Source organism: Sinocyclocheilus grahami, unplaced genomic scaffold (genome assembly GCF_001515645.1).
Source record: "Sinocyclocheilus grahami isolate Dianchi unplaced genomic scaffold, SAMN03320097.WGS_v1.1 scaffold413.1, whole genome shotgun sequence".
Taxonomy (NCBI): domain Eukaryota; kingdom Metazoa; phylum Chordata; class Actinopteri; order Cypriniformes; family Cyprinidae; genus Sinocyclocheilus; species Sinocyclocheilus grahami.
The window spans coordinates 1433402-1577580 of record NW_015505592.1 but is presented as its reverse complement, the minus strand read 5'-3'; the positions used below and the strand labels follow the sequence as shown (position 1 = coordinate 1577580).

Below are 144179 nucleotides of genomic sequence, written 5' to 3'. Positions count from 1 at the left end.
AGTTTGCTCAGCTGTGCTTGTCAGAATGCTCCCCAGAGGATCAAAGGAGCTTTTTGTAATATTGTTCATCACCCGTCTATTCAAATTCATACCTTGCACTAACAATAAGCTATTCCTATGAGTGTAGGAGGTGCTAACCTCATTTTTCTTTTTGTCTTCCTCCTTTTTCAGCCTGAAGATAGTATCGACATCAGGGGTTTCTCAGATTACAAAGAACACTGTAGCCGCATGATGCTCCAGGTATAAATAAATGTTCGGTGTCAGACTTTGACACATTTAGAGCTTCGTTCCGAACCCTGAGCATCGGCTGGAAGACAAAATACAATATGGTAACACATACCAACTTTTTTTCTATTACACATTATTTCAATATTCATATATTTGGTCTGTATGATTAAATAAATTAATATGAAAGTAAATAATTCTCAATCTGCAGCGTGAGTGCATTTCCGTCCATGTTGGCCAAGCTGGAGCACAGATTGGTAATGCATGCTGGGAGCTTTACTGTCTGGAGCACGGTATCCAGCCGGATGGACAGATGCCCAGTGATAAGACAAAAGGAGGAGGAGATGATTCCTTCAACACCTTCTTCAGTGAGACGGCTTCAGGAAAACATGTTCCACGTGCCATCTTTGTTGATCTGGAACCCACTGTGATTGGTATGGGACAAATTTAAAATGGTTTAAAATAGCATGTACATGAGAATACTAAAATTATGTCCTTTTAGTGAATTGAAAGCAAAAAGTCTGATTGAAACTTCCTTCTTTGAATGTAGATGAAGTACGGACCGGCACCTACCGCCAACTCTTTCACCCAGAACAACTCATCACTGGAAAAGAGGACGCTGCCAATAACTATGCCAGGGGACATTACACCATTGGCAAGGAGATCATTGATTCAGTTCTGGATCGTATTCGCAAACTGGTAATACTTTTCAGTCTAATTTATAAGTTTGTAATAATGTAATGAGGTAAAAATGAGTCTTTTTGGTGAGCTCTTTTTCTCTTTTCTTTCAAAAGAGTGATCAGTGCACTGGCCTCCAAGGTTTCCTGGTGTTCCACAGCTTTGGTGGAGGTACTGGCTCTGGCTTCACCTCTCTGCTGATGGAGCGCCTCTCTGTCGACTACGGCAAGAAGTCCAAGCTCGAATTTGCCATCTATCCTGCTCCTCAAGTGTCCACAGCGGTGGTGGAGCCCTACAACTCCATCCTGACCACCCACACCACCCTGGAGCACTCTGACTGTGCCTTCATGGTGGACAATGAAGCCATCTATGACATCTGCCGTAAAAACCTGGACATCGAGCAACACCAACCTCAACAGGCACATCGGGCAGATTGTGTCCTCCATCACGGCCTCGCTGAGATTTGACGGAGCTCTGAATGTGGATCTCACCGAGTTCCAAACCAACTTGGTGCCCTACCCACGTATTCATTTCCCTCTGGCTACATACGCTCCTGTGATCTCTGCTGAAAAGGCGTATCATGAGCAGCTATCTGTGGCTGACATAACCAACGCCTGCTTTGAGCCGTCTAATCAGATGGTGAAGTGTGATCCTCGTCATGGTAAATACATGGCCTGCTGCCTTCTGTATCGTGGAGATGTGGTGCCCAAAGACGTCAATTCTGCCATCGCTGCCATTAAGACCAAACGCACCATCCAGTTTGTTGACTGGTGTCCCACTGGATTCAAAGTAGGTATCAACTATCAGCCTCCAACTGTGGTTCCTGGTGGCGATCTGACCAAAGTTCAGAGAGCCGTCTGCATGCTGAGCAACACTACAGCCATTGCTGAGGCCTGGGCTCGTCTAGACCACAAGTTTGACCTGATGTACGCCAAGAGAGCATTCGTGCACTGGTATGTGGGTGAAGGAATGGAGGAAGGAGAGTTCTCAGAGGCCAGAGAAGATATGGCAGCTCTGGAGAAAGATTATGAAGAAGTCGGCACCGACAGCGTCGGAGATGATGAGGACGGTGTGGAATTTTAAATGCAGATTGTTTGTAATCTCAGGGTAATCTAATATTAATTTTATCTTCTAAAATGCAGCATTTTAGTGTTTTGGGGGCTTTACATTCTTTGGTATCACTTCATAATGAGATTCTATGAGTTAACATAAAATATTAATGAAAAATGCTTTTACAGCATTTATTCATCTTTGGTAATTTCTACATTTAAACATTTTAAGTTGTATAAATTAACATATGTTAATGAATTAACACACATATGATCAATAATAAATGTTTTTTAATTAACCTCGATTAGTCAATAGTGTAAAAGCTTACATTGTTAGTTCATGAAATGTTTATGGTTTGTTCATGTTAATGCATTAACTAAATGTTCCTAATTCTTTTTCTGTTTTTTTTTCTGTTTAATGCTAAACTTAAATCTATTAAAAAAGTTCAAATTAACTGTAAAAGCAGTAGTAGAAGCAGTAAAAAGTCTGGTGACAAGTTCTTTCTAAAAATGTGTTATCTGCACTCCTTTCATGATATAGTATACAGTTGGACATGTTATTTGTTTAAAAATCGGAATATATTTGCACATGCAAAAGTGATAAAGGCCTACATGCAAAACAGAATATTTTCCAGGAAGACGCCCTTCCCCCCACCGGTGTCTATGCAGCACAAAAATGACCAACTGCTATAGCTGTTATTCATGATTCAGCTGTTTGTACATGTCACTGGGCATCACTATGAAAGCCTGGATAATGTCTCTGCTTTCATTATCACTGTAGCAGAGAAATTAAAGTCTGATGACAACTGGGCCTGTGTGTCTCTTTCTGTATAGCAAAAACCATGTCTATAGAAAATCTTAGTCAATAGTGCTTTTTATGCTTTGTAAACAGAGAAAGAGATAAAGACATATCTGTTTTCAAATATAGGGCTGTGTTTACAGTACTTTGACACAAAAATGTTTTTTTACACACAAAAGACTTGTGAAGTAATTACTGATATGAAATGACACTTTCACCCTGAAGTCTTTAAACTTGCTTTTCTTCATGCAGGAATCACAAAGAATTCAGAATCCTGCTGTAAGCATTATATTACAAATAGTCAAGATATCAATTTTCCTATACAGTTGCTATGCAACTTTAACACATGACCATGGAGAATTTTGACATATAGTCCGTAAAATTCCTTCCTGGCTTTTAGCATTATCGAATGCCCAAAAAGCTGGTAAAGGGGCCAGATGTTTTTTTTCACAGACCCAAAAGTCCCAAGAGGGAGCTAGACTATGCTTGTGTAGGAAGGACGGCCCTTCTGAATGACTTTCCTCACTCCGACAGGCGATCCCACTTCCTGCTAACCCCCTCTCTTCCTCCTCCCTCTTCCTTCTCTATAAAAACCCCACCTCTCCTTTCTTCTCTACATCTGCCTTCTCTTTCCGAATCCTCAAGTCGGCCTGAAGGGAAATCTGACAAGATGGTAAGTTCATAGTGCTTGATCGATTCTTAATTCTAATCTTTTTATATATCGCTCCATTAAAATGCACATATGTGCATTATTTCACATTTAGTGCACTTAAGGCATGTTAAAAGATTTAAGTAAAGTCTATGATAGCTTAAAAATTCTCTTATGTGTATTATTTTTGTGTGGAAGACAAAGTTAGCAGCACTGTAGTTCAACTATTGAAACAGGTTTATAAAAATAATCAAATGTAAATCATTAAGCCATGCTGAGTTTCAGGCACAAAGCTGGCCTTTCATTATACAGAGGATGTGGCTACGGCCTTCAAAGCCTGATCCCAGACTATGACACATGTCAGCAGGAAACTCCAGTACTTTGCCTTTTCTGAATATAACATTTATTTATGTTTGGTGGGTCTGCAGAGCCAAAATAGCTCACTGAAACTCAGTCAACTAAAGAGGAGGAATAGGGGAACTACAGCATGAGACATGCAATTATTACTCAGAAACTAAATACATTCATGCCTTTATGACATACAGAGAGGCATTGGTAGTAGATGAGATCATGAGTGACAAAATCTGGAGCATAGCAGAATAATAGATATAACTGTTCTAGTGAAAAGCCCTGAGAGAGATATCTCTGTGTTACACAAAGGAGAGTGTACAGCTGGGACAGGGAGGGGGTGGACTGAGGTCTCAAAGGAACGCACTCAGTCTCTTCTTCTGTACACTAGAGATCCTATGACCCAGTCTAGAGGAGAGGGTAAAACATGCATGTAAATGTAATTAGAAGGAAAAAAACTGAGTTCTCCATTGAACAATAGGTCCAAAAGCTTAGGAAAATGCATGAAGTTGACAGTATTGAGCTTTGGGTGAGCTCAGTCAGCATGTTAACCTAACTATATAAATTCCTTATCCATCTTATTTTTCAACGTGGAATTAAGCCGTTTTTCTGTGAATGTGCGAGACTTCAGGTTCATTAGCCGCTGTAGGGAAATAACAAGAAGAATAACAACGTGCCGTAAATGGTAAAACTATTTGCACTACAAATCAGTGTGTTCATAACTAAGACAATACATTAAAATATTATGGTAAGACAACAATTTGGAATATCAGGCAGCAAAACGAGCTGTTTTGTACAGCTAAAAATAGCTGGAAGCTGATGACACTGGAAGCCTGACACATTAAATTTACAAGTGGCCGCGCCCACTCTTATGGGAAAAATAAGATGGATTCAAATCAATAAAAGAACATTTAGTTCAGTGGTTCTCAGCCTTTTTGACTTCAAGGCCCCTGGCCCTAGTTTTCTTTTCAAAACTTATTTTACTCTACGGGCTAGTTTCTTTATAAAACATGAACTAAAATAATTGTAATTAAAATAATTAAATATATGACAAACGAGTTTGTTTGGCATAACTAGGAAATATTTACATTCATTATAAAAATGCCCATAACATTTTAAGATTTTATTTCTTTAAACTACTTTTCTAGGTCTAAAAAAAAATATCTGGTTTTCCTAGACTTTGGGAACCCTGATTCTTCAAAGGAAATAAACCATTAATAATGGGAGTAAATTAAAATAAGGAATATCTTGATATGTATTTATTTATGTTTATTTTAATGCTTGTTTTGTCATATTTTAAATAACTTTAAGTCACCTTGAGGTTCCCTTTGGAAGTTTGCCGAGAACTGGCCCCCTCGGTTAAATATGACATAGTTAAATAAAAGTTAAATATTAGGAGCTAACATGTTACTATTCTTTTTAGCTTAGAGCATTTAGCAAAGATATGTACAGCTGCCTCTTACATTCATATTTTTAATATAACTCTCCTTCTTCCTTTAGCGTGAGTGTATCTCTATGCATGTTGGCCAAGCTGGGGCCCAAATGGGAAATGCATGCTGGGAGCTTTACTGTCTGGAGCACGGTATTCAGCCAGATGGACAGATGCCCAGTGATAAGACAATAGGAGGAGGAGACGATTCCTTCAACACCTTCTTCAGTGAGACTGGAGCAGGGAAACATGTTCCACGTGCCATCTTTGTTGATCTAGAACCCACTGTGATTGGTAAGTTGAACCTGAGAAACAGAATATAACCCATTTAAATGATCATGAAAACCATTTTACAAAATATTGGAAAAGCAACAGTTTTACAAAATAGATTTCCTGATAAGTAATCACTTTTATGGAAATTACCTTTATTTGTTTTTCTTGATTTATTGGACCATTTAGATTTCTTCTTCTTCTTATTTGCTACTGTGAATAAAAAAAGAAAAGGGACTTAGGCTTTTCCGTTTTTTTCCTCTTCAGATGAGGTGCGCACAGGCATATATCGCCAGCTGTTCCTTAAATCGTCCTCCTCCCATTTTCACCTCAAAATTATTGGGAAGCTATGCCTCCCCTGAGCCGCCACCTACTTCTGATAATAATTTTGTATGTAATAATTCAATATGCTGATATGCCTTTCAGAAATAACTGTTGTAAATTCTTCTCTTTTTAGTGACTGCTGTTGATTTTTGACTGGTCGAATTACGTGGAGTGCGTTGCTACGGCGTATTCACAATCTCTCAGCGCATTCTAACTAGTAACTTCACATGTACGGGTATTCGCTTCATTGTCTTTGCATGTGTAGGTTGTTCTATCACACTTACAGTATGCTGTCGTCAGTGTGAATATATTTATTTGGAAAGTAAAGCATTTAACTCACTTGATGAATCCGGAGCTGACAGCAAGCGTCTCCTGAACGAGCGCGAATGCGCATGCGCTAGTAATGTGGAGCGTAGTAGTAGCCTAGTAGCCCTACATAGATGTGCACTATATTTGTTTTAAAAGGTGCGGAATACCATTTTCTTCCATAAACATCTGGAGAAAGATTATGAAGAAGTCGGCACCGACAGCGTCGGAGATGAGGACGAAGAGGGAGAAGAATATTAAAGAGGCAGAATTAATGCCTGGCAAAATTAAATCAGATTTTTGCAAAACACAAAGTTACTTGAAATTCAATTTGCATTACAATTGGTTTTACATTAATAAAATTGGAATAATAAAAGGTAGAATTTATTCTTTTGTGTGTCGTCTCTCTGGTCTCAGACATAATACTTCTATGAAAAATATTTTACAATTAAACAAGTTCATATTTATTTATTTCATATTTTTAGCACCTTTTGTTGAATTATTTATTGTGCCTTCTTCTGTGTTTTCTTGTCCATATCTAGACAAAAAAAATTATAAGGCCGCCAAGATAAAGCAATCCATTTAAGATATCTTCTAAAGTTTTTAAAGCATTTAAAATGTCATTAGAAATATCTTTTGAGTTAGAGAGCGTAAATGTCTCACATTGCAGCAATAAAATATCAGTAGGCATTAAGGAAGTCTGTAATATCTGGAGAGATATCTCATGAATATGTGATTAATTACTCTACTGTATGTACACTTAAGTTATTTATTTGTAATTTGCTGCATTCAATAAAAAAATTCATTTCACACATTTTTTAAATATAAATTCATTTCACACGTTTTTAAAAACTACATACACAGATACTTTGGGATTGCAGTTGATAGAGATACCATGGGATCAAGGTAAGCGTAGTAGTAGCCTAGTAGCCCTACATAGATGTGCACTATATTTGTTTTAAAAGGTGCGGAATACCATTTTCTTCCATAAACATATAGAAAATAAAGTTGTCCTGTCACATGAGATGCCAGGTGATTTGCTTATATACAAAATGTTTGTGGATACATTCATTTATGCAGCTAGATCTTCTTAGTGCCTGGGCTGGGTATTACATTTACTTATATGATATTTTTTATTGTTTATTTATTGTGCTGATAATAGTAATAATATCTGTGAGCTGAAAGTGATTAATAGTCTAATTATAAACAGCAGTGCACAGGATTCTGATGTTGATGCTCATGCGAGGAATCAGCTGGAATTAGTGGTGGAGAACATGTAAGCTGCAGCTCGTAATGTCCTGGGACTTTCACCTGTTCTGCTATTCATTTTATGAGACTAGAGACTGTGTAGGCCCACGCCATGATCTTAGAACAGGTGGTTTCTGTTTTTAGCTGATGTGAACCAGCAGACAAAGGAGATTCACAGAATCTCCAGTAAGGGTGTAAGTGCATAACCCCCCGTCCCTCCCTCCTGTTTTTTTGTTTGTTACAGCAGGCCAAAAGGGGCTTTTGGTCAGTAACGGTGATTGGGCATACTAATATGACCGCTCAAGCACTTCCGGTGGCTTCACCACATTCTGGTTAATTCTAGTGAACAAATGTTTAATTTTATTACAAAAAAATTGCCATACACTATCAAACGAGTAAACTGAAATATACTATACTACACAGATATATTACTCTACTGTATGTACACAAGTTATTTATTTGTAATTTACCGCATTCAATAAAAAAAATTCATTTCACACATTTTTTAAATATAAATTCATTTCACACGTTTTTAAAAACTACATACACAGATACTTTGGGATTGCAGTTGATAGAGATACCATGGGATCAAGGTAAGGCTGGTTAGCATGGGCAATTAGCTGCTGGTAGATGTTGTAACTACATTCTACAGGCAAAACAAATATTTTTCTCTATAGACAGCCATAAAATGTATGACATGGTGATTAGCTCAAAGAAAGAAAATATGACACCTAGTGTTATACTGACACCTAGTGTCATGCACAAGCTTGCAAAAGTTTAACATTGCGGAATTTTTTTTTTTTGCCGTCAACCAGGGTGGATGAAGTACACAAATGAATAGGTTTGCAGCTTGACGTGCTGTGAGGGCTTGTGTGCATCAGTGATGCTGAGAGCTACACCACTGGTTCTTCACAGCTACTGTAAGGTCACCCAGAGTGGACAGGTCTCAGCTGAGATGCCAGACGAAGACAAACCATCTGATTCTGGACAGCAGCAGATTGACCTGATGTTCCTGGCAGAAGATCACAGTCTTGTGTTTACGGGTAAGTTGAATAGACAAACAGTATATAATAGCTGTCAACTGAAGTTAGTAAATTATTTTGTACATTTTTACATATTTTTCTGGGCCAAATGCTTAACATTTATTTATTATTAACATTATTATTACTATAACCATAGAGAAATTGTGCAAGCGATAAAAACCCGTCCTATGCGCTGTTGGCCCGTAAAAACAATTTTATTTATATATATTTAGAAAAAATCTGACCGGCCCATATTAAACAAAATGGTCCTGCCCCTCTGGCATTTGCCAGAATTGCCAGATGGCCAATCCGCCCCTGGTTTGAATGACAGGAGACCAGCTCTGAACAGATCATTGAATTAGTGAGTTGTTGACTCGAGAGAGAAAAAAAAAAGAGTAAAACCATTTAAAATAAGAAATGAATCGTTTAGTGTGATTTGTGAACCTATTCAGCAGATTATATTCAAAGATTCCGCCAACTCTATGTGTTTTGTAGTAAATGCGAATGACAGCTTGGTAATTCTGTTGCCAATCAAATATTCAATATAGCTACTCATCATAAGTACTTGGTACATTACTTATTTAGTTATTCTTTATTTCAGCATTTTTAGGTTGCTGAAATGTACCCACAACAGGATCAGCTGTCAGTTTACAGACTGGATATGAAATCTGCTCAACATAAATTTGTAGGCTTTTCTTTTATTATCTTTTAACTTATATGGGCTTTGGAAGACATAAGGGTGAGTAAATGATGACAATGTTTTAACTTTCTGAGTGGACAATCCCTAAACATTGCTGCCTTTAAGTGAATAGCACGCATTATCTTGCAGATTAAAAAGAGGCTTTATTCACTCATCGAATTTAAATATTTATTTCAAAGTCTGCGTCCATATTTTAGCGCAGTTCCTGTTTTTATGACACGCGTAGTAGTAGCCTAGTAGCCCTACATAGATGTTCACTATATTTGTTTTAAAAGGTGCGGAATACCATTTTCTTCCATAAACATATAGAAAATAAAGTTGTCCTGTCACATGAGATGCCAGGTGATTTGCTTATATACAAAATGTTTGTGGATACATTCATTTATGCAGCTAGATCTTCTTAGTGCCTGGGCTGGGTATTACATTTACTTATATTATATTTTTTATTGTTTATTTATTGTGCTGATAATAGTAATAATATCTGTGAGCTGAAAGTGATTAATAGTCTAATTATAAACAGCTGAACAGCAGTGCACAGGATTCTGATGTTGATGCTCATGTGAGGAATCAGCTGGAATTAGTGGTGGAGAACATGTAAGCTGCAGCTCGTAATGTCCTGGGACTTTCACCTGTTCTGCTATTCATTTTATGAGACTAGAGACTGTGTAGGCCCACGCCATGATCTTAGAACAGGTGGTTTCTGTTTTTAGCTGATGTGAACCAGCAGACAAAGGAGATTCACAGAATCTCCAGTAAGGGTGTAAGTGCATAACCCCCCGTCCCTCCCTCCTGTTTTTTTGTTTGTTACAGCAGGCCAAAAGGGGCTTTTGGTCAGTAACGGTGATTGGGCATACTAATATGACCGCTCAAGCACTTCCGGTGGCTTCACCACATTCTGGTTAATTCTAGTGAACAAATGTTTAATTTTATTACAAAAAAATTGCCATACACTATCAAACGAGTAAACTGAAATATACTATACTACACAGATATAGATTATCAAACATACAGTAGTATAAATATACTACTAACCCTAACCCTACAATATAAAAAAAATGTCACATGGGGGGTAATCTTAACATTTTAAGAAGAACTCAAAGCTACTTATCGTTTGAAACTGCTACAACGGCATACTTGGTTAGTTTTGAGTCAATAAGATATTAATAGGAGACCAGCTCTGAACAGATCATTGAATTAGTGAGTTGTTGACTCGAGAGAAAAAAAAAAGAGTAAAACCATTTAAAATAAGAAATGAATCGTTTAGTGTGATTTGTGAACCTATTCAGCAGATTATATTCAAAGATTCCGCCAACTCTATGTGTTTTGTAGTAAATGCTTATGAAATGGTGTCAAATGTAGGCAACCATAGGCCTACTATGCTTTGGAATTTGGGAAATCATTTTAAATGACTTGTCTGGCAGAGTAAAAAATTAAGAAAATGTTGGGTAAAGAGTTTACTAAACCTAAAGCTTTACATTTGTATTTATTATTACTATTGTTATCAGTTTTATTTAGTTATTCTTTATTTCAGCATTTTTAGGTTGCTGAAATGTACCCACAACAGGATCAGCTGTCAGTTTACAGACTGATATGAAATCTGCTCAACATAAATCTGTAGGCTTTTCTTTTATTATCTTTTAACTTATATGGGCTTTGGAAGACATAAGGGTGAGTAAATGATGACAATGTTTTAACTTTCTGAGTGGACAATCCCTAAACATTGCTGCCTTTAAGTGAATAGCACGCATTATCTTGCAGATTAAAAAGAGGCTTTATTCATTCATCGAATTTAAATATTTATTTCAAAGTCTGCGTCCATATTTTAGCGCAGTTCCTGTTTTTATGACATTTGTTAAACTAGTAGTACAATCCGTTCAGAATACTACTACTAGCCTGATACGATGCGTTATCTTTCTTTAAACACCATCAATGCATTCATTAGTTCATTCTGATTAGTACTTGACTGGCGTGCGCTTCTGTGCGGCACATGGCTCAGTAGTGGGCGGGGCTCGTGATGGAAACAAACACTGGCTTGTTCTCGACGGCGCTGTTTCTCGGACCGCAGCTCAGCTGATCCTGACGCACCGCATTCGCGGCACAGGGCGAAGGACAGACGCATATAGAAGCTGGGGGTGTCGGGTTCACGCTGAAGCAGTAATGAAGCCCGGTGTGCCGACGGCAAATGGCTGATTCTGACGGAATTCCGTACCCACGCGTACGTTAAAAGAGCGTCAGTTCCTGTGATCCGCGTCTGGGAGACGGGACGGACTAGAGCTGCAGCGAAATATCTCAGCCCTGTTTACAGAAGCACGACTCCTCCTGGCTGGATATACTTCTAAAAAAGGTAAAGGCTGGTATAATAGGGCGGCCACAGGCATAGCTGGGTCTCTGAAATGCTGTATTTATAGGGAGTTGTGTGTGTGTGTGTCCTCAGAAATCATTCGAATATGCCGATTCGGTGCCCAAGAAACTTTTAATATTATTAGCAATGTTCAAAACAGATGTGCATTTAAATATTTTGAAAATTAAGGTCATAAATGACAATGTCATACAATTGAATTCTGCTTCTTTGCTGTGGCATGTAACTCTGACTATTTGATCTATGCTGACATCTTTAGTAAAGCCACACTTTACTAAAGATAAGACTAATGGATTTTATAGTTTTGCCACTAGTTTTTATTTTCTGCTTTTCCTTCAAATGAAGTAGAATGATCAAGCTGAGATGCCTGAGTTGTAAAAAAGTGATCATTCACAAAGGACAATATTTAACTTGACTCAAAAATGTGCAATTCTTGAAGCAAGATGCTAAAAACAAATATGAATCACAGCAGTCTAATATGTCAGTCTAATGTTTATATAGAAGAAGATGGATGCAAGAATGTGTCATGTGTGAATGACCCTTGACCCTATATGTCACTTCATCACAATCTTGAGATGCCAGTCAAGCTAAGTTTACTCATGTTTGTTAATGTTTGTGTATACAGTTACAGGAAACAGGCTCTACGGTGGCACCCTGACAAAAACCCAGACAACAAGGAAGAGGCGGAGACCAAATTTAAGGAGATAGCAGAGGCCTATGAAGTTCTTTCAGACAGTAGGACACTGGAAATTTGAACTCTACAGCTATTTTATTACTTGAAAGGCATAAGTTACGTAGGGTGTTACATTGTTTTTTTCTCATTTTCAAGGAAGCAAACGAGATGCTTACGACAGATACGGTAGATCAGACATGCCAAGCTCAGGTGAGGAGAACTTCATACTGCTTGATACCGTCTTATTGTTAAATGTGCTTATGTGATATTTTAATTGTTTTCTACATCTGTTTTATAGGCTCTGGTGGTTCGTCATTTCCTGATGACTTCCCAGGATTCACCTTCACATTCCGCAGCCCAGATGAGGTGTTTCGAGAGTTCTTCGGAGGGCAGGACCCGTTCGCAGACTTCTTTGGTGGGTTCTCAGGGAGTTAGTGGGTAGATATGCTGATCTTGAATCTTGCTCATATACTAGTGAGAGTGTTTTCTTTGTGTCAGAATTTCCCTTATACCAGTGCAGGGCTTGCAAAATCGCTAGCCCAACGTCCCGGGACTATTGTGTTTTCCAGTTGGGCTACCAAAATGTATCACTGCCCTGCCCGACGGGCTATCTTGAATAGTGATATAAAATCCCTTCCTTAATTTGCATTGTTCACTCACTTGTAGGGGTGAAACGGATCATAGTTTATCATGTTTCTAAGTCTTACCAATTTAAACATTCAAGCGTTTTAAACCATCCATGCACATGAAGAATTCAGTTCGGTGCTCGCCTCGCGCGCACACACACATATAGAGCAGCGTTTCAGGCAGAGCACGAACGTATGAATGGACACATACACGCAAAATTATCTCAAAATATCACTCGCTTGTAGGGGTGAAACGGATCATAGTTTATCATGTTTCTATGTCTTACCAATTTAAACATTCAAGCGTTTTAAACCATCCATGCACATGAAGAATTCAGTTCGGTGCTCGCCTCGCGCGCACACACACACATATAGAGCAGCGTTTCAGGCAGAGCACGAACGTATGAATGGACACATACACGCAAAATTATCTCAAAATAACTATCTCGGCAAGTTTTCATGTCTTAAATGAACGTAAACCGTGGAGTAAGAAATCGCAGGTGCATCATTATATTGGATCCGTGCATTCGGTCTTAAAGGGGCAGCAGCCTATAAATATACCTGCTGTTTAAGCGCCACCTGCTGTCAGAGAGTGACATTTGCATCTCATTCAGCCTGTCTGCTGTTTTTGTTTCGTTCAGATGTTTTATGTTGTATCACAAAGCTAAAGTCAGACCATTTTATTTTTGTTTCAAATTTCACAATCTAAATAACATGTATGCAGCATCTTTGTTCGGATCGTGATTAAAATACACAGGCAAAACCTTAGTTTACTTGCATGGAGACATATATTTTATTTGTATTATTTATTTATTTGATTTGGGATTTGTTTTAAAATTTAAAGTTAGTATATTGTTTGACATTTTCAATTTCCCAAAGTAATGTGCAGCCTTTTGGTCTGAGAAATAACCAAAGGACACTTTTTAAAAAAATCTTAAATCTCATTTTGTTAAAAAAGAAATTGTGAGAAAATTGTATTGTGAAATCAGTATCGTGAATCATATCACATTGTGAGTTGAGTGAATCATTACATCCCTATATGCTACTAGTTTTTGCTGTGGTATCGAAGTAGTAAATTGTTCTTTAAATAATAAGTGTTACTTAAATAATAAATAACCATATTTTTTTTGCTCATCTGAAAAATGATCCGATCTGTGACTCAGAATGTGATATGATAATGTAATATAATCCGAGCCGTGAGATTTATGGTCCGTTGCACCCCTACTCTCTTGACTTGTTATTTGAAGAAAAAGTACAATATCTTTTATTCGGGCTAGTTAAATTCATTTTTGGGCCACCAAAATCTGAAGAATGCCTGCCCGAAGGGCTACCAGGGATTTTGAAATTTTGCGAGCCCTGCAGTGTTTCTCAAAACCAGGGGACCGGGGCCCACTAAGGGGTCTCTGCAAACATCCAGGGGGCCCCTAATACGTCATAAAATTACTAAAACAGACGTACCAGAGGTACATATCAGCTTAGATATTAAGGCCAAAAAAACAAACAAAAAAAAAAATTGTAGCCCACAAGAAGCTTGCAATACAAGTTGTCTGTACGCTGATTTGAAACAACAACAACAAAATTAATAAATAAAAAGAAGAATATTAAAGAGAATGGTTGCTTGCTGATGTTTTGTTGATTCCTCCTCCTGAACGTTCCCTTGCCCCGTATCTTGCTCTCTCATAGGCTATAAGTCATTGGCGATTTCATTTCCAGGGTATCGGGGACACATTGGCACTTCTCTTAGATTGCAAGAATCGGGAATAAAATCATGCAGTGTGTACTTAGCATTACCCTCTATAACCCTCTTGCTTTTTCTACACTCCCCCACTAGATGATTTCCCATTTGGTGGAATGCACAGTGGGTTTCACAGCTCCTCCTCCAGGCTTGGGCCCAGTCGCTTCTTCTCCTTCCCCTCAGCTAATGGTTGGTTTTTAAACTGGTTATTTTTTATATAATTATAGCATATGTGGTCAGTCTTCTCCCAGATTATTACTTAATTTAGGTGAACTTTGCTGAATATATCTTGATAAGATAAAAAAACTCCAAGGCATGTTGTTGATATGAAAGTATAGTTCCAATTAGGGATGCACGATATATCGGCCACCATATCGGTATCGGTTTAAATTTAGTTCATGATCTTAATTAAAATGCTAAAAACTAAAACAGACGTACCAGAGGTACATATCAGCTTAGATATTAAGGCCAAAAATAAATCAAAAAAAAAATTGTAGCCCACAAGAAGCTTGCAATACAAGTTGTCTGTACGCTGATTTGAAACAACAAAATTAATAAATAAAAAGAAGAATATTAAAGAGAATGGTTGCTTGCTGATGTTTTGTTGATTCCTCCTCCTGAACTTTCCCTTGCCCCGTATCTTGCTCTCTCATAGGCTATAAGTCATTGGCGATTTAATTTCCAGGGTATCGGGGACAAATTGGCGCTTCTCTTAGATTGCAAGAATCGGGAATAAAATCATGCAGTGTGTACTTAGCATTACCCTCTATAACCCTCTTGCTTTTTCTACACTCCCCCACTTTGCCACTAGATGATTTCCCATTTGGTGGAATGCACAGTGGGTTTCACAGCTCCTCCTCCAGGCTTGGGCCCAGTCGCTTCTTCTCCTTCCCCTCAGCTAATGGTTGGTTTTTAAACTGGTTTCATGCTTATTTTTTATATAATTATAGCATATGTGGTCAGTCTTCTCCCAGATTATTACTTAATTTAGGTGAACTTTGCTGAATATATCTTGATAAGATAAAAAACTCCAAGGCATGTTGTTGATATGAAAGTATAGTTCCAATTGCTTTATATTGTGTTTTCAATTTATTAAGAGCTGCTTTTTTTTTTTTTATCAACAGCTGATTTCACCTCCTTCTCTTCTTCAATGGGTGGTATGGGCAGCATGGGAGGAGCAAACTTCAAGTCTGTTTCTACTTCCACCCGCATTGTCAATGGAAAACGTATTACCACAAAAAAGTCAGTTTGCTTCTCATTATACCAATTTTTATTTCAATTTATTTGAAATGTGATTTTGAAATCACAGAAAAATGCATCCTGCACATTAAACATTTGTTTTTGATTAAATGAGTAATTTAATTGCAGTTGATGTAGAATAGTAAAATTATACCTTGCCATAATGTGAAGGCATGACTTACAGAAAGTCAAAGCAATTCAAGTTTATGCATTTCCTATTTATTGGTAAACATTGCATTTCTTCCCTCAGGGTCAGAGAAAATGGCCAGGAGAGAACAGAGGTTGAGGAGGATGGGGTTTTGAAAACTGTCCTCATCAATGGTAATACATTTTTTGCTATCATTTAATAATATTATAAGGCCAAAAGACAATCTCTATAGTTAATGCACACATTCTGGTGTGCAATAAAAATTCACCTTATCAGCTCAGGATGAATCTGCCTGGGAAAGATGCATTTGGAATACTAATACACATAACCTACCCTTCAAACGTTTGGGTTCAGTAAGATTTGTTTTTTTAAAGAAATGAATGCTTTTATTCAGAAAGAATGCATTAAATTAATCTTGTTTTAAATACAGTAAAGACAATCTATTGTTATAATGTAACAAAGGATTTCTATTTGAAATAAATGTTGTTCTTTTTAACTTTGTTCATCAATTGAATCCTGAAAAAATGTCAAATGTGTTTCCACTAAATATAAAGCCGCACAACTGTTTTCAACATTGCTAAATGATGATAAATGTTTCTTGAGCAGCAAATCAGTATGATTTCTGAAGGATCATGTGACATGATATAATTTCAAAATATATTCAAATAGAAAACAGTTTTTAAATTGTAAAAATATTTCGCAATATTTCTAATTTTTACTGTATTTTAACCAAATAAATGCAGCCTTGGTGAGCATAAGAGACTTATTTCAAAAACATAAAAAAATCTAACCGACCTCAAACCTTTGAATAGTAGAGTACACTTGTAGGAAATCACGAGATCATATAACTGGAAAATACAAATAATGGTATACCTGTAACGGGGCTGACGAGATGAGAGGCGTGCGGATCCATGTGCAAGCTTTATTTCACAAGAGAAGTGGTCAAACACAGGCAGGGTCGATCAATGGCAAACAGGTATATGGCGAGCAAAACACAAGAATAGTCCTAGGGCTAGCGTAGGTCACTGATCGGCAGACAGAATCACAGGGGCGAGACAAGAGGGAAAAATCCAGGAAAACAGGCAAAGATCAAAAACCGAGAGAACAGGCAAGGCAAAACAAGGAAACACAGAGACTCGGAACGGGGTACAGGCTAAACAATACTCAGTGGAGAATGGTTGTTTGAGTGGGTGTTATATAGTGAGTGAGTGATATGAAACAGCTGTGTGCAATCAGTGCAGTGTGTAATCAATGCAATGAATGATGGGATATGTAGTCCGGGGTGCTATGCAACAGTTGTGTTGTGCGAGAGTCAATGTAATGGAAAGGGTGACCTCTGGTGGTGAATGAACGGAAGTCCATGGACAGGATTTGTGACAATACCATTATTAGACCCCAAACATTTAAATGGTAATGTATGTGTAAATCATAACCATTTGGCTTGGTTATAAAAGTGAATTTTTTAAATATTTTAGAATCATGTGACATGATATAATTTCAAAATATATTCAAATAGAAAACAGTTTTTAAATTGTAAAAATATTTCGCAATATTTCTAATTTTTACTGTATTTTAACCAAATAAATGCAGCCTTGGTGAGCATAAGAGACTTATTTCAAAAACATAAAAAAATCTAACCGACCTCAAACCTTTGAATAGTAGAGTACACTTGTAGGAAATCACGAGATCATATAACTGGAAAATACAAATAATGGTATACCTGTAACGGGGCTGACGAGATGAGAGGCGTGCGGATCCATGTGCAAGCTTTATTTCACAAGAGAAGGGGTCAAACACAGGCAGGGGCTATTAGACCCCAAACATTTAAATGGTAATGTATGTGTAAATCATAACCATTTGGCTTGGTTATAAAAGTGAATTTTTTAAATATTTTAGAGTTTAACACAACACTCTTGCATCCTGGTGCAAAGACATGTCATTTTTTGGTACATCTTTATCCTTGTTTTCTTAATCTTTGCTTGTTGTCTAATGTCTACTAAATAACTTCATCTTGCCTTAAAGGTTTTAAGGACTTTTCCCTTTTATTACAGTGAAAACTAAGGAATTTTCTCTAATTCATTCACTTGTCACTGTAGATTACAAGTAGAACTATTTATGTTTAAACCCTTACTTCCTGTTTTAGTGCTAAGAACTTCTCAAATAACTCTAAACCACTAATTTAGTTATTCTCTTATGATTTGAGCCACACAGCCATACCAGAACATTTAATAAAATGAATAATAACACATTTTCCTCCAACTGTTTACATTTCTGAATATAGACTCAAAACAGCAGCTTAGGCTTGCAGGTAGATTTAGCCAACACATTACATTTCATGCCAGCTTCTTGGTTTTCCATATGCAGATTCCTCATTACCTAACGTGTTGCTGCAGAACTGATCTGACATTCAGCTGTGTTTGTGTGTCCAGGTGTGGAGGATGAGATGGCCTTAGCTCTGGAACTGAGTCGTAGAGAGCAGTCCAGTCAGCCTCCCAGACAATCCCAACATCCACTGCTCCACCCCTCCAACAACAGCTCTCCAAACCCCGCTTTACGCTCCTACAGCGCCGCCCCGTTCTGCCACTGCCCCGATGCCAAGGAAGATGAGGAGGATGAAGACCTGCAGATGGCGCTGGCCTACAGCTTGTCGGAGATGGAGGCCCAGCAGCGGGCAGAGGACGTGATCTCAGGTGCTGGGGGAGGGAGGGGGAAGCAACCAGGTGGTGGGAAGGGTGCCATTCAAAAAAACAAATATCAGAGAGAAGTGCTGGATAATTCAAATCAAAGCACCCCCTCGTCTCCAGAGGATAGACTGACAGAACAGAGTCAGGCTAGAGGTTCAGAAAGTGTTGTTGTACAGAATAAGGAGAATGACAAAGTGGCGGCCAATGGGACTAATGTGGAAAAAAAGAGGAGGAAGTGTCAGTGCATGGTGGGTTAGTAAGAATGTGGAGAAAAATCATGCCTGTGTGTGAAATTAACCTTATGTTTTCATCTTATGGTTGTTGTTTTTTTTTATCCTTCCTGAAGTTTTTGACTTACAGCTCTGTCTCTTATGGCATTGCACAAAGATGACTGTTGAAATTGTATTTTCTTGCGTTGAGGTATGAGTAACAGGTGCCAAAAAAACACAAAGTCAGGAAATTTTACAAGAGGACATTTTGAAGGAACTGTTTGCAATATTTTAGAATGCCATGCACAACATGTCCTGCTGTCTGACAGATATCACTGAAATAGGTGTCTTGGGATATCATTTGCCAGCCTTCACTCTGTAAACAGTAAAAATAGTAAAGTCACTTTTGTAGCCAATCAGAAACACTGTCTGCCTGTGAATCGCTCGGAGTTGCTGAAATCAGGTTGACTGACATGTTTTTACAGGGTGCGATCTTGCGATTTTGGAGAGCAGGTATATGGTTAGCAAAAAGGTGAAAGTTAACATAATGGCTGAAATCTGTTACAGCACCTTTACATCCGATATTCAACATGACTTTTTGCTGCCAAACCAAGATAAATTCTCTGCGCTTACATTTTCACTTAGATTAAATAAATTGCTACTGAGTAAGTTGCTGCACTCTAAACCAGTGGTTCCCACAGTCTTGGAAAACCTAGATATATGAGGTAGCCTAATTTTACAAGTGTGATTTCTAGGCTTGGAAAAGTAATGTAAATTAACTGTAAAAGTCATGGGACCTTTGAATATAGTTGTGTATGATTGGTGGTCCTGGAATCAGAAAGATTGAGTTTTAATGGCTTTTCTTAGTGTTACAATGCATCTGAATGGATATCTTGCTGATTAGTTGACGTCCCATTCCCAGTGAACCTTTCATTTATTCTTCCAGCAGTGAAGTGCTCGGTTTCATCCATATTCACATTTACTGCTATTGTTCCTTCAAGAAAGGAGATTCTCTGATTTATGACTGGATGCGTTCTGATTTTTACTGTGTATTTGTCATTCCTTCAGAGGTACCTGTTGAATGTGAAGGGGGAGGGGGGGGGGATTATATATATAGAGACATGATTATTCAACATGTCTCTTTAAGACATGTTTTAAAGACATTAAAAACATGTCTTTGCACCAGGATGCAAGAGTGTTGTGTTAAACTCTAAAATATTTAAAAAATTTATCTTTAAAAAATACACATGCACAAAAACCTAAATATAATCTGCCTCTGAGGGCTAATGTTGTCATTGGCAATGACTAATGGCTAGTCAGACATGTAAGAGAATGTAGATCCGGAATTATCTCAGTTAATGAAAATGTGCCAAATAACTGACTGACAGTAACTTGCATCATTAGCTTTATATGTGTCAGAATGACTCCGTATTGATATTTCGTTTGTGCCTTTTTTGTTAGAATAGAAATGCATGGCTATTGTTGCCAATGCTATATCTCGCTTACAAGTTTGTGTACAAGTTAGTCAAAGAAGCACATTTGACTTTTTTACCTGTTTGTGCATTTTGTTCCATTTATAACTATCAGCTTTGGGATATAAAATGAACAATCAAAACATCAATACATGAACATTTGTTTTGCTTAAAAACACTAAGCACAGAAAGATTGAATGTGATGCTATGTGAATATTAATAAAACGATTTTGTGTAACTATGTAAACTGCAAAGAGGAAACAAAGTCATTGATTTACACAAAACTGCTATTTACATTTGAAGACAACATCGTTCTCTCAGAAGTTATAATTCAGAGGGCATATTCAGTGCTCAGAAAGTGCTATTTAAATGGCTAAATTGTTAATAAATGCTGTTTCAGTCATGCTGTTGCTAATATGAGAAAGACCTGTGGCTAGCAAATACATTCTGCTCATAAGAATTCATTTGAAATTGTCAGCATAAAAAGTATTTTGATGGACCGCAAATTTTTATCCATTTACTTTTTTCTCCAGTTTACCTAATAAAAACAGCAGCTTTTTATGAACTGTATGCCTTTAAATTCAAATTGTGAGAATACAACTCCAGAAAAAAATATCAGTCATGCTGTTGCTAATATGAGAAACAATAAATGCTAGCAAATACATTCTGCTCATAAGAATTCATTTGAAATTGTCAGCATAAAAAGTATTTTGATGGACCGCAAATTTTTATCCATTTACTTTTTTCTCCAGTTTACCTAATAAAAACAGCAGCTTTTTATGAACTGTATGCCTTTAAATTCAAATTGTGAGAATACAACTCCAGAAAAAAATAAACATTTCAGCTGAGAGGCTTTGCATTATATGTTAAATCCCTTTTCGCTTGCTGCTGCAATCCACCTTTCATTTGAAGCATGTAATTTCATTTTTTTTTCAGTGTGATTGTTGTCATTTCCAGCACATTCATATCATCATTCCCACTCATATGTAAACCTCATGTGCATTTCTTATGTTTATGATTATGTTTTACCTGACTCATAACATTTCAGCTGAGAGGCTTTGCATTATATGTTAAATCCCTTTTCGCTTGCTGCTGCAATCCACCTTTCATTTGAAGCATGTAATTTCATTTTTTTTCCCAGTGTGATTGTTGTCATTTCCAGCACATTCATATCATCATTCCCACTCATATGTAAACCTCATGTGCATTTCTTATGTTTATGATTATGTTTTACCTGACTCATTCTCCCTGCCGTTACAGAGTCCGACTTCCAGGCCTTCACAGGCTGACCTGTGGCTGTGACCCCCTCTTACCCCCCCCGAGGTAAAACGTAGTGTAGACGTCTCTGCAGCTCTTAAGCGTAGTTTCAGCTCTTCTCCCCATTATTCAGTTCATGAACATTTGTGTATTTGTGTAATTACCTGAGAGTTTGCAGTGTAGTTTACCTTCTGTAGAGCATGCAGTATTCCAGGAAAATATGGAACTATACATGAGTCATTTGTGCATATAAATACTTAAGTAGAGTCAAAATAACAAACAGTCCTCAGTTTTATTACTCTGTGTGGTTTTAATTCATCAAACACAACACAAGAAACTGTGAAGCATCACTAATACTGGATTCATCCGTCTGCTCTTAACAGGTGAAGCGTTCCCCGGTGCTCTGCTCTCTCTTTCTGCTTCTTTGTCTCTCTCTGCCTGGCACACCTGCTGCTCAGAGCCTTTTCAAAGTTTTATTTGAAGAAAAAAAATAAAAAATCCTGGGCAACACTACACAAAGGTCAAAAATGTATGTGCTAAGTGTGTTCGTGTATGAATGTGTTCTGAGTCTTGGAAAGGCAATACTGGATTACTTTTTATATATTAATTAAATGTATGGCCTGCACTGATCAAATATATGAACTAATATAAAAATGCAAGTGTCTTAAGGACAAAGTTCATTAACATTTTAATAATGAATGATTCAAAGCTGCAATGAATGTATAGTTGCACTTGAATGCTATATTTGAGAATTTAAAATCTTCATAACTTGATAAAGGGTTATTATTTATTCAGAAGGGTTTCTTGTGTTTTCATTGAAACCTCTGCTTTTCATAACTCATTATTTTGCAGTCGTTTTTATACACTATACGGTTCAGAAGTTTTGGGTCTGCAAGTTTTTAAAATGTTTTTGAAATAATCTTATTCTCACCAAGACTGCATGCAAAATAAAGTTAAAGCAGTAATATTGTAAAATAAGTGTTTTCTATGTGAATATATTTTAAAATGTAATTTATTCCTGTGATGCACAGCTGGATTTTCAGCATCATTACTCCAGTCTTCAGTGTCACATGATCCTTCAGAGATCACTCTAATGTGCTGATTTGAGGCTCAAGAAACATTCTTTATCATTTATTATCAATGTTGAAAACAGTGTTGCTGCTTAGTGTTTTGTGGAAACCGAAAAAAAAAAAAAAAATTCCAGATTTTTTGATGAATAGAAAGGTCTTTTGTAACATCGTAAATGTTTACTGACCCCAAACGTTTGAATGTTAGTGTAGATTTGCCAAGACATAAAGGGGTAATAAGTATTTTTTTTGTGTGATTTGTAAAGGTTAAGTGTCATTTCTGTGGCTTACACATGGTACCAAAAATAATGACTATTTACAAACGTCATCAAGGTTTGACTAGTTAGCATGGCCTCATCGTCACCTGCCAGTGATGCCTTAACTACACAGTCAGTCTACAGGCGAAAAGCATTTTTCTACAGACAAACATATATCTTTTAATAAATGCATGGTCATAATGAAAGAGAGAAGCCACACACATCAAGCAGTGCTGCTACACAGATTCACATTTAATTCAGAACCATTTAAAAATTAGTCATATATTTCTCGTTTTTATATTTTTCTACACATTTGCTATAGGAATAAACAAACAGAGCTCTCTGTGAATTATTTACAGTGATCACACGACATAAAGACTGCACTAGACATTAAAGATGTGAAAGCACTGAATGTTCGTAAGAGATTTGACAGGAACCAGATGTTACAGGTGCCTTTCAGGTACCTTCCAATGAATTCAGTTCAGACATGACTGTGCATATATGTTCTCATGTTTGACTGCATGAGACATGCTGGGTTCTTTTGTCGTTTCTACATTTGATACATGAATTGCATTTTTGGCCATGGTAAAGAAAGCATTTTAAGAAAAAAACCTGCATTTTTCAACATCAAACATTATATGTCTATGTATATTTATAAAAAAAAAGACAACATTATACTGTCAGTTTTCATAAATTAGGACACTTTAAATCTGATGCTTGTGTGGAATGCAAATCTCTCTTAAAACCACCATTTCTCCCTGAAACTCTGAAGAATTTGGCCCCTGCAAAGCGTTTCCAGCATACAGAAAGCTTTCAGTCTTTTAAAGAGTGACAACATTCATTTCTGACTTGTGAAAAGGAGTGAGGTGCATGAAAAGGGGTAAGTGTAAGTGAAAAAGATGTAATAGTAACACAGTGGGATGTGGCTCACTGAGGAAGGGCTTTCAGAATGGCATTCACTTCTTCTGCCACAGCTGTCAGGGCGAACTCAAACTGGTCCTGAAGAAACAATCGAGCTTAGTGCATGAATTCACTCTCACAACCACGTGCTGAAATCATGGGAAAGCACTTTGTACATACCTTAGTGCGTACCATACTAGGTCTCTGGTCACGAATATGCTCCAGTGTGGCGGCAATGTCAATCTCCTTCACGCCTAATACAGACAAACTATGAGCATGCGGTGCGTACATGAAATGAAACGGCTAGATAGAGGAACATGGTGCTTACCTTTCGCCATGCGGTTAAGTACCATGTCAATAAGAATGTAGGTGCCGGTTCTGCCAGTACCATCGCTGTGCGAAACAGGAAACCCATTTAAATCATTCATTTTCAATAACAGTAATAAAAAACGCCCATATTGTGAGCCTGAGACACACTGGTAGCCGTTTACCTGCAGTGCACAATGATTGGGCATGAGCGTCCTCTGTAGCACTTGTTTACTTTTCTAAAAAAAAGAAAAAGGGAGGATAGAAGAGAGAAAGAAAATGAAAAACTGAGCATGTAATAATGAGCATAACTGTCGGTTTGTCCAACCCTACAATTTATTCTTCTGCAGAGCGCTCACTAAAAATTGTCTCGCTTACAGTTAATTTTGTGTTCAATATCAATTCGGATGTGACTGTGGAAATGTTTATTCTGTAATTATCCACCAGTTTTACCAATTTTAAGACCGTTTTGTGAACATTATGTCATATGAATCCGGCATTATGTTCTCCATGAGGGAAAAAAAGATGCTGCCTCCCTCTGAAACTCTATCCAGCCGTGCTGCTATTGGACAGGATTACTTCATTTGCACACTATTATCGTTTAGTACATATGTTTAGCTATTTCTGTATTGTCAAATTATTTCCTCATCTGAAATTTTTGAGGAGCTACTACCTGATGTGTGTGTGTGTAATCTGTCTGTAGTCCTATCAGAATGTACCTGCGAAAGTCCAGCAGGGGCCGTGTGGAGGAGGGAATGCCTTGTGCAGGCCAGCTCAGCAAGTGAAACTGGGTCAGAGTGCGGGTCTCCTGAGTCTGAACGTTCTTCAGGTAGAAACTACGAACCAAGAAGTCTTTACACCAGATGTGTTCAGATACCAGGTTCACCTGAGACATACAAGAAAAAATAGGTAGTAAAGACAAAAACTAAACACAAGGGACTTTTAGGGCAATGAAACTGAATGTTTCTCACCTCATAGATGTTGTATAAAGATGATCCTTCATCAGGCCAGTAACGTTCACATTGTTTCTCTCCATCCTCCACTAGAGCGGTCATCATCACTATTACAGTACAGCCGTTCTCCCATACCATCTAACATATGCACCAAAACACAGTGTCAGTATACAAATAATTTATATATAGGCCATGCATATTCATTTAATCTAAATCATTTTACTGTTATTCCATTTATAGCCATTTAGTAATATATTAGTAATTTATATTTTTGTGATTTTTTTTTTCTAATATTCATATTTTATAAATATTTAAAAATGTTTTATTTGTTAAATCTAAATCTTAAAATGTCATCATTACTCTCAACTCTTACCTGCCAGAAATCAGCAATAGTGTGCGGTAAAGGTCCTTGAGTTGCAATATAAGCAGGTAAACGTGGATCATGATCAATCTATGGGTAAAGAAAGGAAGTCCTTTTATAGACAAACAAACAAACAAACAAGTATTTAATTATCTAGCATACAGCAATGACTTTGTTTTGTTGTGGAATGAAGATTAAGGTTTCTTACTATAGTGCTGGCATTTATGTAGTCCTCTTTTGAGGGGTTGACCTCTGCCTTTATTTTCACTCTCGAATGGTCATCTAAAACATCAAATGTTTTAATTAAACATACTGAAAATGAAAAAAAAAAAATCAAGTAATTTTTGGTATACCCTTATTTGCATCTACCAGTGTACAATACTTTTCAAAAGTTTGGGTCAGTAAGATTTTGTAAAGTTTTTGAAAAAAATCAAGACTGTAAGGCTGCATTTATTTGCTAAAAAATGCACTAAAAACAGTAATATTGTGAAATATTATTACAATTTAAAATAACATTTTCTACTTGAATATATTTTAATAAGTAATTCATTCCTGTGATGACAAAGCTGAATTTTCAGCATCATTACTGCAGACTTCAGTGTCACGTGACCCTTCAGAAATCAATCTAGTATGCTGATTTTCTGCTCAAGAAACAGTTCTTAGTATTAGCAATGTTGACAACTGTTGCTCTGCTTAATGATTTTCTTATAAAAATAGAAATTGACGTAGAAATCTAATGTCTCTACTATCACTTTTGTTCAATTTAATGTGTCCTTGCTGAATAAAAGTGATTCATTTCTTTCCCAAAAACTCTTAATGTAGTGTATAGTGTATATGGATGAGATCACTGAAATAATGTTTGTTTGTTTTTAAAGGCACGTTGCTCTTACAGGGCACAAAGTCGGGATAGCGGTTCTTCTCCATGTTACTTTCAGACTGGGCGATAGAGACAGAGCTCGGCTCAGCCTGGTACGAACACAAAGCCTCCCACTCTTTCCGTAATCGGTCCTTATTCTTCAGATGGTCCTCCATATATGCCTGAACAACAGAAATGGACTTGAAGCATTCCACTGACTGCTCATGAAATGCCTAGTTTGCTTTTATGTAATTAATAAACAACTTGGCATGACAAAAAAGACTCCAACTTAATCCTCAGAACTGACTAATATAAGTAAAATAAAACATGAAGACAAAACTCTAATAATTCTTCTTTGCCTAAATTTACTGCAGTTTTGAGCATGTTTAAATATAGACTTGGTTTGTGCAAGCAGGTACTGCACCCTATTTACTAATATGTGCTGAACAGTCAGAAACTGTAGTGCAATAATTCCTGTTAATTAGAGTATGATTCTCACTTTTTACAGCACATAGAAAGATGCTGCATATTACACACACTAGCAAAGTAAAGTCTGAATTATAATTTGTGTATTTAAAATGCTTTTGTGGCTGTGTACCAGTATCATGTGTCCGGTGGAGATGTCCATGTTGGACTGTGCAGGCTCTTCGCTCCAGGACGGTGTGCTGCTGTGAGAGCTGGGACTGTGCTGCGGTCCATCGCTGAACTGAGACGACACACTGCTGACTCGAGATGTGTCGGTCCCCCGTCGACCACCTGGCTCCGGACGGGTGAACGATGACTTGGCTGCCATGTGCTGGCGACACAGCTCCTGAGAGACACGGAGAAACCCTCTCATCACTGACTGAGCATTAATGTTTCAAATGACGTTTTCAGATCAATAATCATCACTGTCAATGTACAGTTAGCAATAGCACTAATACTCAATGTCAAATGAATATAAATGCAGTTACATTGCTGATTATATGCCAGTTACACCTGATTAGGATTGATTAAATTGATCAAAAGTGACAGTAAAGGCATTTATAATGTTACAAAAGATTTCTACTTCAAATAAATGCTGTTCTTTTGAACTTTCTATTCATCAACAACCTGAAAAAAAAAATATATATATGTATTTATTAAGCAGCACACCTGTTTTCAGCATTGATGATAATTAATGTTAACAATTAATAAGCTGCAAATCAACATATTAGAGTGATTTCTGAAGGATCATGTGACACTGAAGACTGGAGTAATGATGCTGAAAATTCAGCTTTGATCACAGGAATAAAGTACATTTTAAAATATATTAAAATAAAAAAAGTTGTTTGAAATTGTACTAATATTTCACAATGTTACTGTTTTTACTGTGTTTTTTGATCACTGAATGCAGCCTTGGTGAGCAAGCAAAAGACCCCAAAGGCATTTCAGGCTCCTGAAAAGGTGGTGATGAGATTTCATTCATTATGCAATATTTCAGGTACTATATGACAATATTCCATGTGCAATTATATTGTTTTCTTTCATTTCTGTGTAATGTGTTTTTTTAATGGGTCATTCTATATACGTTTTTGTCCTGATTACATTTTCTTTTTTGGATGATATAGTAAATATCTCAATGTCGCTCTGTATCTTTCTCTTTCTGTGTTTTTGTATGTGTTTAACATTGTACCTGGTAATCAAAGTGGGTTTCCGCACCGGCTTCTGGTCCCAGTCCCAATTTGCCAGAGGCTAACTGACGGGTGTGGTGCCGGAGACAGGCAATCGCCAGGGCGACTAACAACACCGTGCCCACACACGCCATGGCGACCATTGTCAGGACGACCCCACGCGAACCCTCTCCTACCCGTGTGGCCTGGGGCAAGCCACGCCCCTCGCTCCTCTATAATAAGGGAAAGAAACAGAAAAAGAGATATATAAGAAACGTGAGACAACATAATACAAAAAGGACGATGGAAGGAAATTAAAATGTAAAACATTTCAGAGATCGCTTTCATCGCACAATCAAATAAAGAAAGTGCAGCGTTTGTGTGGTCTCTCTGGCACAAGACAGTGTCTTCCCTGCACTCTCTCGTCCCTCTTTTGTCTCTCTCTCTCTCTATTTGTGTAAACAAGTCGGATGTCATCATCGACTACTAATTACCCTGGCAACCCAGACACACACGCACAGCCACGTGCCACCCCGAAATAATTAGAGAAAGTCACTGACCCGCCCGCCCCGCTGAAAAATTACCAGCAAGTAAACAATTAAGGAAATCCCCCACACAATGCAGGGTCAGTCACTCTGAGGGGATCTCTTGCACACTCTCATTTAGTTTATTCCATCTCTCTCCCTCTGTACTTACAGCACATCGAGAGAACAAGAAAACGAGCGGATGCAATGATTGTTGATGTCATGCAGCCGCCGTCCCAGCCCTCTGCCCCCGTGTCTCCAACCCCTGCCTATTGGTGTTGCCATGGTGTCTGGGAGCCTCAGCAGGGGAGAACAGGCCGTAGCGCTACCATGGCAACAACAGAATGCCCAATGTAACCCATGGCAATCACAGTGAGCAAAGGAAATGAGAGAGGAGAGCAGAGGAAATATGCTATTGTTAATATGCCTACATTATTATATTGAATAATATGTGGTGTTATCTACAGAAACCACCTTAGTATGTCATACTTACCGGCACATCTTTCCATATGCATTCTAATCCTTACATTTGGGTGTTATTATTTTGGTATATTTATGTGTTAAAATATAAGATGCTGCTAAATATTTTACCACGATTACTCAAATAAAAGAGAATATCCTCTGTACTAAAATAAATCACAGCCTCTGTAAGATTGAAATATACATAAACACAAAACTGCACTTGCTCAGGTAAACGTACGCTTGATTTGTACTAATTTCACACTTATTATACAAATACATACATATATATTTATACTAAATTTATACTTATTATCTTGAAGTCCTACAGAAGCTGTAGTTTATTTTACTGCTTCTGTAGGACTTCAAGATCATTTAAAAATACATAATCACAAAACTGCACTTGCTCATACGAATATACGCTTGCTTTATGTCATTAATAACTACATTTTCATTAATAATTCAAACTTAATATTACTTGCGTCCAGAATATCAATTCATATTTGGCAAGAAAATCATTCTGAAAAAAGTACAGGGGATTATGACAAAAAATATCAGGAACTTTTAATTAATTTATTTCAATTAAATTATTTTAACATTCAATTAAATTATATGCCTCACATATCAACCAAACCTGATCAAATAAATATTGTAATTTAGTGCATAATGCTCAATATTTCATAATATTTTGATGATTTCAATTAAACAATATGGCTCTCACATCAACCAAAGCTGATTAAAGAATTATTTTAATTTAGTGTACAATCATCAATATTTAATAATATTGTAATGATTTTAATGAAATAACCATTTTAAGAGTTTTTGTAAACAATTGCAAATTGACTGAATACAACTGAACACAACCATTTACATCCATCGAGATTTACTTTTACACAAACATTTTCAAAAGACTAATTGTCCCTTGAAGTATTAATAAAGTTGTAAACTAAAAAACAAATCTCGCCATTTGAATTAAACAGGAAAGAATGCAACATAAACTTTTAACAACCTATTCTTACACTGGCTATAATTTTCGCACAGGCACCCACTGGTTTTTCTGAGAAAGTGGAACAGACCTTTAGGCTGACACCTCACCACCATCTCTGCAGCGCACAGGCAGCCGTTAGAGCTGAGCTATAGCAAAATAAAAAGATTGTGTGAATGAGCACTTAAGTCTGACCACAAAGAGATCAGGACGCTTTCCCTTCTTTTCTGTCCTTTCTCAAAATTCATCAACCATTTTCCCCCTCGCTCTCTGTCCTCCTCACACCCACTCTCCCTCTCATTCTCCTTCTTCGTTCCTCACACGTTTCATTCTGCCCCTCTTGTTCCCACTCAAATTCGGCCTTTTCTCCTGAAAAGCTAGAAGAATGTTTCGCAGGAGAGACTGAAGGAGGTGGAAGGCGGGAGGGGGTGGTGGTGTTGAAGCAAGGGTGCGCGACTGGACGGAAGGACAATGGGGGAGGAGATAAAGGGTGTGGGGCGCCTCACCTGCTACTCCAGAGAGGCCCCGAAAGGAAGACTGACAGCCTTTTAGAATGGAGCACAGGAGCAGGCAGGAAAAATGAGCTGGTTTAGGACAAGAGGACAAAGGCCCCCCAAGGTCTGAGAGGGGCAGGCGGAGAAATGAGGAGGCAGAGAGAAAGCGGGAGAGAAGGCAACTGATCACAAGGAGAGAAAGCATGGTTACAGGGAACGAGAGAGTAAAACTCTGCGCAGGAGGGGGAAAAGGGGTCCGGAGAGGGTGATATGTGAGGAATAACCTCACGACATGCGTAAAGAGAGCATAACGCACAGTTCAGCACATACTCTATATATATATAAGAACATGTCGCTACGAATACTAATGTGCATTTGAATCACAATAAGCTGTTGGCCGAGGAAGCATAATTCAAACATCTGTTCCTCAAGAAGCGGGAAAATAGGATTCAGGGTCCCAGGACCCCTCTGCCGTTCCCCATGACCCCCGGCCCTTTGACCTCAGCCACAAAAAAAAGGAGATGCACACACACAAACACACGTATGGCTGTGTGTGTGCTTGTTTGTTTTGGAAGATCCCAAGGGCAAAGATCACCAAGTGCTTCGCACTCTGAATCACAATAGGCAATTCAGGCACGGCCCGAGATGTCCGAGTCAGAAATGGAGCACCGACCATCTCCGAGGCTCTCGGTGATCTAAGATTTCATCAGTCCGTCTGTCCCATTATCTATCTTCTGCTCCATTCACTCGCTGTGAATTGATTTCACAATTCAGCAGGACTCTGCTGTTATCTGATAGAGGCGTTCAGACTATGACTCGTCAGAATTAACATCACTGCCGTCGTCTCGCTGCTTTTATATTGCACAGCAGAAGGTCTGCGGTTTTTATTGAGTTTCCTCTAAAAAAAAAAAAAACCTTTAGAGAGTTGTTTATAATGGATGATTTTTCTCTCTCTTGCATCTTTCAATACCACCAGCTGTTTTTTTATAAATAATATTTGAAATAGAATAACTGTTCTTTTGTAACCCTCTAGATGGAAACTAGAAAATGATTAAAAGAAAATTATCTAAAACTATCTAAGGGTACGCAATGAAATGTATTTTAAGGGAACAAGAGAAATTAACATCCAGTTAAATCCAGTCACTAAATGAGTGATTTTAGCAGTGATGATAACATTTTATGCAATAAAACCTTTTTTTACGACCTTACAATAATATCTAATTAGTGCACAAAACCAAGAGAAATAGTATGAACTTAGGTGCACCTGCAATGACTACAAACAGATTACATCATCTCACTCATCCAGCCTGCTCTGCCCTGTTACCACAGCAACCGGTCCACCTGACATCACTATTCAAGATAGAGCACAATTCTTAAAAACAGCATTTCACAAAAATGTTTTATCAAACGCACATATACCTTACGGATCCAGCACATGGCATTGCGCATACACCATACACACACATTCGTAAGTATGCCAAGCTGAATAACACCGAAGATGTGAACTGAGATCAAATGCATTTGGTTAATTGTTATTTTAGTTTGAATTTCTTAGCATAATTTTTCCAAATACTACCAAATAGTAAAAGACACATATTTTAGTTGTTATTATGGTAAGATTTGTTGCCACAGATGCTAAAAAAAATGTGTTTTAAGTTTAAGAATAAATATTTGTATCAAATAGTTTATATATAGTTTACATATGTAGACAATTCAGTTGATAATCATCATAATTTATTTTTACCCCTGAAAACTAAAGAGAGAGAGAAAAATGTAATACCTCCTTATAAGTTTAGGCTAGTGCTTTAGTCTAGTTTAGTGTTGTTTGGTAACTAGAACAAGAAGTTTGAGTAATTAATGTGCATTTGTTTTTCACAGATTTATGGAACTGATAAAGCCTACAATATATTGTACAAAACACTGACTTACACTTAAAATACAGCATTATTCGCAACTGTGTCGTAGCTTTTAACTGATATGGTATTTCAAGGAGTGTATGGGTGTGCAAAAGAGAAAAAAAGTTAAACATGTTTTGAGCTGTGATCATTTTTAAATAGTTTTACCGAAAGGAAAAAAAAAATTCTGAAATATATATATATATATTACAAATGTTAATTAAATCTGATAAATCAGGAAACATGATTAATGGCATCAGCATATTGATCGACTATTAAAGCGATAGGTATGCACACACTTTTTTTTTACATTATTTATAAGGAAAATATATCATAATGTCAAGCACAACCATCAGAAAAACATCCAAATAAATACACATCTCAGCATTTAAACACTACATAAAGGCCTACAGAATCAGTAGATCTAGTATGAAACAGAACTCACCAGCACACATCTCGTGTGCTCTCCGGACTCTCAGACCTCTTTACATCACACGCGCCACAACATCACAAGCAGGACCGTCTTCAATCTCACATTTTCAAGCCTCCTCAAAGTCCAAGCATTCACGGTCGGACAACTTAAGCAAGCATCAAACAAGCGCTTCAAAGCCAGCGGTTAACATTTCAGAGCTGAGAAACCAAAACGGAGGGAAAGAGCGGCATACGTGTAGTGCCGGAGCGAAAAGGTAAATGAGTGAAAATAAATGGGAAGGACAAGAAAAGGGAGGGGAAAGAGAGAATGTGCCTCCCCGAGAGCTGTGTCCGACTCGTATGAAGGCCTCGCTGCCTCTCAGCCCCATTCAACCAATGCCGCCACTTGTCACATCAAACGTCGTTGCCATAGCGACAGCTCCACATGTTGCTGATGGTGAAATGGTGGGGTGGGGGGTGGTAATGATGCCCTGGATAGGTCGTCCGTGAGAGAGAGAGGAGGGAAAAAATGGGCCGAAATCAACAGGAGCAGGAGGGGGTACAACGAATGGAGTGTAAGGAAAGTGCCATGGGCCCAAAAAGGGGTTTGTAAGTAATATGGTTTGGCAAGGACACAAACACTGAGTCTTCACATCTGGAACAACCGTACAACAGAAGATATATGAGATCACACAAGCTGGGGACAATACGGGTAACACACCCTGCCAAAGATTTATAGAATAATAAGTGTTTAAATTGACACGACTGATAAATATGCTTTAAGATGGACTTGTTATATTTTAAGCTGACAAGGATTTTCAGGATGCGCCATCCAATAAATATAAAAGTCCTAGGATACGTTTGAAAACATTTTCTCAATTAAATTAATAGCTCATCCCAAAATAAAAATGTGGTCATCATTTACTCACACTCATGTTGTTCCAGAACTGTTTACATTTCTTTCTTCTGTTAAACACAAAAGAAGATATTTTGAAGAATGATGGTAACCAAACAGCTGATGGTTCCCATTGACTTCCATAGTATGGATAAAAAATACTATGGAAGCCAATGGGGACCAGCAACTGTTTGGTTACCATCATTCTTCAAAATATCTTAGGGTGAGTAAATGATGATTTTTGGGTGAATTATCCCTTTAATAAGATTTCAGCGCAATCTCAGTGGGAGTGCTGAAACGGCATTGCTGTGTATGTCACTGTGGGACGTAAAAACTTTAATTCATTAAAGAAGTAAAGAAAGAGACTCACAGAGAGAGAAAGAAGCACAGAGAGACAAAACAGCCTAAGCATTTATCCCCATAAAAGGCGGACAAAAACAGTCAGGTGCAAGCAGGTCTCATTACTGAGGCAGAGAGAGAAAATTATAAGATAAAGGACAGGGAGAAAGCACACGCACACACTCACTCACTCACTCATACACCGTGCACTTCAGAGCAAAGAAAGTGTTACAGTCCACAATAGAACAAGAAAGAATAATTAAAAAATATGAGCAGCCGGATGCAACAAAAGACATTATTCTGCATTCAAGGGTCTGCAACAGCTGTACAAAGTGAAAGGGGAGCGAGCGAGGGAGAGCAGAATGCCTCAATATGCACCGAGCACAAAAGCCACCCAAGAAAGTGGGGGAGCGAGGGAGAAAGGGATGGGGAGGGGTCAAAGGCAGAGGTAACAAAAAGAGAAGGGCCAAAAGAATGGCAGAGGGGAGAATGGCAGGGGACAAGAAGAGAAAGAATGAGTGAGGGAGAGAAATGAGGCACAGCGGGGAAAAACGCAGGAGGATTTGAGACGGGGGAACGGTACAGTGGGGACAGTTCGAGATGAACGGTGACGATTTCAAAAACATTTCATTTCGAATGCCCTCCTTGTTCGGTTCAGTATTAAACACCAAAGTGATTCATGAGAACCGGGAATTATATCTCGGTACGTGATCTGTACATAAATAGATGGACAAAACTGTAGAATCTATGAATTTCAATGAGAACGTTCCCTGTTTGGTTGATGAGGGTGGTTATGCACAGAATAGTGACCTGTGTGGCCAATTCTGTTGCTGACTGACAAGAGAGAGTGGCTCATTATACCAACCAGTTCCCATAATCGCTAATCAATAGGCCTGCTGATCACAGTGAACGTGTGGGTCTTGCGGCTTGGTTGGAAGACATAAAAAATGGGATAAGCATACCTCTCCTACTCCACTCTGGATGATTTTCAATCCTGTCTCACCCTCAAGGAAATTCTTCTCAGCTACTGCAATGTAAAGACAATGAATGCTGGTGAATCAATAAGTGCCTGCTCATTCTTTTTTCCTTTTCATCAAAATGAACGGTCCAAACGAGAAGGCTTGTCACTCACCGGCTTTATTGGCCACATCCTCTGCGCTGAGATTAAGAGAGTTCTGTCGGATCCTGAACGTCAGGGCCGAGCCCACCACGCTGCAGACATGAGCAGAGACAAACGGCCGATAGATCGCTTTTTCTTTTATTCTCACCCTTTATTCACTAATCTATTAGTCTCTCCATCCAGCAACGCACACACACACACACACTTTACCTAATGTTGATGAAACTGCTCGTGGAGAGATGGATTCTCTCCGCCAGCGTCTCTAAGAGTTTCACCCCATCATAAAGACCTAAAGGACTGTAGAGAAAACACAAGACGACATACATTTATTTTATTATGAGCATTCAGCACAAATAAATTAAATTAATTTCAAGGAACATTCAGCTGTATTGACATAAATACATCAGGAAATCATCAGAAATACACACCAGACTATATTTTTCAGAGATCTCAAAGAGGAAAAACTGATCTTAAATTAGTCTTTTAAAATTCTAGGAAATTCTATAATATAAAAAAGGGAAGAATAAATTGGAGCAAACTATTTCTAATTTAAAAATTAAATTGGTATGTATATTAGATTTCATGCAGTCATATTAAATATTTCCCAGATAAACCCTGTCGTACATTTTTGTAAAAACTGTTCAGGACTTTTTTCTTGGCATTTCCAGTCATTATTACATACATTATTTTAAATAGTATAAATAATTTTATAGCAATTTTCTGATGAAATATTTTAGAAATAAGCATAAAAAGAAAATTTATATCAACTACAATTATGCTTTTTAATGACAATTTCCTGCTATTTTCATGTATTCCATAACAATGGGAATACTGTGCTATTGAAATGCTCATCATTCTGCTTTATTACATTAATTACTTTCAAAGCAGAAAAGAAAAACTGTCCAACAGTTAAAAATCAGTCTTTTCACTGCACTCTGAGACAAAAAAAATAAACTATGAAATAATACTAATACTGTACTAATTCTAATTCTACAAAAATTGTGTTTTTGGTAAAAACTTGAGCATGGACTGTGTCTAATATGAACAGGCATCTGCCATCTATATAATACAGCATTAAAACCCTATAAAGTTTTAGGAGCTCCTACCTCTGATTAGTGACAATGTATCCATATTCCTCTCTGGTGTTTGTCCCATCCTTAGCGGTTTCCAGGATGTTGGTGATTTTCTCTTTTATATCTAGGTCTTTTACTGACAGGGTGGGCCCCACAGTGTCCCCACTGTCTTCCTTAGGCACAGTCGCAGGGGCTGGTGTGGATGGGGGCTGAGTAGGGGCCCGCTGGTATGTTGGGGTAGATGGCAGAGCTGAAACAGGTAAGGGGGGTTTCTCTCCTTTTTCTATCACTTTATCACTGCCTTCTACAATTGTCTGTCAAGGAAAACACAAAGCGTTGAGTGTGAAGAAAAAAGCACAACATAGTACAAATAATTAAGTTTTTTTTAAAGGGGTCATATGATGTGATTTCAAGTTTTCCTTTCTCTTTAGAGTGTTACAAGCTGTTCGTGAATAGATAAGATCCCTAAAATTGCAAAGACTAAGGTATCAAACCCAACGAGATATTCTTTATAAAAGTTAAGACTTGTCCACGCCCTCCTAAAACGCCTCGTTTAAACACGCCCCCACATGTCTACGTCACGATGTGGGAAGATTTGCATAACGCTGCCCAAATGTTCACGCAAAGAAAGAAGGCGTAACTTTATTGTTGCTGCCACCGCCGCCCTGTTGTGAAGACGCTGTTGTGTTTCGTTGCGAAAGCGAAAATACTTTGTTTGGTCTTCCAAAAGAGGACACGACTAGAAATCAGTGGTTAAGTTGTATTTACAACACTGTTCCAGAACAGTTCAACCCAAATATTCAGATGTGTGCAGCTTAAACCTGAAAATGCAATATACAGCTAATTAATAACTCCTTTTACTCCTTTATCATGCTCTCTGATAAGTGGCAGTGTTATTTAAATAATTAGATGACTCACTCAACTATGCATTAAAAGCAAAACAAATGCTGGTGAAAGTGTTATTTTCTTTAAGCATTTAGGTGAATAATTCAGACTGCAAATCTGCGTCTACCTCTTTTACCGTGACTGTCCCTGGGGATTGATCTGAGGAACACAAAGATAAGAAAAAAACATCACAGTGCTTTTGTCCCACAAATAATCTTAATGATACAAGAGTAAAAACTGAGGGATGCATAAGACCTAATAATTTAATTATGATTCAAGCAGTGTGATAATGCATATGTCTGAATGACATAAGTACATTTGTGTGTGTTGTGATGTCACTCTATACCTGCATTCTCCATGTTTTGTAGCAGCTGTAACACTAAAGTAAGTCGTTTTATCTGCTGAGGGCTCAGGTCCCGTGGGTCCACCCCAAAACTCTTTAACAGTGTGGCCAGCTGTGCCAGTGTATCATCTACAACACAAATATTAACATGCTGAATGAAATTAAAACATCAGCACGCACCACCACTAACAACTGAAAAAATGCTACATTTACACGTTTATTTATCCAAAGCAACTTACATTGGATTCAAAGTACAGATTTGACAAGTTTAAGCATTTTCTGGGATTTAAAACATGACCTTGGTGTTACTAGCACCAAAAGTTCTACTATTTTAGGTACAGGAATCCTAGCCCTGAGTTTTGCAAAAATGTGTCTTATCATACTTGCTCTCTAAACAGCAAACAAGCTTAAAATACACATCTGTTCAAGCACAAAACAATGAACAGCTCCATAATATAATTTTAATCCATTCTAAACTAAAGCAAATGGGAAAACTGCAGACTTCAATGGTGCATTGTTTACTATGACATCCTCTTAAGGGCACAATATTTGAAGCATCCCAAAAAAGGTACTCACCATCAAGTCCAGAAAGAGAGCTGTAGTCCTGAGGGATTTTCTTGTTGTTGCGCTGGGCTGAGCTGGCCTGTTCCTGTAGGGTGTAGTCCTCTCCATATTCCAAAGGGAAATCTAGATCTTCATAGTATGGGGCGGCAGGGAGGGCTGCTGTCCCCCTGTGGCGTAAAGAGGGTTGTGTGGAGGAGAGGTAGAGAGAGACAGCATCTTCCAGGAGCTGACGGTCTCTGTCTCTTTGCTGGGCTCCAGCTCGAGAGGGGGGTCGCTGGTATCCCATGCTGGTGTGAGGATGGAGAGAATGGGTCATGTCCTCCTGTTAGGGAACAATGAGAGAAATTAATATAAAAAGGTAAGATAAATCTGTTTAATTTTCTATGCTACTTTCAAAAAATAAAAGAGCCTTACTTGTAGGTATGAGTATGGGTCCATTGGTAGGGCTTGCATCCGGAGCGAGGAGGACTGGTGGGGGTCTAGGACCATGTAATCCATGTAGCTCTGAGCTGGACCAGGTTCAGAATTAGAGCTAGAATAGACCTTCTTAGCTGCAGGCTGTGGCGGCCTGAAAAAAATTCAGTCAATTACATTCAATCTAATAAAAGAGATCAAACATCTGAGGTCTGAGAGACCTCTGAAATCAAGTTTTCCAGCAGCAATAACACACACTCAAAGGAACGGTTGAAAAATAAAAAAATTACTTTCTCATGCTGTTTCTGCAAAACCTGTCTGACTTTCTTTTTCTTGTGTAACACAAAAAGGAGAAATTCTGAAGAATGCTTTTCCATTAATATAAATAGACCTTTCAAGCACCATAAAAGTATTCTAGATCTTTTACATAAGTAGAACATACAAGTCTGTGTGCAGCATCTAAGAAGTCTTCATTTGATATCCGTTGGAGCCGATGGACTCGAGTTTGAGTCCTGAGTTGTGGTACTTTCTGACTCTCTCACACTTTGCTTTCTGTCAAGTGTCTATTAACCTATACAAATAAAGGCAAAAATGCCTTTTTTAAAAAGAAAATCTTGACACCCATGCTAACTCTACTTTTAAAATTCATGAGGGAAGTGGTGATTTATGAATGAAATATTCTGTTGAATCAAATGAATTGATAAAGTTTTTCAACAGTCTGAAAAGTTAATTAAAGAATCGGACTGATCTGGTCATCCATTACCAGCTAATTGAAGAGAACAATTTAAAATTCACAAAGCTATTATATGAACTCAACAAACTTAGAATATCGTGCACTTTCATGATACTTTTATGGTGCTTTTGAGCTCCAGAATCCATTAACAGTAACTGCACAGAAAAAATGACCAAGGAGAAAAAAAAGTTCAATAAAAAGTTCAAAAAGAAAATAAAGTCATATAGTCCAGGTGATATGTGCAAAATTCGAGGTGATATGTTCACTCTTTCATAAAAGCATGAAACCTGGTACAGTTGTACAGGTTGGGGCCCTGAATATTTTCAGAAATGGAGCCATCGCAAAAACACCTTTTACTTTCCGCCATAACCAAATTATGTATTTTGTGTCATATCTCCTGAACCAAACATGATAACACAGAAAAGGTGATGTCTACCCCTCAAGGATTTCAATGATACCATATTCAAAAACATAAACTGTTCAGGTGAAGAGTTAATCGTGAAATCAGCAATGTGAGAAGGAAATCACAGTATCTGAGCATCACAGTACCACAGCATTTACAAAAGTCCATATTATGGCTATTAATTTTTCTTTCTTTGATAATTAACTAATATTTTATTCAATAGTACAATAAAAGATTGCTTTAATTAATTAATTAATTAATTATTAATTCGTTACATTTATATAGCGCTTTTCTGGGTACTCAAAGCACTTTACATGAATCTCCTCAACCACCACCAATGTGCAGCATCCACCTGGATGATGCGACGGCAGCCATATTGCGCCAGAACGCCCACCACACACCAGCTTAACTAATATTTTATTCAATAGTCCAATAAAAGATTGTTTTCAAGAATACAATAATTTATTTCAGAGATATAAAAATATAATCTCAAGTAAGTGTATTTTTCCTTACCTCTCAGGCAGAGACAGGTAGGTGGTAGTGTGTTTCCAATACATTCTTGTTCTCTCTCAACAATGCTCTAACATCACACACAGACGGCAACACAATCTTGCTAAGCTGCGTCCTATCTGCACCTCTTCTGCTGCACCTCTGTTATTTTCTGTGGGTCTCTGGAATTGTCAGTCAGCTGTCAACAAACTTCATTCTGGCCATTGCTTCTCAGTCTACTCTTAGTATCTTGGGCTTGACTGAGGCCTGGATTCGTCCAGAAGACTCCGCAACCCCTGCTGTTCTCTCTAACAACTTCCCTTTCTCTCACACCCCCGGTCAGGTTGGAAGGGTACTGGTCTTCTCATTTTTAATAATTGGAAATAAGCAACCGACTCTTCTCTATGCAATAGAAATTATTTTGAGTTTCATGCTATTATGGTAACAGCTCCTGTTAAACTCCATATTGTAATGATTTATCACCTTCCTGGTCAACTGGTCAACTCAACCTTTATAGAGGAGCTGTATGGGCTGCTGTCCTCATTCTCTGTGGATGACAGTCCACTTGTAGTCTTTGGTGACTTCGAAATCCATCTGGAGAAGCCTTACACTGCAGACTTCCACTTCCACTCCTAGCTCCATTCGATCTCAAATGGCTTACTACCACAAGCTCTAACACATCAGGCAACCAGCTTGACTAAATTTACACATGCAATTGTATCACAGACAACATTTGGTAAAACCTCTGGACATTTCTGCTCATTTCGTTATTACATTTAACCTACATATTACTACCTGTGTGCCATTAATTCCTCTATAGTTACTTTTAGGCAAAACCTAAGCTCCCTTTGACCCTTCCATCTTATCTCTGTAGTGTCATCCTCTCTTCCCACACCCACCCATTTCTCACCTCTGGATGTACATACAGCAACTGACACTTTATGATCCACTTTAACTTCTTGTCAAGACTATCTGTCTAGACAGGCCAGTGCATAATACCACTTTTAACCTAAAAAGTTGCCCCATGTATCATCATCTTTACTGTATTTTTGCTGAGCAGTCTTTTGGGTGGCTCACCAATGTACTAGTAAATCTACTGTAAAATATTAAGTAGGCTTGAACAAAATTTTTGTGGGGAGAAGAATTTATTGAAGATGGTAGTGTAGCAGTTCTTCAATAGTGATGTTAGCATGTCTTCCTTCAAACAATTTTAACCTTGTATGAATCCTTCTCCCAAAGTTCTGTCTGTGGGATATAATGTTATACCTGAAGACAAAAGGGCTAGAAACAATACTGTTAGGACCTTCACGCTGGAGATCCTGCAATCTACAAGACGTTCCTGAGGAATGCTGTTCCTTTGTAATTCTAATGGAATGGACCATTTGGTTCACACCTGTTACATTATTTCTTTCACAGAATGACCAACTTGAACTTTAACCAATCAGGTTTCAGCAGCGGCCATTCAACTGAGACTGCTTTGGTGTCGGTCACTATAGCCCTGCAGTGAAAGCTGATCCCAAATCATCAGTTCTTATTCTGCTGGATCTATCTGCCACTTTTGACACTGTGAATCATCAGTTTATCCTGTCTGCCATCACCGGATCTGCACTCCACTGGTTTGAATCTGATCTCACAGGTAGGTCTTTCAGGGTTTCCTGGGGAGGAGAAGTATCCCAAGAACATCAACTGGTCACAGGTTTTCCTCGTGGATCAGTTCTTGGACCCCTCCTCTTCACCATATATCATTCATTTCAACCAGACAATCTGATAGTAGCTGCATGGATCTCAGGCTGCCTGGCAAACATCCCGGCATGGATGAAGAAACACCTGCAGCTCAACCTGGCAAAGACTGAGCTTCTTGTTTTCCCTGCCACTTCGACTCTACAGCATGATTTCATCATCCTGCTAGGTTCATCAAAAACTATTATTTGGTGACCAGCTGACCTTCAAGGACCATATAGTAAAGACAGCTCGATCATGCAGGTTTGCATTGCACAACATCAGGAGCATCGGGCCCTTCCAAACAGAGCATGCTGCACAAATTCTTGCCCAGGCCCTTGTCATTTCTAGGCTGGACTATTGCAATGCTCTTCTAGCTGGACTTCCATCATGCTCAATCAAACCTCGACAAATGTTTCAGAATGCAGTGGCACGACTGGTCTTCCATGAGCCCAAAAGGGCCCACTTCACACCGCTCTTTATCTCTCTGCACTGGCTACCGGTTGCAGCTCGCATCAAGTTCAAGACATTGATGTTTGAGTACAGAACAAGTGGCAACCTTCCGGTCTCTCTCGTGAAACCAACACGGAAGTGACTAAAACTGCAATTCATCGACTGGCCACTAGAGGCTGGCTCCAAAAGGGAGTCAGTCCAGTAGACTCCCCATGTTAAAATGCCCAACATTACAGCAGGAAAAAAATATGTTTACAGCCTGGTACAAAAAGTGGTTTTGGTCTATATAGCTAATTTTTCCCTTCGTGACAACTGTGAGGGGGGTGAATTGTTTTATAACTCATCCGTTTCAATTATATTAAGCGTTAAAGTTCTGCCTAATTAAGGGCGTGGCCACTTGAGTGACAGCTGAATTGCCGCTGCTGTCACCACCGTCGAGCTAGGTGGGCGTAGTTTCAGCAACCAGCTCCCGCCTATGGCAAGCCTTTTTAGCATTTAAAAGTTTGTTTTGACTATCCATAAATATAATTTAAGATAGGAAAAATTGTATTTTGACGAGTCATAATTATAATTCGACTAGACACAATTAGAGATATCTGCAATTATAATTGCACTAGTAAGAAATCGGATTGGAGATATCTCTAAATACTTTATGACTAGACAAAACTCCATTTAAGATATCTGTAATGACGTCATAGATATCTTCAATAGGGCATCACACATACGCAAAGGTAATTAGAGATATCTCTAATTCAGTTTCGACTAGTCACAATTATATGAAAGTGAAAAGTGAAAGTGACTTGACATGTGGCCAAGTACAGTGACCCAAACTCAGAATTAGTGCTCTGCATTTACCCATCCAAAGTGCACACACACACCGTGAACACACACCCGGAGCAGTGGGCAGCCATTTTTTTTTGCCGCGGCACCCGGGGAGCAGTTGGGGGTTCGGTGCCTTGCTCAAGGGCACCTCAGTCGTGGTATTGAAGGTGGGAGAGAGCGCTGTACAATCACTCCCCCCACCTACAATCCCTGCCAGTATGAGACTCGAACCCACAACCTTTGGGTTATGAGTCCGACTCCCTAACCATTAGGCCACAACTTTCCCCTTGGATATTTTAAGATATCTGAATTGTACCTGCTCCTAGTCGAATGTGCTGTTGTGTGACGTGAGACTAAATTTACTCAGCTCCTCCCAGAGCCCTTCCCCGACTAATGTTTAGTTCTAACTGCTAACAACAGTGGTCTGCTTTTCTTGTCATGGAGAGAAAAGCTACTGGATGAAGTGCTTCAGGGATTTTTAAATAATATCTGGATGCAGCCTTATGTGGTAAAAGGTCTCCAGTGTGCATGTATGTATAGCGCTATGATTTTAATTGAATCATGTTGCAAAACGGACCAAATGCAGTGTAATGTTCAATAAAGGCAGAAAACCGCAAACTGCTCGTCAGAATTTATTTATTATACATTTAGACATAATGAAGAACAATGGAATTATACTACAAAAACATGAAAAATAGTAGAAATAAATGCATGACGGACAAGAACAATGCTTAATAATCAGATGCAGTCAAAAAAGGTGAAGGATGATTTTTAAAAGATTACAATTTAATAAAAGTTTAACTGGCATTGATGACATTTATTAGTAGGTTACATGTAAGCAATGCCTTGTGGTAACATCACAGAGAAGCACTTTCGTTCACCTTTCCTGGCTGGTGAAATGATCTTCCCACAATCACAATAATTAACAGAACACCCGACAAGTTATCTGACAGCAACACTAATTTAATCCCATACCCGACCCATTTGACATAAAAACTGGGACCCGAACCACACCTGCATTAAATCTCCTACATGAGGCAGACAAAACTCATTTATTAAAACTTTTATTCAAATTGTGAATAGATTAAATACAGAAAGCAAGTAAAGAGCGCTACCTTTAAAGGGGTCATATGATGTTGCTAAAAAGAACATTATGTTGTGTATTTGGTGTAATGAAATGTGTTTATGCGGTTTAAGGTTAAAAAAATACATTATTTTCCACATACTGTACATTATTGTTTCTCCTCTATGCCCCGCCTTTCTGAAACGCGTCGATTTTTACAAAGCTCATCGTTCTGAAAAGTGAGGTGTGCTCTGATTGGCCAGCTATCCAGTGCGTTGTGATTGGCCGAATACCTCAAGCGTGTGACGGAAATGTTACACCCCTTAACATACTGTGATGCCGTCTCCCGGCACGATGAGACAAAACCAATAAAACCCATCACAAACGAGGCATTTGTTGCATCCATTGGGGACATAATTACAGATTATAATGACTTATACTGTGTTTTTACGCGTTGCGTTGCGTTGCGTTGCGTATCGTGACGCGTAAATTTAAAACCATGTCTGCATTTGTGATCTGAGAAATGACAAACAACAAGAGCTACTCTACACTGCTTAAAACTCGCATTTGAATCATCAGTGGCAAATCCTTTATATATAAAAAATGTACTTACAGTCTGTGAGTCAGAAGCGCCAGACTGTCCTTGCAAAGTTGGAACTGCCCCACTTTACAGAAACAGTCTTTGTGCACAGACCCATTGTAGGCTACTCTGCAGGTTCAGGAAACAGTCCTCCATAAAATGCGTCACACAGCGTCACACACTGCGGGCTTGAGTGAGGAACGGCCGGCGGACTTGAGAACGGCGCGGCCAGTGTTGTGCCGAATTCTGCACCCCTGCCAGATTATGCACCCCCTCGTTGAAGTCACTACCTGATTGCCTAATCCCAACCGCACCCCTAAACCTAACCCCTCCCCCACACTTACTCCTAAACCTACCAATACTAGGGGGTGCATAATCTGGCAGGGTGCAAATTTCGGCACTACACCAACGGATTAGACGAAGGAGCATCCGGCGGGCTTGCGGCAACCACATGTGACGACCCCGGGCTGGACTCCGCTTCGTCCACGGTGAAAGCCGATCCGGCGATCCACAGCGCAAAGTTTCCTCAGCGACCAGCACGGATCAGCTCTAGGCATGAAGAAGCGGATATCGTCCTCTTTTGGAAGGCTAAACAATGTAGTTTCGCTTTCACAACAAATCACACAGCTCTTCACGACATGGCGGCGGCGGCAACAACAATACTACAGCAAGAATAAAAGTTATGCCTTCTTTCTTTGCGTGAACATTTGGGCGGTGTTATGCAAATCTTCCCACACAGTGACGTAAATATGTGGGGGCGTGTTAGAACGAGCTGTTTTAGGTAGGCGTGGACAAGTCTTAACTTTTATAAAGAATATTTCTTTGGATTTGAAACTTTAGTCTTTGCAACTTTACAGATCTTCTTTATGCACCAAGAGCTTGTAACACTCCAAAGAGAAAGGAAAAATTTAAATTGCATCATATGACCCCTTTAATATATAATCACTACAGCTGACAATTAGTGGCAGCGCGATTCGGCTACATTGCTCAGAGTGTACTGGATTGAGTCGAAATAGACGTTATTGGACCCGCAACCTGCCCGTGCTTGTCACCGTCTGGCCCGCTCCCGCACCACACCCTACACATATATTAGCGATCAAATATTATATATATATCAAATATTAGCGATTCAACTGCATGTACCCGCCCGCATGCACGACTCTGGCTTCCCCCCTTGTGGACAACATAATAGACAACTCTGGCCCCAGAGTGATTGTAAATTAAGTTTACATGAAATATGTTTGAAATTTAATTCTGCCTCTTCTGAGATTTCATTGTAATCCTTCTCATAAAGTCACTGAATTAACCATTAACTGTTCACCTGATTGCATCGCCATCTGTGTGTGATGTTAGAGCATTGTTGAGAGAGAACAAGAATGTATTGGAAACACACTACCACCTACCTGTCTCTGCCTGAGAGGTAAGGAAAAATACACTTACCTGGGATAATTTTTTTATATCTCTGAAATAAATGATAGTATTTTTGAAAACAATCTTTTAATGTACTATTGAATAAAATATTAGTTCATTATCAAAGAAAGAAAAAATTAATAGCCATAATATGGACTTTTGTAAATGCTGTGGTACTGTGATGCTCAGATACTGTGATTTCCTTCTCACATTGCTGATTTCACGATGAACTCTTTACCTGAACAGTTTATGTTTTTATATATGGTATTATTGTAATCCTTGACCATCAAAACATAGGGGTAGACATCACCTTTTCTGTGTTATCATGTTTGGTTCAGGAGCTATGACACAAAATACATAATTTGGAAAAGTAAAATGGTCGCCATGGCAACCACAAGGTGTTTTTGTGATGGCTCCATTTCTGAAAATTTTTAGGGCCGCAAACTATACAAGTGTACGAAGTTTCATGCTTTTATGAAAAAGTGAACATTATTTTCACATATCACCTGGACTAATACAAGTTTGGAACAATGTGAGGGTGAGTAAATGATACTATTCCTTTAAACTAAAAGCATTGCTTGTTCCTGGTACTCACTGAGCATTCTGGACCTTTTGTGTGCGTGTGTGAGGAATACGGCTCAGCTCCTTTGCAATGATGTGTTGGGTGATTTCATCCTGCCAGGAGAATCCTGTTCCCAGGCACACAAATACACACATCAGCACAAACAATGTAAGCATGTACATGTAAAACAGTACTAAACATGAACAGTAGTACTTGCACTACAGTACATGACTTCCCAGAGTCTTTATTTCAGGAGTGAGTCAGCTTGCATTGTGAGTGTACTTTTTCTTGAAAACAAGTCTGAAGCCTGAGATACACAATCCTGTCTGCAGTGCTTTGTTTGTTTGCCTTTAGTCTCTCCTAATCCTAATGGATAATCTATGTCTTCATTATTTCATTTGATATTATACTAAATTATTCTATATTATGCTTTTGATACACCTTGCACACTCCATTAGATATAGCAGCAGATGACAGTACAAAAACTGGTAATATAATGAATCAGAAAATAAATGAAGTGTTAAATATTAAAACTGTGGGAATTGTTTTGTTGTCAGTACCATAATAAAATTAATGTAATGTAATGCAATGTATCCTGATAGATTAAATGTTGAAAAAATTTAGCTTTTCTTTTTCATTATAAACTTTATTATTGATTTATTTATTTTATTTTTATTTCAAATCAGTGAAATGTAATAAATTAACAAACAAAAATTATGTTGTTAGCAAATTGTTTTAATACACTTAGCACATTGACATTTGAATGTTTACTCTAGCCAATGAATATGAGTAACAGGGAATTAAAAGGCAACGGATAGCAAAGTTACCAGCTGTTTACTGTCGCGGGATACATGATTTAATGCATGATTTAATTATTATTCATTGATTTGTAATCATATTTGCATTTCCTAATTTTTCATATTTTCAAAAAATAAAAAGCACAAAAATAGTAGCATTACCACTGTAAATGTGTGTGTGTGTGTGTGTGTGTGTGTGTGTGTGCATGTTTATGTGGTTTATGAGGACACAAATTTGTATAATAACATGGGTATGACATAGGTATTACAACGAGAAGGTGATTTATGAGGACATTTTCAGTGTCCCCGTAATTCAAAAGGCTTATAAATAAAGAGTTTTAATGCAGAAAGTTTCCTGTAAGGGGTAGGTTTAGGGGTAGGGTTGGTGTAGGGCAATATAAAATATGGTTTGCACAATATAAAAACCATTACGCCTATGGAGAGTCCCCATAAACCATAAAAACAAACCTGTGTGTGTGTGTGTGTGTGCCTACAAAACCTCAAATCATAAACACTGTGTGGCCTGGCCAGAGAGAAAGATGGCTTAATAAACATACTAAATAATGTCTTAATGAATCTGTGGTTATGTTTTGAGGCAGGGGCTTGAAAATATTATTAGCCCAGTATATAAACAACAGAAGGCAATTTGAATGTCCCCACCATGACAGAAAAATAAATGTGTGTGTGTGTGTGTGTGTGTGCATGTTTACCCTGAATCATCAACTCTTTGAGCACTTCCTGCAGTCTCTGAAGAACAGGAACAGAGACCTGGTACTGAACCTGGTCATGTCTGGAGCTCCGGCACTGTCCAAAGAGTTTGTCTGTAACACATACAAACACAAACCATTCATATCTAGAACACTGAATACAAAATCTGGAAAGGAAACCTCTTTTAAAATAATATAATATAAACGAACATAATATTAAAATACCGTTTTGATAATGATCTGAAATGCATCTTCTGAATATTATGTTGAAAAGTATAAACTGATGTCAGTATAAACATCAAAATAATAAAATATAAAGCATCTTAAACACTCGTATATAAATACGGTGTGATTACGAAGCACATTAAAATGTTGCAAACAAAATAACCCATAAGTGAAAAATGAGCCAGTTTCTTGACTAATAAACACCCATAACATATTCAACCCACCCCACACTCACATCCCACACATATACCACTGACTCATCCCTGACTAAACCTCCAGTTGTGTGGTTTAAAAAAAGCCCTTGATCCCCTCACGCAGATGAGCTCGAAACATGAACCCGGCCATTTTCTATATCTCAGAGCAGGTCTGTCCATGAACATGACTCACAGCTATTTATAGTACAGACGGAGATGTGAGAGCACTATGGGGGAGATAGATCAGTTGCCCTGGGGCATGGAAATACACAGAACATTATTACATCGCAATAGAAGTGACCCCGGAGAACTGATGTCACACCATCACTTCAGCAAAAGAAAGATGTACAGTTAAGGAGTAACACACACAACACACAATTATTTTCTTCCTCTCATAATATATACATGAATATTCATAAAAGACATTTTTCAGGAGTTGCTGCATTTTTATTTTGTTTTATGGTTGAGTATACATTGGTTAAGCATAGACAGACACATAAATGCATGCAAGCTACATACATAAAAAATTAATAATTGTTTGTTAGAATCTATTTTTGAGCAAATGCCTACAGATAAAATGACAGAATAAGGGATGAAGTGAAGGCTTTTGGAATCTCTTTTTAACAAATGTCTATTATTATGCCTTATGGAAGCTTGTTTCTGCCATGGATAAAGGTAATTGCGACTTTTTATCTCATAATTCAGACAATTTTTATCGTAATTCAGAATTATAAGAATTGTGAGATTCAAAAAGTCTGAATTGTGATGTATAAATAAGTCAAAAATCTGGATTGTGATATATAAATAAATTCACAATTGCAAGAAAAAAAAGTCAGAATTGTGAGATAAAAAGTTTTTACATTTTTTATTCAGTGGTGGGAAAAAAACTATTGTGAGAAGTAAACTCAAGAGTTCTGATTAAAAAAAGTTAATTGCGAGATATAAACTGGGAAAAAAGTCTGAATTCTGAATTTATACCTCACAATTCTGAGTTTAAATCTCACAATTGAGACTTTGTTTCTCGCAATTCTGAGAAGATAAGTCTGAATTGTGAGATATAAACTCAGAATTACGAGAAAAAATTTAGAAATTAAACAGTACAAGCACCACCAGAGTATGTTATATAAAAGGTGAATAACTCCTTTTTCCCACTTTCTGTGTCTCTGTACATATTCAGTGTAATACAAACACCTGACTTTCAGTAAGTGTGTGAGTGGAGGTGTCAGAACAAAAGAGATTGGACTGGAAGCAAACTGCATTTCACTAGAAAAAAAAAGAAAAAAAGCTTATTTATACTCCTTTGTTCCATCATTTTTTGACACTGGGAATACGGAAGCCTTGACCATGTACAGCAACCCAAGACCCAGCTAATTGTCACTGCGAACACGAGTCTCTGAAATGCATTTCAAAGAGCTCCTCATATTTGTGTAACCTCTTTTGAATTTGCAGGTACGTGTGTGGGTATATATGGGCACGTATGTGCGTATGAGTGTGTTTGGATGCACAGCAAAGACGTGAGTCTGTGCGTAAGCACCGTGTAGTGAGTCATCAGTGATTGTGGGGGTGTACACCCAGCTTCCATCAGCTTGATGATGTCACCGTTACCAAGGGGACATGGAGCAGAGGTGGGAGGGACTTGACGGTGAGAGAGAAGAGCAGGTGACAGAATACTAGTGGTTCATGGCTGTGGAAATACGTACACAGGTAAATCCCTGAGAGGAGTACAAAATAACAGACGGAATGTGAATGATTTTAATTGGTAATTGCATTCAAACAAAAACAATTCATTCTCAAATCATACTGGTTTTACATCATTAAGTTTAGACAAACTTGTGGAGTTTAGTGCAGCTGAAATTTGTTTAAATCCATTTTTTTTTACTTTCCATTCAAATTGTTAAACTAATAATATCATTTGTAACAAAACAAATATGGTAGCACTTTTTTAAAACAATTTTTTGTTACAAAATTGTTCATTTGTTACAGTATTTACTCATTTTTGTTATCGTTAGTTAATAAAACACAACTGTTCATTGGTAGTTCATGTTTGCTCAGGTCCATTAAATAATATTTAATAGTCCATTAACAAATCCTTTTAAAATTAAAAAGCTTTTCATTTTAATAATGCATTAGTGAATGCTGAAATTAACATTATCTAAGATTAATATAAGTATTTTTCATTGTTAATTCATGTAAACTAATGCTAACAAATGAAACCTTATTGTAAAGTGCTACAGAAAAAAATAGTAATTTAGAAAATAATGCAAAATACAAGAATTTCCAGATTTTTGGAACCCATTGTATCTTCATGTGGACATCTATGTAAAATACTGACACAAAGAACATAAACATCCGCCTCCTGTATACACCAACACTATCTTCGTTAATGCTGACTGATATGAAATGAGTGAAGTGAAAGTTCCTGCAGTGTAAATTATTTAGCTGTGTGCATGTGTCCCCTGTTGCGTCGTAGCACTAGCAGGATGTAACAGAGCTGCGGTGTCAAATGATGATCCGGAAATCACAATTAGATCATCAAGAGCAAGAAATAAAGAGGCAGGACGCAGAAGATAGAACCACGTCCTTGTTTCTGAACGTAAGATGTACTGTATCTACGCCATATGATATTGTCTCCCTATTGTGATACTCACCATCAGAGCAGAACTGCTCCCTAGAGCACAGCCTCTTCTCAAACAAACAGCCTGTATGCAAGAGACAGAAAGAGAGAAGAAGAGGAGCAGTTGAAAACAGAATAAAACATTAACATTAAATTGACAACTACTGAAAATCTCAAAAGTATTTTTATCAATGGAGATATAGTATAGACTTTTTTCAAGTGATGTCTAAGTGACCTTTCCTTCACCAACACATTCATCTCAGCCATAAACCAATGCGTCAAATCTGTCTTTCCAACTTTCTGACTCTGGTACTAGAGTTATAGCTTAAAAACACAATCCGAAAGCATATAAACAATATTGAATCAAGATAAGAATCATTTGTCCATGATGGCCTATGACTGCAGTAGCTAGTTTCCCCTAAGATGTAGAACTGCTGAGTGGGCAGATAGAATGAGGAAAAAAACTCTGAGCAAGTGCTCAACACAGCTGATCAAATAAAAAGAAACCATATCTGCCAGAGCATGACCTGGCTATGCTTAAGCGTGTATATGGGTGTGTGTATGTCTGTTTGTGTGCCTGAATATATGTATGTATGTATGTATGTGTGTGTGTGTGTGTGTGTGTGTGTGTGTGTGTGTGTGTGTGTGTGTGTGTGTGTGTGTGTGTGTGTGTGTGTGTGTGTGTGTGTGTGTGTGTGTGTGTGTGTGTGTGTGAAACTCTAGGCTGGCCAACAGCACCGCTGTCGGGGGAACCAAGCAGGACAAACAAAGACTCAGGCTGATAAAGCTGGAGAGAATAAAGTAAAGTGGCCTAAAAACTGATTTAGACAGTTAAAAGCATTGGGGTTTTGGTTTTTGGTGAAAAAAAATTCTAAATGAAATTATAAACCAGATTAGGGCTTTTCACATGTGCGCTTAATCCCAGATTATTGTGGTTCTAAACTAAAGCAATAAGCCCCAAGAAGCCGTTAGGCACGACGCGACCTTAGCTGTTATAAATTCACTGTAAACCACGGCTTCACGGGGCTTGTTGCTTTTATAAAAACAGTTATTCCATATACGTAGTAAGGTTTCACAGAATAAAACAGAGCAAATAAAGTGTAATGATATTAATAAAAACAGTATTCTTCCACCAAACAATGTAGTTCCTCAGAAACAGCTGTGGTTGCTGAGCAACACAGAAGTAAACAAAGGTTTGTAGTGTATTTTACAACAGCGTAGAACACGGCTCAACCAATCAGAATCAAGGACCAATAGACTCTTTTCAAGTGATGTCTAAGTGACCTTTCCTTCACCAACACATTCATCTCAGCCATAAACCAATGCGTCAAATCTGTCTTTCCAACTTTCTGACTTAAAAACACAATCCGAAAGCATATAAACAATATTGAATCAAGATAAGAATCATTTGTCCATGATGGCCTATGACTGCAGTAGCTAGTTTCCCCTAAGATGTAGAACTGCTGAGTGGGCAGATAGAATGAGGAAAAAAACTCTGAGCAAGTGCTCAACACAGCTGATCAAATAAAAAGAAACCATATCTGCCAGAGCATGACCTGGCTATGCTTAAGCGTGTATATGGGTGTGTGTATGTCTGTTTGTGTGCCTGAATATATGTATGTATGTATGTATGTGTGTGTGTGTGTGTGTGTGTGTGTGTGTGTGAAAAACTCTAGTCTGGGCAACAGATGTCTGTTTGTGTGCCTGAATATATGTATGTATGTATGTATGTGTGTGTGTGTGTGTGTGTGTGTGTGTGTGTGTGTGTGTGTGTGTGTGTGTGTGTGTGTGTGTGTGTGTGTGTGTGTGTGTGTGTGTGTGTGTGTGTGTGTGTGTGTGTGAAACTCTAGGCTGGCCAACAGCACCGCTGTCGGGGGAACCAAGCAGGACAAACAAAGACTCAGGCTGATAAAGCTGGAGAGAATAAAGTAAAGTGGCCTAAAAACTGATTTAGACAGTTAAAAGCATTGGGGTTTTGGTTTTTGGTGAAAAAAAATTCTAAATGAAATTATAAACCAGATTAGGGCTTTTCACATGTGCGCTTAATCCCAGATTATTGTGGTTCTAAACTAAAGCAATAAGCCCCAAGAAGCCGTTAGGCACGACGCGACCTTAGCTGTTATAAATTCACTGTAAACCACGGCTTCACGGGGCTTGTTGCTTTTATAAAAACAGTTATTCCATATACGTAGTAAGGTTTCACAGAATAAAACAGAGCAAATAAAGTGTAATGATATTAATAAAAACAGTATTCTTCCACCAAACAATGTAGTTCCTCAGAAACAGCTGTGGTTGCTGAGCAACACAGAAGTAAACAAAGGTTTGTAGTGTATTTTACAACAGCGTAGAACACGGCTCAACCAATCAGAATCAAGGACCAGAACTATCCGTTTTATAATGCTTATTTAACCCTGGGTAAATTTCCTTTACTAATGAAACGTTTCACATTTGCAATTTAGAAGCGGGGTTAGCAACGCTTTTTACCCGGGGTAACGAAACCCTGCGCAGGAGCAGTTAGCACCACATTGCGTCGTTAATTGTCGCATTGCGGAACTAAACTTGTACAGTGTAAGAGTGTAACAAAACAATGCTTTGTAAAAGCTTTAATGCGGTGTTAAAGCTAAAGGCTGGACAGACACACACTTGAAGATTTTAAGGCCGATTTGGGGGATTGGGCGTCGCCCGATTCGAGGTTGCTTGCAAGCGAGTTTTTGTCCAAAAACTCCTGGTGTCATTTAACTGCTCCCGATCGAGTGTAGCGTCCCTGAACTCAAATCGTAAATATCAAACATGATTGATATTTTTGATATAGATGTTCCATTCATAGAAAAGTCCATTCAGGAAAAGCAGCGAGTAACACCGCAAATATTAAAATATTTGATTATATTATACTAAAATTAGGCTATATACTAATAATATGATATTATATAGGCTACCATATTATTATATAATATGATATTATAGCTATAATAATATAATACTATAATCTGTTAAGATCTGAAAATCGTCTAGTAGTGTCCCTCGTTAGCAACAGACAACCAGTCGCATGCTTTGGATCACAAAAACACCACCGTCTGCGTTTGAGGGGAAAAATGTCAAACGGTGACGGAAAACCATTTAGATAAAGAGACCGTTTCATTCTTACCTTTAAAGTCGGCATGAAATGGAAGTAGCGATTGTCTTTTCTTCTCTACTGTGACGTATATCTGAGTGAAACGGCATCTGAAATGAGAGGGCGGGACTTGATTTCGTCCTTCGGGATTTGATTGGATCGTTGGAAGGTGGGGCGTTGCTAACAAAATGGAGGCAGATCTGAATGCCAGTTTGCAGTTAGTGGTGGGGGATTTCTCTCCACTGGATTCGCAGCCAACACCCAAGCATGAATAAATGTTTTATTCATTAAGGATGACGACGATGATCAACGCACAAAACATGCCTAAACCGCACGCGAGAGAGAGAGAGAGACTGCCTGAATGACTGAGCGTGTCCTCCATCAGGTTAAGTCATATTCATGAAAAAAATTAGTTTGCAATGTCCTAAGAGTAATGTTGTCGTAATATCCTCATATCTTTTCAATGTTTAGGGGTAACATACTCCCTCATGACTGGTGTCAGTGCTATAAAGTGAAGCATCAGCTTCAGCTTTTCCCCCTGTCGTTTATCCCAGCGTTCACCCCTCACGTCACTAGCTCCACCCTTGCGCCATAGCTCGTGACCGGAAGAGAAGATGAGTCGTTTTGAGGGGGAGGGGAGGTTAACGTTATTGAATAAAGATTATGAGGGCACATTCATTTTTTTTAAATAATGATGAAGAGCACAGATAAATTATTTACAATAAACACTACAGTATTCCATTATAAAATAAGAATTCTCAATTTTGATTTCATGGTGACTTTAAAAATGTTCCTTCTGTCCTACCTGTCAACCTATGTATTTGCACAGCTAATAGCGAGAGTTTGGGGCGTGGCTACTGTAGCTCAGCCAGTGTGTTTAGCCGGTGTGGAAAAAGAAATTCAGATTCCATTACAAAGTGCAAGCCAAAATTCAAAGACTTGACAAAATACACAAAGACACAGAAGGTATGCTAAACTTCAAGTTAAACGTATTCCTAATATGTTGGACCTTTTATTAAAAGTAGCCCATTTTACCTGTTGAGAAACCTGTGTGAAACGTGATTCCGTTTCCCCGGGATTTAGAATGATCCATGGTTAACCATTTCAAGTGTGAAAAGCCCTATTATGTGTTAAAATAAATAAATTAAAAAAACATTTGCTGCACTGCAAAACAAGCTCTCATATTGAAGAGTGAAGGTTACTGAACACAGTTCTAACAAACAGTTATTTGTGAAACACTCCAGTTTACTTTGATCAAAATGTGAAGTGTAAAGTTTGCTCATTCTTTACAGCTATTTTCCACCAGGAACTTATGCACTGCTGATTTAGAAATAGAACAGAATGTGATGTCAACATCTCATTTCCACTTTCCACTGATGACTTATCACTGATGACTTTACTCACGCTGGATTAATGATTAAAAGTGCACTGAATTCTTGTAAACAACATAATGAACAACACCAACTACTGCCAGAGTATAGTCTCGGACATACACGGTGCGAATATAAATGTGTTAAGACTATAAGCAATATATTTGCACAAAATAATCCAAACAAGTTGTCTGTGTAAATTCGTATCAGGCTAAAGCAGCAACAACCTTATACAAAGACCTTGTTAGTCAATAACTACATCAAAATTAGCCCTCCGAAAATGAGAGGAAATGTTATGGTGAATGAGACGGAACTCATGCTTGCCAAGACTGCAGAAATAGTTTACATTTAAATAATCAAAGTATAAATAAATAACTAGATATATACGCTTTCATGGCGCTGCGTTTTATTTACACAGAACTAAAAGCAGCATCTGAGTCAGTTTAGAGCAGCCTTAACCAGGCTGTGCAAAGGACAGCTACTGAAAATTCATACCATTCATAAATGTGACCATGGACCACAAAACCAGTCATAAGGGTAAATTTTTTAAAATTGAGATTCATACATATAATCTGAATGCTGAATAAATAAGCTTTCCACTGATGTATGGTTTGTTAGCAAAGGACAATATTTAATTGTAAAATATAATTGTAAGGCCGAGATACAACTCGGCCAAAAACTAAAACATTTGAATATCTGGAATCTGAGGGTGCAAAAAAAATCGAAATACTGAGAAAATCACCTTTAAAGTTGTCCAAATTAAGTTCTTAGCAATGCATATTACTAATCAAAAATGACGTTTTAATATATTTACAGTAGGACATTTACAGAATATCTTCATGGAACATGATCTTACTTAATATCCTAATGATTTTTGGCATAAAAAAAGGGTCTATAATTTTGACCCATAAAATGTATTTTTGCCTATTGCTACAAATATACCCCAGCGACTTAAGACTTGTTTTGTGGTCCAGGGTCACAAATGTCAATAGTAAACACAACTGCATGAACAACGCACGAAGATATTAAATCCCAACAACCTCACGAAAGCAATCGTCCATTAAACAGACTGCGAGAGTGCAATCGAGAGACTGTTGCTCAAGTAGAAAATGTATAAGACGTAGTAAATGAGAGTATATATTACAGAAATATTTGCAAATGGGTCACTCATCCAATGTCGCCAAGGATACAGAGAATAGAGTTATTTCTATTGGTCAGAGCAGGGAAGGAGAGTAAAGAGTATTTATGTTAACCAGATAATGCTTGCATAGAGGAGGATGACATATATTGGATGATATATACATAGCCCTCAATAAAACATAAAGTGGATAGATGCTCTCAAAATAATCAAATATGAAAATTGACCCTCTCCGTGGTGCTGAAATGGTGCTCTTCACTGAACGACTCCTTGTCTCCATACTGTCCTTTCCCACCAGTTGCATGATAAAGCTAAAAACACTTCAATTTACGTCTATAACACTTTTGATGCATGATTAGGGGGAGAAGTGTTCACAATGGCAATAAGAACCCAACACAATATGCAAATCTTCTCAAAAAGGGATTTTAAAATAATGACAGGTATCTAAGCTATATACATAGCCTTCAATAAAACTTAAAGTGGATAGATGCTTTCAAAATAATCAAATATGAAAATTGACCCTCTCCATGGTGCTGAAATGGTGCTCTTCACTGAACAACTCATTGTCTCCATACTGTCCTTTCCCACCAGTTGCATGATAAAGCTAAAAACACTTCAATTTACGTCTATAACACTTTTGATGCATGTTTAGGGGGAGAAGTGTTCGCAATGGCAATAAGAACCCAACACAATATGCAAATCTTCTCAAAGAGGGATTTTAAAATAATGGCACGTATCTATATGAAACCATCTTAAACGTGATCCCATATGACACATAATACACTACATTGCCCACGAGTAGAAGCATTTGTTGTACTGTATGTAAATAAATGTGGCCACATTTACAGGCCTAAACAACCACACCAATGCACGTCTGTGCACAATGAAACTGACATTCTTTCAATCGATTTTCATGACATTTTCTTTTCTAGCGACATGCACACCTACCGTATTTGCCTGCCGACCCAAGCTGGCAGAATACGGACATCAAAAACAGGGCTCTCCATACTCGTGGATGCATCATATTAACTATCCACGGGATTGAAGTCAGCACGCGTTGTTTTATCGCCCTCCGTCAAGAATTTAAATCCACATTTTGTCTGTCGGTGCCGCAGGCTTGTGCTAAACGCTCGTAGCACAAGTGATGGACGCGTCAGGTAAGACAACTTAACTGTAGGCTTTCGTTTTAGGCAGTAATAAACACACAGAGACATTCACGAATGCACTGAATTTCTGGTGCGGATCTGGAGCGGGAATCACGATCTTCCTTCATCGGTGTGGTGGGGACCCGCAGTTGCGTCACAGGGAAACCAGGAGGTTTGAGAAGTGTCTTACATGCAAAATGAAGGAAAGGGGGCTAGAGCCTATACATCTGGCTCCTGGTTTACCTATGAATGAAAGAGTGGGCAGGATGTGTGGCTGTCATCGACTGCAGAAGATGATGAATTCCTTCTGTTGGTTATTGTTTCCCTCCTCCCACGAAGAGACTGAGGTGAAAAGCAAAATGACATCACATATCACTGAGGAAAGAACTGATATCAGATGAATATGAGGTCAATCCATGTCCAATGACAAATGCTAATTGTTACTCGCACCTTTATTTGGAATCATACAGAAACGAATATGGAATGTTTAACATGATGGCAATCATTTTGTGCAGTAGTAGTGCCAGTGGGCTGAGTGGCCATTTGAAATATAATATCACACTTGGGGTATTTGTATTAAATTGCAAAGTTTCTGTTGTTTAAAAAGGATATACAAAAAAGGCTCACAGCTGTCAAACATATGACAAATGAACATTTATTGTATATCCCCCTATGTGTTTCCATAGGAAACCACTGTCAAAAGAAAACCAATGTCATACTCAGTCATCATCATTTATACAGTACGTCACCATAATCGACCACCAATTGAGACAGTAGCAACAAAACACGTCATGTTTTACAAGGAGGTGCACGCGATTAAGCTGAGCTGTGGTGCCACCAACTGCCCGCATATTGTCAGTGCAATATTATTCTTATACATTCTGGTATTATATTTTATGAGCATGGCTTTGCCATTAGACTGTTACAATACATGTTTAAAATAGTGACCATATGATGCACAATATTTAGCTCCACAACAAAATGTAAAAAAAAAAAAGTATTTTTTCCAAAATATTCCAAAATATTTTGAACAATCATTCTCTTGATCTTTGTTTTTCCTCTTAGTTTTGCTATGACTGTAAATGTGAAGGTCTAATGAAAGGTGGCCTCCAGCTATATATGTAAATGTTTTATAGAGAGGCCCTAGCATACTTAAAATCTTTCAATCTCTGTCCCAAAATCTCGCCATGTTCCCCTTTACCCCCACTGCATGGCATTTCACCTTGGTGGAATCTGTGTATGCCTGTTTGGTAGGTTGCTAAGGCAGCCAGAGGGAGTTTTTGAAAGGCGACCTACTGGGCAACTTCCCATAACCCCTTCCCATTTGTGGTTTCACATGTCCTGGCATTTAGACACCACATTAGCAGACACTATGTTTTAGTTACATTTCTTATTTAGTGACTTAATAAAAACAAAGCAATTTTTTTTTAGATACTATAAGTAATTTATTTTTTATGGCACTGTCATCTAAAATAAAAATAAGGAATTAAAAAAAAAAGCTAAATTTAAACTTAGTTCTGTTTATTGTCTCATTTTATATATTTATTTCAATTTAAGGAATTAAAAAAAAACTATGCAAGTTATTTAACCGATAGACATCATGGCATGAATCTTTATTTGAATAAATAGATTTGACAGCTGTTATTGAAGCACTGCTGAATTTCAGTTGTGGTTACCTGGCAACATAAACTCCATGTGTTTTGACCTTGTCAGAATTCATTTTTAAACTATCATCTTCCCACCTGACACATGCCTGTCCCAGAATTGCTCTGTAATCCAGGAATTTTCAGAGGCTGCTCTCATGATGTGCTGAAAATAAATTTGATTAGGATTAATGATGAGACACTGTGATGATGAAACCCATTTGTAAGATTAAATTAAGATCTTAAATGGTAATGTTGCTGTTTTTGATCAGAACATCTAACCTTTGAATGACTACACTTTCCATTAGAAATATATACACACACAAACAATAAACAGGACTAAAAGGTCTTCAAAGTAATTGAACTATCTGTGTCAGTCAATGTTAGTATAATAACATACAATTTATCGAAACCAAATAATTTTTAAGCTTCATACTTTTTTCCCCCATACAATTATTTTGTGCATTTAATTTTTTGATTTCACCACAACCTGTCAACCTAGAAATATAAATGCCAGCCCGTCCCCGTCCCCAATCCCAATCACCCCCCAGCCCCCCGCCCTTGGTTTGCTGAAAATAATGAACTAAAAGACCACAATACATTGCATTCACACAGATGCATTCAGAGATATAAAATATATAAAAGATTTTACTCATTTTGCATTAATATATACACATTTGTATTCTGTATCAACAAGTCTAAATAAAGTGTTTTGAGATTGTTGAGTCTCTGCCCCATCATGTCCACTCTTTTTTCCAAGAGGCCCTTAGGAAGCAGCCTGGTGACGGGGTTCAGACTGGAAGTCTATTAATAACTATGACAGCAGCTGTGGAGTAACATGGGCTTCTCAGACACTATGGTTAGCCTGGCGAACAGGCAGAACTTCGGGGGCTGCAGTGACAGAGATGGTATTTGGTATATTTGATGACACAAATACACAGTTATATTACTTCCCAGGTGTAATGTAGGAGTTTATGACACAAGAAAAACAAATTAAGAACATCCCATCATTGAAAGCCCTCCTCTCATGACTGCATACTATTTTATATAGCTGAAGGCATTTAAAGACAAATACATTAGATGAACTGACAATTCATGGAAATACATTTAAAAATATGCAAGAGCTCTATAATTAAACTCATACTAATCTGGGCATCATTTAGCATGATCTTTAATATTATTAAAGTAAAAGCAAGAAGTGCATATTTAATCAAAACACTCATATTATTTTCTTTTCTTGCTTGAACTCAAAATGTCAATTAATTATTTAGGATGAGGTTGTAATTTCTGTGTTTAACAAAGCAAAACCTAAATAGGGATAGTTCACCCAAAAATGAAACTTCTATTATCATTTACTCACCCTCATGTCAACCCCAACCTGTATTATTTTCTTTCTTGATTTTTTGAAGAGTCCATAAAAAAAAAAACGTACAGTAACACTGGGTCCCATTGACCTTCACTGTATGGACAAAACAAAAAACACAGAGCTATTTTTCAAAACATTGTATTTTCTGTTCAACAAAAGAAAAAAAATCATACCTTTATTCCAGATACCACAGAACCGTTTTGAGTGAAAACAGCATTAGATGCATAAGCTCAGATCGATATGACACGGCCTTTGATCAATCAGGTCCAAAAACAAATACAAAACCAATGCTAATTAAAAGAAAGTTGATAAAAAGATTAAATCCAATATTTGATAATGATATAACATAAGAACTTTATAAGCAATGTTTTGTAGGCCAGTTATTTTTGACATGGAACACCACAAGTATAACAAGATGCGGGGAAAAATCTCAACCAAGTACAAAAACTATCAATTTTTACTTGTTATTCCCTGTGTGAGAAAAGTCAATAAGATTGAGTTAAATGCAATAACATTAACTTCTGTTGGGAAAAAGAAAATCCTCTCCAGGTCAAAATGACTGGAATACACCATGAGGGTTCAATCTAATTTCAGATTCAAATAATATTTCAACTAGAAGACAGTGGCTTAAAAGGGAAGTATCCTTTAGTTATTTGTGCAAAGGTGAAAGCCAAAGTTGGGAAATACGTTGAAAAGAAAACTATAACTTCATCATAAAAATGGCGAGCCTTTCTTATTCCGTGGATGTTAAATAAGCCAAAACCCCATGTAGAATTATCAATGCAATATTATTTTTATTTTGGTAAAAGAGCTCTTCCTGGTAAGCATCCTCTTGTGCAAAAGAAATGACAGCACATTCTATGTGACCTGTGCCACCTCATGCCTCATCCATTTGCTCCACCCAGCTGCTGGAAACCATACCTCTGACATGACAGCTGAGGAAGCAAGGTTTAGAAAAGAGAGAGAGAAGTGGCGACCATGTGGGGGGATAACAGTGACAGAAAAATGTGGGTGGGGGCAGATGGGGTGCTAGCTACACTATATATAGTCCAGCTTTGCTGCTTGACCCTCATTCTACCACACACCCTTAAGCGAACCGGCATTTGCACACCTTACAAACCCAGTCATGAGCAGGGCATATTCAGCTTCAGCCGAGACGGCTTCCTCTTACCGCCGTACCTTCGGCTCCGGCCTGGGCTCCTCCATATTCTCTGGCCGTGCAGGTTCCTCTGGATCCTCTCGTGTGTCTTCCAAAGTTTATGAGATGACCAAGACAGCCTCTTCTCCCATTTTTTCCAGCCACCGTGCATCCAGCTCTTCATTTGGTGGTGGAACAATGGTCCGTTCCTATGCCGGAGAGAAGCTGGACTTCAATCTGGCCGACGCCATGAACCAGGATTTCCTCAACACACGCACTAATGAGAAGGCAGAGCTGCAACATCTCAACGACCGTTTCGCCAGCTACATCGAGAAGGTGCGCTTCCTAGAGCAGCAGAACCAAGCATTGTCCGTGGAGATTGAACGTCTGCGGGGCCGCGAGCCCACGCGCATCGCAGAGATATATGAGGAGGAGATGAGAGAGCTGCGCAGACAGGTGGATGCACTGACCAATCAGAGGTCCCGCTTTGAGATAGAGAGGGACAACCTGGTCGATGACCTGCAGAAACTAAAACAGAGGTGAGACCTTCAAGAAATATTTAGGGCTATGCATTTGAGTTTTTTGACCTTTCGATTCATTCAGGTTAATTTACAGGCTAATTTTCGATTCATTCAGGTTAATTTTCTACTAAATGTAGATTGACAGCTTTGTGCTCATCTTCACTGAAGTTCGAAAACTAGTTGTTGACAAAACTAGCTCTGAACTTCAATATCCAGACAGTATCTCTTACAATACCGGTGTTGTGCATTTTGACCTTTCGATTCATTCAGGTTAATTTACAGGCTAATTTTCGATTCATTCAGGTTAATTTTCTACTAAATGTAGATTGACAGCTTTGTGCTCATCTTCACTGAAGTTCGAAATAACAGTTGTTGACAAAACTAGCTCTGAACTTCAATATCCAGACAGTATCTCTTACAATACCGGTGTTGTGTTGAAGTGATTTGATTTATTTCTCACAGAGTACATAACTGCTTACTTTTTGGAGGCATAGTGACTTTTATTATATAGTATACTCTTAAAAATAAAGGTTCTTTATTGGCATATATGGTTCCATGAAGAACCTTTAACATCCATGGAACCTTCCCATTCCACAAAAAACATTCTTTAGATTATGTTCTTCTCACTAAGTAAAAATATTCTAGTAAGAACTGTTCTCTGAAAGGTTCTTTGGGAACCAAAAATGGTTCTTCTTTGGCATCGCTGCAAAAAAATCCCCTTTTAATACCTTTATTTTTAAGTGTGTATGTGGGTCCAGGAAGAAGGCACAGTGTACTGGAAGTCATGATGGAGCATGTGACTCATGTACGTCATTGAATTGGGAACTTGGAAAAGGATAGAGTATTATTAGACATCTACCTACTATTCCTAACTGTTAAACTTCTCCCCAAAACATTCTAGAACAATATGATTGGTATGCATTCAGGTTCTCCAACAATGACATCATGGTCAGATTTCTAAAACACAAGCACTAGACATGAAATGGAGACCACACAAGACAGAGGTCAGGACCACCTCAGACGTAAAGACAACAGGAATGCAAGAATGCTTATGTCTGATACGGTAACCGCAAACAGCAACCACTGGTGTAACTCATGTCTGTGTATGATGTTGGAAAGAGTATAAGAGTGATATTCCTATTTGCAAAAGGACCCAGAGTCACATTACACACTGCCCAGATTAACCTGCTATTATTAGCCTCTTAAGTATACCCCCCAGCACTGCAGAGAATGTGTGACCCTAAAAATAACCCTTATCTCCCTCATAGTGTGTGTGTGTGTGTGTGTGTGTGTGTGTGTGTGTGTTTGTGTGTGTTAGTGCATTGCACTCAAGGGACCCACAGTAACAACTCCACGTTATCAGCACTAATTAATGATAACTGTTTAAAGTCATCCAACAGCAATTGCTATTCACAGACATTGTTCAAAGTGAACCTGATGGTGGGCTGCTTTGAAATGAAATATAGAGATTATATAGAAGTCATTATATGACATGCAGCTATAGCTATAAGTTATTGCAACCCAGCATTGTATGAAAAAACAACTAAAATGACTCTATTATCAGTATTTTAGCTGTCCATTTCTTTTTAGAACTCCTTTCATCTCTCTGATGAAAATATCAGATGCCATCTGACTGCCAACAATTGCATTCATGAAAGCAGATATGTGCCACATTAACAGCATGCCTCTTTCAAAAGACATTTACATTCAACCTAAGCCTTGTGTGACTCCAAGCAGTATGTGAGAATATAATGTTCCATCTTGATCTCTGTGCATGAAGGAATGCCAACTTCACAAGTCTCTCTCAGCATATCTCAAAGACAGAGGACACTCAGGACACTTCTATTTCTGGCCATGTAGGAATTCTTGTATAACAAACTACAATATCAATACCATCTTGCTTAAACTGTAAAGACTTAACAGACTCGTTAGAGACATTCTGTGAAGACTCTAATATCTCTTTCTTCCACAGACTACAAGAGGAGATCCACCAGAAAGAGGAAGCTGAGAACAACCTCTCTGCTTTTAGAGCTGTATGTTCTTTAGGCCACCTATAGTTTTTAGCAAAATTTTGTAAATTTTGTTGTCAATCAAACATAAAGCATTATTGGCAAGACCCAAATCTAAGCTTCCTGTTGTTTTTTGTGCTTTATGTAGGATGTAGATGCTGCCACTCTGGTCAGGCTGGACCTGGAAAGACGTATTGAAGGCCTTCATGAAGAGATTGCATTCCTCAAGAAGATCCATGAGGAGGTTTGTATACATCTAAAGTTACATTTCTCAACATTTCCCAAAACTATATGTGACTAACTGTTCATCTCTTTCACTGTCTCTGTCTGCAACCTCCCCCACTCTCATACCCAGCGTACAGCACGTACACTGACCTTTTACTCATGAGGCTCTGAAGTCAAGTTCTTTAAATGCTTCTCTGCTTTTTAATTTGACATGTAAGGATAAAATGATCACATGTGTGTCTGTATGCATGTCAGCTGTGCACTGACAGTGAGGGGGCAGTGTAAAGCTATGGAACAGGTGGAACAGACGCATCCCTATAATTAAACAGAGACAGATTCTCTGAGACGCAGCTGTGAGAAGGGCGGTGGGAAAAGAAAAAGGCCTTACAAGGACAATTACAACATCAGAAATAAAAAAAATAATTAGAGCTACACTCTTAAAAATAAAGCTTCCAAAGGGGGGGTTTCACAGCGATGCCATAGAAAAACCATTGTAATAATCTGAAGAACGTTTTTCCACTATAAAGAATCTTCTGTGCAATGGAAAGTTTCCGTGGATGTTAAAGGTTCTTCATGGAACCATCAATGCTAATAACTTTATTTTTAAGAGTATATGTTTTATACACTTCAACATGCTGGATTCCATAGAACAAAGTCACATTCGATTCCCACTTCACTCTCAGAATGACACTTACTGGCTTCATACACCAAATCAAGCCTCAACTTGTCAAGTAAAATGACAATACATAAGCACGCTCTGAAGCCATGTCACTGTGTTTTACCTTTTCCTTTAGGAGATCCATGAGCTGCAAAACCAGATGCAGGAGAGTCAGGTGCAGATCCAAATGGACATGTCCAAACCAGACCTGACTGCCGCCCTCAGGGACATCCGCATGCAGTACGAGGGTATCGCTGCCAAGAATATCTCAGAGGCTGAGGAATGGTACAAGTCTAAGGTCTGTATCAGAGATTTTGGATAGACACACAAAGGCTATATTGATATCTACAGTATGTATATCTAGACTGAAAGTAGACGGGTGTTTGAGCTAAGCTATTTTGTTCCACCCTCAGGTGTCAGATCTGAACCAGGCAGTAAACAAGAATAATGATGCCCTCAGACAAGCCAAGCAGGAGACCATGGAGTTCCGTCACCAGCTCCAGTCCTACACTTGCGAGATTGACTCTCTCAAGGGCACCGTAAGTCCTTAAAGATTCTATGCGTGGGTTATCATTTCCCAGCCAAAATAAATATTAGCTGAGGCTCAGCACACATGAATCCATCTTATTACCAATTATGAAGTCTTTAATATGTTTCCCCAGGTGCTCAATGAGAAAATGTGATTCAGCAAAAAGCCAGTAATGGCCCAATGCAGCACTAGTTTTCTATTAATATTCCACTCAGATCATCTCAACTCTGCTTTTTCTCTTCCATCTGTACATCAGTTTCACCCTACTTCTTGTCTTTTCTTTCTCTCACTTTCTCCATCTTTTTGTCATTCCGTCTGCAGAATGAGTCTTTGATGAGGCAAATGAGGGAGATGGAGGAGAGGAATGGCCGTGAGGCCGGTACTTATCAGGACACCATTGGCAGTCTTGAGGCTGAGATCGCAAAAATGAAGGATGAAATGGCTCGCCATCTCCGTGAGTACCAGGACCTGCTGAATATTAAGATGGCACTTGATGTGGAGATCGCCACCTACAGGAAGCTTCTGGAAGGAGAGGAGAGCAGGTAAGAGGTAGAAGCTTACTGCTCCCTTAACTGATACAACAAAGCTTTATTTTATATGATTATTTATCATGTTTTTCAGGATCTCTCTTCCTGTGCAGTCCTTTTCTACCTTGAGTTTCAGAGGTGAGTTCTTCACAAGAAAAACGACTTTCACTCTACTTAAAGGGACAGTTCACCCCCCAAAATTCTGTCATTCTGAACATACATGACACAGGTGTTATTTCTTTTGTGACTTACAATGCAAGTCATCGGGATTTCAAAATACATTTGGACCCAATTGACTTTGGAAAAAACATTTTAGTGTTCCTCAGGAGAAAGGAAGTCTTACAAGGTTGAAAGAACATGAGGGTGAGTAAATGATGACAGAATTTTTTGATTTTTGGATAAACTGTCCCTTTAATGATTAGAAATCTTTGCCCAAAACTTCTGTTTTCTTCATCCACAAGGGGGGGCAAAGCCATTGTTTTTAAATACTTACCTCTCCATCTGTTTTGTGTTTGAATACCTAAACTAAAGGTGACATCAATAATGCAGTATTTATGTATTAACTATGCAAGGGTGAGTTTAATGATGCTGTGGATGTGAACTGTTACCATAGAGACCAGCCCAGAGCAGCACCACCAGCAACAACAGCGCGCATCTGAAGTCCACTCTAAGAAAACAGTTCTGATCAAGACCATTGAGACCCGGGATGGCGAGGTAACAAACACACACAAACAATTGCTTGATACAATTATTGTCATTTATGGATTTCACAGGTTGCCTAACCTCATAAACGTGTTATACACATAAACGCACGTATGCGTGTACATAATCATTATCAAAATAATTCTGTATTTTACTCTAGATTAGGACAAGTGAGGGCATGAAAGTCCTCAGTCCTCAGTGTGTAAGTTCAGTCATGGCTCATTTGTTTCATCTGTGTTTACAGTGTTTTTCAAACACTTTCCCCCCCAAAAAGTCCTGTTCCCTATTAACCAGCACTGGGTTGCACTACAGAATCCTCCAATTCTCATGTGTATCACTGTTATTATCTGTTGAATATCACACAGAGTGTTTCTGCACAGCACATATGGAGAATTTCATTTATCAAAGAATGTCCTTGCACTAGCCCAGTATTGATTTCCAGCAGGAAATTAGCTGTTTTAACTTACAGAAGTGCCTCTGTCTCTGTTCCTTATAACTGAGTATCAACCATTCACTTTAAAGCACTTTTGTGTATTCCCAACATGTATATGCAGTCATCTGTGCATGTGAATCATGTGTATCCTATTCAGACACCGTCGCTCTAATCATTCCCCTTTTTTTCTCTCGCTTCAGGTCGTCAGCGAATCCACACAGCACCAGCAGGACGTCATGTAAAGCCTACGAAACAGATTGAATTTCACTGAATCCCTTTCCCTATCTTACATTTTCACCGATGGCCTTAGGCTTTTTATGCACACACCCAGTATTGCCATGACCCATTACCACATGCGTGGATGACACACAAAGACAAACGGAAAGTGAGCTGAAGAACGAGAGGGAGAACGAGCGAAAAGGCATAATATGGATGCTGTCTGGAAAGTCCTGAAATTGGCCAGTTGATCTCAAGAGTTTTTGTTGATATGAATGTACGTGTGCATGTGTGGTAGGGTCATATCTGATAAACTGTGTTCCACTGCTATAAAAAGACAACAATAAACTGCACTGTACTTTCCTCCTATAAAATGTAAGGCTTTTGTACATTCGGATTAATCTCATACATACTGTAGTTGTAATGTTAAAAAAAAAGTCAATTTACTATAAAAGACAGCAATAAAATGCACTGTATTTTCCTCCTATAAAATTGAAGGCTTCTGTAATTTTGGATTAATTTCATACTACTATATAGTAAAAAAAATTTTTTTATTTAATTTACTACAAAAAGACAACAATGCTCTCCACTGTATTTTCATCCTATAAAATTGAAGGCTTCTGTGATTTTGGATTCATCTCATGCATTATATATAGTAAAATAATAATTTTTCAATTTAAATCAATTGCTGTGTAGACAACAACACTTCCTTAAAATCTTGGCTATAAAAAGATATTAAACATGAAGGTGAACTGTTGTTGCCCACGCAAAAGATTAACACATACTGTCCTTTAGCCAATCCAGAGTATATTAAATATTAAACAGCCTTTTCTGCAACACTAAAACAATAAAATAATTACGAAAACAAAAAATGTCAATGTAAAATATAAAACCTTTTTAAGACTTGCAATTAATGAATTGCATAAAATTACCATTTTCATTTATGAAAAACACCCATATAGAGTATAAAGTTGACAAAAAATTTAACTAGGTGTTTGAAATCAACATGCGCCTGCTAGAGATCCAAATAAAAGACAACAGCGAACCAACTGACAGGTTGAGTAAATGATGCTAAGAGATTTCACAGTAAAATACCACCTTCTGTCCTAATTCAGCATCCAGCTCTTTGTTCCGAAGGCAGTCGCATATGTGCAGACCTTCACTCTGTCACCTTACAGTTACCTCACTTTATACTGACAGGTTATGAACGCATCATCAGAACGTTAATGAGACTCTTTTATTAGTGTTAACTCTGACCTTTAGAAAGCCTCCAGGGCTATGTTGTGTTTGGAGGCTTGCGTGTCTGTTTCTGTGTCAGTACATATACGTAGGTTTGAAAATAAAAATGAAAAGAGGGTAATGCTGCTGCAAGCTGGAGAAATCAAAACCTTTTTTTAATCCTTGAATTGATCGACTTTCCTGCAGTGTTACTTTTAGTTTGATACATTTCTATGGAGACAACGGATAAAAACGAATCCAATTTTAATCCAATTAAATTTTTATCTAATTCAACTGATATAATTTGCCATAAAGCACCCCAAATCTACAGACATGAACCAGCATGCAGTCTTTTCTTATCACCAGATTTAAAAAATACACATACACACAAAAAGTACAAAATTATCGGTATGTGGACTTTCACTGCGCTTAAAGGGAATTTGACCTAGACGGCAAATGCTAATTCTTCACTTCAAACACACACACACACACACTCACAATTATAGAGTTTCTTGAGTAGTGAAAACGCTGTACTTCTTATTCAAACAGCAGTTATTGGTCATAAGGATGAAATATAATAGAGATAGGAAGTTATGATAATTTTCCACGGCACACCTGACAACCTCGGGAAACACTGGTTTAAAGAAACCCAAATCCTGACCCAGGTCAGGGTTAATTATTTCAAGTGTGAAAAGCCCTTTTAGGTAAAGTACTTTAAAGTACTAATATTTATTAAAGGTACTATATAAGGGTAAATAAAGATGTGAGGGTATGCGAAGGTACAAAGGGTATAGCCCCAGCGATAGCTTTGTACCTTTAGTGTTGGATTTCAGATGGGGTTCTCGCTCTAAATGAAATGACAAGAAATGTCTCAACACAGATTGTGGCTATTAATATAAGGGAGTACAAAACAGGCTGTAATTGGGAGCATATAATAATGCTAAATCTAGCTGATAGTGTTTTCTTAATCAAGAGAATCTAGACCACCACAGAAAGCACGTATTCTGAGCACATACACAAATGAAAGAGAAGTTTTACCAGCTCAGGCCCTCAGTCTGAGACTCGGTGGACATAAACTAGACTCATTTACCATTGCAGAAAAGCAAGGGTATATTCGAATTTTGCTGAAGTAATTTACTAATTAAAACTATGCAACAGCTCATAAGATGTGAATCATATTAAGGACCAGTGAGTATTTCTGTATTTTCAAAAACTGATAATTAAAAGGAAACCACAGCTAATAGCACATCTCTAGCTTTTTCCTTCAATTTGCAAGTAAAACAATAGGATGACAACAATAATCCATTTTAATGGGAGTTTTCATTTTCCACCATGTAAATGAATTCTACCCCTGCAGGGATATGCACATTTATTTTCGAAATGGAAAATTATGCTGTGCATCACAGAGCTACTTGAGCATGTTTTGTCTTTATTGCTGGCGCATTCCCATCAGTAACTAGTTCACACAATTTAATATGTTTCACCCCGTGCCTCAAAGGCATCAACCGCCACGTTCTTTGCCATCTATCTGCCAACTTCTTTTTTTAAACAGCTAAATGTTAAGAGGGAAATGGACACATACACACACGTACTTGACTTCAGGAGCACATCATTTATGGTTATCAGTACTGTACAAATACATGCTCAGGAATAATAATAATGGTCAACATCAATTTAAATACACACAGAGCTCCACTTGAAATCTTAATCTAATAAATTAGAAATAAATTATAATTACAAATGACCATCAATGGGACAATTCAAAAAGACAGTTCTTCAGCACACAGATGTAACCACTGATTAGAGAGAAAAAAAACATTAATAAAATTAACCAAAGCACTAGCAAGAAAACAGAAATGTAAGCATATTTACATTCAGACAATGTACAGATATTTACAGGAGAGCCAAGCTGTCACTTTGAAAGATACACAGTAAACAGAGAGGAATTTAAGCCTTTGAGCCCTTTCACTACTTCAGAGTGAGGAAAAGATTAGACTGACTCTTCATTGCTCCGACAGCCCTGATAAATACAGTGGGGAAACTGAGTGTGAAATCACCCCACATCCAAATATGAAGGTAAATCAGAAATTAAGACTTAACCCTGCTGCCAATCTGCTGCAGACTCACAGTATGACAAACGCTTTCACACATTCATACACGCCACACAAAATACTCCAAATACAGACACACTCTGTCTATATCTCCTTTTCATGCGTTCTACACACAGAAATACACAACATCTTTTTCTGTGAGAAGTCCACCACTGTAAATCTCTTCCACCCTTCATTTCTTTAATCCCTTTCAAAACTCTCTCTTGTAGGCAAGGACACTTAAATCAGTCACACGAAACCCCTTAGTGGTCACAGTTACATCGTTAGGGCTCCTCTCAATGCCACAGCCCCTGAGATTTAACTGGGAGCCACCCAAACAGTCTCTAGATACTAAGCCTTAAACGGAAAAAAACAACTAAAAAACAGATTAAGCATGTATAACTACAACACAAAAAGCAATGGTGGCACTTTCCCCACATGCACTGGCTAATGATAAACGCACAGAACATTTCATTACACGCTTGTGCAATAGGCTCAGATTGAACAGAGATTGTGTTCACCATACACGTTTGACAGATTTTGTGTAGGCCCTGACACAGAGCAGATAAAGCCATTTGAAACTGTTATAAAACGATACACACCTCCCTGCCCGTGCTGTAAACATAATGTTATCGGAAACATCTTTAAAAGGTCACAAACGAACAGGAGAACGGAAGCTTGAGTCTGTAAACTGGATATACGAATAGTCTGCCTGGCAGAATCCGAGCATGCTTTATGACAGTTTAGTCGCAAAAAAGCCAAAGCCGTATTTGGTCCCGAGTTCAGATTGTACATAATGCATCTTCAGATGTGGTCATGAGACCATTCTTCTCGGACGGAGTGAAACAGCAGCCCAATTATGGGAAGATGAGCCTCGGAGGAGCAGACAAACATACCACAACCATCTTCAGCAATATATAATGGAGTTAAAAGAAGGAGAACAGAGCCATACTGTGGTTCCACATTGTTTTGTAGGCAAATGATTTGAACAAAAATATAGCATGGGAATACAGCAAATCGATTTTGGTAGGAAAGTCATGTCAGCCATTGTGGCGGCTGAGGTAACCACATGCTCTAGATTTGATCCGGCCGCAAAGTTCTCGGAATGGTTTGTGCAGTGCAATTCCTGTTCAGTGAAGAGTACGGGGTCAACCTCTCACTGCGGGGCCTGTATGGGCTGTTAGGGGCACTTGGGAGCCTAGTCCAAATCTACAACATGTGAGCCGCCAATCAACCTGTCATGAGAGTAGCCCCTCCTGTCCGTACGTCTGTCACGGAAGTTCTGGATGTAACTCTAAAAGAGAAAGCGAACGTGTATTCAATCTCTGATTAATTGAAAAGATAAGCATAGGGATTCGTTTGTCAGGTTTGGCAGATCTGGTTTCAAGATAATGTGAACTGACAGATGGATTTGAGATGGATGACTGATACTTACCGGAGAAAGCACATCTCCATCAAAGCGGCGAATGGTGTTGGGTTTCCGGCGGTGGGTGGGCTCTGGATGCTGGAGTTTGGGAGGAGGGTTTGGGGGACGAGGGTTGGTCTGAAGGGGGTGGTGGTACTTCTGTTGCTGTGGCGGCTGTTGCTGTGGCTTTTTCTTCTTTTTCTTCCGGCATTCCCTTCTTTGTTCCTTTTGACGAATCCGCATTAACTGCACTCTTCTCTGCTGGTGACTGATGAAGACTTTAGGAAAAAAATAAGGATGGAATTAAGAAAGACAGATAGGAATGGAAGAAATTTTCTTACATGGCTTTAGCACATCAGGTCACAACTGCAAAACAGAGGCGTTATTCTACTCTGTAAAGACACTATGCAGTGTGTATTGGCTGGGTCTCTCAAACAGTGGTCCAAAGCCAAGCTGAGAAAAAAAACGTTGAGTGTTTTGACACATTCTGCTCTGCGCAGGGCTAAGTCGACATTCTGTTCTCTGTCATTATTAAAAACAGACGGATTATTTCTGCCCATTGTGTCACTCTGTTGTGCCTCAACAGCTTCGTTGCCCATCTGTCAGGGAATTCATGTAATGATCTTTCTCTCTCGCTCTCCCCCTCAGAAAGCACTCCTCCCACTCTCGTCTCTATTCTTCTGCCCCTTCCTCATCGCAGCCCCTCTCCCCAAACAAGGGCCCAGCTTGTAGCCATGGCAACCACCCCCAGCGCAGTTCACGCTGCCCGTTTTCCCGGTGTGCACTTTAATTCTGAAGACTAGTACGTTTTGTTTAGCCTTGCACTTGACAAGGAAAAGTAGAGTATGTGTGTACGTATAAAAGAGAACTGCTCAAGATCCTGTAGATATCTGGCAATATCCTCCTTTGATTTCAACTTCCCCACAATTCTATTTGTACTGTGGGACAAGTATTCTTGTTCTTATCAGTCATAGAGCTTGGTCAGGGTAGCACCATATTTGATTTCTGGTAGGAATGAAAGCTACTAGGCTGTGAGGGATACAAGTATAGTGCGTTCAGTGGATTGTACTATTGTTTAACAACACACATTTCATTTGCATTAAATTCAACATTCATTTGCATTAAATTCAATATGGTGTCTAACCCGACTTGAGTTCTATGGAGAGTGAGACTTATACCCTTGGAAATTTCATGCATACTCTCTTGCCCTGCTGAAGATGTTGGTGGTTGCTTTCTACAAGACAGTGATGAAGCAATTTAAAAGTCCCCATTCATGGATTTCAGGTCAAGCCTTCCCATTGAGTCACTCAGAGACTCTATGGGAGCTTGTTTGGAGGGCACAGCTGAGCCAGTCTGATCTGCACAGGAGGACACCCATAAATAGAAAACAGCCAAAAACATATTACCCCAAAACACCAAGGTTACCCAGGGGGGAATTTCAGAAAGACAACTTGTTGTAATGAAGACCATGGAGGGACGTCCTCTCTTAAAGGAATAGTTCACTCAAAAATATAAATTCTGCTGTTGCAAACTCGTATGGCTTTGTCTATTACAGAACACAAAAGAATATATTTTGAAAAATGTTTTGGATTCTTTTGCCCATAATATTATGAAAATCAACATTCAAAACTAAATAGGGCATACCGATTTACTCACTCTTTTTGGAGCTTGAAAGTTATGGACCCCACTGACTTTCATAATATGTATAAAAAATTTCTTCAAGACATTCTTCAAATGATCTTCTTACAACACAAACAAAATGACGGCGAGTAAATAATAAGAATATTTATTTTTGAGTGAACCATTCCTTTAAAGGGTTTAATGGTGATGTTACTTAGGGACAAAATCCTGCAGACTTTAACTCTAATCCTAATCAAACACAGCTGAACCAGTTAATCAAAGACTTCAGGATTACTAGGCTTTATCTGAAATCGCCCCCCCATACCCTCATTCACCATTACTTCACCATAATAACGAGTGAATGAAAACAAGTGAGCAAATTCAAACACTGAATGCATCAGAAGGGCTGTGGACACAATCTGGTGAGATGTGGGAATTCATTCAGCGTGACCCTTAGAATGCATGGGTATTCTCTAAAGCAGTGTTTCCCAACCCTGGTCCTGGAGGCACCCCAACACTGCACATTTTGCATATCTCCTTTCTCTGACACACCAATTTCAGGTCTTGGAGTCTCTACTAATGATCTGATAATCTGAATCAGGTGTGTTTGATTAAGAAGACATGCAGAGTTGGGGTGCCTCCAGGACCAGGGTTGGGAACCACTGCTCTAATGGCTATCAGTTAAGTGTATATTGGTTGTGCACTTGTTATTGCGGTGCATTATAAGGTGAAATGAGTTCACTCCATAATGTCCACTATGGATTTGGAAACCACAACAAATGGCTGAACCTTCAAACAGCACATTATAAGGGTATAGGGGATGATTTCTGGAAACTCTTGAGGACCGGATCAGGAGTGGCCACCACTTGTATTACACTAAAGGCCCTGGGTTTACTTCCTTTTCTGCATTCCGCTCCATCTAGCACACAGTTGAGCGCACAAGCTATTCAAAGTATACTTCATTGACCATGAGCATGGATGGATGCACTACCTAGTGGACCTATGTTTTTGAGTTCTAAAAGTACTCGTACATTAAAAGTACATACTTAGTGACGGATACCAGCTTTTATGGAACACACTTGTTGGTTCGCATGGAGTTCACAGTTTTAACTTGCATGTTTTAATTTATTTTCAAGATCTGAGGTAAACTATCTATTGTTGCTTTCAGTATGGCTATAAAGGTAAAGCAAAATTATCAGTACCTGAGATTATCATTGTCATAGTTTGCATGTTGTTGTTCCAGCCGCATTGTCATAGTTTGCATGTTGTTCCAGCCGCAACTTTGCAGAAATACAAACTGTTTCTAAAACAGAATCACTTGTCGTGGCGGGTTAGGACAAAAACATATTAAAATTATTAAAATGGAAAAGATACCTATTTATTGTGTGTCGCCCCGCGTCTGGTTAGGACACGGGGTCAACCTGTATGATTTACTTTCTTCTGTTGAACACAAAAGAAGATATTTTGAAGAATGTTTGCTCTTGCTGTTTGCCGTTGATGGTAGCCATAGTCATTTACTTCCATAGTATGGAAAATATATTAGTTATTATTAGCTGCCATCAACTGTTTGGTTACCAATGTCTTCAAATATCTTTTGGGTTCTAGTGACGGATACCAGCTTTTATGGAACACACTTGTTGGTTCGCATGGAGTTCACAGTTTTAACTTGCATGTTTTAATTTATTTTCAAGATCTGAGGTAAACTATCTATTGTTGCTTTCAGTATGGCTATAAAGGTAAAGCAAAATTATCAGTACCTGAGATTATCATTGTCATAGTTTGCATGTTGTTGTTCCAGCCGCAACTTTGCAGAAATACAAACTGTTTCTAAAACAGAATCACTTGTCGTGGCGGGTTAGGACAAAAACATATTAAAATTATTAAAATGGAAAAAATACCTATTTATTGTGTGTCGCTGGGTCGCCCCGCGTCTGGTTAGGACACGGGGTCAACCTGTATGATTTACTTTCTTCTGTTGAACACAAAAGAAGATATTTTGAAGAATGTTTGCTCTTGCTGTTTGCCGTTGATGGTAGCCATAGTCATTTACTTCCATAGTATGGAAAATATATTAGTTATTATTAGCTGCCATCAACTGTTTGGTTACCAATGTCTTCAAATATCTTTTGGGTTCAACAGAATAAAGAAACTCATACAGGTTTGAAACAACTTGAGGGTGAGTAAATGATGACACAATTTTCATTTTGGGTGAACTATCCCTTTAAGCCATAGTTTTGCCTACAATTGCTTGCAAAACTTACCTTCTGTGTGTGAATATCCTTCAGCCGTGACCTTCCACTGAATAAGAACACCCAGCAGCGCCAGCACAGGCCAAACTCCCATGATCACCCATGTGAACCAACACACTGGGCGAGGTGGATCCACCTTCACCCTCTCATAGATATACCTTGTCAAAGAGAAGAGCTCAACAAAATAATCCACAGTCACAGTCACCACTGCTGATCCGAAGACGGCGGTGGAGAGGGTGGTGAAACAGCGCTGCCACTGCAACGTGAGCACCGCAAACAGCATGCCCGAACCCAGCAGCACACCCAGGGGAAGCCACACTGTCCTCGGGTGGTAAAACTCCTCCAGAACCACCAGAGAGGCAAGGGCCACCAGTAAACCCAGGAGAAGTCCAACCATGAAAAGCCCCACGCTACGGACCAGCATAGTGACCAAACCGCACAACGTGCCAATGCCCAGGCCGATGCCCACGCTGGCCTCAACACTGAGCTGAGTATCCATGACCCTCTCCTTATAACAGAGCATGAAGATGATGATGGAACCAAACATCAGACCCGTGAGGAACATTACAGCCTTGAAGCAGCGGTACCCTACAAGGGAAGAAAGGTGGAGAGGGCAGGACAGGGGAGGAGGAGGGGGTGGGAAAGAAAATAGTTTTGGAAGAGAAGTTTATTTTATTAGCAAATGGCATTGCAATAAAATATATGTTGATAACGATCATAAGCTCTGAACATTTTTATTCAATATGGATAAGTCTAACAGCCTATCACGCAGAAGAAATAACCGGGACAGTCCCTTTTTGACTTGCATTTCAAAGTACATGCCAATTGTAAGCTACAGGTGTAAAATTACATTTAAAAAAACACACTGAAACTCTGGAGGTCTTTACTGCCAAATTAAAAGCTTGTTTTAACTTGAATTAATTAGGACAGAAATACTACTATTGTATAGTAATTTGCTTTTATAGTGAAGTAATTTACTGTAATATTCATATTATTTTTAATGAATATCATACAGCCGAGATAGTTTTCATTTTTTTTAATTTATAAAGCATACAAGTTCTGTTGTGCAGGACCTTATATGACAAAAAATTTAAAAGTTAATTTTTATATTTTCATTTAATTACTTTTTAGAAGAATGATAAGATTATTCAAGTAAATTCATTTCATTAGATACAATTTTTGATGATACATTTGTATTAAATCATAAAACACAGAATCCACAAAAAAATTTAATGGAAAACACAGGATTTGGGAACAATTCAAACAGATTTCAATTTAAACAATTCTACATTAAAAAAAAGATTATACATTAAAATTCAATCCCAATGTCTAACTAACATAATACATATCATGATGAATATATTCATTAAGATTATATTGAATGATATGGAAAATTTTTTTTAAAAAAAATCACCCAAACCTACTATATATTCAACAAGATAAGGGACAAGAACGTTGTCTGTTGCTGGGCATATTTAAAACAGCTCTACTTGAAATTCCAGGGATAAACGTTATGTTTGGTAACATATGAGTGGGATGATCAGAATTGCCTTAAGTGAAGGTGTTTGTGCCATTAATGCCCATTCTATTGAAGATAGTTTTCATTTTTTTTAATTTATAAAGCATACAAGTTCTGTTGTGCAGGACCTTATATGACAAAAAATAAAAAAGTTAATTTTTATATTTTCATTTAATTACTTTTTAGAAGAATGATAAGATTATTCAAGTAAATTAATTTCATTAGATACAATTTTTGATGATACATTTGTATTAAATCATAAAACACAGAATCCACAAAAAAATTTAATGGAAAACACAGGATTTGGGAACAATTCAAACAGATTTCAATTTAAACAATTCTACATTAAAAAAAAGATTATACATTAAAATTCAATCCCAATGTCTAACTAACATAATACATATCATGATGAATATATTCATTAAGATTATATTGAATGATATGGAAAAATAAATAAAAAAATCACCCAAACCTACTATATATTCAACAAGATAAGGGACAAGAACGTTGTCTGTTGCTGGGCATATTTAAAACAGCTCTACTTGAAATTCCAGGGATAAACGTTATGTTTGGTAACATATGAGTGGGATGATCAGAATTGCCTTAAGTGAAGGTGTTTGTGCCATTAATGCCCATTCTATTGCTACAGTTACTGTACAAAAGTAGCTTTTAAATCAACAGGAGCCTTTCATAATGCATTGAGCTTTTCACTAAGAGGTTATCTGCTTTCACCTGATGCAATTTAGAACTGTTAATAATGGTCTAAATTGGCAGCAGAAGGGCAAGAAGAATGAATAACATGTTTTAACATTTTAACAGAGAGAAGACACTATTCTGCTGTTCGCCACAGCTGAAATGACCTCGATCCTGCCTCTCTCTCTCTCTCTCTCTCTGCAGACCTCGCTGAACCACCCCCCCCTCGCCACATACCCCCACCGCCCGACTCAGGCTGGGGAGCCCTCCGGCCTGCAGCCTCCCCCCCCCCATTCCGGGAGAGGAAGTCAGCTAATACATATCATGATGAATATATTCATTAAGATTATATTGAATGATATGGAAAATTTTTTTTAAAAAAAATCACCCAAACCTACTATATATTCAACAAGATAAGGGACAAGAACGTTGTCTGTTGCTGGGCATATTTAAAACAGCTCTACTTGAAATTCCAGGGATAAACGTTATGTTTGGTAACATATGAGTGGGATGATCAGAATTGCCTTAAGTGAAGGTGTTTGTGCCATTAATGCCCATTCTATTGCTACAGTTACTGTACAAAAGTAGCTTTTAAATCAACAGGAGCCTTTCATAATGCATTGAGCTTTTCACTAAGAGGTTATCTGCTTTCACCTGATGCAATTTAGAACTGTTAATAATGGTCTAAATTGGCAGCAGAAGGGCAAGAAGAATGAATAACATGTTTTAACATTTTAACAGAGAGAAGACACTATTCTGCTGTTCGCCACAGCTGAAATGACCTCGATCCTGCCTCTCTCTCTCTCTCTCTCTCACTCTCCTATCAAATAATGGACAGTGAAAGCAAATTTCACAGTCAAGTGAAAGTGATACAGCTTATCTAATAGAGAGGGACATAGATTTGTCACCCTTGTCTGTTTGTCACATTCAGATGGTTATTATGTGAATTAAATTAGGCTATAAACAACCACAGCTGAAACTATGTTTGTGATAATGAGACAAAAACATAACCCATGCATTCAGGTCATGCCAGAATCTGTGCTCATTCTGACTAATACTTTCTTACGTAAATCTACATTTCTCCAAACCACACAGCTCTTAGTCTTCTAAATATACTCGTTCATCCTTCGCAACCTACCGAAGAAGCAGTAGATGATGCCAAAGAGGCAACACATGGAGCAGACGACAGACGGGACCACCTCATAGCGCCGTTCAATGTCCTCATCACAGCTGAACAGACGCTCTGGACTCCCATCCTGAGAGGGTGGGGAAAGCTTAAACTCCAGAATCTGGGCAGTGGACGCCATGCTGTCAGTGTGTGTTAGAGAGTGTTATGTATCTTCATGGGAGCCGAGGAAACAGGGAGAGTGGGGTCATGTGGAAGGTAGAGGGTGCAGAGAAGGTTCCCATCCACTACAATTGACCTGTTCAAAGAGATAAGAAGATGGTTGCAGATATTAACTCAATGAGCGTCAGAGAGAGTTTGACTCTACCTGTCAAAATAAACATGGTTCAGTCAGATCACATTTAAAAATTCTCTTTGTGTCAAGTCTAATGCCAAGCTGCTGTCTGACTCTATTAAACTCTTAGGTCAAGTCATATTTTCTCTTCATTTAGTCATCTAGAATCTCTTCACTCTTCAAAATACATAGTGGCATTACCTGACATTTTAAAAACTGAAAATGTCAGTCTGGGATAAATAACCCCTAACGTCAACACTCTGGCTCAGAAAAGCCCTCAAAGGCTTATTCAAACTGCCTTAGTAAACATAACATAAAAAGTATTTTATAATTCTAATCTAAAACCGAACAGTGCTGTATATTATGTCAGTGGATTTGTGCACTGTGTTGGTTGACAGCAGTGCTTTAATTGCTTTTAAGTGCATCACACTGAGCATATTTGCCTTACTGAAAAGTCAATATTTGTTAGTGTGTACTTCAAAGAAGCAAAGTGAGCACTTGTTAATGCACAAGCCCAAATGACAGAACAGAACATCAATGTTGTTTGGCAAAATATGAATTAGATTTTTTACAGAATTCCTCCTACGTTTTACATAAAACATCCAAACACAAAAGACTACATCTCTTTGTCAGTGAGAGATTTTGCTTGCTTTAGAAAAAAAGCCTCCATCACACTACAAATGGTCCATTGCACAATACAGTTTCAGGGGGAAAAACTGCTCCATTCATTTATATGTTGGTTCCCTCTGCTTAGGGATGTAACGGTATGAACATTTCTTATCACGATTATAGTTACCAAAATGATCACGGTTATCAGTATTATCACGGTATTGTTAAAATGTGCTGGAAATGTTCAAAAAGTACTGACACCAAGTATTATGTGACACACATAATTTCACCAAGTTTTTCATTTAAAATCAACAAACACCACATAAAATGAGCATTTGTTTGCATATCTAAAACAATAACATTGCCAATGATGTCCAGATTTTAAATGACAACATGACTGACAACAGTTTATCTAATAGCATGTTCAAATATCTAATGTAAATGTCAAATATCTAATGTAATAAAACTGTGTTTTATGCTTCAGGGCTCCAGGCTCATTCTTCCCACTGGTCGCTTTTTTGCGACTTTCTCAGTTGGTCACACCAGCACATGATTTGTTCGCAATATTTTTATTTTTAGGAATTAATCAATGCATGCTGATGAACTTTTATCATAGTTTATAGTTATATGAAAACGAAAGTGGTTAACATTCAACCCCTTCTTTTTCATCAGTATTATTTGTGATATGAATTTTGTGAACGGACTTTCTCTTTAGCTATGTTATAAGCCGTGCTTTGGATGCTTTCACTTTTCACACGAATTCGCGATATTGGTGTCACGTTTTACAAGAAAAGATAATTGTCTGATACAAATTTCACTTTTTAAGACTAAAACAAAAGATGGATTCATTGTTATTCTTAATTAAAAAGCATAACAACAATAAAACAGTAAGATACAATGACAAACCTCTGCTATTCAGACATCAGGCATTATATTATATCAATTTATTCAAAAATCATCTTTTTTTCCATAGGATTCGGTGCCGTTTGGGATGGTAATATAATGCCTGACGTCCCAAAATGCACCAAACTCTATTGGAAAGCTACAAAAAAAAGTATATATTTGGAAAAATTGCAAATATCCACTCTGCTACTCTCAGATGAATGTCTTATCTCTTTCTAGTCATGCTTTGATTAGGCCTGAAATGACATTATCAAACATTTCTACTTATTTACATAAATCATGACGCATGTTTCAGAACAATATAGCTCTACAGCTCTGTGACAGAATGCTAGGGGTAACCTCAAATTGGCAATAAGGCCAGACATTATTATTGGAAGCCTCTTGTGTTATGAGAGATTCTCCAATGCAAACGAATGTTTTCTTGGTGCAAGAAATGTTATAGAAAGTAAAGCCTTTATATAACTGCGATAACACCTCACTTCCTGTCTGATGTCATAACAACAATGTAATTCTGGGATGTTACAAGTTGCACAAAATACACCATTTGGCTGAGATGAGGACAGCGACCTGCCACCATGGCAACAGCCTGAGAACCAATCAATGTTTCAGCCTTACTTGCAGTTTTTTTCAGTGGTGGAGAGTTTTCTCTCCCCCTTAAGCAAACCCCTCCCCTTCTGCACCAAATACGTGCAAATAATAACTAAAATACAACACTTGGGAGAGCCTGGGAAAGAGAGAATGATAGGAAGACAGATAAATCAAGAAAAAAGTGATCAGGAGACACAAAAAAAAAAAAAAAAAAAAAAAAGCTGGTAGCTGTGATTTGGAACATGGTCGCTGGTTTCCTGCTGGTCCAAACTGGTCTATGCTGAGCATTGACTGGTCCAAAATAGTTTGGATGCGCCACAAACCAGATGTTTTTTTGAACATGCTGACTGGTCAACCATCCAATGACCAGCTTGGACCAACTAATGGCCAGAACCAGTTATAAGAATAGTTCACCCAAAAATGAGAGTTCAAACACATGATAAAAAAAAAAATACCACAATAATCCACAAGTTATCCATTTCATGTAACTCTGGTCGATCAATTAATAGATTGTGAAGTGAAAAACTGTGTTTTTATGAAACAAAACCATCAAGGCGTTTTAAATTTAAACCGTTGCTTCCGTCCCAAAATACCAGTCCATAATCCATAATAACACTTCCTTCAATGAAAAAAATCAAGCCCCTTGTTGTCATTATCTCTTATCAAAATCCATCGACATATTTGTTTAGAATAGTTTTGGACTATTTTTGCTTGTAAGCGGTGCTTGATCTGTGCATATTTATCTACTGAGCAACTCGTTGACTGGAGTAAACTAAATTATGGAGAGACAACTTGTATTTTAGCTGAAAGCACTTCGAAGTTAAAAATGTCTTAAAGTGACCCCATTATGCCACTTTTAAGGTTCCTAATATTGTTTTGGGAGTCTCCTACAAAAGGTTTACATGCATGCAAGGTAAAAAAAACGCTTTCGTATTCTCAACATATGAATTTAATATCACCTCATTTTCCAACGATTCGTTCAAAGCAATTTTAAGATTCAGTCTCTCTAAACCCCTCCTTTCTGTGAGCCTACTCTGCTCTGATTGGTCAGATGCCCAGTCTGTTGTGATTGGTCTGCGTGTTGGAAATGTCAATTGCCATAGTTCTAGATTGAGAACGCTCAATAGAAAATATAAACATCTATTATTTATCACACTTACATGTGATTCAGTGGAGCCAGCTGGTCTAAATAAACTGTGTACTGAACCATCTTTCAAGAGCAAGCGGTTTGTGAATCCCGCGCTGAACTCCCCGAGATTAGAGAAGCAGTCGTCAGTAAAATGACGGGAACACAAAAACTGGGCTTGTACTGCTGTGGTACAGTGGGAAAAAAAACAACATTTTAACCACTGATTCTTTTTAGCCTCGTCATTCGGAAGTGAAAAAAAAGAAAAGCATTTACTTTCACAGTGTAGGACACAGCGTCTTCTCGACATGATGTTAACCACACAAAGCTACATTGTTTGAGGGTGGTCAAATTGTTTGCAGTCGCCCAACATAGAACATAGGTGGGTATTATGCAAACGTATTACCCTAGCCATGCAGCCATCACAGAAGTGGGATTCAAAGTACTGACGACTCATTTAGGCTGTTGAGTCGATGAAAAAACAAACTCATCTACATCTCTCAGATCACCTGAAGGTAAATAAAATTTTTATTAAGCCATGTTTGCCTTCATCCATGCATGAGTAAACTTGTAGCACACAGTTCAAACAGGCTCGTGTTACAACAAGGAAAAAGAAATCGATCTGGACCAACACTTCACGACAACTCTCAGCACTCAAGTGAAAAATTCATCAATTGGATGGAGAGACAGAAATAGATAACATTACATGAAATTTCACCATTGGAACGGCCTGGGAAAACCACTTTCAGGTATTACTTCATCTCCATGCAAAGAGCATTATTCAATGCCAACTGTCTCAGAGGACAAGAAGCCGTCTTCAACTTCTTTTCAATCACTAAAAAAAAAACTCTGTTGTTCTCTTTCTATCTTCTGATGGTACCTTCGGAACGTCCCAGTGCACTTCAGATCATGAGTCCTTGTCTGCCTCAGGTGTAGATGTCAGTCATGATGTAGAACAAAAGGCTCTATTGAGCTTGCGACTTCACATGAATATTTTACAGACCGCTGAAAGGCCCGCAGAGAAAATGTCAGCAGAATGAAGCTCGACCCATGTAAGCACGTGCATTATAGTATACAGTATGTAGGTGCCCTGATTATTCGATGGAAAATGGCAGATCAATGTAAACCGCTGTCCAGCTGAACAAAAACAGACAATGTGATGGGCTTGAGAAAAGCCTCTGGAGACTGTTTCTAGAACTAGCAGCCTTGCTTGAGAGCACAAAAAATGAAAAACACTGTGGAAAGTAGCCCAGATCTGTGCTATAAGCAGCCCCATGTGTGCATCTAGGTTAACGACTACAGCAGTCAATATAGGCACCTGGTGGTCCTGAACGTGCATTATGCCCCCTATGTCTGCTATAATGTGGGACACTGGATGCACAATTCACAGATGACAGAATCAGGTAAACACCCATCCAGCTGGAAAGAAACCAGCATAATGCTTATGCATTGCATGTAAAGAGATGTAGAAAGGAGAAAACTCAATTACTTAAGTTAAGGACAATGGCTGTTGAGTCGATTCTTTCTTTTCGAAGACAATAACTTTATTTATTATGCACTTTCGGCTTTACAACTTTGCTGATAGTTTACATTCACATACTGCTACATTACACACTGTATGAAAGGCAATATTCAAAACGGCATAATAGGGGCACTTTAATGATAGATTTATTTATTATAAACACACAGCTTTACACTTCATAAGATGTTAATTGATGGACTGGAGTCGTATGGATTACTTGTGGATTATTGTGATGTTTTTATCAGCTGTTTGGACTCTCATACTGACGGCACCCATTCACTGAAGAGGATCCATTGGTGAGCAAGTGATGTAATGCTAGATTTCTCCAAATCTGTTCCAATGAAAAAACAAACTCATCTACATCTCTCAGATCACCTGAAGGTAAATAAAATTTTTATTAAGCCATGTTTGCCTTCATCCATGCATGAGTAAACTTGTAGCACACAGTTCAAACAGGCTCGTGTTACAACAAGGAAAAAGAAATCGATCTGGACCAACACTTCACGACAACTCTCAGCACTCAAGTGAAAAATTCATCAATTGGATGGAGAGACAGAAATAGATAACATTACATGAAATTTCACCATTGGAACGGCCTGGGAAAACCACTTTCAGGTATTACTTCATCTCCATGCAAAGAGCATTATTCAATGCCAACTGTCTCAGAGGACAAGAAGCCGTCTTCAACTTCTTTTCAATCACTAAAAAAAAAACTCTGTTGTTCTCTTTCTATCTTCTGATGGTACCTTCGGAACGTCCCAGTGCACTTCAGATCATGAGTCCTTGTCTGCCTCAGGTGTAGATGTCAGTCATGATGTAGAACAAAAGGCTCTATTGAGCTTGCGACTTCACATGAATATTTTACAGACCGCTGAAAGGCCCGCAGAGAAAATGTCAGCAGAATGAAGCTCGACCCATGTAAGCACGTGCATTATAGTATACAGTATGTAGGTGCCCTGATTATTCGATGGAAAATGGCAGATCAATGTAAACCGCTGTCCAGCTGAACAAAAACAGACAATGTGATGGGCTTGAGAAAAGCCTCTGGAGACTGTTTCTAGAACTAGCAGCCTTGCTTGAGAGCACAAAAAATGAAAAACACTGTGGAAAGTAGCCCAGATCTGTGCTATAAGCAGCCCCATGTGTGCATCTAGGTTAACGACTACAGCAGTCAATATAGGCACCTGGTGGTCCTGAACGTGCATTATGCCCCCTATGTCTGCTATAATGTGGGACACTGGATGCACAATTCACAGATGACAGAATCAGGTAAACACCCATCCAGCTGGAAAGAAACCAGCATAATGCTTATGCATTGCATGTAAAGAGATGTAGAAAGGAGAAAACTCAATTACTTAAGTTAAGGACAATCCCTTATTTAAAACTGCTCCTCTCTTATTAAAGGGATAGTTCACCCAATATGAAAATTATGTCATCATTTATTCACCCTTATGTTGTTCCAAAACGGACTTTGTTTCTTCTGTAGATATAAGATATTCTGGGAAATGTCTTGGTGTGTTTTTGTCCACACAATTGAAATCAAAGGTCCCTAAAGGTTAACATTCTTCAAAATATCTTGTATTCTACAGAAGAATGAAAGTCAAACTGGTTTAAAACGACATGAGGATTAGTAAATGACAGAAATTTGTTTTTGGTGAATCATCCCTCTAAGAAGGGTCTTAATCAATGGATAATTAATGTGTCAGTGAAAAATTAGATGACTTCTTATGACTTGAGTTATGCTACTGTATCTTTAAATTAATGCTTTGAAAATTTTATTTTCATTTATTCACAGTTTTGTATTTCCAAACTTATGTATTTATTTATACAGTGGAACACAAAATAAAATTTTTTTAAAAGGTAGTGAATTAATCCATATCACCAGACTTGCATATTCCAAGTCTTCTGAAGTGAAATTCTCATTTTGTATAAACATTCTACAACATTAAAAATATCTCCTTTTGTGTTCAACAGAAGGAGGAAAATGGAACAGCATGAGGGCGAGTAAATGATTTTCATTTTTGGGTGAACCTGCACAACTCCTATGTAAACACCCTATTTGCATGTAAAATTAATTCAATGAATAGTATTCACTTGTAGTGGTTTTGCTGTTCAAATTGATTATGTCGCACTCGGCTTTACAAAACATTACACTGTGACAAGATTACAAGAATCTGTTTAAAATAAAAAGCCACTCTTTCATTTTACTAGAAGGATAATTTTATCATTATACACTAAATGGAACAATAGCATTTTATGCATTTAGAAATAACCGGATCTATCCTACTTCCTACTAATTACTTCAACATGACATGTGGCCAAGTTGCTGAACAGCAAGCAGATGCAGTTGATGTATTCATGTGTTAATGAATTCATCATTAAGCTCTGTTTTTGTAGATTTAATAAACGGTCTCTTTGGGTGTTCTGAAAGTTATGTTTTCATGGGACATCAAACTTTTATTTCAAAAGATCAAGAACATTTGATTTATGCATTATGACCCATTTTTAAGTCATTCTAAGGTCAATACTAATTATATTTTCTGCTCTGGTTAGAGGAACATCTGCAATTTTTTAAAAGGTAGTGAATTAATCCATATCACCAGACTTGCATATTCCAAGTCTTCTGAAGTGAAATTCTCATTTTGTATAAACATTCTGCAACATTAAAAATATCTCCTTTTGTGTTCAACAGAAGGAGGAAAATGGAACAGCATGAGGGCGAGTAAATGATTTTCATTTTTGGGTGAACCTGCACAACTCCTATGTAAACACCCTATTTGCATGTAAAATTAATTCAATGAATAGTATTCACTTGTAGTGGTTTTGCTGTTCAAATTGATTATGTCGCACTCGGCTTTACAAAACATTACACTGTGACAAGATTACAAGAATCTGTTTAAAATAAAAAGCCACTCTTTCATTTTACTAGAAGGATAATTTTATCATTATACACTAAATGGAACAATAGCATTTTATGCATTTAGAAATAACCGGATCTATCCTACTTCCTACTAATTACTTCAACATGACATGTGGCCAAGTTGCTGAACAGCAAGCAGATGCAGTTGATGTATTCATGTGTTAATGAATTCATCATTAAGCTCTGTTTTTGTAGATTTAATAAACGGTCTCTTTGGGTGTTCTGAAAGTTATGTTTTCATGGGACATCAAACTTTTATTTCAAAAGATCAAGAACATTTGATTTATGCATTATGACCCATTTTTAAGTCATTCTAAGGTCAATACTAATTATATTTTCTGCTCTGGTTAGAGGAACATCTGCAGAATGGTTTTAAACATGGCAAAGTGTTTGAAAGAGGGCTGAGAGTGCTAGCTCTTAATGGTAGCTGAAAACGTAATGAAATTAGTCAAAATATAAATCAAACGCGAGCTTTGTGTGAGAATAGTCGGTCTTTGTGGGCCTAGCTATTGCTCACGGTCATTTCAATCCCACTATGAGCTAAACTATCAGGTTCAAGAGCTACAGAAGGAAGCCTCAATAATCCTTCTGCACATACACTAAACGCTGAATCCCAACACCCCATTCATTAGCTCTCTGCAGAGCACTCGCAGGTGTGGAAGGCAGCATCTGACAGGTAAAATGCACTGCTCCTGCTCTCTCAACAATCACTTACTCGTCTGGAACGACAGCAAAAGAGCGGATGCCAGCCGAGGCTTTGAGCAATGGAGATAATTCCGCTGCATGCAGTCACCATTGCGAAGGTCTCCCTGATGATGGTTGCCAGGTTAAAGGGACAGACAGTGGTTGTGTACAGAAATGTGAGCGGCTGAACGGAGGGGTGGGTAAGCGCGCAAGGGAATAAAAGACAGGAAGTGGTGACTGTGTTTTTCAGTGTGAGATAAAGAGAACGGACACGTATATTTGAGAGAGAAGGGTATGTGCGTTTGTGTGTTTGAAAGAGAAAGAAAGGGTGTGTGAGTGGTTGGACTGAGTGATTTAGGGGACAAGGCGATGGCCCTGCTAAACCTCGTTAATCCTATTGAGCGCTTCTGCTCTAAATTCCATTAGCACTGGACTGCTTTTTCCTTCTGGGTGTTTGTATGCTGTGTGTATTGGCCATGTGCAAACCGATGTGTGTGTCTTTCAGTCTGGGATTCTTCAGTTTTATGCACTGGCCTTCGGCTTGAAACAATGACTAACCCTACAGCGGCCCCACAGTGCATTCTGAGTCAGAGGTGAGAGAGAACAACCATGGAGACTAACACAGCAGCCAGTCAGCTCTGCAAACATCATGACTTCCATACACACACAAAACACAGACAGCATAGATTCTCGAATCTATAATGTACTGTTCAAAGGGATAGTTGGCCCAAAAATGAAAATTCTGTCATAACTTACTCACCCTTGTGTTGTTCCACACAAAGATGTTCATCTTCAAAGATTTTTAATAAAACCTGAAAGATTTTAGTCCCTTCATTGAAAGTCCATTACATCAAAACGTTCATGAATAGATTGAAACAAACCTCATATATCAAGAGCTTTAATCCAAGTTTTCTGAAGAGACATTTTCTGAAGATCGCTCTATAAAATGAGCAGATTATGCTTTTATTCTCATATTAACATTAAACAACACGCATACAAAAATCACATCAAATATGGTTAATGGGGAAGTCGTGGCCTAATAGTTAGAGAGTCGGACGCGTAACCCAAAGGTTGTGGGTTCGAGTCTCGTACCGGCAGGGATTGTAGGTGGGGGGAGTGAATGTACAGTGCTCTCTCCCACCTTCAATACCACGACTGAGGTGCCCTTGAGCAAGGCACCGAACCCCTAACTGCTCCCCGGGTGCCGCAGCATAAATGGCTGCCCACTGCTCCGGGTGTGTGTTCACTGCTGTGTGTGTGCACTTTGGATGGGTTAAATGTAGAGCACTAATTCCAAGTATGGGTCACCATACTTGGCCACATGTCTCGTCACTTAATGGAAGCTCAATTATGCCTGCTTAAAGTGCACTCATAATAAAATGGTGACTAGTGACTTCTTTAACCAGGTATGCTGAGTGCTACGCCTCCAAACATGGGGACAACAAATGGAACAATAAAAATCCTCCAATTTTTTTTCTTTGATTAGTTTGCTCAAGCTTGTTACCAAATAATGTGTACCTTCAACATACTTTGTCTGTGCCAAAAAATGTTTTCAGTAGGACTGGGTTTTGACACAAATTTTACAATTCGACTAGATTATCCTTCACAAACTTGCGACTCAATTAAATTCTGATTTTGATTCGATATGATTCAATATTGATTATTTTGGATATATATATCAGGTACAGAACACGGCAAATTTTCTCAAGAAAAAAAATCTCTCAAATAATGCCGTAAACTATACCTGAGTGTCAATAATATGGAAGGTTGACATTTGCTGATTTGTATACAAACACAACACAGGATACGGATTTCGATAAGTTGTACTCTTTCTTTTAACATACCTTCGGATGTTCATTCATGTTTATTTCATGCTGTAACTGCTATTAAAGCGGAGGAGACGATCAATTCGCGCTGCCTCTTCTAACCGAGGCGCTACAGCGATCTGTCAATCCACATTAAACAGCGCCAAAATGGCATTTAATATTTGAATATTGTAATAAAATGGACAGAATTTGAAATCTGAGACTTTGTTTCATCTCAAAAGTAACAAATCACAACGCTTATTGCAATTTATTGGATGGGAGGTGCGCTACAATGTTTCGTTCATAATCTGACAGGCTAGACTAATCGATTCTTGGGATTTATGAATCGATATAGTTTTATAAAAATGAGAATCCATTAAAATCGAGAAATCTATATTTTTTACCCAGCCCTAAATATTTGAATATTGTAATAAAATGGACAGAATTTGAAATCTGAGACTTTGTTTCATCTCAAAAGTAACAAATCACAACGCTTATTGCAATTTATTGGATGGGAGGTGCGCTACAATGTTTCGTTCATAATCTGACAGGCTAGACTAATCGATTCTTGGGATTTATGAATCGATATAGTTTTATAAAAATGAGAATCCATTAAAATCGAGAAATCTATTTTTTTGTACCCAGACCTAGTTTTCAGTGGACTTTAAATATTTGCTTTGCTTGAGAAAACATGAAAATGTTTTTTTTTTTTTACAAATGTAAAAAAAAATTATTTACAGTTTAATTTTGTACCCAGACCTAGTTTTCAGTGGACTTTAAATATTTGCTTTGCTTGAGAAAACATGAAAATGTTTTTTTTTTTTACAAATGTAAAAAAAAATTATTTACAGTTTAGACTTTTTTTTTAAATTTGATTTAATCGAATTAGTTTTGCGTCAAATACAATGTGATTTTTGGTAATCGAGATCTGGCAGTAACCACACATTTTCACTCTTGGACGAGCGTTTCAACAGCTTTTCTTGGATATGAAATCCAAGAACCAATGAGAACACGGAACAAATATGACGATTCACTGCAATAGAGTGTAATATTTCATACGCTCCATGTATGTACACTGATCAGTTTTTATATGAATAAAAGTCTAAATTAAATCTGTTCATTGACATCTTTTACGATATCTATGAATTTGAAAGCATCAAGGTTTTGGTATAATGGACTTTGGGACAGAAATTTATCAAGTTTTATTAAAAATGCAATCATCATTAGCAACATAAATCACCACCTTAGGACCAGTGCAGCTGACTTCAGATTAGAACTGGCCTACTCAATTACACATCAGTCCTGTACAGCTCTAAATGCTACAGAGCAGAACACACCAATTTAACATTTTAAAAAAAAAGTACATTGCATCAGCATGGGGGCTAACAGAGCACTCAATGCTCTTGGCACACAGTCAAGCTGGGAGGCCCCTGGGTGAACCCCTCCAAACTCATTCCACTTTCACAGACAGGACAAAAGAGAGCGAAAAGAGTCTGAGGTTTGTGATAAAAACTCGTGACTTCAAAGAATACACACCAATAAGTCTAAGAAAAACAAAAAACAAAAGCAGTGTCATTTCACACTTCATATCCAACAATTTATCATCATTAGAGGCCCATTTACCCCTGATTGCTCTTGACTGTGCAGTGGGTGGATCAATAATCAATGGGCCCCAGCCACAATCAGTTGTTAGCATGTAAATCTGAGCAAACAAATGAAGTGAGTACATAACAAAATTACATCCGAGCCCTGGCTTCACATTACATTTGTCTCAATACACATGTGAGGCAAGCATATTCTTATGCACACACACATACAAACCAAACAAGCTTACAAAAAGACTGGGTGACCTCTGTCACCGACTTTGTGTCCAAATCAAATGCTTTGGTGATTTTCCCAGGCTGCTCTCGGGGATGATACAGAGCATCTATTTAGCTATTCTTGGCCTGGCCAGGAACAGAGTCTCTGACAGTCCACTAGAGCAGAAGTGGACAGAGTAAAGACAGGCCTGAGGGAAGAAAGGGTGCTATCCGGCATGCACAGGAAGAACAAAATCGAAAAAACAGGAATGAAGAGTAAAGAAAGCAGGAACGGGCAGATAAAGAACTATTTGCTGGGAGATTTATGGAGGAAATCCATTAAAGGGGTCATATGATGTGATTTCAAGTTTTACTTTCTCTTTGGAGTGTAAAAGCTGTTCGTGAATAGATAAGATCCCTAAAGTTGCAAAGACTAAAGTCTCAAACCCAAAGAGATATTCTTTATAAAAGACTGGTCCACGCCCTCCTAAAACGCCTCGTTTAAACACGCCCCCACATGTTTATGTCACGATGTGGGAAGTTTTGCATAACGCCCCCCAAATGTTCACGCAAAGAAAGGCGGCGTAACTTTATTGCTGCTGCCACCACCGTGTTTCGTTGTGGAAACAAAAATACTTTGTTTGGCCTTCCAAAAGAGGACACGACTAGAAATCAGTGGTTAAGTTACATTTACAACACTGTTCCAGATCAGTTCAACCTAAATATTCAGATGTGTGCAGCGCATTTTATGGAGGACTGTATCCTGATCCTGGTAGAGTAGACTACAATGCCGGCTGTTCTGACTCACAGACTGTAAGTAAGTTTTTTTTATATATAAAAAATCTATGCGTTTCAGAAAGGCGGGGCATAGAGGAGAAACAATAATGTACAGTATGTGGAAAATAATGCGTTTTTTTAACCTTAAACCGCATAAACATTTCATTACACCAAATAATGTTCTTTTTAGCAGCATCATATGACCCCTTTAAGTGCATCATTCTCCCCTGCAGTCAGGAAAAAAATTTTTTTAAATCATATTAAGCACATGAAAAGAACAGCCCCATTTGTGTGTTAAGATAATGTGATTTTCACCGAATCCCACTTAAGAAGACCTCTGAGCTTTTGAGGTTGAAATTTAAAGCAATGTCAGAGATGGGCATAATAATTAGAAGAAATCAATGGGGAAAATGAAATTTAGTCAGACAAACTGGAGGCTTGTTCAAGTCACCATGAAATTAAAATTGACAATTCTTTTTTTTATGGAATATCACAGTGTTTATTATAAATTATTTATCTGTGCACATCAATATTTCTTAACCCTATAAAGCCTACTGTATCATATTTGATACACAAATTTCTAAGGCCCCTGAATTGACAACATGATCAAAACTTTGTTGAAAAACCTGTTGTACTCAATATGCTACATTTCTTTTTTCATCTTGGTATACTTTTAGCAAGTAAAAGGCCTTTTAGTATAATTCTAAAAAAAAATAAAAATAAAAAATGCATGAAATGTTTTGCCCGCCACAATAAAACAAACCTTAGATCAATAAACTAAGCATTTAAATATGATCTTACTAAAACATTATTGGGAGATATAAAGTGACAAATGCCATTTATATGCAAGCTGTATTTTATGCAAGTAGTCTGCTATACTGTTATAAAGTTCTCATTTACATTACAAGCTATTAGAAATGTTCTTACCTTCTGGCCATATTAATATCGTCAACAGTACCAAATTGCTCACTTCGGACCTCTAAATAAATTTTTTTTTTTTTTTCCTCCTCAAATATGAGCTCTATATTCTCCTATATAGGTCTATCATACTTTATAAAAGTAAAAGCCTGATGTATCAATATCATACTCAACGATCCAACGATAGAATCAGTTCCCAATGGACAAAATCATGTCCCACAGTAAATTTTTTCTACTTCAAGAAAATGTTTCACAATAAATGTCACAACAGGGAAGAAAAGATGATCACAACATCCTTTTCATATTTCAGAATTAGCCTCTTTTGTCACCATTTTATTCCAGCTTTTAAATCACAACTCCTGATTTAACCAACAGCAAAGCTAAATCCATTCCAAACATCTTCAAGATATAAATACCCATTTCACTTCTTCAACTGATGCTTTGGAGTCCTCTCGTGATTTTCACTGGGGACGAGACTGTGAGATGAAGATCTAAATAGGCTTTTCTCAGATTAAAGTGTCCCTCCTCAGCCAAGTCCAACATGACGACTACAACACAACACCAGAAACTAAAAGCAAACATTAGCTTAACCGTAATCTGTTGCTTAAACCATCTTCTGACCCATTAAGAAGCTTGAAATTTGGCTCAAACTGATAAATTAAGTGTTCAGAAATCCATCCACCATAAATGAAGGTAGCTGATAATAAAATGACTCCAGTTCAAACTCATACAAAAAATCATTTATTTTTTCCACGAGAGAACATTGTGAAGCCAAACAAAGAAAGACACTTAGCTCTCACATCCACAGCAAAGAACACAGGGTGGTGTGCTAATTTAAACCATAAATCTCAATGGCATGTCAGGGGATCAGTAGATAGATGTACAATATTCACTGGGGAATATTTTGTCTGGCTCTTATATCATTACATGACTCACCAAACATCTGCTCTAATGTATCATATTATAGAGTACAAGCTCAGATAGAGACATTTAAAGTCTTTTAAAAACCAAGGACGAATAAAAAGATGAGTGATGTGCCTATGAGACAATTCTAACCTGCCATTATTCTTTCCCACGCACAAAGACGTGTTGCTTGCAGAAGACAAAAACTGATCAGAGACAAATGCGAGATAGGGATGGAATGCAAATTCAACTGTAGATCAGTGCAAGAACAGATCGAAGAAAAGAGACAGCAGAAGTAATGGAAAATGCTTGGTCACAAAAAGGATTACAGATAAACTGCATGAAAATGTCTGTCCTCTTGTGAATAGTAGGCCTATAGCATGAGTTATTAATTCCCTGCATTAAAAAAAAAGTTATGCCAATGGAAATCTGAAAAGCATTTTTCTGCAAATGTAGTTGCTTATGAATTAAACAGCATACATTTCTCTGTCTTCAAATCAATTTAATTTTTTATTTATTAATAAATGCATAATATATAGTACAGAGAATTAGGGCTGCACGATAAATCGAAATGGAATCGAGATCGCGATTCGACAGAAGCTGCGATTGTCATGCGTATCTTTCAGTGAAGCACGGTTCTGTGATCAGCAGTAAATCTCCATCCGAAGGCCAGAGGGTGCTCTCATGCAGAAACTCTAAATACGCCTCGCAGAAGAAACCCAGAAAATGCTGCAGCTGAATAAACAGACAATTCAACTGCTTTCATTGATTCAACGTGACTAATAAACACACGACTACGGCAATATACGGTTTATCAGAGTTCTTATTATTATAATTTTCATTAAAATAAAGTATTTTTATAATGCAATGCCTTTATCACTGCTTAAATACTATGAAATATGTCTGCTATTTTTTTGCGTAACTTGTCAGTGAACTACGGCTACGTGTAGTAAATTCTGCTCCATCTGAAAGCACGTGATGATGATGATGAATGATTAATAATGTTTTAGAATCGGAATTTAACACTTATGGTCTTATTGACTGGTTTAATAAGGCCAGCTTCAGAAAGTCTCAAGTGTTGCTGCATGCAGAAACTATGACTGCTGGGCACTGCAGCAGTGAAATGGATTTATCATTGACTTTCTACTGCTCTCCCACTCACCTTTCTACGTGTCTCTTTCCGTTCACCCTGCTCGAGCCTATCATCATGCGTCCTTCTCTCTGCAATATTCAAATCCATTCATTCTTTGCATCACACCATCTCATTCTTTCTCACCATCTCTCCTTCGAGCTTCATCTTCCACTCTCCCTCAAATCAAAGACAGAAATGTTTGGTGTGCTGCAGCCTGACTTGATTAGACATGGATCTCTGAGGGGCACTGCTGCTTCCTTCATCCATCTATTATTACATAATAGTCATCACTATGGAAAACGGCACTTGGCTTTTATACAACTTCACTTTCTTCATATTTTTTTTCCACCCCACCCACTGTATTAAATAATCATTGAACAGATGAGGACATTTCTTGTTAATTTTTAAACAATATTTTCCTTACATAATCATGCTGTCTTGTTTGTGGAAAAAGCTTTGTTTTTCATAAATGTTTCCTAATGTATAGGTGGCTGGACAATGACCAGCCTTATAATATATCAGTTATCTATGGCACATTAGAGGTGTTCAGCAAATCAGCAAAAAAAGCTTTTAGAAAGTTGTGGGGTTTTTTCTTTAGTAAATATATACTATAGATATTTGTTCACGTTAATGCAAAGTACCACTCTGCCCAAATTAGAAATGTGCCACACACACACACAAAAAAAGAAACCTAACCCTGATAGCACAAGTACATCACGGAGACATCTATTTGACTTCTGCAAGATGTATATTTTAGAGTGTTTGCTCATCTGCAATACGTCTATAGGACGTTTCCTATCAGATGTCAATTAGATGTTTAGAAAATGCCTTTAAGATGTTTATCATTTAGAATGCATGTAAAACTGACATCTTAGAGACGTCTTTCAGATGATTGTACACAGCAGATGCTGTCCTGGTGAAGCGATCTTTAACAGACATCTTGCAGACGTACCTGTGCTATCTGGGGCCCAGTCCACACGAACGCGGTTATTTTTAAAACCGCAGCTTTTTCTACGCGGTTTGGCCGTTCGTCCACACGTAAACGCAGCACCAGGTCACTGAAAACGCCGGTTGCAGTGTTATCGTGTAGACAGCGAAACCGGAGTTTTTGGCTTGTGACGTCGGCGCCTGCGCTGTTATCTCCGCCTACTGGAAACTTTTTCAGGCTTCTGATTTGCCAACATGGCTTTACGGTTGAGATTATATCGCCACCTGTTGGTTTGGCATGCTCTTGACAGTGCTTCATAGCATGCGTTTGCATTTTCATGTAGACGGAGATTTTTTTTAAAAACGGAAGGAAAAACTCGTTTATAAAAATACACACACACACACACACATCTATTAGATATCAGTCCTAAAGTATCCCAAAGATATATCAGTACCAGTAATCAGTAAACAAAACTCGAAAAAAACAACTATGTAACAAAATCATAGTTTGTTTTCTTACTATAAAACTATAGTCAACTGAAATTTAATATAATGTAATGGTTGTGAATCGTTCACCCAGAAATGTTATTGACAAAGTGTTGGTACAGGATTACTACAGTAACGAGTTAGCAATACGATAAGCGAGTTCTGTCGCGAGGACACGTGACTCGTTCCACAGCAATCGAGCAGGAGATCAATCCCGCTTGTTTTCACGGCGAGATACGTTCATAAGTGTGCGTGAAAAACGTTTGTGCACAACCAAGAACTATAGCAGTGCCTATTGTGATAGCAGCTTTTTGCTGCTCCCGTGACATGACAACAGTAGGTACTCAGCTGTTATGCACAGCATTGGACAAAAACAGCCACATATACACAATGTATACAGCGCGAGAAACGCAAAGTGTTGGTACAGGATTACTACAGTAACGAGTTAGCAATACGATAAGCGAGTTCTGTCGCGAGGACACGTGACTCGTTCCACAGCAATCGAGCAGGAGATCAATCCCGCTTGTTTTCACGGCGAGATACGTTAATAAGTGTGCGTGAAAAACGTTTGTGCACAACCAAGAACTATAGCAGTGCCTATTGTGATAGCAGCTTTTTGCTGCTCCCGTGACATGACAACAGTAGGTACTCAGCTGTTATGCACAGCATTGGACAAAAACAGCCACATATACACAATGTATACAGCGCGAGAAACAAAAGAACACGCGCGCGCACACAATGGGCTGAACAATGAGCGACAACGAATCCGCTGCCAAAAACTGTTATCACATATAGATATAAATGGTGAAAAAATCTTCGAGACAATACTCTAAAAAGCTCTTTTGTCTTGTGATACTTCATTTTAACGTTGTAATCCAGGCAACCGTAATCAAACGCATTGTGGACAAAGGACTGAACAAACCCTCCAACATACAACCTTGCAGTGTTTAGTATCTTCAGTAAAACATCTTGAATGATTTTTTCGCGCTATATTAAGGTTTGAAAACTTATTTGGTTACAAAAACAGCGCAAAAATCGGGATAATAAAACACCACAAAACTTACCGTTGTGACAGCTCGAGATCAGTGGTTTTCACTGCTTACACGAAGCGCTGATAACTGTTTTAGCATCCTCTGTGGCGAAGCATTCAGAATCTGGTCTGTGATCTAATAAGACAACCGATGAGCCACTATAGCCTATAGTACTGATTCGGTATTAGCATTTGCCTGCATTTTTGGCATCCCTCCGGTTTCCTCTCGTTCTAGCGTTTGTCTGATGGCACTCAGTGTTTTCATTTTGATTCACATGCTCCGTGTCTTTGGAGTGTACCATTCCCTTAAGAGTGGGGGGAGGTGCACAATGGGGGCCTCAGTGAATGAAGCTAAAGCATTGTGCACCCCATTCAGTATTAGTTTTAACAAATTGTCCATTCATATAAGGATATACTTTACATTTTGGATGTGCAAAATGTTAGTGTAAGCAATATAACTGTAAGTGGGCAAAGTAAATGCAACCACAAAACTTGTAACGTGACAGCCTTCTAACAACGTTATGGCAACATGCTCTCCATTTTTGCTCCGTGTCTTTGGAGTGTACCATTCCCTTAAGAGTGGGGGGAGGTGCACAATGGGGGCCTCAGTGAATGAAGCTGAAGCATTGTGCACCCCATTCAGTATTAGTTTTAACAAATTGTCCATTCATATAAGGATATACTTTACATTTTGGATGTGCAAAATGTTAGTGTAAGCAATATAACTGTAAGTGGGCAAAGTAAATGCAACCACAAAACTTGTAACGTGACAGCCTTCTAACAACGTTATGGCAACATGCTGAAAATTGCAATTTGTTGTGTGCTGAATGTTGTCACAAATCTGCCACAATGTATATGTTTTTGTCTGCTGCAAGATTTTCTTCCAAAAAAAAAAAAGGACTAGATTCCTCATTTAATGAATTCAAAACATACACAAAAAAAATAAATAAACAGATTATCTTTAACTTTCTGGCGTTTTTGTGATTCTTTTTTTTCTAATGAGACATAATTCTCACGTACAAAATGTCAACACTAAATCAATGTAATTTATTTCCTTTTCAGCTGTCACCACAAGATCCCTGCTGCGAATGAGCCAAGGAATGCAATAAATCCACTAACCCTATAAAGCTTGCAGTATCATATTTGATATGTACATTTCTAAGGCCTCTAAAATATCAGCATGATCAAAACTTTGCCGAAACTTGTTGTACACAATCATGCCCTCCGTCATCTGATTGTTAGTTGATTTTATTAGCAAGTAAATGCATATTTATGTTTATATTTTCAGAAAGTAAATTTAAGAATAACTTCTTATATTGTTAGTAATATTTCAAAATGAACATTTACTGGACTGAAGCAACTTTAGTGATTATCTTACTATTGGTTCATTTGATTACCCATACATGTTTTATTTAGGAAAGGAAAACATGCATGAAAATTTAAGTATCAAATATGATACTACAGGCTTTGAGGAGCGTTTATGCTCATCTCTCAATCATTATTGTATTGAAGACATTATATGCTTTGCCCCCTACACTGAAATCTACAGAGCTTTGATTAAAGCTCTGTAAGATATATCAATCTTAATAAGATATACAGTATTAAAATATAGCGATAACGATATAGTGAGATAACTGATATTTATATGCGTTTTATGTAAGTAGTCTGTTTTGAAGATCTCATTGATTTACATTACATGCAGAATTCCATCCATCTTTTTGGCCATATATAAATAACTGCATCAAATTGCATATTTTGCTTGGTTTGGGCTTCTGAATTTAATTAAGCTGTTTCCCCCCCTCAGCTGTGAGCTCTATATTCTCACAATATCATAGCCTAATATACGAGTCATAAATGATGTGTCAATTATAATACAAACTATGAACAAATATATGCAAAACTGTGTTTTAATATATAAAGAATATAAGATTGCACATTTCTTATATAACAAATATGTCACAGGAAAGTTTTGACTAATTTCTGGCGCTGTCTAGTACAGAAACCTGACACGATTAATAGAAAAGAAGCTTCAAAATCATCAAAGTTATACAGTATGACTCGTCTAAATAGACCAATGGCCATCAATGAGATGTAAAGAAACCTTTGTATATATACAGAGCATACTGTTTCTGTTCATCTGTGCAGGGGATGGCTGTTGCTGGTGCGATCTACACTCTTAAAAATAAAGGTGCTTCAAGCGATGCCGTAGAAGAACCATTTTTGGTTCCACAAAGAACCATTCAGTCAAAGGTTCTTTAAAGAACCATCTCTTTCTTACCTTTTTATAATCTGAAGAACCTTCTTTCACCACAAAGAACCTTTTGTCAAACAGAAAGGTTCTTCAGATGTTAAAGGTTCTTTATGGAACCATTTAGACAAAAAGGTTCTTCTATGGCACCTTTATTTTTAAGAGTGTATAGCACACCGTTCAGGTTTTCAGCATCTGGTTGCAACAGATGAACTTGCTCTACTTATTTCAACAGGGTCAGATATGAAGCACTATCGCCCTCCTGCGTGACAGCTGCATCAAGCTGCACCAACTTTAAAATAAAATGTTTCCTATTTTTTCTTAATTAAAATGAAATGAGTGTCGGAGTTATGCTATACAAATTAACATGTAAATAGACAAAATGTACAGAAAATTATTCAAACTGACGTCCATGTTTAAATTAGTATTACAAACCACTTTCTTTGCAACAGCACTTTCTGTTAGGGATTAGTAGTGTATTTCGACCTTTATTTTGTAGCAGATAAATGAAGTAAGATCGCACATAAAACAGACGCTAAAGCAAACAGTTTTACTCAATATTTTCACACTTACTGCACAAAATTATTTTGTCTTTTTCTTGTTTTCTTCACATATGGCCCGGACACCGTTGTCTCCTTGTTAAACAAGTTTGACTAGCTTTTTATTACACGTTAAAATTTGGGCAAAATTGCTTAGTGTGGAAATATTACTTTTAACGTCATTATAGACATAAATAATTGTCTATGGAAAATCATACTCTGAACAGTTACGCGTGCAAAGTCCCCCCTCTGCTGGTGATACGTTGAAACTGCTGCGGGGATAGGTTAAATAGACAATGCACGTTAGAATACGTTCCTTAAAGGGATACTTCACCCAAAAATTCTGGCATTAATTACTCACCCTCGTGTCGCTCCAAACCCGTAAGACCTTCGTTCATCTTCAAAACACAAATTAAGATATTTTTTATGAAACCCGAGAGCTTTCTGTCCCTGCATAGGCAGCAATGCAACTGACACGTTCAAGGCCCAGAAAGGCAGTAAGGACATTGTTAAACTAGTCCATGCGACATCAGTGGTTCAACCGTAATTTTATGAAGCTACGAGAATACATTTTGTGCGCAAAAAAAACAAAAATAACAACTTCAACAATTCACGAGAGTACCACGATGTTTCTGGACCTTGAACCTGTCAGTTTCCTTACTGTCTATGCATGGATGGTTTAAAAGGTTTTTTTTTTTTTTTTACAGAATTATTCCGGAAACCTCAGCAGCCAGTTATATTTTGTAGAAACATCAGGATTTATATATATATATATATATATATATATATATATTTGCATATTTGCATGATTTAAGTGATTTTAAAATGCATAGACACATGAAGTATACAATAAAATCTAGGTGAGTTCACTTAGCCACCAACATTTTGATTTGTCACAGTACAAATACACCAATATGTGGTATATTTAGTGAACGTTTCATCTTAAATATGAATATTTTCCTTTTTGTTTCCATTGTTGTGCATGCAACCGATGACTATTGGTTTTGAAATAGTAATTACATCCCTTAGAGGCTGTGCTTTGAGGTCTCACCACAAACTATCAAATGCCCTGGACTGCCTAATTCTGGTGCTCCAATAAATGTTTGATCCATGAACCACTAAGAGGCTGGCTGTGTACCACAAATAAATCAGAACCATCTGCTGAAATGTGATGGGGATTTTGTGGAGAAACAGAACCATGAAGTTCGGTTCATGCCAATCCGCAAATCAGGCTGACCCATGCACAACCCACAAACATTTATTTTCCTTTTTTAAATGTATTTAAAGCACATGTAACTTGATTTAAATAGACTACTGAAGCAAATCATTGAGTCCCATATTTCTGGTTGTTTATGGCTTAGCTTGAAGTAGTGGCTTTGAATCCATTTCAGTAATTCAGGTGGTCAATACAACGTATTGTATTACAATATAACAAGTATATTTCTATTACACTGTTCATGCCAATCCGCAAATCAGGCTGACCCATGCACAACCCACAAACATTTATTTTTAAATGTATTTAAAGCACATGTAACTTGATTTAAATAGACTACTGAAGCAAATCATTGAGTCCCATATTTCTGGTTGTTTATGGCTTAGCTTGAAGTAGTGGCTTTGAATCCATTTCAGTAATTCAGGTGGTCAATACAACGTATTGTATTACAATATAACAAGTATATTTCTATTACACGTTTCACTGTAAAATCGACAACAGGCCTAAAATAATGGGTTGCGGCCTCGTTGGTGTGGAATGAAAAATAGTTGACTGTCTCTTTAAGACTGCGCTATTGTCATTGGTGAACGACCATCTGTATCGTGTGCGCTTGTGCAGGTTTATTCTATTCCAGGGGCGAGTGAGTGTTATTATAAGGCCTAGAATTTAATGCACCTGCATTGAGCGAAATACTACTTATTGTACTGAATTATATATTGTAACAAATGCTCATTTGACGCGTTACTGGCAAATAACACAATCCGGATAAAAATGGCTGAATTACCGATGGGGAAAGGGGTCTCCGCAGGAAAAATAGCAAGCAATGTACAGAAAAAAATTACCAGGGCTCAGGAAAAGGTAAGACACGTTAATAATCCAATACGTTATCTCTCTCTAAACTGATGTCAGTGTTATCTACCTTACATCTCAATAAAACAGTGTCGTGATGCATAAAAACACGGAACGTATCAGAGCCGAGGCTCATCCACAGACAGACTAGCAAATACTAAAACACATGCATTTGCCTCTCCTATATTTGCAGATGTTGTAAGAAAGTTATGGGTAAAACAATTTTGCAGACGCAAGCTCGCTCGTTATTTCATTGCAGTGGGGCTGCTATGGAAACAAGTAGAAAGCTGCACCTGTAACACTAGATTTGTGCGTTCGCTTTAAAACCACGACGATCGGCTCTCTGTGTGTTTCACGCTTGAATCAACCCATTTATTGCCTTTGAACCATTGCTTTAACCTGTACTCTTCCAGTAGATGAGCGCGGCGGCGATGTCCGGATTCGTAAACGAATCGTTCTTTTGAATAGGATCTTTTTTTAATGAATCGGTTCAAAAAACGACAGTCCAAACGATTCGTTCACGAATCTGATCACGAGTCATCGGCTCACTCATTCATTAACCCGAGAACCGCCACCAGTGTTGGGGAAAGTTACTTTTAAAAGTAATGCATTACAATATTGCGGTACTCCATAAAAAGTAACTAATTACGTTAGTTACTCTTTATGGAAAGTAATGCGTTACGTTACTTTTGCGTTACTTTTTAAATCTGGACAGGGCTTGCTTGTTTGTTTAAAAAAAAAAAAAGTTATATTTTTGGCAACTATAAAAGCCTTTTCAAACCAAAAGTGAAATGAATAAGCCTCAGGCTGAAGGGAAAGTAAATGTACGTCCGTATAGTAGAATGCAGAAGAAGACATTTCAACACAATTCAGCAATAAAAAAAAAGCACACAAATGTTTGTCTAGAGTCATTTCTGCTTATTAGTACGGTTGAACTGGATCATCGAAGGTCAGAAGCAAAGACATTGGTTAACAGAATGGGATTAAATACATAAAGGATATTTGTGTTGTTTAACATTTAATTATTGCAGGTTTGCGTCATATTCTGAGTTGCATTATTTTTATTCATTTTGAGGAATACTGAATCTGTGTGTTTTTTTGTGAGTGAGATTAATTCATGCATATTTATGTTTATTTTAGAACTACAGTAACATCTGATTTCTCTCAACATGGGGACAGGAGAGCTGTCAAGCAATAAATTGGGGGAAAAAAGTAACTTGCGTTACTTATTTGAAAAAGTAACTGGGATATGATCTTGGAAATTAAAAAGTAATGCGTTACTTTACTAGTTACCTGAAAAAAAGTAATCTGATTACGTAACTTGCATTACTTGTAATGCGTTACCCCCAACACTGCCCGCCACTATCATGCATGGCCGATTTGACAGAACTGTGCGATGCACGTGAATTTTAGTGTTTTAATACGTTTAGAATAGAATAGCCTAGTATAAGTTGAAGTTTTTTTTATAAGTTTAGTAATGGCTACTATAAACTAAACTGAGGAATTACAATAAACTAAAGCAATTATTAATGTGATAAACAGAAATATGAGCGTGCATATTGGAATATTTTAGAACATCACGTTGGAATAGCAGGAGCCACATGATGACGCAATTACGTTGTTTTAACCGGTTCTTCGAACGAATTGTTCTAAAAAACCGATTCACGGAAATGAGTCACTTCCCTTCACCACAGTAAATGAGCAGCTGCATCGCTCACTGCTGCCCAGCATCCTTTATCTCTTTTAATTGCTGCAGCCTGACATTTGACAACTTTATGTACAATTCACCAACAGCTTTTTTAGACTCTTCAAACTAAAAAGTAAATTGTGGTCATAAATGTTACCAGTGGGATTAAATGGGGCCATCTGGCTTTTCTGACTATTGATTGTGCGTTTCCTTTAGAACGATGTTTGGGTTCTTCACTCCAGCTGTCACTGAATAAGGCTATGGAAATGAGAGATTTCATGGTCTTTGAGCAATAGATACGGCATTGACAATTTATCCATTATATTTGTACAGCATTTAATAAATATAGTCCCACTTAGATTGTCTCTATGGTCATCTGTGCAGCTAGAGGAGCTTGACTTGAATCTTGTGCTGTTGTTTTCTAAGGAGCAGCAGTCTTTTATGTTGTAGACACACATTTACAGGATAATGCAGATATCCAGGTTTAACCTATTGTTGAATATGAGAGGTTAAAATATCCAAAGTTCATTCAATTGTAGAAACTTGGTGGCGTGTCGGATTAAAACACTGGAAAAACACTAGTCCTTTGCTCTCTTTTATTCTATTCGATTGAAGAAGCATAAATCTTTAGCAATTCACATGACATGAAGTTCACAAAGTCACGTGGAGCAGGACTACTAGGTTGGATATGATGAACAGGATGAATAGGATAAACAGGATGGTTTTAAGTCACTACAAACAATTCAAAAGAGAAATCAAACTCATACAATCAATTCATCGATAAACATCAATATTGTATTCAATCCAAATAGGGACTAAATATCTAAACAATTCAAATAAACAAATTCAAACTATACAATTGGCAAACAGACTTACTTAACACATCCTAAGGAAAGGACTCAAAGAACATGGTTGGGTGTCCATTCAAACACCCACACCTCACCAATGCAAAATGGACAAAAGAAGGAAGTAAGGTCTATTTATACCAGGGGAATATGGGTAATGTAGTGCACCATATATGGAAATACAGTTTACTAGGAATTGTGGGAGATGTAGTACAAAGAAAAAATAAGAAAAATTAGAAACAAATGAGTCAAATTCACAACACCTATGGTGTTCTCATCGATGCAAGGACACTCTCTCTGTATAAAAGTTCTGGTTTGTCATTGCACATTGAAAAACAACACTTTCTTTTTCATTTAATATTTCAGTAACATGAAGTACACAACTACCAAAACTGGAAATGTAACAAGCCACTATAATTGTTTTTTAAATATATAAGTAATGTGGTCAATAATGCAACTATCTTCTCTCAGGTTCTTCAAAAGCTTGGCAAGGCAGACGAGACTAAAGATCTGGCATTTGAAGAGGGTGTGATCAACTTCAACAAACAGCTGGTAAGTTTTTGTTTTTTTTCTCGAACTCATTATTTTTTCAAATGTTCATCTGAAACAGTGTAAGCATCGGGAATCTGTTATGGTTTTATTCTCTTGGTCTATGACTCTCTGTTTCAATTTTTTTGTCATGGGCTCACATAGGTTGAGGGTACCAAACTGCAGAAAGACCTGCGGGCCTATTTGTCTGCTGTGAAAGGTGAGATTATCGATTGACAAATTTACACACCTAAATGCAGCATGAATTAAATATGTTGTTTTCTTAGCCTTGCTGATCTCTTTCTCGTGGTTTCCCCCAGCCATGCATGAGTCTTCTAAACATCTGTACGAGTGCCTGGATGACATGTATGAGCCTGACTGGTATGGCAGAAAGGATGTGGACTCTCTCTTTGAGGTTATTTTATACTTAAGTCAATGTCAGTAAAATGTGTTTTAGACTCTCACAGTAATTCAAGAGTAAATTGAGCCCCCTTTTTCATATGAGAAAATGTGTTGTTTTTGTCTGAATTTATAAAGTATACATTCAGACAAAAATCTTTTTCTCCAATATCATTTACAGCTGACTAGCAAGTAGCAGATCTTTGCCAAATGACTATTTGTGTCTCGCCTCAGCTTTATATTTCAAAAGGAAATAATTTCAACACAGGACAGAAACTTGCGTTCGCCAAGCAATTTCATTGGGTTTTTTTTAAGTAAAGAGTAAACCAGATGATCAAGAATGGCATAAAATTCCTTTAACACTTTAATTGAGGGCAGATATGGCACAAGGTATCCCCTACAGCTTTTCTCCTTTCCATTTTATTGTTTTTAATTCACGCCCATCTGTCATTTCACCATGCCTTTTATTACATATTACACTAACTACCGTTAAAAGTTTGGGATTGGTAAGATTTTTTTTATGTTTTGAAAGAAGTCTCGTATGCTCGCCAAGGCTGCATGTAAAATGATTAAAAATACAGAAAACAATAATATTGTGAAATATTATTACACTTAAAAAAACTGAACTGGACTATTTTCTCTTTAAATATATATTAAAATGTAATTTATTTCTGTGAAGGCAAGGCTTAATTTTAGCAGCCATTACTCCAGACTTAAGTGATTCAGGTGATTAGAAATCATTATAATATGCTAATTTGCTGCTCAAGAAACATTTCTTGTCATCAATGTTAAAAACAGTTTTACTGCTTTAAAAGTTTTGTGGAAATAGTGATACATTTATTTTCAGGGTTCTTTACTCTCACTTTTGATCAATTTAATGTGTCCTAGCTGAATAAAAGTATTAATTTCCTTTTCCTTTTTTTATCTTACTGACCCCAAGCATTTGAACAGTAGTATATGTGTGTCCATTCTACGTGTCCACCATTTTTACTTGATTTCTGCTTTCTTTGAAAGGAATGTTAGGAGTGAGGAAACAGATGGGAGGTAATGCAAGGGGTTTTGATTATAACTTAGTCTTTGACTCATTGTTTATTCTCATAGCTAGTTTATAAACATGTAAATGCTATATGGTTTTTCAACAGTAACCACAAGAAAGTATTATTTAACCACACAAGTAGTGACACTAGAATTAGCCTAAATAGTTTTACAACTCTATAATGATCCAGCTGCTCTGTAGTTGTCCCTATAGATACAGTACATGTCTCTGCGAATGTGTGTGGATGTGTATTTAAGATGGTTTTGCACCATCCTGATTTTTTGTATCTATTGTTGTGTGTGTATAACAGGATTCAGACATCCTTTGGACAGACTTCCATCAGAAACTTGTGGACCATGCGCTTATATCCATGGACACTTACCTGGGCCAGTTTCCTGACATCAAAGTACTAAGATCCCATGACGATGCTGCAGTTTAGCATATCATGCTGTGATTTTCTGTTTAATGTCTGTATAATTCTTTCCAGGTCCGTATTGCAAAGCGTGACAGGAAGCTGGTGGACTATGACAGTGCACGACACAACTATGCTGCGGTAAACAAAGGCAAGAAAAAGGAGGGGATCAAGATCACCAAGGTACAGCCCTTAGTTTTGATGTTGTTTTAATGTTTCTACAGTCAGTTCATATCAAGGAAGATTTATGTTTCATGTATTTTTTATTTTTATTTTTTCCTCTATGTAGCCAGCTTCCCTGCTGGAGAGGGCCGCCCCAGGCTGGGCACAGGGGATCCTGTCTGCCCATAACGTGGCTCAAACCAACCTCACCAGGAGTCAGGTGACCCACTATAACTTTTAAAGGCAGAGTAAGTGATTTCTGGTAGCCAATGTTGATATTCGAAATCACCAAAACAAACACACCCCTACCCCAAAAGGGTCTTGCCCCTATTTTGATAGCTCCGCCCCACATATACGTACGCAACCCAGGCAACGATTAGTTCAGTGAAACAAAGCAAAACCAATGTTACACTGTGTCTACGGACTTGAGTGGCGCGGCGCAACAAATTTATGACGTGCTGACACAAATTTCAAATGGTTTTCAATGGTAGTTTAATCGCGTCCAGTGTAGGCAGACTTTAGCTGTTGTAGACACAGTGTTACTCACCTATTGAGAAGAAACAAAGCAACCTCGGCGTCCAATCGCAGGTCTCCGCTCCTTGAGTTCTCTCCAGCGCTGGAAAGCTGATCCGATATTTACACGGGTCCTACTTCTTGCCTTATCGTTCCGCAGACGTTTTCCTCTTTTGTTTTTTATCCGCCATCTCTATCTTTCTGTCGCTCGGCTTGGCTAATGTCCGTCCCATGCAATGAAAGCTCTCTCCTCCACATCACGAGTAGACACGCCCCTTATTGCTGATTGGCTACAAGTTTGTTTTGCTATTCGGCCCGAAGGTTGCCGAAAAATCACATACCCTGCCTTTAAAGCAGCACTATGTAACTTTTTCTATGTTCAAAATTTCCAAAATGTATCTAATGAGCGAGTACATCATGAATTAATCTTCTTGTTTATTAACCGCTAGAGCGTCAAAAGTTACATAGTGCTGCTTTAAAGCGATAGTTCACCAGAATTCTGTCATCATTTATGTACCCTCGAGTTGTTCCAAACCCGTTTGAGTTTCGTCTCGTGGGTGATTGAGATTATTGAACTCCATGTCATGTGATAATGTCATTTTATGTGTTCATAGGCAGAGGAAGAGCTGGAGAGGGCGCAGAAAGTGTTTGAGGAGATTAATATAGATTTGCAAGAGGAACTGCCATCTCTGTGGAACAGGTCTGGATTTATTTACTGTCTTACTTTCACTGATCTTCTCTGTGTTTACTCTCACAGATGTTTTTTTATATATAAACAAGCTAATAAATAACAGACATTTGACTGCTAGCTTACTCTGGCAAAAAACTTGGCTATATATACTTAGACTCAAGACTTGAGTTCATTTTCTTTATGTGAAATGTATGGGCGGATAAATGTAAAATCAATAATAATAATAGACTAGTGTTTAACAATGCAGTAATACAATCAAATTATTGCACAACAGTCTCTGTTTTACAGACAACATCAAAGACTTTAGTGGAAAATGCATCTGTTTTTAAATAATAAAATGCAGTTTAATTGCTAAGAGCAGGTGCCTCAAACAAAAGTCTATTTCACAGATTCACTGCCACGAGCCTCTGTATTTGCCACTTTGTCAAATACAGTACCTGTACACCCTGATTCACAGAAATTATGTAGAAGCCTGAGAATCTGATTCATGACTCTTGCCATTTTTGTGTGCAATATGCACCAGATGGGTCATAAATGGTCCATGGGTGTACCATCTTAGTCTGAGATCTGTTGTCATCTTATGGAGGGCTAAGAATTTGTTTGCTCTCTTCCAGTCGTGTTGGCTTTTATGTGAATACATTCCAGAGTATGGCTGGTCTGGAGGAGAAGTTTCACAAAGAAATGGGAAAAGTAAGGACTCCAGCACACCACCATCAACTAACAGAACTTTATGGTTATGTTTTGTATATAAGTTGTAATTTAATTAGAAGTAAATATTCTGGTGATGTGTATATACAATATACAGTGGGGAAAAAAAGTATTTAGTCAGCCACCAATTGTGCAAGTTCTCCCACTTAAAAAGATGAGAGAGGCCTGTAATTTTCATCATAGGTATACCTCAACTATGAGAGACGAAATGAGTGGCTTTTATGTGAATACATTCCAGAGTATGGCTGGTCTGGAGGAGAAGTTTCACAAAGAAATGGGAAAAGTAAGGACTCCAGCACAACACCATCAACTGACAGAACTTTATGGTTATGTTTTGTATATAAGTTGTAATTTAATTAGAAGTAAATATTCTGGTGATGTGTATATATATATATATATATATATATATATATATATATGACAAAAATTGTAGTTAGTAACATAATCCATTACAGTACACATTTTACGTAATAGAATCAGATTATGTTTTGATTACTTTTGACCTAACTTGTTTATCACATTGATTTGAATAGGATAATCTTGTACCATAGTGATATAAAAATACAAAGAGTAATAAAATATATTCAATTTGTTGTAATTAACAACATAAAATGCATTAAACTTTACATTACGTCAAGGTTTCCCAAACTGGGGTTTGTAAAGGGACTGTAGGGGGTTCGTGAGTTTAATGAAAAGCTAATAATTAATACAATTCTAAAAATGTAAAATTAAAATAAATAATTTTTTTAATAAAATCAATCAAAATAAAACACTTATGAATACTTACAATAATGAAATATTTTATTTGTTTACCTGCATGTCGTGTGACCATTAGCCAAGGTCAGAGAATGGTGAATATGTAAATGTGATACTTAATTATTAAAATATTTATTTTAAAATCTCGGTGGTACTGCAAGATGAAAGATTTTCAAAAGTTTGGAAATCCTTGCATTACATGTAAATATGAAATAATGTGAATTTGTACATTTGAATGTGTTTGAAAGACAGAATTGCATGGTTAACCTACTGAGTAAATCAGATAATCACCTGACTAATGACTGGTCTTTGTGTGAATGTTCACAAAACTGGAAGACTTTCTGAATGTATATAAGCAGTAGGCTATTTTAGAAAGGACATTTAAAAGATGAAAAATAAGAATTAAGGAGAATCAATAAATTCTGTGAATAATATGTAATCATGCAATCAATAAAAAAGTAACTGTAGTTTGATTACAAGTATTTTAAAATGTATTTTAATCTAATAACAAGTACTTAATTTTTTAAATCTGATTACGTAATCCAGATTACATGTAATCAATTGCTACCCAGCTCTCTTTTTGTAACCTTTTTCTTACAGATTAATCAGAATCTGAATGATACGCTGGAGAAATTAGAAAATCAAGATGTGTCCAGGTTAGTCAAATTTATAAGCAGCATACATACATAGTGCTTCATTTATAAGCACTGAATTGTATTAATTGTACCATGCTGGTTCATTTTGATCCATTCTGCCTCAAAATGGTGTCTAAATTGTGCATATGGCAATAATTAGTATTGGTATAATTACATACAGTTTATACAATTAAATAAATGAACAAACCCCAACACCACTCTCACAGAAAAACAGGTAGCCAAGAGGTGAGGACATCAACAGCCCAGAAGAGGTAACCGCGGTAGCCCTACAGTGCTGTGTGTGCATGTGTCTGCATTCTGTACTAAAGCTTTTTGCGTGCCCTCAAGTGCTGCCCAACTAGACAGTGGTTTGTCTTGTGCAGTCCGTCTGCAGCACTGAAACTGTAGTTGTTATACAGTAATAATTTCCAGCAATAGTTTTGCATTCTGAAATTGTGTGTTTTAGATGATGCCTTCACAGTGCGTTTGAGTTCACTGCATGAGCAGAAAGATTTTGCACAGGAAGTAACTGCGTCTGCATGAATAACTGTTAAGTTTGATACTGTCCTACTAGTTACAGTATGTCAGTTCTGGCTTGAAAGTATCCTAGATAGGCTTTTGGTCACACTGGTCATCTAAGACTAAAACTTGCAGTGTGAAGTATTGGTGCTTGGGTTGAGCCTAATCAAAGCATGACACAGAAGGGCTCTTCATAGCCATGGTACTGTATATCATCATTTGTACTTTATGCTCCAGTGACCGAACACAAGATGCCAATCACACGTTGAGCCCAGGAGGACCTCCAGCCATTCCCAAATCTCCATCCAAGGTATGCATTTAGAAATCATCATGTATTTGCCATGGACAATAACACAGCCCTGCGTCTTGAGAAAAAAAAAGCTGAGCAAAAATTTGTAATTGCCATGATTTCTCAATATTGCAGTGATTTCTCTGAAATATGAAACCCTATTTCATATTTATGTGGGTTTCCAGTTAAAGCCAGCGGTTCCTCCACCTCCTAAAGTTACTCCATCAAAGGATATGAAGCAGGAGAACATTATCAATCTGTTTGGTGAGGCTGCCACTCCAAACATCAGTGTCACTTCGCCAACACAGGTCAGCAGTACTTTCTTCTCCTGTATCCCTCGTCTTCAGGAATGAAGATGCTACTTATAAATACACCAGCGTTGGCTAAAATGTACAGTTTGAAAACTGATTCCCTGCCACAAGTTGGAATTTGAATAGCAGGATGTTGTATCTAAGTTGGAATGAGGGGGTTACTGAATTAAAATTCAAAAAATGTTATTGGTATGAAGAAAATGGCCAACAGCAGGCCACTTATCAGGTGTTCTTTTAAAAGTTTCCATCTTTTAAGCCCACTTGTTGTTTGGCTCCATTTTGAAGACTTTAGGGTAAATTGTCAAATTGAAAGTTAATTTATTAAATATGAATTACATTTCTATGGATGGAATAGAACTGTTGCATGTAATAATTATTGCAGGTAGTAATTAATACTGAAAAGTAAAAACAACATTCTTAATTCAATTCTGAATGACAACCATAAATTTTTTTTGTGTGAGATACATTTTTACATTACATCAGTAATCATCAATAATATTTTAAGCAGTACTTAGAAAGTTGTTACCCTAGCAGTATGCTAGTGTGAAACTATTGTAATCAACTGTTAAGGTGCGGTCACATATACTGTTCTGCAAATTTTCATGGGTTTGATCAAATAAATGCAGTCTTTGGGACCCTTGTTTCAAAAACTTTCTTTTGAATGGTAGTGTATGCTGAAAATCAGGTGATTATCACTCCCTCTGGTGGACTGAAGGAACAGCTGCAGACTCCCTCATCAGCCTTTAAGATTTGAAAGGGTAGCATTAGCTTGTCAGGCACTAAGTGGAGAACCTTCAATGTTTTGATGCTAATTATTCATATAATACATTAAAACGTATAACGTTTATGTCTGTTGTTGTATTTACATTTATTGTTTAATCCAGACTGCACAGGAATGCACTGAGAGCACAGAGAGTGTAGAGATGCCAGAATCCTTCCTATTTAAAGTAAGTGAAAAATGATGGTTTAATTTAACTATCATTGGTCTTTTAATCAGAATTTGAAGCAGAAGAAGTGAGACATGTATTTGTGTGAATATAGGTGAAAACAGTGCATGACTACAATGCTACTGACTCCGATGAGTTAGAGTTGAAGGCAGGAGATGTGGTGCTGGTAGTGAGCTATGGAAACCCAGAAGAGCAGGTTAGTCGATAGTCGGTTGTTTCGACCAGTTCTTACCCAAGAGATCTTGGTGTTAGGATCACCTAACTGAGTTTCTGTGCTTACAGGATGAAGGGTGGCTGATGGGAGTCAGAGAGTCCGACTGGAGTCAGAATAAAGATCTTGGGAAAAAAGGAGTCTTTCCTGAAAACTTCACCCAGAGGATGTGAGAGCCTGTGATCCGCTTGATCTGTTGTTAACCCTTCTATATAACTCCTTATTGCTTCCCTTAATAAAGCAGACAAGAAACACTGTACTAGACCAACACATGCACAGCCACAGGCAAGCTGCTGGTTATGTTTGTGAAAGTTGTTGACAGGTCAGTATTTGCATTGTTTTGGGTGTCCTCACTGTGACTCATATTTGTCATGGTGCAAGTATAAGAAGATTGGATCAACCTTTGACAAAATAAATGATATTCTGTTAACTAGTAACATACCCAGAGTAAGTCCTTGCTATAAATGTTTTTAGACTAGCTACTCTTAACCATGTCCCGTTTTGTGTGGAAATGTTTTAAAGTCATATCCCAAATGAGCTCACAAGTCTCTATAGTCTAATAGTGAGCACTACTTGAGCTGCATGATCTATATAGTTATGTCACAGTCGGAAGCAAACAGTATTTCTTTTTTTAAAAAAGTGAATAATATTCCTCTCTCAATGCTGGAATACACTACATGACTTTTAAAATCTGAACAGATTTTAAAACACTAGGCATTATGCACTTGCAGACTTTGTGAATGGTTACAGAGGAAAAACTGGGCATCAAACACTGAATGACTGAGAATCACACACTGTCAGACTTTCAAGTTGTTCCAAAGACAACAAACTCATTGTTTCTAGGAGACGCATGACAAATGAAAACAATCCATGTTCTAAAATCTGCTCAAAATATCAAACGTTTAATATCCTCTAAATGGATGGAATCACAGGCTGAATCTAAAACAACAGAGTATGTGCCCATTATACTCTATTCGATTTTCTGTAAAATCTGTCAGCTCCTACTACCCGAAATCTGCAGACTGGCTCTGACTTTCAGCAACTAGTGCCGACTCCTCCAAATCGGGGCAAGAATCTGTACAACAGTTGTGTAGAGTATTCCAGCCTTCAGTTACATAATCCTACAGTTTTAACAGCTGAGCGCTCCTTCATGCAAACGGAGTTTGACTGCTCAGAGTCAAACATCTACCAGCACCATTTCTGCATGTTTAAATCAGGAACAAACGAAAAAGTTCAAAATCGTTAAAGGAGTATTTAATGCTTCTCATTAACAAACAAAAAACATATGCACTCGTCCCATATGCAGTTTTTGTTGACACTAATGAGGCTGACATTTTTAACCCCAGACTTGCTCAGGTTATATTTATATGAACCTGTGTGCTGTCTTTCACCCTTAGCTTTACACAGTATTACTGTCTACCAATTTGTTTTCTTTCTTTTTGATGAAGCCATTTCAGATTTTAATATGTAATTAATATTGTAATTCACTGTGTAAATGGAGTCATGTACACGTACTTGTCTCGGCCATTAAGTAAAATACAGTTTTACTCAGTGAAGGAGAATTTCTGTCCTTCTTAATTAACATGAAATGCAATAATCTCTGCACAGATTTTTATTTCTTTATGAACTGTATTCATAGACATGTCGGAAATATTGGATATTGGCATTTTGTGATTTGAAAGTGGATATTAACGCTCGCTTGTGTGCGTTTTAATCCAGTACAACATTCAAAAGTGATTCAGAATATGCATTATACGAATTCAGTCCTCTTACATTGTAATTATAGTTTTATTTTTGTACATTGTGAGACAAATGAGAGTTAAAATGATTCTATCTATGTGCCATGAACACTGGCTTTTAACTGGGGTCTTTCTCAGTGATGTATAGCTACTCTTGTCTTTTCATGTTTGGATCAAAACGGACCATCATAGCAGCAAGAGCAAAGCAGGTTTAGTGAGGATATGAGCTTTTATAAGCACTGAACTCACACTGATATTGATTCCCCAGTCATCTGTTGTGCTGAATGAGAACTTCACTTGCTTTTTGTTTGGTTTGCTTGCTACCCCTGATCTCTCGCTAACTAGACATGTCATGTGACCCAAGCTTGGAGGGAGTTCTTGCCACGCTTCACCAGTTTTGAAGCAAGTGTGTGTGTTTGCGTGCTTGGTTTTTGTATCCTGTACTGAGAAATCAATGTGATCTGTATAGAGACTGATCACTGAGTTATTTAAGCTGCCAATGCATCTTTAATGACCTCTCGCGCAAGCTCTTAATTAAATCGGAAGTCCTCGTGGGTGGACAAACGCTTCCTCTTCATGTATTTGAGCGCAGTTACGATATTTGCTTGTGTTGTTGCATTTGTAGCCGTGATCATTGTGTAGTTTTGTTGAGTTTTGTCACTAACAATACAAATTCTCTGAGCATATCTATACCTGTAATTAGTGGGAATGTGAAAGGTGCATGCTTAAATCCATGAGCAGTGTGTCTGTGTAGTGACTTGATGTTTTCTTGCTGAGGTGGCCTGGGAGACCAGGGCCACTTTACGCTAATATAAGCCATGAGTGTAGTCATTCTACAGTCCTGTATCCTGCTGACTCACCAATGCTAATAAAGTCCTGTCATATTTCATCTTTTGGGTCCACAAATTGTGCACATTCAAGTACACTATGCTGCAAAAAAAAATTATTTTGTTTCAGTAAACTGAATTTAAAAATGTTTTCTGAATGTGCAACTTAACATTTGAAACTTACTTTACACTATACACACATAAAATCTTACATACATGTACATAAAATCGAGTATTACAGAAATAATGTACTTTTAAAGAATATATTCAATTGCAAACTGAATGTAATTGCATTAATTGTGATTGTGTTAATGAAATTAAATTGATTGTGTTATATATTAAATACTTTTATAGGTCATTGTCTTTGAAATATGGTTAAAGTGTACTGCCGAAATTAAAATATACAGTACATAATGTCATTTCTACTGAACATTTTGTCATATATAAATACAAAAATATTTGTAATTACCCATTTGTAATGAAGTTGCAATTCAGTAAATTTAAAATATATTAATTTTAAATGTAATATTGTATTACACATTATAGTTAAAATTATGATTCTTTACATGTGCTTTAGTATGTTAGTCAACACATTACAATAAGTGTACGTCTTTGACAAACGATAATTAACAGGACCAAAAGTCTGACACTTTAAGTACACTTAAGTGGCATTTTATTTCATTACTAGATTAGCACAGATTTTTTTAAAGAGTGCGTTTAAGATTTGAAGTACACTGCAATTGCACATTTAATACAATTAAGCACACTTCTTTTTCAAAAGGGTGAGTTTAACAGTAGACTTACAGTGGCAATCAAAATCACTGATTTCTCCACAAGTCATATCAGCTTCCCAAGCAAAGCTGTTGCAATAATCCATTGTTATTTATAGCCAGTTGGAAAATAATGATTAAAAGGAGTAATGTTGATGAAAAACTGCATGTTGCATAACTGAGTCAAAGGCCATCATATGAGGAGGAAACAGAGAGAGAGAAAGAGAGAAAGAAATAATTTAGCTAACACTGTAAAAAGAGTGACAGCACAAACAGTATTTTAAGGAAAGAAAAAGGAGCATAAAATGGTAAAGACTTATAGATGTAAGAAGCTGTTAACATGTAACGAGAAAACTTTGAACCCAGAAAGGCCTGGAAGAATAGAGAGCCTATATGTGAACTGCAGTCCTTCATTGTTGCTGAATATTGCCCTTGCACTCCAAGTAAGTATTTATTTATTTATATTTCTTATCTCTTTTACAAGTTAATGAAGTCATATGACACAGTAGAATACAATAAAAGAGTGCACTTTAACTCTTTTCGTTACTTAAGAATATACTTTCATATTTTTACAAATGCTGAAATCTTAAAGTCATAATGAAGTACATAAATCTAAAGTTCTCAGATTAAACATTGAACAAAGTCTCCATGCAGCATGTGTTGGTACTGTACTCCTGGTTGTGGATACACTCATTCAGGAAGTAGACAAAGAGAGAACAGTGGCCTGTGTGCTCTTTTACTCAGGTGTATCGACACTACTGCAGAGCTGGATTAGATCACGGTAAGATTACATTTACCCTGTTGCTTTCCATGGAAGCTGATATAGTTGTACTAAAGCATCTATAGGGTTAAGTCCAATGATTCTTCTGTTTAGTTTGCCATTGATCCTGGCTCCATCTTTGGACTTTCTGATCCCTGCCCTGGCCCTGCTTTCTGCTCAGTCAGGTGAGAATGGCGGAATTAAAGTAAACATCTAATAAAGACAATCTAATAATCTAACCAATTAAGCATACTAACAAACCCAAATGAAACCCATCTAAAGAGAAAAAAAAGTCATTGGTGCAAATTGTATTGTGGCCTGCAGGGGGCAGTGCACTGAACCAGAGGAGCCTGTGGCCCCAGCACACCCATTAAGAGAGGTAGAGCACAGTGCTGTCCGTGGTGCTGAACATTCAGACCACCCTCCATTGTCACATTGTTCTACAGTAGCACATAGTGACCGTCAGATCCCACTTACCAAAAAGGCGTAGCCAAAGTTTGTTTGTTTGTTTGTCAGGGTTATTATAGATAACTAAATTTAAAACATGTCTGTTACTTGAAATAAAATAAATGTTAACTGGAATAAAATATTTATTTATTCATTCATTTGTCAGGGTTATTATAGATAACTAATACAATTTAAAACATTTCTGTTTCTTGACAAAATAAATGTTAACTGGAATAAAATATTTATTTATTTATTGATAGCTAAAACCATTTAAACATTTCTGTTACTTGAATTAAAATACATTTGAACTGAAGTACAATATTTCTTAATTAATTTGTTTATTTATTTATTTCAGGGTTTTAAAAGGTAACTAAAAAATGTATTACTTGAAATAAAATAAATGTTAACTGAAATAAAATAATTTATTATATGTCAGCTAGTTGCCAAGGCAAAATTTTAAATTTTCATTGAAGAACTAAAATAACTAAAACTAAATAAACTAAACTATTAAACAAATGAATAAAATTGAATAAAACCTATACACAAATTAAATAATAAAAATGACATAACACACCAAAATTACTAAAACTTTAACTAAAATTAAAGTGAAAACACAAAATATAAAAATTAAATCTAATTCAAAATATTAACAAAAAATATAATGGTATATAAATGAAACTAAAATTAATAGAAAAGTTTCTTGAACACCAAATCAGCATAATTTATCGATTTCTGAAGGATCATGTACTGAAGACTGGAGTAATGACTGCTGAAAATTCAGCTTTGCCATCAAAGGGATAAACTACATTTTAAAGGGTGATGTTGCTAAAAAGAACATTATGTTGTGTATTTGGTGTAATGAGAAAGTAGTTTCGCTTTCACAACAAAAGACACAGCGTCTTCACGACATGGCGGCAGCAACAATACTACAGCGAGAATAAAAGTTACGCCTTCTTTCTTTGCGTGAACATTTGGGCGGCGTTATGCAAATCTTCCCACATTGTGACGTAGACATGTGGGGGCGTGTTAGAACGAGCCGTTTTAGGTAGGCGTGGCTAACTCTTAACTTTTATAAAGAATATCTCTTTGGATTTGAGACTTTAGTCTTTGCAACTTTACAGATCTTCTTTATGCACCAAGAGCTTGTAACACTCCAAAGAGAAAGGAAAAATTTAAATCGCATCATATGACCCCTTCAAAAATATATTAAAACAGAAAACAGTTATTGTAACAGTATTTGTAAAATATATCAATGATACTAAAATAACAATGATTTATTTATTTGTCTTTTGAGCAAATATTTTGATATTTATATATTATATTGATATTTCATATTTATCACCTTGATTTGTGTGTATGTATCTGTGCAAGTTTGTCAGTGCTTGTCCAATAAAGTTTCATTATACTTATTATACTTGGCGTATTGTGTGTATGTGTTGGTGTGTGTGCAGTTGAGAGGCATGACTGTGGTTGCAGGTATGGTGCAGCTCACTGTGGGTTTGACTGGTCTGAGTGGCTTTGCACTGGGATGTTGTGGACCATTAGTTCTGACTCCTCTCCTCTGCATTCTGGGGTTTTCCATCTAAAGGGAGGCAGCTCTGCTTTGTTCTGACCACTGGGGCATGGCTGCACTGTAAGGACACGCTTTTCTGAAGTCTTTCATATTGTGTATACTGTCCAGGAAAAAATAGCAGTTTATAACATTAGCAATTTGTAGTATTTTAATTTTTTTTGTAATTGAATAATATAGAAATACCTTATAAGATCAGATTGGAAGGAATAAGTGTTTTCTTTTGCACTGTTGCAGTCAGTGTGCAACTACACAGATACACAGACAGCACTAAATACGAATTTTCTTTTTCTTTTTTTTTCAGGGCAATTGTTCTTCTGGTGATCCTGTCTCAGCATCTGCCCTGTCTGTGTTCTCCGTCTGCAGGAGACTCTTTGTGAGTCACATCAAGGGGTTTTGTTTAAATTCAGGATGACTTAAGGCTGAAATATACAATAAGACTGAACTGATTTTAAAACACTAGGCATGATACACTTGCTGACTTTCTTTGTAAATGGTTATAGAGAGAAACTGGGCATCATACACCAAACTATTGAGGATCACACACTAACTTGCACAGAAACATGTGCCTTTTTGCTAGGAGACAAATTGAAAGAAGATGCTTGAATTGGCTTGAAATATCAAACATGTTCGATATCCTCCGACTGGATGGAATCAAAAGCTAAAAATCAGAGTCTGCACCCATCATACACTATGCGATTTTCTGTGAAATCTGCCAACTTAAATCTGCAGACTGTCTCTGACTGTCCAGACTGGAAAAGTCGTGTAGTGTATTCCAGCTGTTAGTTTGATTTTGAGAGCCATTTCTGCAAGCGTTTCTTCACTTTTTAATGTTGTGGGACTTTGCACAAAAAAGAAGTTTACTTTCACTTCCAAAACTAGTCTAACACAGACACCCTCAGTCATGATTTATGGGATTTCCTGTGTTGCACTAGTAGTCGAGCTCTTTTACAGCTTTTAACCTGCAGTACATTAGATCAGTGTTTTGCCTGTAAGAAGATTATATCATTGATCTGGGCAAAGTTTCCCAACGAAGATGTGCCTTGTGTTACAGCGATCTTTGGCTAAAATGTTCTTAATTTAATATGAGGTTGAATGTTGTCCAAGGTTATGGGAAACAGTTTAAAGCTTTTTATGAATGATCGTAAGCTCGTATTGGAATCTTGCTTTTGGGAAATCCTTATTGGTTTTTCTCTGCTGTGTGGAAGTAGACAGTGCCTGACTGTCTAGTTATTATTCTCATCCATCTAAGGCTGTGTAAATGTTTTGATGTGGGGGTGTTTGTGTGCAGCTAAAAATTTATGAATTACAATATCCAATTTGATGTATTTTTTAAAGCATTTATTTATGTTAGTTTATAAATATACATGTTACAACGTATATGTAGAAGTTTACATGAACCTAGATTCATGGTTGCTGGAATATATTTCAAATTAGATTTACACTACCCTTCTAAAGTTTTGGGTCAGTAAGATTTCTTTTTTAAGTTATTTTGATCAAAAGTGACAGTGAAGACATGTAAGGATCATGTGACACTGAAGACTGGAGTAATGATACTGAAAAGCTTTACATCACAGGAATAAATTACATACTAAATATATATTCAAATAGAAAACTGATTTTAAATCGTAATAATATTTTATAATATTATTGTATTTTATTTTTTTTATCAAATAACATTGAAGATGTGAAGAAGTGTATAAATATTGCATTCGGTATAAAATAAAACTATGTGGCATCTGCAAATAAATAATTTTTTTTAACTTTTCTAGGCCATTATTGCAATCACTTTTAATCTGTTTTTGTATGTACATAAAATAACACAGGCGCATTGACATTTATGCACTTGTTGGGTCACTGTATGCAGGTCTTTTTTTTAGGTCCACACTCAATAACAGATATATTGTTTCTGCTCTTTGTGTTCGTCCTGTGTAGGTACTTCTATCTGTGATTGTAACATGGGGTGTTTGTGCCACACTGGTGCACTGGGGACAGGTCCATCTTACCTCTCTCACCCAGATGCTCTCAACAAAGAGAAACGCCAGCTTCATTCAGTCCACACTCATCTGACCTTGTCTTTCCTAATGACTCTATACCCTGGCTGGACTTCCCCCTTCCTGGTAATGTGAAAGATTTTTCAGTTTTAGTTACCTTGTAGGTATTAGCTGTGGAGTTGCGTGTCCAAAATGTAACTTTCCACATGTTTTTGTTAAACATTATGTTTCTTGTGTACTCTCAGCCCCAGCACTCCCCCTGCTGTCTGGACAAAGCATTGCAGCAGGAGAGGCAGGAGGCCTGTCTGCCAGCATTAGCTCTCCGGCTGTGTAGGCTCCTGAAGGCTCCTGTGTCCCCAGCACATGCCTGTAACAGGGGCCTGTGTTTGGATGGACTGGGAAGTGTGCTCCCTGGCCTGATGGGGGCACCAGTAGGACTGTGCAGCAGTGTGCCTAATGCATGTGTTATTGGGCTCAGCCAGGTAAGAGACTGTACTGATGCGGTGACTGTTAGCTTTGCCTAGATTGAACTTTTATGATATTTATTGCTTTTTTATATTTTACATTTGACTTTTCCTCTTCATTTTATAATTCACTACTGGTCAAAAGTTTGGAATATTTTTATTTTTTAAATAAAAGAAGCATCTTACACTCACCAAGGCTGCATTTGTTTGATCAAAAAGTACAGTAAAAGCAGTAATATTGTACAGTAAAATCAATATTGTAAAATATTATTACGATTTATAAGTTTTGTTTTCTATTTCATATTTTAAAATGTCATTTATTCATGTGATAACAAAGCTGAATTTTCAGCAGTCATTACTCCAGTCTTCAGTGTCACATGATCCTTCGTAATTATTTCTAACGTGCTGATTTGCTGCTCGAGACATATTTCTAATTATTATCAATGCTGAAAGCAGTTGTGCTGCTTCATATTTTTGTGGTCAAATGTTTGGGTTTAAGTTAGATTTTAAAACATAAATAACACTTTTATTCAGCAAGGATGCATTAAATTGATTAAAAGTGAGAGTAAAGACATTTATACTGTTACAAAAGATCTCTATTTCAAAAAAATGCTGGTCTTTTGGATTATCTGTTCATCAAAAAAAAAGGGGCAAATCAGCATATTTGAATGATTTCTGAAGGATCATTGACACTGAAGACTGGAGTAATGACTGCTGAAAATTACATTTTAAAATATATATTTAAATATAAAACAGTATTTATAATAATATTTCACAATATTACTGTTTTTACTGTATTTTTAATCAAGCAAATGCAGCCTTGGTGAGAATAAGAAACTTTTTTCAAAACATTAAATTAATTAATCCAAACTTTTGAGGGGCAGTGTACTTTCCATCTTCGTAGCTCATACTATACCTCTATATCTCTCTGTCTTTCTTAACTGTATACACAAATCCTTTAGGTTTCATCAGGTCAACCTATAGTTATGGTTTCAGCCAAATTAGCTTGTTAGGACTATGGCATTACAGTCATAAATTAAATGTTTGTGTGTGCTCTTGTTCTCAGGTGCTGTGCTTGGCGTGACCTACACACTTGCCGTAGCTACAGGCATAACTTATTTCCAACATGCAGATGGTGACTCAGGACGCAACATTTTTAACATTGGCTTCACGGTGTTTATGTCATTAGCACTGCCGCGCTGGTTCAACCCCCCCCTCCTCTAGTTTTATACAAACAGGTATGGTATCGAGCTGCGGCTTCATTAAAGGACATTATGTACATCATTTGGACATGAGTCTGTTTCATTCTATGAATTTTCATCTTCTTGTGTTCAGGTGTGCCCAGTGTCGGGTCTCTTTTAACCTTACCCATTTTCTTTGTGGGGGTTTTGGCTTTTCTTCTAGAGCACACTGTTTCAGGTAAAACAGCACTGAAATACAATACTGTTCAAAACTTTGTGTTTTTTTAAATGTTTTTGAAAGAATTCTCTTATGCTCCAGCTGTATTTCTTTGTTAGATAAAATACAGCAAAAACAGTAATATTGCAAAATATTATTACATTGTAAAATAATTGTTTTCTATTTGAATATATTTTAAATGGAATTATTTCTCTGATGTTAAAGCTGAATTTTAAGCATCGTTACTCCAGTCTTAAGTGTCACGTGATCCTTCAGAAATCATTCTAATATGCTAAATTTGCTGCTCAAGAAACATTTTGTATTATTATCTATTGAAAACAGTTGTGCTGCTTAATATTTTTGTGGAAACAATGATACAGTTTTATTTCAGAAACTTTAATGAAAAGAACAGCATTTGTTTGAAATAGAAATCTTTTGCAACATTCCAAGGTTCTCAATCGGTGGTATATGCTTTTCTTGGAAAAATACATTGCCCATAATACCATGCAGAAAATTCCACCAATGAGAGAGTCCCAGCAAGCAAAAGAATGTCCACAGCATGAATCATGGCAAATATCATAAGTCGGTGTACCTACTCTGAAAATCCTTAACTATTTCTATATATATATATATATGTATTATTATTTTCAATAAGTTTAAAATGTATTGTTTTTATAGTCTTAATTAACAGCTTTAAAAGCCAGTTTAATTTTACCAACGCTTTTAATTTATGCCATTCGCAATGCTTCATGGGATTTTAGTTATTTCCCTCACTAAATCCAGTACACAGTATGGTACCTTTGTCTTTATGTACGATTTCTGTGCTTCAAATAAAAATTTGTGATGATGTGATTCACCTCATAGCTGGTTGATTTGGTTCTTTGCTTGTAAAGATATAATTAAGTATTTAAAAAAATCCCTATTGGAAAAATGAATGGGAAAAAAAATACTTCCAGAACCAACGGCACTGAAAAAGTGCATTCCATTGATACACTCTATCAACACACCCTATACATTTTAGCATGGAGTTCTGAAAACAGAGACATTTTGTGAAGAGACTAAAGAAATACAAAGGCAGATATTTCCATAATCTTTAATTCTGAAAAATAGATCTTTAAATAGTTTTACAAATATTATATCATTTCTGACATCTTTAAGTAAAATGTAAATAATGCCACAAAACAGATAAATACAGTAAGTTGTATGGGAAATTGAGTATTACGGCATAAAGCACACATAAGGACTACATAAACATTGCTACACATTGCACAGAGTAAACTCTTAATTTGTTTGAATGAAGCCTTCATAAAAGTACTCAAAACCCTTATGTATGCTAGAAGGAGAAATACAGTGTACAATGTGACCATTAAATACTTGATTAAGTTGGAAAAGACACCTCTACGTTTACAGTGAGAAACATTTAACTGACCATATGAATGAACGCAAAACAGTTATCATGAACCGCTCTGGACCTGAAAGTACATTTTCCTGATGTTTTAAAGGCCTTAAACCAGTTGTAAAGTGTACGTTTCTGTGGGTGTGTTTGTGTGTACCTTCCACTCACAGAACTTCCTCCTCCATCTCAAACCTTATCAGGCCATGTTGGTCTGATTGCCTGTGGTTGAGTCACTGCATACCTGAGTTTAAAGCAAATTCATCTATAGTTTCCTCACTTCAACAGCTATAACGATATGATTAGGGAATGTGTATGTGTGTGTATAAGAGAAAGAGACTGAATAGGAGATATCCGAGCGGAAGTGTGTGCGTCTTGATATATTTGTGATAATGTTCCAGTGTAGGCAGTAAAGAAAACCCATCTGAAAAGTGTTAAATATGGGTTTTAAAGATCAATTTTGTCCCGTCCAATGTCCACTTCCTCAAATGAGAGTTAACCCACAGAATAGCTGCATCCTTTATAGTATTTAGGGTCTATTCAGGGTCATAAGTGATTGTGTTCTTCATTTCAGGACTCATTTCTTACTTCATTTTATTTTAGATCCTTCCAAAACTTTTTTTTTTCGTGTCACATTCTCATTCCCTTTTCATCTATCATTGTCCATCATGCTCCAGGGATGGAAGTGTGTTGTATCCAGCACATGAGTCCCAACCCAGTGCAGGAGTGAGGAATACCAGTGTATCCCCACAGCCTGATGTCCAACTGTCCCTCCCCAGCTATAAAGTACCCTGAGTGGGCCGAACGCCCAGTGAGCCAGCCAGTGCTGGTCCACGGCTGCGTAGCAGGAGGAAACCACGCCATTGACCACCACCGTACCGTGGCGGGTGAGTGGCGCAAAAACACCCTTGTCCTCCTGTATTTGGATCCTAGTGACCCGGGACAGATGTCCCTGCTGTCCTGCTCCTCGTGTGGACACCACGCACTGACCTGGCAGCACATCACTAGCAAATACAGACTTCAGCTCTGCACTCGCTATAGGCCCTGAGCAGTTCCCTTCGGATACAAACAGGAGATGGGCCGCCGTCAAGCTCAGTTTAGCACCCGAGTCCGTCTCGATGGCATAGAACTGCTTCTCTGCAGAAGGATCGCGGTCTAGGAAGGCGATGACTTCGCTGTAGATGAGCTGCCCGCTTCCGTCGCACTCTGATGAAGCGAGTACTTTCTCTCCAGGCTGTAAGCTGTCCATAGTCTTCACGCTTCCATCCTCAACGGTGACAAGAGCCGATGCGGGAAAACAACCGCCAGTTTTTGCAGCCACAGAGTGCTCTGAAAGAGAAATAGAGAGAATATAATGACAAATGTGCAATCGAATTGGCCGTTTTCTCTATTGATGTGCACAGTAGCCTAAAAAAATTCCAAAGGTCATGTGTTCGTTAAAGCTTGGGTTCGGATTGTTCAAATGGCACAGTGCCTTCCTCAGATTAATCTTCCATCTTTAAAACACACACACCCAAGCACAAACACACTCCCGCTCTCATTGTAAACCAATAAAAATCCAATCAAACTGAAAGTTGCAGTGGCAAAATAACCTGGCGTGTGCAGGCAAACATTTCAAGCACCATCCTTCAAGCTAATTCGTTTTTTTCTTTCCGCACGACTCCAGTCAGCGGGTAAAAATGCAATAAAAGCTAATAAATAACCACTTAATTGAATCTCAGCTCCCTGTGACTTCTGTCCAACAGAAGTGACTGGGGTCTGGAGCGACGTATGCACTACAAAAACGAGTCTCAAGTCTCTGTTGAGTCCTACACAAATATTTGGAAAAGGTAAGTACCAAGGCCAGGTGATAAGACAGGCTGAGATAAGAGATCTGAGAAAAGGGGACAACAGAGTTGCCGTCTGGAAAACAAAGGAGTTGGTTAATCATCTCACAGCACTTTAGCAGCCAGTCCTACTTCTTGAGGCACATTCTCTCTCTCTTACGTAAACATGTATACATATTTACTCTTATGCACTTCTAGCATATGTATGTAGGCCTATGTGTGTGCAGAAGTGCAGAAAGCAAAAACTCACAACCGCAAATTCAAGACTGTTTTGTTCATATTTGAGTTATAAAGATTTTTTATATGACATTTCATAATGTTGTATCTTCTGGTAAATGTGTTTTTCTTATTTTTATACTGCAGTAAGTGCCTGAATTCAGACAAATCTGACAAGAGTTGAAGAAGCCAGCTGAAGAACACACCTTTAGAGGACTTTGATAAAGCAGAAGTAGACAACAGGTCTTGCTTGTGTTTGCACGCTCTATCAGAAAGATAACAGAAGGGCCTCAAATATATCCACACACAGGTCTCATTCCTCTCTAGCAGCGGTGAAACACTCTACAGCCTTTTAAAAAAAATGTCTAGTCAGACCCAATCCAAATCTACAGAACTTTTTTGCATTTTCTACACTGAGGAAGATCTGATGAATTCTGTTTTCTGAATTTTGTGAACATTTTTTGTTGTTCCAATTATGAATGTTTGTGTAGTAAGGATGTGTGTTAAATGAAATTATTATTTCAACCCATCTTCAATGAGAACATAAAAGTCCTGTGCGCAATAGGTCATTTTTAGCATCCAAAAAATTTAAATGCATGTCAAGAGACCGTCAGAAGAGACAATAAAACACTGAATGGGTGCACTTTTACTTTCCCAGTTGTCTGGCCAATAATTTGGTCTCTGGTGACTCAGGTATAGAGGCAGGTGTTTAAGGTTTAATGATGTGGTCTGTTACCTTCATCCCAGGTCTACCACTTATCTCACCAAAGTTAATGAGAAATGACCACCTTCACCACAATAGGACACACCTGATTTAACTGCACACTGAACGCATATGAACCTTTCAGTCTGGAGTCTCTTTAGTTCAAACACCAGAGATCAGACTGGACGGTGTTCTACAATCAATCATAAACCTGTATCAAAAACAATGCATTTTTGTTTTAATCCACATAATATTCAAATTTTACCCATTTTATATGGGAAGCACTAGTAAAATGATGAGTATTACTCAACTATTTATGTAAACTATTGAAGTGAAACGAAAAAAATCCAGGGCTGGATATTACATTATATTATTCTGCATAGCACATTTGATATAGTTAAGTGGCGTATAGTTGTATTGTAAATAAACAGAGTGATATATGTAGTCTCAGCCCTACCTGACTTGATGCTGCAGTGGATGTAAGATTTGGACTCATAGTAGACCCAATCAAAACCAGCCTCCACCGCTAGACGTGCCAACATGCCATATTTATTACGGTCGCGATCTGAGGTGGTGATATCGACAGCTCTTCCTTCGTAATGCAGTGAATCTTCAAAGTGATTGCCGTCTTCATCCCAACCCTCGGTCACCCTGAGCTTCACCCCGGGCCACATGTTCATCACAGAGATAGCCAGAGAGTTCAGCTTATCTTTACAGCGCTGTGAACGCAACAAGGAAAGATGTTTAGACCTGGGTTACACACGTGGAAGATCATGGCCTGCATTTACTGGAATTTTGCAAGAAATACGCAAACAAGACCATTTATAACTCCAAAGGGCAAAACAGACTGAATCACACACACACACACACACACTTACAACACAGGTCAAGACAAAAGACAGTTGATTCAAATGGCACTGAATTCTGTTGTTGTGGTATAAAAATAAAAACTGCAAATTATGCTTTAAAGAGTCCAAGATCACCTCTTCAATGAGTTGAAGTGTATGGCCATAACACCACAAAAAATATGCAAAATAAACGAACAGGCTAAATCTTTAAATCTTGTTTACATGAAGATGATTTGATCACTCTGATTTAAGTGACGTTTTAGAAATGAGTATTTAACTTCCCTTTGTTTACCCTGTGTTGTGTCTTCCATGCAGAGCTTTCCACTGCACACTTTCCAACAATTAGTTTTGCTTTCCTAAATAAATTTGTATTTATTCCTATACTAACTAATTAAAAGTTTCTGTAATCCCTGTATTTTCACATTAACATACAATATGCAATCGTTTTTTTATTTTAACCCAGGCACCTCTCTTTCATGCCTGAAAGTTTTTCAAATGCACCCACGAAAAACAATACATAATGACAAATTATTGAATCATGAGGAGAACTGAGTGATGCTTGAACCAACAAATATATACTGACTTATTTTTACCATCCCACAGGTATTTTTCAACGACCAAGGTACAAAATGTTGAGTGATTCACTTTTGGTCATTTAACCTAACCACATTCACCACCCTTTAGAATACATAAGACAAAATTGCTTTTAACAGCAAATTCATATTTCAGCATGGAAACAAGCATTCATTGCCAAAGCACAGATATAATGTAACTAACCACAATTTTTAGGCAATATCGGTTTCGTTATTTGGAAAGGGCATACGTTTCTGATTCATGAGTCATTTATGATTTATTTATAAATTGCTTAAAAAACACACACACTAAATGGAAAGTTTACTTATTTTTGAAACTATTTCAATATATATATATAAAAAAAAATTGCTGGTAACTTATTACATCAAAATATATTTTTATATCGTTTGCATGCAAAATAAGCGCGGTTATTTCGATGCATTGTGTAAAAGCGAAATATTCACACTACATAGAAGAGCAAATGAACATAATGAAAAGTTAGGGCATACGTTTCTGATTCATGAGTCATTTATGATTTATTTATAAATTGCTTAAAAAACACACACACTAAATGGAAAGTTTACTTATTTTTGAAACTATTTCAATATATATATATAAAAAAAAAAATTGCTGGTAACTTATTACATCAAAATATATTTTTATATCGTTTGCATGCAAAATAAGCGCGGTTATTTCGATACATTGTGTAAAAGCGAAATATTCACACTACATAGAAGAGCAAATGAACATAATGAAAAGTATTTGACAGGTCCTAGATTTTCATTGAATGAGCAAACCTGTATGTTCCACAGAGAACCATCATAATAACTTTATATTCTCTCGTCATTTAGTAAACAATCTGCTTTAAAGAACTAAGAAACCAACTGTACTGAAACCAACAATACTGATCTTAAGGACCAGCAACATAACATCAGTAACTTTTTTTAAATCCCCAAAGAGCCATATAGCCAAACCCAAAAACCCAAACTCACGCTTTTTAAAAACATAAGATGCTTTGCTGAACCCGAGAGCCATCGAAGAAGCTTTATTATTAAGCGATTTTAAAAGACAAACCGCTGTCAGCAATCATTTCCTCTGAAAGCTGTGAAGATCGATAAGAGCGCGTCGGTAGGACTGAGCAAAGGGCACACCGCTGAGCAACAGGTTTAATGTGCTCGCAATCGAATCAAAGCCATTGAGTGTGTTTCTAATGGGCAGATCATTGAATTCATTCGAGCTGCATTATCCGAGAGTCGCTCACCTGCGTCATGAGTCGATCAGCACCTGTGTTCTCCTCATCTTTAAAGATGATATCGGGGTTGTAGTTCGGTGTGAGCTCTTTAAAGCGCTCCGAGGTCCTGGTGATCTTACCCTCGTGTCTCCCACTGGCTCCCAGTGTCTTTTCGGCTACATTTGGACTAAACTGCTTGTAATTAAGGGGTGTCAGTTTCTTTGGAGGCCGCCTTTTCCCATGTCCCCTCCCCGGCCCACAGCCCTCGTTAACAGGTGCGAAAATCAGGGCGCAGCCGACGAGGAGCCCAAACACCACGGGAAGACGCATTCCACCTCAACCCGCCGGGCACTCCGACACGGAGTGGTACGGTGGCACAGCTCGCCGTTCAATGAGAAACTACCCCCCGGAAGAACCTTATCCCCCCCCACGGGGTAAAAGATGGGGAGGACAAAACCTCTACTTCTTTATCACCCTTATCCTCGCCATCGTCCGTGCGTAAAAGTCGCTTTACGCAGAGGCTGTCATGGAGAGACGCCGGAGAAAAGATCCAGTGATACCAAATGTTCAGTGCCCATAGAATACGAAACGCTGGTCTCTCGAGAAAATCACCGAAATAAGAGTGAGCAGGCAAGTCCATTTATTTATCTAAAAGATTATAGGAGAGAGAGATACCGGGTGACTCCGGCGCACACAAAGAGAGCTGTCAGACTCTGAGAGACTTCCGCGGCTGCTGTCTTTGAATGAGCACGTCCTTTGGCGCACGTCAAGTGATCTGAGTTGCCGGCGAACTGAGACCGCACCCTGCCAGTTTTTTGCCCCTCTCTATCCCTGCCTGCCACTCCTCCCCACGGGTCACATTGGGTGCGTCGTATACCCACCGGCTCCCTTTAACGCTTCACAGCGCCTGGCTTGGCAAACACAAGTCTTGGGGAAGAACTGTGGACTCAGACTCTCCCATTCATAGATCCACAAATAGAGAACGAGCCTGGCTGCTCCTCAAACAAACGTGAGCGACTGTTGCCCTCCCCTACCTGTTTATAACATTGATACGCTTAAGGAAACGACCAGAACCTGGCGCATTCGTTTGAATGATTGATCATCATTTATTGATCAGAAAACACCCGTTTGTTTAGACTGTTCTTTTTTGGTGACAGGTGTAACGACGTTGTTTATGAGTCAAAGAGTCATCTGATCCTGATCTATTAAGTTATGCAATATTACATAAGTAAAAGTGGTGTCTAGTAAGCAATTTAGTTTTCAAATATTAATATTTGAAAACACTTATTTGTCCAGCCAGATCAAATCTAGTGTGGTGTAACAAATAGGAAGGAAGCCTTTTTTTTCTTTAAAAAAAAAAATCAAATTAAATAACTCACGATATTCATGACTTTAAAAATCATGACATTTGTACTAGATTTTAAAAATATTTCTCCTTTGTATCATTTTGGGTATCCTTATCTGCATTGACCCTCATAGGAATACATTATAGAAAATTCAGTTGAGCTGAAAAAATGTTGGTTTGTATATTACTCCTGGTTCTAGGTTCCATTCACATCAGTTGCTCAATGGATCTTATTTGTATCAGATATTAAGAGACAGAGTTCCAGTATGTGCTGGCCTGTGCTGAGGTAATGGGCAGTGGTGGGACCTGCATGAGGGGTTCACTGTTCTAACTGAAGATGAAGCTGGTAAAGACGGGAGTGTATAGCTTGGAAGACTGTTACACAGGAGCAGCTCTATTCTACAGCACTGAGAGAAGACGCTCCACTTACACAAGTCATGACTGTGTGGAGGTAGGCAGCGGTCAGCACCTTAAGAGCAGATATATCCATGAGACTTGAACTCTGTTCACTTTCTCCTTAAATGAGGGAAAGGAAACAGACCCAAGTCTTCCAAATTAGCTCTGCAAATATTTGCCGGAAAGGGGCTAGTGGTTTTGTGCCCATTTCAAAAGCAAATTTAACAGACATGGTGTTTGGTGTTGATTTATTTTTTATTATTTATGTCTGTAAATATCAAAGTATTTTAGGTTTGGAGGTTGGTATGTCCTCATTTGGAACAAGGAGTAAAAGAGAGTAATTGAGCGGATGAGGAAAACACTACTGTCACTCTTTCAATCAAACTCACTTTCACTTTGACCATTTGGTACAGGTCAGTGTGAAACTGTGTGGTCATTTTACCCATCCCTCATTCTTACCATCATGGCCCATTGTTACTCTGAACAATCATTACATTATTATTCCTTCCCTGTTGGTTGTTTAAAAGTATTTTATTGGCTATTTATATTTAACTCTTGTTTTCTACCTTAACTGGACCCATCCATCCATTCTCCGAACTACACGTCCCATGTAGGATCACAGAGAACCCCACAAGCCAGTCCATCAGAGGGCTAACACAAACAGACATAGACACATTCACTCACATCTATTGGCATTTTGGCTCTCCAATTCACCTGCATCTCTTTGGATTGTGGGGCAAACGAGCAGCAGATGAAACACAGGGAGAACATGCAAACTCCCCATGGAAAGGCCTCATTGCTCAGCTGGGAGTCCCAGGCTGTGTGGCGGCAGTACTACCCAATGAGCCACCATGCAGTCCTGTATCTGGACCATTAATCTAAATAAGCACTTCATGAGTTACAGTTACTGGAGTCTTGAAGAAATTTCCCCTAAACTTACTGGTTACTTACTTCCACTAGCTCACCTTCCACAGATTTGATCTACAGGTACCCAAGTCCTCATGGGAACTAGGTATGTGTGAGCAATTCCAGCATGCATAAATGGAATGCAATGGATTAACTTGTTTTCAAATTTTTGCATCTTGACTCTGGAGATCACAGAAACACAATTACAGAGCGTGGGGATCCCACTGAGCATGTCCTCTTCCCTTTGATGGATGTAAATAAAGACATGGCTCCTTGCAGGCCTGCCTATTGAACTTGGCTGTTGACAATGCCTCAGAAGTGGTCAGATCCAGTCAGAAATCCCTTCTGCCCTCAAGAAAAGAGCCCACGTCCTGAAAGGCAACACAGCAGCGGCTGTTCCCTGTCAACCGGCGATGGCAGTGGTTCAGACGCCAACCCAGGCTCTTTTAGCAAGAGTCCATTGATGTAGCAGAGTTATTAATTTGCCCTGTGAAATAAGAGGACACCCGGACTAAAACAGAGGGAGATGGGTGCCTTTCAAATAATGCCAGCCAGGGAGCCTTTCATCTGCTGTCATTGGGGTGAGTGAACTGGGTCTGCTGGGTTCTCACATGGGCACCAGGGCTACCCACGGAACTAACCAACAAAGGGTGTGCAGGAGGGACAGGGAGAGTGAGTGCCGAGGGGGAGGAGGAGAAAGAGAGAGAGAAAGAACATGGGCAACTTGGTGTTTCTCCACTATTAACTAGTAAACAACTCTGTTTTTAGTTGTTTTTGTTCTTTGGAATGGCGTTCTTGTGGATTGTTCACTCCCCAGAAGGTAATAGCAGCTTTTTTCCCCTCACCGCTTCCTGCTGTCCCTAAAACCTTCAGGGTAAAACCTGTAGGGTCTTAACAGCCTTCATACTCCACTAATTCTCCCTTTGGTGGAAGCCAAAGGCAATTTTACAATTAAACACTCATAGAAAAATGCAAAGGAAAAACCCATAAAATAAAAACTTTGTACCTTACCTACCCCTAAAACAGGGATATCCAATCCTGCTCCTGGAAGGCCACTATCATGCAGAGTTTAGGTCCAATCCTAATTAAATTGGATCTAAACTCTGCAGGACTTTTGCCCTCCAGGAGCAGGATTGGACAACTCTGCCCTAAACGATGCATATTAGCTCCTCAGATTACCCTTAAGGTACTACCATGAACCTTTTAGGGTTAAATAAAGTACAAAGAAGTCCCTTTGAGGGTACTACCTCAGTGACAAGCTTCAATTTTTGCACAGTTTTTCTCAGAGTGAAAGGTGTGTCCCATTTTGCAAACTTTTACACTGTTCTGCGCCACATTGTAGCATAAGTAGTGCTAGTAGTGCGTTCACACTGAAACACACTAAGTGCTGCATTTGAGACAACACTACCCTTCTATATTAGATGGCATGGTGTGTAGTTTATGTGCACAATGTATAGTATATCATTTAGGACACAATTTCTGTTAAGGGCACCTGAATCCCAACTTCACTTGAAGTCTCTGGAGGCCTCTGTTTTGATTGGACCAGAGACAGAAGATGTCACTGAATTCATTCATGCATGCAGAGGGCTGTGCAGCATCAATGTCCGATTACTCCATTCCTCCACATGCAGTGGAGCACGAGGAGTGGTTGGGGCAGTCACAGCTGGAGCAAGCAGGGAAAAAATAATACCAGAGATGTATAAAAGCAGAGGCTAAAAGCAGCCTGAGCTAGCCGCCTGCTAAAAAAACAAAGCACTGCCCAGGGGACAAGCACAGGGTCGGGCAGTGTGGACCGAACTTGCCACAGCCGCGTCTCCACACGTTAGTGCTCCTGCCAAATGGCTGTAATTGAGGCCTAAAGTCAAGAGCCCTGAATAACTCAATGCATCAATAGCAGCCTGTGGGACCTCCCCCCTCTATGTTTCTCTTTACCTTCATAACCAACCTGAAACCACCTTTTTTTTTCCATCGATGAGCTGAAACCTCAATCATCTCCTCCATGGCTGTGATGACCTTTACTCTTGGCTGAATATATAAGATGATGAGATGAAAGTGGGTTTCAGTGTTTCTGTTTCTAGAATAACCTCTGTTGAAACTTTCTGTTGTGTTTGGGATTTAGGAATTGTTGTTATTTGCAGTGTGTTTTGAAGCCTAATTCAAATATTCATACACCAGAAATTAGTTTAAAATGTCACTCAGATTATAGCCTATCCTAAAAGAACCCAAAATAAATCAAAGCTGTTTGTGATTCACAGGGATACTGATAACGATAAACGTAGTGATCATTATTATGATGATTGTCCAGTGTTGTTTTGCGTAACCGATTGCTGTGGAGGGATCCATGCTAATGGCAGCGTTTAAAACGAAGTAGGGCACATGCTGCACATTTCTGCCTGTTTATTGGTTCTACTGGGTTCTTCTCTCAGGCTTCAGAAGCCTGGGCTGCTTTTTTCCTGCACACATGCCACAGCTGTGGTCACTGTGGTGATGTTTCACTGCTCAGAATGGATTCACCAGCTCAAAAACGTTCTTATTATATTTATATTTTACTATACCGCTGCTGCCCTTGCCAGCTGTGTACTGGCTAACAGCCTGTTTCCTTTAAATAGGCTGTGACAATATGATTAAACAGCTAAAATGAAGGTAAACATCAACATTCAGTGCCCAGTATTGACAGAGAGCCCACAAGCAAAAAGGGCTGGATTTTAGGCCTAAGTTTTTGCTGAGAGGCAAGACCGAAGTAAAAGGCAAGAGTACAAATGAGCCTCAGTGAGTGGGAAATTAAGTTTGATATTATGTCAGAAGCTGTCAAGCTTGTTTAATTGTGCTCACACCTGCTGTTGCGATTGTTTCTGCACTTTAAAGAGATAATTCGAGCAGCCTAAGGTTGGATCAATCTTCATGAAACTTATGGATCTATTAATGGATTTTTGTTCTAATAGGTGGTGCTTGAAGAAAGACAGAGGAAGAGGACAGAAAGGATAGAGAGGTGATAGGGAAAGTATTGCGCAATAACACAAGGGGGAACAGTGAAGAAAAGACAGAACAGATCCTGCGTGTCAATGTTGTATGGGTTTGTCTCGTGATCTTCTGTGGGATGCCGCTGTCACCCCGGCTGTGGCAAGCTGCTGTGGTGCTGCAGCAAGCTTCAAAGACTGCAGGCCTGCCCGCAGCCCTAATTAGAGGGTGCTTGCTTGGAGCTGGGGATAAGCTAGCGGAAAGTGTGCTCAAGTGCACACACTTTGCTTCAATAGCAGCAGGCTGACATGGATGAAGGGAAGGGATAGCATCCTACTCTCATCTATCCCATAGTAGTCTCTCTTTCTATCTGTTTGTATCTCTTTCTGTCAATCCATGGCACAGGTCTGGAAGGAAACCATTAGTGCTGTAGATGTAGCCTATCTGGGACTGTAGCTATAGGGAGTCTGGGCCTCCTGACTGTATATTTCTCTAGGCCCCTCACCTTTTTTAAGACAAGCTTGGACGGAGATGTGGTCTGGTGGACGGTGCACATGCTCTGACACATGGCGCTTATATGCGTATGACCCAGGTTTAAATCTTGCTTGAGTAATTTTCCAATTCTACAAATATTACAAAATTACAAAATTATTTATTTATCAGGATTTCTCTCATTGAAGTTCTCTCATATTATTTTCTCTGTGTCTGAACACCTTGTTTCTGTTTTATTCAGTTTACCAAAATTTTGAACAAAATAACCTAAATAACATGTAATATGATTTTGTGATTTTTGTGAAGTAAATGAATTAAACATCAACATCAAACATCAGAAAGTCATATTTTGTCCTAATAGTTAATTTAATATTAATATATTAGTCAGAAGGCAGTGTGTGAGTTAATAGGAAATTTTAATAAATAATATCTTGAATCAGAGAAAATTAATTAAATATTTAAAAAAATATTTGGGGTCAATATGACCCCACATGGGAGGGTTAAACTGTAAATGTTCTGGCCCAGGTAAAACATGAAGTCGAGTCTCCCCATTTATCTAAATCTTTTTATGATTTTTGATATCTCTCCTTTTGTATTTGATCTCATTTTAATGACTTATCATGTCACTTAACTATTTTAGCTGAATTTGTATAAACTGATGTGTTTATGTGATCATCAGAAATCAAACATAAGGTCCAGCAAACACCTAAATTTAATGAATTTGTAAAAGAATGTAAGAAATAAATTATCTGAAGAAGTGGTTCTCACTGGAATCTCACTGGTAGGTATTTCAGGGTGGCCTGGGGAGGGGAGGTATCCAAAGCACATCAACTGGTCACTGGGGTTCCTCAGGGATCAGTTCTTGGACCCCTCCTCTTCTCCATATACATTACATCACTGGGTCCCATCATACAAGCACATGGCTTTTCCTACCATTGCTATGCTGATGACACACAGCTCTATCTCTCATTTCAACCAGGTAATCCAACGGTAGCTGCACGGATCTCAGGCTGCTTGGCAGACATCTCGGCATGGATGAAAGAACATCACCTACAGCTCAACCTGGCAAAGACTGAGCTCCTTGTCTTCCCTGCCATTCCAATTCTACAGCATGATTTCACCATCCAGCTAGGTTTTTTTACAATTTCCCCAAATCTTGGTGTAATCTTTGATGACCAGCTGACCTTCAAAGACCACATTGCAAAGACTGCTCGATCTTGCAGGTTTGCATTGCACAACATCAGAAATATCAGGCCCTTTCTAACGGAGTATGCTGCACAACTTCTTGTCCAGGCACTTGTCATTTCTAGATCGTGTGGTACCATCACAGAGAGGCTCAAAATCACTTTCCAGAACATTCTTATTCACCATTCCTGTCCGGAATGCTGAATTTTCAAGCAACAGCTGAAAACTCATCTCTTTTAACGCCACTTGACTTAATCTTATATAATAAAAAAAAAAACTGTCTTTCTCTTTATTTATTCCTTCCCTTTCTAGCTTGTACTTATTTGAACAATGCCTAAAACTTGGTATTACAAGCACTTCCTGTGTCTGTTTGCCTCTTTAAGAACTTAGCCATTAGCACACACTGTGACGATGAATCAGTTCATTATCACGGCCACATCTCCGCCTAGACTATTTATGTATTTAAATGCTGTTTATGATCGGCACAGCAACATAGTGGTCCTTTTTTGCTCATTTTAACCTCTTCCCTGTCTGTCTTCAGGTCCCCTCACATTCCCTTTCTCACCTACATACAGAGGGAGACCCACAGGCCTGCAGTATAGCTAATCTGACCACAGGTAAACACTGTTTTACCACAGACATGCTCACTTAGGGCTATAATGGACAAAAATACCACACTGCAGTGAATGCACACTCACACATCAGTGTACACACATGCACCTTAAAGCAGACTGACTGTTTGTTGCTCTCAGAGAGAGCTTATATCATTCAGGGTATCCAAGAAAGACCACAATCTGATTCATGACACATTTTCTGTCCTCACGGTTTGTGTATATATCCAGTGCCTTACAGTACATTTTCCCATAGTGCATTCGTCTGGGGAAGGAATTAAAAGGGGAGTAAGGGACGAAAAAACGGATTACCAAAAGCACAGAATTAGATGAGTGATATAGCGATGGGACAATCAGGATATTTACAGCCAGCTAATATTTACTCTGGTCACTATATGTGATTTATTGTTGTTTTGTAATTATATTGTTTAGTATTAATAGGTTAGCAACCTCATGCTCTACATTCTGGTGTTATATGTATATTTTGTATATATACACTTCCATTCAAAGGTTTGCTCAAAAGTAACAGTACAGAGTACAGACATTTATAAAGTTACAAAGCTACATTTATTCACACCGTTTAAAAACTAACCAAAGTAATGGCTGGAATGGCATGAGATATGTGTCAGCTGAGAGTAAAATGAGTAAAAAATGGCTTTGGCAAGTAAATAATGTGACTTTAGTGCCAATCAACTGGTAACTTTATAATGGAATAGTTCATCCAAAAATTAACATTTGCTGTTAATTTACTCACCTTCACGCCATCCAAGTGGGTGAACTATGCCTTTAAAGAAACTGAACCATAATATATGATTAAATCAATTATAAGATCAATTCAAGATCAAGATCAAAACTCAATTATAATCAATTATAAGATGGCACCGTGTGTGGCTGCCTCAGTTTGTAGCTCCTTGGTACTTTTACAATTTGTCTTAAGTCGCTGGGGTATATTTGTAGCAATAGCCAAAAATACATTGCATGGGTCAAAATTATCGATTTTTCTTTTATGCCAAAAATCATTAGGATATTAAGTAAAGATCATGTTCCATTAAGATATTTTGCAAATTTCCTATCGTAAATATATCAAAACTTCATTTTTGATTAGTAATATGTATTGCTAAGGACTTCATTTGGACAACTTTAAAGGCTATTTTCTCAAATAGTTGTATCTCGGCCAAATATTGTCCTATCTGTATTTCTCTACAAGTTCACAAATTCACCTCTACAAGTTCACAAATTCAAACAGCTTGAACATTTATTGACAGGTTGTCTGTCAATGTTCAACCTGTAAAATAAAGGGAAGAGGGCAAGAATGAGTGAGAGAGAGCACGAGCAAGCAAGCAGTATAATCAAAGGCTGCACTGGCCTCTTGTAGCCCTTCCTTTCTGATAGCTGCACAGCCTCTGGTCCAATGAACTCTGAATTGCAACACAACTTTGGAAAATAAAAAGAGCAAAGGAAGGAGGAAAACACATACACGATCACAGTGCAAACCAGTTTTACCCCATTTCCTAAGAACTCAGAGTCAGAAATAGTTATGAGGCAATATAGTCAGCATAGTATAGATATAATTGTAAAGGTCTGTTAGTGTATGTGGCAGTCTAGTGTACATGTGAGGGTCATTCATCATGGAGAGGTACATTGTTTGTGAACCTGGAATCAATTATTCCTAGCCAGTACCTAGGAAGACAGGTTGATCACTACATAATTGTATTGAATTATGAACTAGTCTCTATATTTGTGTGCAAAGCTTTAAAGTAAGTTTATGAATATTCACTTTGATTGTAGCGGAGTTGATTGTCTAGTGGATAATCATCACATACAGTATTTAAAAGCTTCAGTGCTCACTCTAAACTATAATGATTTATATTAATATGGGAAACTCCATGTACACCCTCAAAAACACAGACGGCTCCAGTTGCCCATCAGGGGGTCTGTCCTGCAGAGCATTGGGCACGAGGGGAGTGATATTTACACTCTGAGACTCCAAACACACTCATTCATTGTTCATGTGTTTATTGTGTAGAGCGCATAATTACTTTAGCTGGCTCCCAGAGATTTTGCTGATTGTTCATATTGTTTCATTGAATTGAATTTAAAATGGACCTAAACAAACGATCAGTCTGAATTCGCTTGCTAATGGAGAGTATTTTGCTGTGCCATTTGTCAAAAAGGCCACAGGGTTCGCCTTAAGCGACACTTCACAGGTCAATTATTTTCTGTCCTTTTCTGATGCTTTGATAATACAGCATTGTTCATATATGTGGTTTTACAGGAATATTTTGGCTTACATATAATTTCAGCTATGTTGACAGCGTTTGTGGGCACAACAAAGAATTCATCCCTCAAATTATGAAAACAAAGAAAAAATCCAATGGAACTCTTACAGTGGAAATCCATAGGGCATATACAGAAAACCATGAAAAAATGTTGTATTGCACTGAAAATATAAACATAAACATTACAAATGTCAGCATGGGACTGATGTGATAGAAGGATTTACCAAGTCTGTTCTCAGAAAAGCAGACAAACTCTTTTGCATGATAACTTTGCAAGAATATACCAAGAAAAGTTAAAGGTCAAGGACTCGAAATGCATCTTTCTCTATTGATGATCATTCAAAACTAGTTACATATTCTGAGGATTTCTTCTGCAACCAGTCTATTGTACAGTAAATATACAGCATATACAATAAACCAACATATTCAGTAAATAAGATGAGACAGAAGCCCCTCCACCTAATTCCTAAAAGGTTTTTTCTCCACTACTGTCACCTGATGGAGTTTTGGTTTCTTGCTATTGTTGCCGTTGGCTTTGGGACGTAGAAACCAGAAATATTCAGAAATATTATCGAATTGCACTGACACTACTAGATGAGAACAAAACCGAAACTAAACTGAGCTGGATAATGACAGTATTGTCTTCTGAAAAGATGCTTCATAACTGATGAACTGTGCAACACCTAAACTGAATTGAATCAACATGACATAAAGCTGCGTAATAATGATAAAGCTGGTTATAGCTGAAATTGAAGTCATTTCACAATTGATGAATTTTGCAACACTGCTATTTTCCTGTTTTTCTCTGGGAAGCTGCTTTGAAACAATGTGTACTGAATAAAGCACTATACAAGCAAAGAGGACTCTAAAACCGTGAAATGGACATATTTTCCATGCTTTGACGTCAAAGCTCAGGATAACCACTAGTGGAGAGTTTGGGACTCTTGTGCAATCAGTGTTCACGTGACAATTTTTCTGCGGCTGCAATGTCAAAACATGGATGCCGAACTGAGCTCCCAGTGGTTTAACAGATTTCAAATAACAATTTACATTCATGTACTTTAGTGCTATTGAACCCTCACTCTAACCTGAGTAATTGGCAGGTCCCAGCAGGCTTTGTCATGGAAAGTAAGTCTATAGACACCTCAGGGATTCTGTGTTTTTCTGACTTGGCTCAGTCCAAGTTGGATGGACAGCAGCAGCACTGTGTATAGGAGGGTAGAATAACTTCCTAGCACCTTTGATGAGGCGCCCACAGAGTCGACAAGCCCAGCATTAGGAGGTGGCGAAAGAGGCTGATTGATTGCTCTCATACACCTGTCCCGGAACCTACAGGGCCTGCCCGAATCCTGCATCCCAATATTTGATTGTATGCATTTTTAAGCTTCAGTTATGTTAATCTTCACTTCTCAGTCAAGGTATTTCCTTCCCAGGACCTGGGTAAATCAACGGCTGTGGAACTTGAAAATAAACGACAATTCCCCGAAATGCCTGTTAAATCATATGTAGTGGTATATTGACTGTGGAAAGGTAAGTTTGGAGGTGCAGAGCAGAATCAGAGAAGAGGTGCTGAGAGGCCAGCCACAGCGAGCACACAGCCCTGTATGTCCCTCACAGAGCCTGTGTTACAGCTCCGAGCAGGGGACAGGAGGGGGTGTGTGTGGTTTCGGGGGGTGTTGGGGTTTAAAACTCCCAGCCTCTAATCCTGACACACTGTCTCCACCAATTAGAACTCCTTCAAAAGGCGAAAGGGGAGGAAAAAACAAAACCAGAAAGCCAGCGAGGGCATATTTAGTAACATTTTGGCAAGCTATAATTACATGTATGGCTAACAGAGAGATTTAACTGCTTTTTACCCATTGATTGACAAGGCAGAGAACTACACGGTTTCAATACCAGTCTGCAACAGCCAGACACGCAGAGCGAGGACTCAGACAAGTGAGTTCACTGCATTTAAATGTTAAGAATCAATATAAATATGCTTATAAACACCAGGGCTCTACAATAAGGACTGCCCGATGGTCCAGGAACGGCGTGAAAGACACTCGGGACAGTTGACGAATTTGTCACTGGCCCAATCGGGCCACTGCTGTGTCATCATGAAAGTTTATAATTTGCACGTTTTTAAGCCTTTTTCATTTCAAAATGCATTTAAGCAAGACATGAAAAACAACTGCATTCAGTACTTGCGTGCTGTGTTCTGTTTGTATAGTGCGCATTATTGCGCTTGAACGGACAAATACATACAAAAGTATGTAAAATAAACTACCTGTCTTGGCGAGTAACTGTAGGCGTGTTTCCATTAGGCATATTTTCAATTCGCAATTTGAAGGGTAATGGAAACGCTCCTTTATGTAGCTTTAACAATGATTAATCTATATTTAATTTATACAGGGGAGTACAGATGCACCAGTTGACTGGTTATTTTTTGTTTTATTTCAACCGATTTCTGTTCCGGGCTTGCACACTAACTGCACCGCAGTCATTTTCCAAAATGTAATTTGTGTGGAAATATTACGAATTGTGTAAATGGCCGTTAACAGAGGCCAGAGACAAACGCAAAGAGGAGAAAATACTGTAGCAGCCAGGCAGAGCAAGCTCACTGTTCACAATGCGCAAAATATTGGAAGAAAATACTTGAATTGGGGGTTTATATTAATGTGTTTCTGAGGGGAACTGATTGTCTTCAGAAAAGTTTACATGGCTTACATAAACTTTATATGTTAGGCTAGTAAGTATCGCTAGCTAACTATGGTAGTTAGTTCCATTGAAATCTATTGGTATTTGCGACCATACTTGCTTTTTGGAAACACACCCCAGACCAGTAGAAAAAATCTTTAGCGTTGAACCCAAAACACCCAAAGAGAGTATGCAGAAACAATTGCTTAAAAAAGGGTAAACTTTTATCTGTTTTCTAAAAGTACACTCTTAAAAGTAAAGATTCTTTATGGGCATATTTGGTTCCATGAAGAAATTTATTACATAAACTTTATATGTTAGGCTAGTAAGTATCGCTAGCTAACTATGGTAGTTAGTTCCATTGAAATCTATTGGTATTTGCGACCATACTTGCTTTTTGGAAACGCACCCCAGACCAGTAGAAAAAATCTTTAGCGTTGAACCCAAAACACCCAAAGAGAGTATGCAGAAACAATTGCTTAAAAAAGGGTAAACTTTTATCTGTTTTCTAAAAGTACACTCTTAAAAGTAAAGATTCTTTATGGGCATATTTGGTTCCATGAAGAAATTTAACAGCCATTGAACCTTTCCATGGCACAAAAGGTTCTTTATAGTAGAAAAAATTTGATACATTATAAAAATGTTCTTCACATGAAGAAAAAAATGTCTCTTTTCAGAAATGTTCACTTAAAGGTTCTTTGGGGAATCAATGGTTCTTCTATGACACTGCTGCGGAAATCTTTTTGGAATCTTTATTTATAAGAGTGCTGAGGTAAATATTTATTGCAAAATGAAATTCCAGTCGCTTTTGATCATGTAATCTAAATGAAAACACTTAACACTAGCTGTTGACAGTAAGGCTGTTGGGTCGGCAGTCTTCAGAGGGTTAAAATTACCATACAGGTCAATTTTGACTGCTGGAAATCTATATACTTATATATAGATATATATAACTTATAGTAAACATACAGAAATACATGTTTGTAGTGTGATTGTCACGCATC

General features: G+C 37.9%; 9 protein-coding genes across 9 annotated transcripts; 6 read left to right on the top strand and 3 right to left on the bottom strand.

Moving 5' to 3' along the window:
* The first annotated feature begins 291 nt into the window (after window positions 1-291).
* On the top strand, window positions 292-2005 carry tuba8l5 (tubulin, alpha 8 like 5). Its single transcript, XM_071582282.1, is given in 5 exon segments — window positions 292-329; window positions 437-659; window positions 776-924; window positions 1020-1306; window positions 1308-2005. Coding segments are annotated over 5 exon segments (1341 nt in total). The 5' UTR covers window positions 292-326; the 3' UTR covers window positions 1987-2005.
* A 1359-nt stretch (window positions 2006-3364) lies between these two features.
* On the top strand, window positions 3365-5809 carry LOC107551058 (tubulin alpha-3 chain-like). Its single transcript, XM_016232548.1, has 3 exons — window positions 3365-3424; window positions 5249-5471; window positions 5715-5809. The coding sequence occupies exons 1-3, from the start codon at window positions 3422-3424 to the stop codon at window positions 5807-5809; spliced, it is 321 nt and encodes a 106-aa protein (XP_016088034.1). The 5' UTR covers window positions 3365-3421.
* Window positions 5810-8208: 2399 nt separating this feature from the next.
* Window positions 8209-22068, top strand: LOC107551057 (dnaJ homolog subfamily B member 2-like). Its single transcript, XM_016232547.1, has 12 exons — window positions 8209-8368; window positions 8843-8862; window positions 8958-8989; window positions 12032-12141; window positions 12236-12289; window positions 12378-12494; window positions 14537-14629; window positions 15565-15682; window positions 15930-16000; window positions 18257-18517; window positions 21453-21515; window positions 21833-22068. The coding sequence occupies exons 1-11, from the start codon at window positions 8209-8211 to the stop codon at window positions 21479-21481; spliced, it is 1065 nt and encodes a 354-aa protein (XP_016088033.1). The 3' UTR covers window positions 21482-21515; window positions 21833-22068.
* A 1265-nt stretch (window positions 22069-23333) lies between these two features.
* ptprna (protein tyrosine phosphatase receptor type Na) lies at window positions 23334-57995 on the bottom strand. The gene is made up of 23 exons (XM_016232580.1): window positions 57521-57995; window positions 50987-51037; window positions 47923-48033; window positions 46449-46542; window positions 38182-38335; window positions 37780-38089; window positions 37207-37332; window positions 36988-37019; window positions 36009-36289; window positions 35113-35199; window positions 34915-34994; window positions 34745-34809; window positions 27804-28013; window positions 26748-26960; window positions 26184-26331; window positions 25502-25575; window positions 25306-25383; window positions 24951-25070; window positions 24699-24865; window positions 24165-24218; window positions 24002-24066; window positions 23854-23927; window positions 23334-23772 (listed from the first exon to the last, which is right to left on the bottom strand). Exons 1-23 carry the CDS (start codon window positions 57594-57596, stop codon window positions 23701-23703), a joined length of 2742 nt encoding a protein of 913 aa, XP_016088066.1. The 5' UTR covers window positions 57597-57995; the 3' UTR covers window positions 23334-23700.
* Window positions 57996-61778: 3783 nt separating this feature from the next.
* On the top strand, window positions 61779-68171 carry LOC107551085 (desmin-like). The gene is made up of 9 exons (XM_016232579.1): window positions 61779-62403; window positions 64358-64418; window positions 64543-64638; window positions 65414-65575; window positions 65691-65816; window positions 66128-66348; window positions 66428-66471; window positions 66947-67047; window positions 67669-68171. The coding sequence occupies exons 1-9, from the start codon at window positions 61853-61855 to the stop codon at window positions 67708-67710; spliced, it is 1404 nt and encodes a 467-aa protein (XP_016088065.1). The 5' UTR covers window positions 61779-61852; the 3' UTR covers window positions 67711-68171.
* Window positions 68172-70208: 2037 nt separating this feature from the next.
* On the bottom strand, window positions 70209-98352 carry LOC107551083 (transmembrane protein 198-B-like). The gene is made up of 5 exons (XM_016232578.1): window positions 98102-98352; window positions 79617-79902; window positions 76279-76854; window positions 72428-72675; window positions 70209-72286 (listed from the first exon to the last, which is right to left on the bottom strand). Exons 2-5 carry the CDS (start codon window positions 79783-79785, stop codon window positions 72191-72193), a joined length of 1089 nt encoding a protein of 362 aa, XP_016088064.1. The 5' UTR covers window positions 79786-79902; window positions 98102-98352; the 3' UTR covers window positions 70209-72190.
* Window positions 98353-102665: 4313 nt separating this feature from the next.
* On the top strand, window positions 102666-116193 carry bin1a (bridging integrator 1a). The gene is made up of 16 exons (XM_016232544.1): window positions 102666-102925; window positions 105920-106000; window positions 106142-106196; window positions 106297-106391; window positions 107722-107817; window positions 107899-108006; window positions 108113-108205; window positions 109113-109198; window positions 109804-109879; window positions 111254-111309; window positions 111516-111560; window positions 112045-112117; window positions 112282-112404; window positions 113292-113354; window positions 113449-113550; window positions 113637-116193. Exons 1-16 carry the CDS (start codon window positions 102839-102841, stop codon window positions 113736-113738), a joined length of 1341 nt encoding a protein of 446 aa, XP_016088030.1. The 5' UTR covers window positions 102666-102838; the 3' UTR covers window positions 113739-116193.
* Window positions 116194-117206: 1013 nt separating this feature from the next.
* Window positions 117207-123653, top strand: slc23a3 (solute carrier family 23 member 3). The gene is given in 16 exon segments (XM_071582281.1): window positions 117207-117344; window positions 117556-117568; window positions 117571-117682; window positions 117776-117849; window positions 117970-118040; window positions 119560-119741; window positions 119983-120017; window positions 120020-120054; window positions 121614-121732; window positions 121734-121798; window positions 121918-122002; window positions 122004-122190; window positions 123142-123348; window positions 123350-123374; window positions 123472-123555; window positions 123637-123653. Coding segments are annotated over 16 exon segments (1449 nt in total).
* A 1440-nt stretch (window positions 123654-125093) lies between these two features.
* ihha (Indian hedgehog signaling molecule a) lies at window positions 125094-131349 on the bottom strand. The gene is made up of 3 exons (XM_016232577.1): window positions 130355-131349; window positions 128130-128391; window positions 125094-126256 (listed from the first exon to the last, which is right to left on the bottom strand). The coding sequence occupies exons 1-3, from the start codon at window positions 130652-130654 to the stop codon at window positions 125577-125579; spliced, it is 1242 nt and encodes a 413-aa protein (XP_016088063.1). The 5' UTR covers window positions 130655-131349; the 3' UTR covers window positions 125094-125576.
* Between the last annotated feature and the right edge of the window lie 12830 nt (window positions 131350-144179).

Bases quoted from the DNA above. Each gene is read 5' to 3' on its own strand.
- LOC107551058 (XM_016232548.1), top strand. The intron at 5,472-5,714 runs GTAAGTTGAACC...TTTCCTCTTCAG, and splicing joins TCTAGAACCCACTGTGATTG to ATGAGGTGCGCACAGGCATA.
- LOC107551057 (XM_016232547.1), top strand. From the start codon at position 8,209: ATGCTGAGAGCTACACCACTGGTTCTTCACAGCTACTGTAAGGTCACC. The intron at 8,990-12,031 runs GTCAGTTTACAG...TTGTGTATACAG, and splicing joins TACCCACAACAGGATCAGCT to TTACAGGAAACAGGCTCTAC. The intron at 12,290-12,377 runs GTGAGGAGAACT...TCTGTTTTATAG, and splicing joins ATCAGACATGCCAAGCTCAG to GCTCTGGTGGTTCGTCATTT.
- ptprna (XM_016232580.1), bottom strand. From the start codon at position 57,596: ATGATGCATCCACGAGTATGGAGAGCCCTGTTTTTGATGTCCGTATTC. The intron at 46,543-47,922 runs GTAAACATGCAC...GCCTGGGAACAG, and splicing joins CAAAGAGTTGATGATTCAGG to GATTCTCCTGGCAGGATGAA. The intron at 25,576-26,183 runs GTAAGAGCAACG...TTGATGTTTTAG, and splicing joins CTATCCCGACTTTGTGCCCT to ATGACCATTCGAGAGTGAAA.
- LOC107551085 (XM_016232579.1), top strand. From the start codon at position 61,853: ATGAGCAGGGCATATTCAGCTTCAGCCGAGACGGCTTCCTCTTACCGC. The intron at 64,419-64,542 runs GTATGTTCTTTA...TGCTTTATGTAG, and splicing joins ACCTCTCTGCTTTTAGAGCT to GATGTAGATGCTGCCACTCT. The intron at 66,349-66,427 runs GTAAGAGGTAGA...CATGTTTTTCAG, and splicing joins CTGGAAGGAGAGGAGAGCAG to GATCTCTCTTCCTGTGCAGT.
- LOC107551083 (XM_016232578.1), bottom strand. From the start codon at position 79,785: ATGGCGTCCACTGCCCAGATTCTGGAGTTTAAGCTTTCCCCACCCTCT. The intron at 76,855-79,616 runs GTAGGTTGCGAA...CTTCCCTTGTAG, and splicing joins CATCATCTACTGCTTCTTCG to GGTACCGCTGCTTCAAGGCT. The intron at 72,287-72,427 runs GTAAGTATCAGT...TTTCTCTTTTAG, and splicing joins ATGGAGATGTGCTTTCTCCG to AGTTACATCCAGAACTTCCG.
- bin1a (XM_016232544.1), top strand. From the start codon at position 102,839: ATGGCTGAATTACCGATGGGGAAAGGGGTCTCCGCAGGAAAAATAGCA. The intron at 112,405-113,291 runs GTCAGCAGTACT...TGTTTAATCCAG, and splicing joins GTGTCACTTCGCCAACACAG to ACTGCACAGGAATGCACTGA. The intron at 113,355-113,448 runs GTAAGTGAAAAA...GTGTGAATATAG, and splicing joins CAGAATCCTTCCTATTTAAA to GTGAAAACAGTGCATGACTA.
- ihha (XM_016232577.1), bottom strand. From the start codon at position 130,654: ATGCGTCTTCCCGTGGTGTTTGGGCTCCTCGTCGGCTGCGCCCTGATT. The intron at 128,392-130,354 runs GTGAGCGACTCT...TTGCGTTCACAG, and splicing joins CTGATCGACTCATGACGCAG to CGCTGTAAAGATAAGCTGAA. The intron at 126,257-128,129 runs GTAGGGCTGAGA...TTTCTCTTTCAG, and splicing joins CCACTGCAGCATCAAGTCAG to AGCACTCTGTGGCTGCAAAA.